The sequence below is a fragment of the Callithrix jacchus genome, chromosome 1 (assembly GCF_049354715.1).
Source record: "Callithrix jacchus isolate 240 chromosome 1, calJac240_pri, whole genome shotgun sequence".
In the NCBI taxonomy this organism is placed as follows: domain Eukaryota; kingdom Metazoa; phylum Chordata; class Mammalia; order Primates; family Cebidae; genus Callithrix; species Callithrix jacchus.
Genome location: NC_133502.1, coordinates 147,071,982 through 147,206,509, shown reverse-complemented (window position 1 = coordinate 147,206,509; position 134,528 = coordinate 147,071,982). Strand labels below are relative to the sequence as shown.

Below are 134,528 nucleotides of genomic sequence, written 5' to 3'. Positions count from 1 at the left end.
ACTGGGAAGGCACCAGAGATGACAAAAATACGGTCAAGTTTCCTCGGTAAGACAAACTTCAGACCATGGAATTCAGAGACCAAAAAGGCCACTGGAAGGCAAAGGCACAGTCAGCAAAGCCATGACCTGGATGTCTGAATTCAGTTGCCTATGGTGTTTAAACCAAGACAAAGTCATATTTTCGTAGAGATATTCTTGACATGCAAAAATCAAATTCATTTAGCAATTTCACTTGCAGCACCAGGTTGAATTTTCCCATCAACTGCTCTCAAGGACATTTAGAAGCAAATCTGTAGCAGGCACTCCATTATTTACTTTATTAAGCATTGTTGAATGACTTAATGGAAAGATCCTTGTGCAGGGATTTAAAAGACTTCAGTACTAGGTTTTGTGCTTCCTCTCACTCACTGGGGCCTTTAAGTCACTCCATTTTCCACTTTGGGTCTGTTTCCTTCCCTATGGTGTGAGAGGGTTAGCTGTGATCTCTTCTGATCCCTTCTGATTCTGGCATGGTAAGATTCTAATGGACACTATGCTCAGAACAAGTCATGATATTTCAGCAAAGCAGATTTGGCAGTCACTATGCGGTCCCATTTTTTTGTAAACTACAGTGCTGTTTCTTTGAAATTCCTCGTTAAAATTGCTCCATTTCTCTGATGCAGCAAAGAAGCAAGAGAAAATAATTGGCTTTCCCGTAGACTCATGCCCGTGTAAACAAAACCAAGTGTACTGCTACTAAAAACAATCCGTCTGCCACACTTCCAATTTATTTGGCTTTGGAGAATTGGACAGAGCAGAATTGAGGAAGGCCTGATCCACCGCACTGAGTCATCACCTGAAATGGCTTCCCTCTGCAAGAGTCCCCAAGAGCCCAGCGAGCAAAGGTAGGGCATGCTCTTACAAACTCCTGCCTTAATATACTTCTCTACAAAGGAAGAAATGCTCACTTCCTCATTACAATTCCTGTCCACCAACTTCATTTCTTGTTTAAGTTAGGAAAGGAAACAAAAACAAGTCTTTGAATGCTCGCTCTTTTTTGGGTCCTGGCATTAAATCTGACTCACTGTAAGAGGGATCTGTTGTCTCTGCCTGACCAGCTTCTCTCTCCTTTCTTAATGCAGACAACCGTCCTCCCCTTCTTCCCTTTGATATCTATTTCTCCCCTACTCCAACCAGGTGGTTGATTCTGGCGGGACTGCCATTCACAGATTCTTAGCACATGGCCACAAAGACGAAGACTTGACTTACGCGTGACCATCCCCCAGCCAAGATTGAATGGGGAAACTGATCAAAGCTGGGCCAATCGGCTGGAACTTACATTCAATGAAGCATGAGGAGAGAGAAGCCCTCTTCTTGCTTTGGCAGAGTTGAGCTACGTAAGATGAACCAGGAGATTAAGCTCTGCCCTTGCCAAGATGAAGCCATCTGCAGTCAGATAAAATGAAGCCCAAGCACAGAGAAAAGTTGAGACCAGTTATGGAAGGAAAAGGATGGGAGAAGGGAGGAGAAAGACTTGACAATATTATTTGTTTATCTAGACACGGTGATGGTGATCCAGATGCCAGACCCAACTGGTTCTTTTTACTAGAGCCATTAGCTGTGCGGTATTAGTAAGCTAATTTTGCTTGGATTTCTGTTCCATAACTAAAGAGGCCTGAATAATACAGAAACTGATATCTGCAAATGAGGACTTGTAGGTATGGTCCCTGAAATGTGGAACTGGTTGAGGCAAGGTAGTGAGGAGCTGCTTCAAGAGGTCTAAGGTCAAAAGATGTCGGAATGGGTTGACTATTTCTTATGCCCTTTAAGGAGTCACTGCCAAAATGGATGTTTCCATCCAAGCTGGGTTGTTTGAAAGCAGAAGAGGAACAGCAGGCAGATAAAAGAGAGGCTCCTGCTACTTGTGGCAAGATTCCAAGACTATAGAGAGTTTGATGGTCTTCTTCCTTAAAGAATTGCAAATGAAAACTCAGTGACTGGGAAGGGGGATCCCTGTGGGAGCTGGAGTAAATCAGGAGCACCTTATCTTGAAGCAACATTGATGGGAACACTGCTCAGGGCTGTGTTCATGACACAGAGCTTCAAGGCAGCTGAGCCCAGGCAGCTGAGGCCAGGAAGCAGAGTCCCTGAAGAATGAACACTTCCCTAGGCCTGTGCTGAGGAGCAGAAATCCTTCTAGGATGGTGGCTATTTTACTGCTGCTCAGTGAAATTCTCCCAAGTTCTCTAAGGGGCAGGACCAATAGGAGGGCAGAAAGAACTTGCTCCTCTGACAGCAAAGTGAGTTTGTGCTGTCCCTATCCAGAAGGCAACTGGAACTGCTTCCCTGTTCCTCCTTATCTTATTGTATTTATTGAGACAGAATTTTGCTCTTGATGCCCAGGCTGGAGTGCAATGGCGCAATCTCAGCTCACTGCAATCTTTGCTTCCCAGGTTGAAGGGATTTTCCTGCCTCAGCCTCCCAAGTGGCTGGGATTACAGGCATGCACCACCATGCTCAGCTAATTTTTTTGTATTAGTAGAGACAGGGTTTCATCATGTTGGTCAGGCTGGTCTTGAACTTCTAACTTCAGGTGATCCAACTACCTCGGCCTCCCAAAGTGCTAGGATTACAGGCATGAGCCACTGTACCCAGCCCATTCCTCTTTTTTAAGTGGAAATTTTGCAAACATATATAGGTGTTCCTCAACATACACTGGAGTTATGTCCTGATAAACCCATTGCAAGTTGAATATATCATGTCAAAAGTGCAATTAATACCTAACCTAAGAATAACAACGTGGTTTAGTCTAGCCTACTTTAAATGTGCTCAGAACGTTTCTGTTAGCCTACAGTTGGGCAAAATCATCTAACACAAAGCTTATTTTAGAATAAAGTATTAAATATCTCATGGTGGTTTGCCATTGTGATTGTGTGGCTGACTGGGAGCTGTGGCAACTACAGCTGCCCAGCATTACAAGAGAGTATCATACTGCTTATCACTAGCTGGAATCAAGGTCAAAATTCCAATTATGAAGTACATTTTCTACTTAATGTGTGTCATGTTTGCACCATCATAAAGTCAAAAATCATAACTCAAACCATCCTAAGTTGGGACCGTCTGTATAGAGTGGTTACACGCATTATTTAGTTTTGGTGGCAAGAGTGTGAGTGTAGGCTTCTCAGTGATAACCTGATCAAATGTTTGCTTTTGCATTTATTCAACACATATTTGTGGGGTACCTACAAGGTGGCACACGCTCTTATAGACCCTGGGGCTATAATTGTTAAGAAACAAAGCACAACAACTACAAATGAATCTCGCCTTTACAGAGTCATTCTCATCCCAGGAGGTAGCCTCACCCTCCAGGGAGTCGGCTAGTCAGGTCCAAATCCCAGGAATCATTCTTTCATAACTGAGACCTTTCAGCAAGGCTCCTCCTCCTAAATTCATCCCAAATCTGCCCACTTCTCACCACCTCCACTGCTTCAACCAGCACCCGGGACATGATCCTCTGTCAGCGAAATCACTGCATCAGTTTATTAACTGGTCTACCTGCCTGTAGCATTGTCCCCGCATTCTACTCCACACACAACAGTCACAGTGGTCTCTCCAAAATAGTGATCGGTTCATACACTATTAATCTGACAGTTCTGTGGAGAGCAAAACTCTGATCGCGGTATCCATCTCAACAATAAAATGAATGTTAGCCAGAAGAAGTGAATATGCACAGAAAGGGGAGTACTAAACACCGGGGTCTATTGGGGGGAAAAGGGGAGGGCCAGTGGGAGGGGGAGGTGGGGAGGGATAGCCTGGGGAGAAATGCCAAATGTGGGTGAAGGGGAGAAGAAAAGAAAGCACACTGCCATGTGTGTACCTACGCAACTGTCTTGCATGCTCTGCTCATGTACCCCAAAACCTATAATCCAATTAAAAAAAATAAATAAATAAAAATAAAAATAAAAAAAAAAGAAGTGAATATGCATTCGTCAGACTCTCTTTGTGTAAGTAGTCAATGTCGGTTTTATTTTTTCTGACAGTGGAAAATGTCATAACGATCCATCCACTTACAGAATTTGCTGCCTTGAAAAAATAAAATCTGTCCAGTTATATAAGCTACACCCAGTAGCTTCTCAGAGTAACCAGACAAAACTCTAAGCCCTTACCTTAGTCTATGAGATCGTAGGTATCCACAGTTGCCTACCCATCCTCCCTTATTTTTCTGTCTCCTCCCACGCATACTCGTGCTCCAGCTTCACCAGCGCCCTTCTGCCCCTCAGCCACACACAGCAAACTACTTTGCAGTCAAGGCTTTGACATTTGCTGTTCCTCCTTCAGGGACACTCTTCCCCAAGATCTTTGCAAGCCCACCTCCTTTCCATTGTTCAAATGCAACAGGATGTTTGATGAGGATTTTCCTGTTTGGGAATTCCAACTAAAGCCCAGATGTGACAACAAACAGGCTCTAAGCATGCCACCTTCTCAAGACAGCTGTCCACCATGGTGCCAGATTCCTCTCCCAGGGCTCATCCTGGGAGGTGGCTGTCCCTATCAGATCTATCCCTACCAGGCTTCCCGCAGCCCTCCTTCCCAATAAGATGACTGCGAAGGGAGAAAGAGGGGAGTTAGGGTCAGAAGTATCTGTTTTGTGGAAAGTGCCATGTTTATAATAAGAAGTGTCCCCTCCCCGCTAAGCCAACTATTGGGGAGACTCCAGAGAACAGGCATAAAGCAGGAGGTCCCTAGAAGAAGGAACAATGGGCATGCTGTCCCCTTCAAGTTGGATATTATTTGTTGATCTGCCCTTGGACTTACCTGGTTAAGTAGGAGATAACTGGAATGATTTCAAGGTGAATATGGGGGCAGACAGGGAGCTGCTTATACGTAGCCCTACAGTTGCCCTGGCAAGAGTGGAAGAATTTCTGATTGGGCTCAGGGAACATAGTAGAAGGTGGTTTGGCTTGGCCCCATGAGTCCTCCAGAGGACTGACCAGCATTTGAATGTCTGCCACAATGAGGACATCAGTGGCCAGTGTTAGTCAGAGAAGCAGTACCAGCCAACCCAGAAAGGACTGCAGCTGTGGCCAGAAGAGTAAGACATTTTTCCAGTTTCTTCTCCTTCTGCCCACCTCAAATACACAGGAAGGGCTGGACCTTGAAGAAGGAGGGGGAGCGGATATCTCAGACACAGATCATACCCTTTTTCCACTTTCATTTCTAGAAGACAATATCCCAGCTCAAGAGTACTCCATGTGAGGGCAAGAGAAGGGAAAAGAGATTTAAATGGAGTTTGAGATTGAAATCTTAAAGAAGACTGGACTTTTATTAATCAGAAAGTTATGGAATCCTCCTGTGTCTGTCCTGGACCTGTTTGCCCTCAGTCTTTCCCACCTGCGCTATGTATTGGCGCTGGGACCTGATCCCTGCAGGCTGTGCTTCCTTGGGTCACTTCCTTCTGGCTATATGGTCAAAGGCAGGCACAGGTGAGGGACTGGAAAACAGGAGAAAAGAAAATAATCAAGGTATTCATTGTCCACGCTCCTGTCTCCAGTGGAGTTTCTGACTGTGGGTTCTGAGGGTCCAGATTTCACTCTTCACTCCTAGTTTCTTGGCTCTGGTCACACATCCTCCCATTTGCTCCTCTTCTGATAATATCTGGGTGGTCTTACTGTCCTCTGTTCAGTTTCTCACCTTTTCCATCAACCACGTAACTAATTGTCTGCATCAAATTCTCTCTGTTTCAAATACTGTTTTTTCCTTATATACAGGGATTGGTTCTGTCACCCAGGCTGGAGTGCAGTGGCACCAGCATAGCTTATTGCAGCCTCAAGCTCCTGTGCTCAAGCAATCCTCCTGCCTGAGCCTCCTGAACAGCTGGGACTACAGGCCCGTGCCTCCACACCCGGTTAATTTTTAAAATTTTTGTAGAGATGTGGGTCTCACAATGTTGCCCAGACTGGTCTTGAACTCCTGACTTCAAGCGATCCCTTCCTCAGCCCCCAAAAATGCTGGGATTACAGGTGTGGGCTACTGCACCTAGCCCTGTTTCAAATCCTGAAAGTGCTGTTTGTCTTTTGGATGGACCTTAGCTCATGTACTTCACCAGAGGTCTATAAAGGTCTATGCTCTGAGAGACTATGCTATAGGAATAGTATAGTTGAGATAGAAATGGCAAGAAATCAAATGGTTTCATATATATACCTCAATCAAGACATCTTAATAAACCAATGACAAACGTCTCAACTCAAATGTCATCTCTTTAGAAGGACCTCTTCACATGGGCGAAGGCAGCATATCCCTCTCCCAATCACATTCAGCCCCATTACCTTGGTTTTCTTCTGGCAGTTTTCAGTAGCTGAATTTGTCTTTTTTTTTTTTTTGAGTCGGAGTCTCTCTTTGTCACCCAGGCTGGAGTGCAGTGGCATGATCTCAGCTCACTGCAACCTCTGCCTCCCAAGTTCAAGCGATTCTCCTGCCTCAGCCTCCCGAGTAGCTGGGATTATAGGCGCACACCACCACGCCCAGCTAATTTTTGTATTTTTACTAGAGAAATACAAACTGGGTTTCACCATGTTGGTCAGGCTGGTCTTGAACTCCAGACCTCATAATCCGCCCACGTTGGCCTCCAAAAATGCTGGGATTACATGCGTGAGCCAACCAACGTACCTGGCTCCTGAATTCATTTTATCTGTTTGTCTGCATGTTTACTATCTATTTCTTCCCACTGGAATATAAGGTCTTTGGGGACAGTTACATGTCTTTTTCTGTACTCCTATGTCCTCAATACATAATTACTAACTGATTGACCAGCGTCAGGGCCTGACTGAATGGAATGTAATTCACGCAGCCACCCTTGGCTTGCAGCTGGATGTGATAGTTGGATGTTGCTTTGGTTGTCAACCCTTAAGGACGAGGTGAATGCATTGTATTATGTTTGCCTTCTTGGAATTGTATACGTGGAAGAGTGTACCTGGCGTTGTCTGTTTTACTCGAAGGGTAGAATGCAATGAACATCACTTACTTTCCTGTTACTATTTCTTTCTTCTATAGTATTCTCTTTTCTTTGAGGAACTGTTCCTGTCCCACCTATGAAACTATCTAATGATGCAAAATTTGGGGAGGCAAGCAGATTTTCCATACTCTGAAATTTCGTTTGTAGTTAGTAAGCAATCCAGGTATTTTATTTATTTTTTGCATCAGTTTTTGTCATTACATTTTCATAGCACATTATCCATTATATCTATGTTTTAAAATTCATATTAGTAAATTATATAAGAATCTTTTAATTTTTAAAATATCTTCTGTGTCAATAGTTTCTAGCCTTTTCATTACAGTTTTGTATATGTGTGCTTTTCTTTCTTTTGCCAGAAGTCTGCTTCTCAGACTTGCCAGAGGTCTTCTTCTTTTTTGTTCGTTTTCAAATAACCAAATGTCCCTTTTTAAAATTTATCAGGTTTACTGTGTTTTATACACTTTGGCTAATTCATTTTTGCTTTTTCTCTTGCTGACAGAGGATCAAAGATGTTAAAACATGTCATATCTACTGTGGTTGCTCTAACTGGAGCCAAAAAGCAACATGGAACTATGTGGAGGATGGGGCCATGACTGAAACTGATGATGAGGAGTGGAAGGCTGGACTGCTAAGTCGGACTGTAGTTGATGCCTCTTGCATCTGTTTCACACCCAATTAGCCCATCTCTGATTTCATTCATAGCTGTGATAGACCGTCTGACTCACCTCCTGATGCTGGTGCTCTACCTCAAGACTCACACCTCTTGTCTTTCTCCATTCTGTGCCAGGGCCTTCTCCTAATGCCAGGAAGCTTTCCAGGCTGGCTCAGCTCAGAAGTACAGAGGAATTCATACCCTATGGGCAACCCTCAACCAATGCACAATGGTGGCCAATGAACAAATGCTCCATCCTCCTCTCTCTATTGGGTAGGCGCTTGTGGGGAATTTCTGCATGCTTCTCAGAGATCTTGGTGGGATGGAGCTCTTGTTGCTGATGATAGTGACCTCACAGTGTGTCCGCTGATGGATTTTTCCTCTATCTCTGTTTTACTCTCCCTATCTTCATGCCTCTTCATCCTGGGATCACCTGCACCAAGTCCTTGTCTCAGGCTCTGCTTTGTGGGACACTAAAACACTTCACCACTGTCTGGGAAATGTTTGAAGTGAACACAGCATAGGATTAATTGTAGAACTTCTAAGTCGGCTGCTTGGAGAGATGTCTTGCAGAAAACTACAGAGCGTAGATGAACAGAAAAGGCTGTGCTATTTAACAGCTGTAACACTTGAGACCAGGCAGTTTTGCTGTGGGCGTCTTAAATAAGCACAGCACTGTAAGAAGAGGCAAACATTCTTGAACTACAAGAAAGCACTGCGGCATCAATTGGCAGAGAACTCTCTCAGTGGTAGCTGACGTGGTTTGGGTGACAGGACCACCAGAACATCTCTTCAAGGTCACCATGACTTCAGCAGGGTGACCCAAAACACCAGCTGGGCACTTACTGTCAATGGAGTGTTGACACCAGGGAGGTGAATCTGGTCACAGGGGACATCCCGGAATTCCCTTCTCCCAGAAGTTACCCACAGATAAACAATGAGTTGAACTAATTCCTGGGCAAACAGAAGTAACCCTAGAATATTTGAAGGGAGAATTTTTGAAGAACATTTGAGAAAGAAGATGACGACTCTGTGCTAATTTAGTACCTAGCGCATCAGCCCTGTCATTTAAGTTTTAGAAGAAACACAAACCTGTTTTACCATCACAGTTGGGTAAAGTCTAAAATGTATTTTACAACCATATTATTGACAATTATTCAGCTCATCATTTCCCCAACATTCAGTCAGTTGTCTATCATCTTGACGCTGTATCATTTCACTATTAGTTACCTCATACGTTCCTTTCAACCAACCCACTTTTTAAAACTTAAATGCAAATAAATGTGAAATTATAGATTTAGTATCTATATTTTTCTAATAGCTATTGAAATATATAACTGTTAAAGTAAAACTATTTCAACCCATATGTGGTATATATATTACACATCGGGAAAAAATAGGTTTGGGCATAATCACAAGTTACCTGACTTTGTTTCTCATCAGATTTCTAGGACGACGTCCTCTGCTTTGTGAGATACTAATTCTCGGTTAATTTCCATTTGGTTATAATCCTTCCACAAAGTGTGTTTTTCAGAAAAGGTACCTGAATGCTATAATTTTGACTTCTGACATTTCTGAAAGTGTCTCTCTGTATTCCCATACATGGAATTTTAATTCTTAATCCACAGGATTAGTTACACATTACCCCATTGTCCTCTAATTTTTCTTATTGCAAATGAGAACTCCAAAGCCAATTTGAATTGCTCTCTATATAGAAGTGTATAGGATTTTTACATTATTATTAAAATGCATACATTTTACCAGAAATGTACATAGGTGGATATTTTGCAACAATTCTGTCCAGGACTCAGTGAATCATTTCAATCCATAGATTATGCTCCTTCTTTAGCTCGGGAAATTTTCTATTTATTTATTTAGATTTAGATTGTGGTGGGCATAGTGTCTCATTATGTTGCCCTGCTGGTCTTGAACTTAAGGGCTTAAGTGATTCCTCCTGCCGCAGCCTCCCACGTGGCTGGGACTACAGGCTCGAGCTACCATGCCCAACTTACTTTGTTCACTGATTCTCCTCTTCCATCCAATATTCTCTTTTATTTTATGACTCCTGTTATATAAATATTGAAACATTATGCCGATCTCCTTCCCTCATCTTTATCTCATGAATTTATCGTTTTGTCTATGTCCTTTGAGCAGATTATATTCTTTTGATTTGATCTAACAATTCACTAAAACAGGTTGCAACAGCATATATGCTGTAGTTCTATTTTATTTTGGTGAGCATATAGTCATTCCTTTATTTTCAAGGACTGTTTCTTATTCTCCCAGTATTTTCATTTCATGCTTCTTTTACTCTCCGAAATTTTACTGAGTATACCAATTTGCTTTGTTTTCTTTTTTGTTTCCAGTGGGGTTGGATGAAAATACAAATTTGAATCCTTATCTCCTGTTTTGCATAATCATTCTTTTGAAATAGAAGCCAATGGCTCTGACTGTTGGTTCCCTTTTGGGAGCTGCTAGATCTCCTCCGATGACTAATTGGTGCTTGCTGTTCTGTACTGATGTTCATAAATATGAAAGCCCACATTGAAAAGGTCCAATAGGTCTGGGTACTCTCAGCAACTGCACAGGTCTCTATGAGCTTCTCCCCAGCCTTTTCCCAGCTTATTTCTGTTTCCAGCCCCTGCTGGCACTTTCCTGTGGCTATCGTCTCAGGAGGGATTCGAACACAGGCCCTGCCTTTGCTGCTGTGGTTATAGGATAGCCAATCATAGCGGGTTCATATCTTTCAGAAAGTCTGCAAGGTTTCTGCCAGATTAATACAGTTCTTCCTTTTTTAACAGTAGGCTTACAGGTTGTTTTTTTCTTTCTCTGTTGTTTTTATCATTTCAATAAGGTTTGAGGAAGGTATTGTAAGCTCAAACTGTTATCTTGAAGTAAACCCTGAGTGACTTCCTGCTGGATTGGGCCTGATACTGCAGCCTCTGGGGTGCTCCGCCCACAGACCTCCAAGTTCCCACTGCCAGTGTCCATGTGTCTGCCTGAGAGCTGTTTTATTCAAAAAATATTTCTGAATGAGTGAACAAATAAACAAAAAACTGGCTTGATCTATCTCAAACATGGATCTGATACCATCTCTTATCTTATTTAAATATTCCCAAGGTGCCCTGCCAGTTGTGAAGTGGCATCATTGTCTGGGGGGGGTTTGTGTCTCACACCAAGAAGATTAAAGACAGAGGCACATGTGGGTAGGTCAAGGAGAAGAAAGTCTAATAGGCAGAAGGAGAGAGGAGAGCAGCTTTCTCTCTCTTGAGGGACAGTTGACTGAGAGGGAAAAGCAGGCCTGAAGCTGACTGTAGCAGATTTTATAGGCAGGCTTGAGGAGGTGGTGTCTGACTTAAATAGGCTCACAGATTGGTTTGACCAGGTGTGACGTTTACATAACATGTGGGAAGGCTGGCAACCCCATCCTAATATTATTAGGTTTTCCACTGGGCGGGTGCCATCTTGTCTGCTCCTTACTGTACATGTGGCTGTAAAAGAAAAGGTAAGATGGAGCTGTCATTTTTATCACACCTAGTCCCAGGTAGCCTTTTCCTATTGGCTCAACTGGCAGCATTCACCCATGTAAGCTTCTAGCTAAGCCTATAGCTTGATTTTACAGGCTGCTCTTTGTAGAAAAGAACATGATTGATCGGGTATGGTGGCCCACGCCTGTAATTCCAGTCCTTTGGGAGGCTGAGGCGGGCGGATCACGAGGTCAGGAGATCAAGACCATCCTGGCCAACATGGTGAAACCCCATCTCTACTAAAAATACAATCATTAGCTGGGCGTGGTGGCACATGTCTGTAGCCCCAGTTACTCAGGAGGCTGAGGCAGGAGAATTGCCTGAACCCGGGAAGTGGAGGTTGCAGTGAGCGGAAAAGGAGATCACGCCACTGCACTCCAGCCTGGCAATAGAGAGAAATTCTGTTTTAAAGAAAAAAAAGAGGACATGATTTTGGGGCTGCTTTTCATTAAAAGGAAAACCTTACTGAGGACTCCTGTACCCTCACTATCTGCCTAAATGCTTTATTCTTAGTCCTACGCCAGTTGCAGGATAAAGTCTAAATGTCTCATCCTGGATTTCAAGGCCAGCACGATCTCACCTCTGTCTATTATTCCACTGCAGTATCTCCCACACTTGATCTTCCCTGCTGCTGTGTGTGGTAGAATCTATTTTGCTGGCTCTCTCAACCTTCTATGCCTCATTTTCAGTCATTGCAAACTCCCATGCATTTTGGGTGGAGGAATTATGCCTCCTGCACAACTCATCTCTGGGGTGGGGGCTGCCACACACAGTCACGGGGCTGCCACACACAGTCATGGGCCTGCAACACAAGTGGAACCAATCAGAGTCCTTTCCAGGAATTCATATCATCCCAGAGGGAGAGGAAGTCTTCTCTTTCCTCTGGAGTCATTCTCTGGGGTGGTGGAATCATACAAGCCTAGAGCTGTCTGCAGACATCTCTGTCACATGAATCTTGTCCTCAGTTGGAGGGAAGGAACCATATTCACAGAAAAAGAGAAGCAAGACAGACAGACACACACACACACACACACACACACGGAGAGAGCGAACAGAGTGAGTGATCACATTGTCACACCACGTTGCCTGAGTCTCTGCATCCCGTCCTTCCTGGTTTCATGAGCCAATACATTTCTAAACACACACACACACACACACACACACACACACACACACACACACTTGTGAATTTGAGTTGTGTTTCCTTTATGGACTAATACAAAGAGTCTTAACTCCTTTTCAGCAGTACTGGATTGCTGATGATTTCCAGAATTCCACACTGTCTCCGACTGACACCCTTTATGGGTTCAAGAGACACCTTGCTAGGCACATCAAGTCCAGGAGGATTCAGCAAATGCACGGGTGGCTCCTGTGGCCCATTCTCCTTGTTCCTGGGTTTTTCTTCAGGCTACTTGATGTGGCCATGTTCAGGTTGGCAGGGGGATTCTCCTTCATGCTCTCTGTCCCTCCCTGACACCTGTTTAGTCCCTCTCCTCCTTTGCACCCTCCAGAGTTGCCTCCTTATGGAGCCTGGTTCCTGACATGGGCTGGCAGCCTTCTCTGTTCCTCTAGTTGTGTTGCTGGGTAGGGGCTTTAGCTGCTGCAGCCTTTAGACCCTGAGGGTCGACAGTATGGACGCACAGCAAGTCTCTGACAGATCTCTAGCACGATAAAGATGAATTACTTGTGACAAATCTTCTCTCCCTTATCAGGCTTGAGGCTGTGAATCGCCTTCCCAGACTTCAGTCACATTTGAGATACCCAGGAACGGGGCAGAGTGAAGGCTTAGAGACCCTTCTGCTATTGTGTTTCAACTGTGTCACAAGACTCGGATGCCACACGTCAGGTGCTCAGAGGAGGAAGCGTGAGAAACGCCAGGCAGGTTGGGGAGCTGGGGGATGTCACAGATATGCCGGCCATGGGCAGAAGGGCCTGGCTAGGCTGCAGTGGTTCAGGCTTTCCTGAGACAGGGCGGGGCTCAGATGACACAGTCTTTAAATATTCCCAAGGTGCCCTGCCAGTTGTGCCCTGCCCCTCAGGAGGAGCCTCCATGGCCTGCCTGAGTGACCTTGAGGATGTTAGGTTGACAGCTTCTGACATGGGATGGGAAGGCTTGGGCAGAGGCTGAAGTTTTGTGAATTCAGGCCCAGGATTTTGACAGTCATTCTCTGAGTCTGAATGGGGCTGGGGCTTATACCTCCTCTGGTGCATGGAGAGGCCTGAGCTGCAAAGGCATAAGCCTCAACACCCACTCCAGGTTTAGCATATGAGGTCTCCCTGCCTTTGGGCTCCTCCCCCAACCCAAACCCACCTTGTCTCTATTTTAACCCTGGGCCAGGTGGGCTATGAGACAGAAATGGACAGTATCTGTGCTTCACGGCCTTGGGAGACCCCTGCCTGCCTTCCCCATGCCAAGCACCCCCAGCCCTCATCACTCAACGGGTGGGCTGGTCCTCAACAAGCCAGCGCTGGGGCTTTCCAGCCTCAAACTATCCACATTCTGTGACTCATGAGGAAGATCCTCACTGCTCGTGTATTTATGAAGCCCCTACACGGAGATTCTGGGCTGCTTGCTTTTTCTTTGTTTTTCCTCCTTGATTTCCTTCCTACTTCAAGGACTCTGAGGGTAGATTCGCTTTGCTGAGCTTCTAGGCCAGTCCAGCTGAATGGGAGGAAATATCCCAGCATACTTCTTGCATGGTGATTATGTTTCTCCTAGAGGGTCAAATCGAGCCAGAGAATCACATGCTTGCAGCAGGGAGGGAGCAGAGAGGCAGCGCTGCACAGGGGTTCCTTGGGAAGATCACGGCCCCGACACAAGACAGACCCTGAGTCTGAAACCAGCCCTGCCACTCACCAGTGTATGACCTGGAACAAGTAACTCCCTGAGATAGGACCTGTTTTTTTTTCATTGCAAAGTAGAGATTTAAAAACTACTTTGCAGGGTCATTATGAAAATGAAACGGGATGTATCAAAAGTCTGATGTTTAATGACTGGAAGCCCTAGGCCTGTCATATCCCAACCACCTTGAGAGACAGAGGCGAACTTGCCCAAAGTCATGACCCGAGACGCCGGCAGAATCACAGCTCATCCTGTTTCCCACTCTGGGGCCCTACACACCCTACACTGCCCCCACTACAAGGGAGACAAGAGCCAGGGCAGATGAGCATGACAGGAAAACCTTTCAGTTCTCTGATCATCACCTGAGGGGCAGCACACGTGGCAGGATTAGCAAACCAAGCCCGTCTGCTTCCACGTCAGCGATGGGAGAATAAAGGAACGAGCAGGAGAAAGTCAAACAGAAGAAAGCGTCCAGAAAAGATGTTTTTATGTTCACTTACATGGAAAAAAAATCCAAGTATATAACATGTAGATATATGTTCCTCAGAAAATTCATCTCCATGAACCTGTTTCTTTCAGTCGAAGTTATAATTCAAAAGTTGCCAAACGGAAGTCATAAAATTGTGGGGTGGGGGTTGGGGAGGAGAGCCACCAAGGGGAAGGTAGTAATGATGTGCTATTTCTTTTCTAGTTGCAGATAGTTTGGAGTTTTAACTTTTCCAGCAAGTCAGAATTACAAAAACAGATGCCATACTAAAATATGATTGTGTACAAATATAAAATTCCTAAAGCATGATGGCAATAATATTTTAGGAAAAAATGAAAGTCTGATAGTATCAGAAAATACAAATAGGATCATTTGAGCAGTTCTGTTTCTGTGTATGAATAGCATGTGAAAGAGAACAGCATTTGGTCTGCACATAAGTTAGAAAGGGTAACATTTCTAAGCACTGACTTTGTAAGAAAACATGAAGGACATCTTACACTCAACAACAATGGCTGAATGGAGGATATAACTGTCTCAAGGATACAGCGGCAGAATACCATGGCCTTTGTGTTCAACTTGCTCTTAACCTATGTTGGGACGCGTTTTCCCACAGAATCTAGCACCAATGTATGGATCAGATTTTGTCTTTGATCTGAGTCCTCTATGTCTTCAGTTTGAGTGTACTGAGGTATGTTTTCTTTGGTTGCTGTTGTAACGAATGTGTAGTTAAAAAAAAACTGTAATATTTACAACAATTAAACATTTTAGATTTCAGTGTCAACACTTCACATAAGAAAAAATGGAAAACTCTTTAAGAATCATCGGAAGGCTATTACTTCCTAGCGTCTGTCATGAAACTGTTTTCAATACACAGGACAATTAGCCGATTAGCACAGCTGTATGCTTTCTGGTCCAGAATCTTCCCCGTGTTCAACGGGGAGGCCAGTCCTGTGACCGCCGTGTCTGCGGTTCGCCACGCTTCACAGTAGTTATCCACAAGTCGAACGCCATGGGGGCTGGAGCCGTGCCATATGACCTTCTGAGGCCTAAAAAGTAATTTTGTCATGTTATTTTTTGAAATGACACTTCTTTGTGGTATTTTTTGGTAAGCAAATTGGCATAAGTCTAGTGAATCAAGTTAAACTCCTTAACCCTGATGCCAAATCACCTCTCTATCCTCACTGCTCTTCCTAGCTTTCTTAACACACTAGGTTCCAGCCACACCCAGCTTGCAGTTATTTTCAAATCACACCCTCTGCTTTTGCGAATCTACACCTTTGCTCATGGGTCCCCTAATCTGAAGAGCCTCTCTTTTATTTTCAGACCAGTGACTCCTTCTCATCTTTCAAAGGCCAATAAATACTTCCTGTTGCAGGAAGCCATCTCTGATTCTCACCCCTAAGTACAAATGAAAATAAACATTTCCTGTGTATCCTATAGTACCTGTTTCTCCATTTACAATATTCTGTCTAGAGTCATAGTTAGTGTAGGTCTATTTCCTCTGTAGACTGTGAGCCCTGTAAGGGTAGGAGGCATGTAGGTTTATTACTGTGCCTTCCAGGCCTGGCCTCAGGCCTGATATAGAGTAAGCCCTGAGGGTTTGCCGAGTTGTTCTATTCTGAAAAACACACAAAATTTTCAAGATTTAGAGTACAAATCACAGTGTAGTTACAGGATCACTGGGAGTTGCACTGCTTACCACTTATTATGTGCCCCCTGCATGCTATATGTTTTCATATATATTCATTTTATTCTCACAAAAATTCCATGACATAGATATGGTTATCTTGCCCATTTGACAGGTAAGGCAGCTGAGGCTCAGAGAGTGAAAATGTCTTGCCCAGGGTTCCATACTGAGTTACTGAACCTGGGTCTTCTGACTCCAACAACAAGACTTTCTCCGTGGCCTGCAGTTGCCTCACTGTGACTTTATGTTGGCAACATCCTAGAGGAGCAGCTGATAAAGGTATCCCATTGTTAGGATGCCCCCTAAAACTGTCTATCACACTATATCTGAGGACTTCCACCCTCACTTACCAAGAAGGATCTGTCATTATGTCTCGGCCGTCAAAGGAGTATATTGGAATATGCGTATTGAACTGACCTCCGTGGCCAGAAAAAATCGAGTCCCAATTATTAAAAAGTACTTGGCCCTATAGAGACAAAAAAAGCACATTAGAATCATGATACCATTGGCCTACAAATGAATTAGATCTTTACTCATTCTTCAAGGCCCAGATGCCAGCTCACCCTGGAGTCTCCAGCCCCAGTCCTGGAGCCTGGACAGAGAGTGGAAACTCAAGAAATGTTTGTGGTTTGATTTTATAATCCATCCACGAACTCTTTTGCTTTATGTCTTGAGGCAATTTCTCTTATTGTATGTGTGTACAAGCCTCTTTCCAATCACATGTGTTTTATGTCTTTATTTTATTATTGTTATTTTGAAAATATTATGCATATGGACTAAGTTTCAAATATGTGGCAGGCCTTGTGTCAGTCTACACTGTGGATGATATGGAGATGAACTTCTTAGTCCTTTTCCTGAAAGAGCCTGGTCCCTTGTAGGGAGATCCAAGAATAAAAATAATTTCAGTGGGTGAAGGTGCTGAAATAGACTTCTGGGACAGGAGATGGGAAGTGCTGGGTGTGGGGTTAGGATGGAACTTCCTAGCCTCAAGGTTTCAAACTGGAGTGCTGGGGTTGCAGAGACTAACGGGTCTTGAAGTACCTTTAAGAAACAAACAGTCATCAGGACCCAGAGCTTCTCCAGGGTGTGTGTAAGTGGCAACGAGCTTTCTCTGCAGAGCCTTGAAGGAGTCTGCTATTTCTGTGGAATAACTGAGGGATCCTACAAGGGCCTGTCTTACCAACAAATGGGGCAGAGAAATACCCATTTGTTTAAATGCTCAGAGAACACCAAACTGGGGGTCAGGACAAAGTACTCTAATTCACAGTGATTTTAAGCAAACTGCTTTCTTCCTCTGAGCCTCAGTTTTCTCATCTGAGAAACTAAAAATGATTAACTCTCATATTTATTAAAAGTACCTCTTAAGATAATGGGGTACTTTGTAAACAAACAAGAAAACTCTGTATCAATGAAAGAAGTTATCATTATCTCTCCTATGTGCTCCAAGAGTCACACCAGCAAAAAGGAAACTGAGGTTCAGGGAGGGCAAAGAACCCGCCCAAAGTGACATAGCCAGTCAGGGAGAGAGCTGGCTTAAGTCCACAGTCTTCTGTTGATGTCAGGCCCTGTGGAGACCAATGCCTGCAGAAGACAGTGGGAACCGTATTTGTTTTTACCTTGAGGTTCACTATGGGAAGGCTGTATCTCTCTGCTTTCCTCACAATGGTGGAGAGATCTTGCAAATGAGAAGATAAGAATGCTCGGTAGGTGGACAACAGTCCTGCAGCTCTGGCCTGCTTGAAGCACTGAAAATCAGCTCGAATGTCCCCAGAAAATGGCATGTTCAGAGCAGCCAAATGTAGCTGAAAAATGTGAGACAAAAGGGAGCTGTCAGAATCAAAGGCAAACTCCAGCCCCCAGAACCATCTCACATTCCTACAAAGATTCCAGACTTCTTAGGCTGGAAGGCACGTTCAAGGTCATCTTAGTCAATCCCTCCCTGACATAGGAATTACAGTCTCTGCCTGACTGTCTCTGGGGAAGGAGAACTAGGGTCTCCCAAGCAGCCTGTTTCAGCTCTCTGAACAGCTCTAAGTGGTAGAAATGTTTTCCTTAGGTGAAAACAATACAAATAAGGTGGATTTGTATTGTTTTCAAATCCACCTTATTTGTATTGTTTTCACCTAAGGAAATAGGTGGAATATTTCCTTGGACCAAATAAATCACTTCAGGGATCTGAATCCACCTTCAGGCCATAAGTTTGACTCCTCTGGGTCTCTGCAGGGGTTTTAAGCTGGCTTTGGCCCTGAATCCCAGAGCTTCTTCCAGCTGTCTGTCTGTTGTCCTTTCTTCCGTCTCCTGGATAGGCCTGGGGCTGATCACACGAGGGGTCTGGGGGAAAGCCATGGAAAGAAGGATATGGCACCTATGACTAAGACTGCTGAGACAGACCATTCTGGAAAATAGGGGTCTTATGGTAATTCTAGCCTCACATCCCTGCTATCTTGGTCAGCAGCCAAAATAAAAACCAGTCCACAGTCTATTTCTATTTCTCCCACACGTTTGCTCCCCAAACACAGCCTTCCAGAGCTGCTCTCTCTCAGCCTTTCTGCCACTCCCTCTGGAGTGCATTCCATAATCAAGGAACACTCATCTCCCTGTCTCCCATCAATCTCATCATGGGGGTAACTTTTACCTCATCGACTTAGAGCTGGGAAGCTGGTACAGGACCTGGATCCAAGTTATCAAAAAGGAAAATATTCTTAAATGTCTTAAGCTAAAGAACATGAAATGAGGCATGGTGGGGCAGGAGGCGGCCGGTATGTCTCTCTGTTTTCTACCTTGCCTTTCACACCTGAACAAAGCCTCTATGTATTGAGGTGACAAGGACTGTCATGGTGGTTTTCTGCTTTTCCAGCTTCCAGCCAGTTGGCCACAACTAGCCATGAGCTAGAGTGAGTATCCAGACTGCCCCAAGCAGCACTTGCACTTCTGTGGATATTTTTCTCCATTCACCACCCCTTTCCTTGATGCAGAGGATGGACCCCAAGGCTGCCACCTGCTCTGGTCTCTCTTTTTATTCATGCTGGTTCTGTCTTGACCATCATGCTAGACTGAGGTCCAGGTTAAGCAGCAACATGCCCCATCCCCATTTCCTTCCTGCCCTGCACTGAGCCAAGGCTTCCCCAGCAGGCCTCCCAGTGGCTAGCATTTTATGTTCTACATTCCCAGCCATCAGGATAAGAGAGAGCTTTAGCATGCTGCCCACTCACCACAATCACAGGCAGGCCACCAGACTTCCACCTCCACATACACACCCTGACCCTTTGATGTCCTTGCCCGCCATCTGACTATACTGCCCCCACCCCCGTCTTCCTCCTCATGCATCTGGAGACTCTGGTGCCTGAGGGAAGAAGCCCTATGGTCTCATCACCCCCCAACCAGTGCACTTTGGGGCTACATCAGAGTGCAACACGAGAGGCCTTGAAGGAATGAGGCTTCCCCAATGCCAGGGGCCACCCAAGAAAGGCACAGGCAGGAGGCAACTGCAGGGGTTCCCGGCCACACCTCTAATCCCACCAAGGCTACTCTCCTTTAGAAAGACACAGAGAAATGTCTGAAATTATGGTCGTTTCTGAATGATGAGATTGAGGGGTTTTGTGTCCTCATGTTTGTATTTCTTTAACTACTGGAATATTTTTATAATAAGATGACACTTTTATATTGTCCTTTTATGAAGACGATAATGTTGTAACACTCAACCCCAAAATTGCTATTTTGGGGATGGTTGTAGTTTTGGTAAAATTGTAGGTGTGTTACTATTTTTTTCTCCATTCTTTTCATGCACTGTTAACGTTTTCTGCAATGAATACGTATTCGTTCTGAATTTATAAAATACTATTTTTAAAAATCCTTTAGCTACGGTCCTAACTTCGGGGCTTTTTGAAGGGTTACTGATACTCACATCTCTCTTCCTCACTTCCCACTGACTCCTCAACCAACTAGAATCTTTTTGGCTACTAAATGCTCTGCTCTAGATTCTAAATTTGAAGGACACCTTTTGGTTCTTCTTAAGGATTTCCTGGCAGCCTTTGACACTGTTGGATACCACCTGGCTTGGCTTGCTTCTTCCTCTCTGGCTATGGCTTCTCAGTTTCCTTCTCATATTTCTCCCATCAGTTCCTTTTCAGTTTTGTTCCTCATCGTTTAATGCCTTCTGACTGTACAGATTCTCTTTCAAGAATCCAACCAGCCCCGTAATAATTGCACGGCTCATCTCCAGCCCAGATCCCACTGTGGGGTTTCAGCCCTTCAGATCCTTTCCAGGCACCTCAGACTCACCATGCTCCAAATGAGCTCCTCCTTGGTCAACAGCAGCAGAGCAGGAAATGCTCACATCTGGTTTTAGAAAATGCCCCCACAATCCTTGCTACAAGGAGTGTCCTTAGGCCTTCAACCTCATTCACCTGGCTACTCTCGATTGGTCTGGGAGTGGGCATTGACCCAAGACTGACCGTACAGACGATCTCTCCCAAGACTCTGAACTGAGTCCGTAGTGCTGGACTTGGCAGCTGTAAGATCACACAGAATTGGGTCAAGAATCAGTGCCAGGGTGACCCAAAGCTGTGTGCAAGCTCATGTCACCTATGTATGTGTGTTGGGTGAGGTGGGGAGGAAGAAAGACTCTTTCAGAAGGTTATCTGTGGAGACTGCAAAGCAGACTAATAGAGACAAGAGTCCCAGGCCTGGCTGTTCTTCCTGTGATGGAGTTCCATGAGGTTTCTATGACGATTTAAACAAGATCTTTACTTAACCTAGCAAAAGAATAGAGAGAGAGTTTCGAATCCTAGCGATGAAACAATCCCTGGAAAGGAAACTGTCACCACTCAATCATCCAAGCACGTGGGCATCATTCTTGACCTCTTTCATCCTTACTGCACCATTTTCAACCAATGCCCCAATTAGTCACTCCTACTTCTTTCATGTCTCTCCAGTTGCCCGCTAGTCTATGTACTCACTGCTGTGATTCTAGTTCAGATAATGCAGGAGCCACCTAACTGGCCTTTGGACCCCTGCTCCTGTCCCTTATGATTAATCTGCACACTGTAACCAAGGTAATTTCTGAAACACCAGTCTTATCATACCTGTTCCCTGCCTTAAACCCTTCTGTAGCTCCCCATTGCCCACAGAAAGTGGTCAAACTCTTTGGCTTGGTTTGCAAGCCCTTGAGGCTTAGCCCTTGCTTTTGCCGACTTCTGCGTCTAAACGTCTCCTATCTCTGCCTCGTTGTCTAGACTGAAATACTCGCAATTACAGGAATGCAAAGCCCTTGCCCTTGCCTCCCTCTTGTCCATCTTCCCTCTTCCTCTTTCTTCCACCCGGCTCACCCTTGAACTCAGCTGTCCTTTGGGTCTCAGTTTGGAGGTCACCTTCTCCAGGCAGACTTCTCTGACCTTCCTCATACCCCCAGGGCCCTGTGCTTGGCTCACCCAAACAACTTACCACCCTGTATTGTAGTTCTCTATTTTCTGTTTGCCTCCCCCACTAGTCTATAAGCATCATGATGGTAGGAACTGTGTACTAAGCATGAGGCCTACCTAGCACATAGTAGATACACACTCAGTATTTGCAGATTAAATGTATAAATTGTACTTACAGCAGGCCTCTCATAATTGGCACTTGAAATAGGGTTCAGTGGAGGCAGAGGCTGATGTGGCTGTTATGTAAAGGAGGAAAATAAACAGTTCTGAATATGCATTCGATCTGTTCTTCAGAGTGCACTGAGGTGCGAGTGGAATATTTCTAGAGAAGATGCTTTAGTTTGATGCAATTGTCTGCCACTGTCTCTAACTGTGACTCTTAACTGTAAAGAGTTTCATGACCTGCTGAAGAAGTCATCTTCAGAAAGGGAGAAGATGTTCTCAAGACTTTTAACAGAGTGCTGAATCAAGGAAGGGCATTCTTTTTGATAAACCCATGTTTAATCACCAATGCTTTTACTTCACAGAGAAATCTACCTCTTCAGAGCCTCGGTTTCACCATCGGCAAAACGGGGCTGATAGTACCCACCTCAAAGCATTGCTCTAGGGCTAGAAGATGGACAACACCAGTTGCCCATGTTCTTATAAGGCAGACGGTACCAAAAACTAAAGGAATCTTCTAGATTGCTTATACCAACCAATGATTCCACAGATGAACAAACTGAGGCCAAGAGAGGGAAAGCCCTGCCCAAGAGGACGTGGCTACTATATAGGCACAGCAGGTCTGCAGCCTCTGGGTCTAGTTATTCCTCCACTCTATTACAGGAACCTCTGTTAGCACCCATCGATTTCTAGGATTTCACCAGATACTAAACCGTGCACAGCTGGCTGTCCAGAGTTTGGAGAGGCTTGCTAGATAGCATGGGGGACTCAGGAAATGCTGACAAATGAATGCATGAGGTAACTACTCACGTTGCTGGAAAGTGCAGGGGGTGGAGGGCTGTCGGCAGGAATGGGAATCAGTTCTCCCAGCTTTAAGAAAAACAGTACATTGAAATGAAACATTGACTACAAACTTTTCCCTATTCAAAACAGAAAAAAATGGCATTTGCGGGAGTATATTTTTATTTTTAGAGGGTATTGAAGGCAGTGTGTTAAAGGAAGTTTAGAAATTACCTGTAATTTTTTCCAGCCATCTCTAACGCGAATGAAAAACTCAGTGCTGTCCCTCAGGTAGATGAATGTTCCTTCTATAACCAAATGTGCTGTCTGCAGCATGTCATCCATATTGCTGAATGCTGTGACCTGTCAAATCATTTAAATTTCAAACACTGCCATTAGCATTAGAGCAATGGCACCATCTGATAGCCTGGCCTCTCTGTAAAGTCAACTAGGAGCTGACCCCCAATATTCAATAAAAAGGTTTGTTAATGTACCAGATGGAGATATATACCTTCATTAATAACTAAAGGGCATTCTTCTTGATAAAACAAAAACATGTATACTTTGAAACACAAATCTAAACTATAATAAATGAATTTAAACAAAAAAGACAATATTCTGTGAGTATAAAGGCATTTAAAAATTGTCAGTGGAGTTATCTTGGTGTTGGTTTGGGTATTAGCAAAAGCACTGGTAAGTTTTGCCACTTCTATTTTTCTAAGCTGCTTGGTGGCACTCACATGGTTAAATGGTGTTACTTCATGCTGGTCCTTGAAGAGTTTCTAATTTTTCATTTGGAATAAGAAAGGCAAGCAAGTGAGCAACTACACTTAAGGTCTTAAATCTTTTTTTGTCTAGCTTGGTAGTTACATTAAACGCATGATAGAAAATGGAGGCCTGCAATTCCTCGCCTAGAAAAGTGCCAAAGATTAGACAGCCACTTGGCATATCTAGAAGCACATATAGAAACTACAAATATCTATTGAATACATCAAATCTCAAAAGCCAAGAAAGTTTTTTGTTTTTCATTGTTACTGAGAAAGATTATAAAAAATTCATTTTCACCTAGCCTTGAAGATATAATAAGCTTTGTGCGCCAAAATGACAAGGGAACCAAATATCAAAATTCCATCATATGGATGACAGTCCTTTCTTTTGGCAGCCAAATTTTTCAACTAAAATCCTGCAAAGATCAAAGAGCATTCTTAGGACGCCTGACATTCTTGTGAAGTATTTGTCCATTTTTCTGTGCATTACAATAATCTTGGAGTGCTGTATCTTATTCCAATGAACTGCAGGGCAGGCAATGAATATGCCAGAGATGTCCTTTGCAGAATGGAGAAGGCTGAATTGCCTATGTAAATCTGAGCAGCACAAGGTCAGGTTGTAATATTGTTTATGCTCCTGGGCTTTTATTGTTGTTTTGTTTTGTTTTTTCTTTTTTTTTTTTCTAGAGATGGGGTCTTGCTTTTTCACCCAGGCTGGAGCGCAGTGGCACAGTCTTGGTTTACTGCAGCCTCGACTTCCCAGACTCAGGTGATCCGCCCACCTTAGCCTCTCAGGTAGCCTGGGCTACAGGTACGTGCCATCACACCTAGGTAATTTTAAATTTTTTCTGCAGAGACAGGATCTTGCTCTGTTGCCCAGGCTGGTCTTCAACTCCTAGACTCAAGCGATCCTCCTGTCTCAACTGGGATTACAAAGTGCTGGGATTACAGGCATGAGCCACCACACCTGGCCAGGTTTGTATTTTTTGAACTACTATGATTGGTGGCCAGGCACTGTGGCTCATGTTTGTAATCTCAGCACTTTGGGAGGCTGAGGTGGGAGAATCACTTGAGCCCAGGAGTTGGAGACCAGCCTGAGCAAAGTGACAAAAACCCTGTCTCTACAAAAAATATATACATATATAAATTAGCCTGGTGTGGTAGTGCGCACCTATAGTAACAGCCACTTGGAAGCTGAGGTGAGAGGATTACCTGAGCCCAGCGAGGTTGAGGCGGCAGTGAGCTATGATCTCACCACTGCACTCCAGTTTAGGTGACAGAGAGAGATCCTGTCCACCCCTCACCCCACACAAAAAAAAGTGGTATGATTGGTTCTTGTCATAACTTAGTCAATTAAGGATTCAAATGGTGGAACTTAAATATAAATGATTTTGCTTTTCATGTCTTTTTACTTAATAAGGCATCCAAATAGAAAATTAATCCCTTCTACTGTTTATGGAATTGCACCAAATCTACTGTCATGGAGGCCTAATTCCCAAGGGATGTCACACCCAGGACACTGTAGCCAGAGTAAATTCATCCTAAATGGAATAATGAGTACCCTTTGATAAGAATACTGACCAAGTTTCTGGATCCAGGAAGGCCTGGCTGTCCTGGAGGGCCAGGGGGACCTGGAAGGGCCACAGCTAAGACAAAACAGAAAGGAGAAGTTACACAAAAACCAGACTCTGAAAAACATCTCAGGTATCAGCTGATCCTTGGGGAGAAGTTTTTTCAACCCCATTCATAGTGTCACAAAGCATCCCAACTTCCACCTGCGTCTTGGGTGCTCTGCCTTCAGCATGTGGCTTAGGCCACATTGACTGGTTCAGGAAAGAGATGGGATTCTTGATTGTTACCCTGGATGAAGCTGTGGCTAGGGCTTTTGCATTTCATAAGTGAATCAATTCCTTTTGTGGTTGTTTTATAAAAGGCAGTTTAATTTGAATATTTTGTCACTTGCATTCAAAAATATCCTGACGCATATAACTTATTTCACCCAAGAGACAAGCATGTGACACTGAACAGAGGAAGCAGGCTCAGAAAGAGGAAGAGAAGGCTCTAGGGAGTGGGAGGAGGCCAGGGTGGTGCAGTGACAGCAGCCCTAGCTTGGGGCCTGAGTCATGGACTCAAGTCCTTAGTTTGTCCATTCCTAACTGTGTGATCTTAAGGAAACAGCAAGCTCTCTGAAGCTATTTCCTCATCTGCAAAATGTAAAATGGGCATTTCTTCTTCCCTAGGCTGCGGTGAGAAGTGAGTGCTTTGCAAATTGTACATGTACAGCATTCATTCGACCAGGGCTCTTAGCTTTTGAAGAGCCACAGTGCTCTTAAAAATCAGATCAAGGCTACTGCCCTCTTTCCCAGAAAAATGCACACATACACAATTCTACAAAAAATATTATGGGGATGACAAATCCTAGAGATATATCCTTGAACTCTCTAGGAGTCTATGATTCTTCAGCTGAAAAGCCCTTACTTTAGGCAAACATAAAGTAGTATTATTATAACTATTCCGTTTGGTCTTTGTCTATCTCTCTCATCTTCTGCTCACCCTGCCCCTGACGACATCTCCAAATCTGCCAAGCTCTTGGCAGTATTAAGGATGTTTTTATAAGTCCCAGTAAAATGATACAGTTCTTCAGGTCATTGCAAGCAAGTGTTCAGTTCCAACACAGGACTTGAACATCCACATATAGGCGGTAAACGTCTAGTAGATAGAGGGCCAGTGGACTTGGATTTGGATCCCAGCCATGCCTCCTAATAGTATTTGTGACCTTGAGTAAGTCTCTTCACCTCTGTGAGCTTCAGTGTCTTCATCTATGAGATGAATTCTATAATAATATCTGTTTCATCTTCCTCCCAGGGTTGCTGTGAGGATTTCATGGGCCAATAACCATGAAAGTGTTTTGTAAACTGAATTGTTACACATTCTGGGAGAAGCAATCCTTGCTCAATGCAGCAAGGCATCCCAGGACCCCTAGTGCAGTGTTGCTGTGGATAACAGATTTTCTACACCTTGCACTCACCCTGTAAGATGCCACCCCCTCCTGCAGTCCTACTCATCCCTCAAGGCTGTTGTGAGCACGTATGGTTTCATCCACTCAGCACCTTCTTCCTTTGCAGGACCAGTGTCCTCATCTCCTTCTTTTGGGATCTTTCCTTCACCCCTACAACCATTTGATTCCAGAAAGAGCTACCATGTTCTCAGGTGATCCAACCTCCTGGTCATAGGGGATTGGTCCAAGATTGGGTACCTTGCCCAAGACAGGCCCATCAGGACCCTTCTCTAGGACTTCCCCATCCCAGAACTTTTCTAACTAAAGGAATGAAAGAAGTTCAAGATTTCTGGCCGACAGCGGAAGCTGTAAGTTGTCAGTAGCCATATTTCCCTCTGTGCAGAGGATGTGGTTTGTGGTGAGAAAGCAGGAAGCTGCACGCAGAGAGAAGCGGAGGCTAGAAATGGCCAGAGAATCCTCGCAGGTGTTGAATCCCTGGCTCTGGCGGTTCCTGAGGTTCAGCCGCTTATCTACCTCACCCACAAGTTGATTGTTCCCTCCCTCCTTCACATCCAGCACATTTCCCCTTTGCTCGAGCTACCTTGAGTTAGGTTTCTATCAGTTGCAGCCAAAAGATCCAAGGCTACGTCAAAGCCCCAGCCCCAAAGTCCCCTCCCATGTAAAGCTCTCCTTATGCCAAGGACTCCATAGACCTCTTTCCAGGTATGCTTCCACCATACCTGGCTCCTGCCAAGCCAAACAACAAAAAGGTATGCCTCCATGCTATTACTGTTACTACTATTGCCTCCCACAATGGACACAGTAGAAATAACACAGGCTTTGGAGCTGGACTGCTCTGGGTCTTCATCCTGTTGGTCACCTTGGAAAGGTTCCTAAATATCTCTGAGCCTCACTTTCCTTAACTGTAAAATGGGGATGTTAATGCTTTTTTTAAAGGGTTGTTGTGAGGATTCATAAAATACCATAATATTAGCAAAACGGCTGGTATCTGATACATGCTCAATGCATAGAGTTTTTCTTTAATCTCACCCATTTTGCATTTGAGGAGGTGAGGCTCCAAAGGATGAACAGATTTTTATATACAGAGTTACAGTCACTGCTGGTCCTTAAGGCAGGTTCTCAAGCCCCTAAGTCATTGACAGGGCAGCCAGGAAGTTTCCACTCACATGGGAAAAGATGTTCAATATCATTAGTCATTAGGGAAATGCAAACCAAAACCACAGTGAGATATCACTTCACACCCAGGAGGATGGCATCATCAAAAAGATACAATGAGGACACCATAATAAGGGAGGAGAAATTGGAACCCTCATACACTGCTACTGCCAGTGGGAATGCGAAATGTTGTGACTCCTTTGGAAAACAGTCTGGCGGTTCCTCAACAAGTTAAACATAGAGTTACCATAGGACCCAGCAATTTCTCCTAGGTATATACTGAAGAGAACGAAAAACATGTTCACATAAAAACATGTACATGAAAGTTCATAGCAGCATTATTCATAATAGCCAAAAGGCAGAAACAACCCAAGTGTGCATGAACAGATGAATGCATAAATAAAATGTGTATCTATACAATGCAATAGTATTTGGCCACAGAAAGGAATGAATTGCTGATCCATGCTGCAACATGGGTGAACCTTGAAAACACTGTGTTAAGTGAAAGAAACCAGACTCAAAGGGCCGTATATTATATGATTCCATTTATATGAAATATCCAGAATAGGCAAATCCAGAGACAGAGTAGATTCATAGTTGCCCAGATCTGATGGAAGACAGGGAAACAGAGAAAAGAGAACAACTGCTAATTGGTACAAAATTTCTTTTTAGTGTGATGAAAATGGTCTAGAATTAGACAGTGGTAATGACTGCATGTCTTCATGAATATATTAAAAACTACTGGATTGGACACTTTAAGTGGATGAATTTTATGATGTATAAATTAGATCTCAACTTAATAAAAAAAGAAAGAAAGAAGGCTGTATCCAGGAAGGCCCTCTGTTAGTGCAGCTGTGACAAGCCACCCAGATGCAGTGACCTTGAGCACAATGGTAGGGACAGCATGAATGAGGGTACTGTTTACAGCACTAACCTGCTCCCAGGATAGCTGGAGGTCCTGGTGGCCCTGGGGGTCCCGGTGGCCCAGGATCACCAGGTCTTCCAAAGCCAGGTGGTCCAGGCAGACCAGGAGCACCTGGGGGTCCTTGGGGCCCAATGACTGTCTCCCCTTTCTGGCCCTGTGAAGGAAAGCACACTGTAACAGAGAGAAAGCATCATTCATCACTAGAAGTCCTATCTAGTTCTTTTATGAAACTATTTTTTTTTTTGAGACGGAGTTTCACTCTTGTTACCCAGGCTGGAGTGCAATGGCGCAATCTCGGCTCACCGCAACCTCCACCTCCTGGGTTCAGGCAATTCTCCTGCCTCAGCCTCCTGAGTAGCTGGGATTACAGGCACGCACCACCATGCCCAGCTAATTTTTTGTATTTTTAGTAGAGACGGGGTTTCACCATGTTGACCAGGATGGTCTCGATCTCTTGACCTCGTGATCCACCCGCCTCGGCCTCCCAAAGTGCTGGGATTATAGGCTTAAGCCACCGCGCCTGGCCCATGAAACTATTTAAAAGAAATCAATAAATATCAGCTATTGTTATTAGTATCCTCAATCTTGGGCACAATTCAAGGTGTGATAAGGCCTCCAAGATGGCAGCTGAGTTGTTATGTTGAATGACTCTACTGAGAACCCCAGAGAGCCCTGGAGGTAGAAGGGACCTTGGAGATCATCTAATCTGGCCTTTGCACTTCACAGATGGAGAAACTGAAGCCCCAGAGAAGTGAAAGGACTTGCCCAAGATCACAAAGCAAATTAGAGGCCCAGTTAGCAGCAGAACTCTGATCTCTGGCTTTGCTGGTTCTACCCTCATGGTGAGCTCTGGGCCCAAAGGTCAATGATTTGGTCATATTGTTGTTGGAGGCACAGCTTGACTTTCTCTCCTTTCACCTGGAAAAGCCTCTCATCCTAGGAAAATCACACCTATCTAGGAGCTCCTTCTTTGATAAAATTTCAGAAGAATCAAATGGCTCCTCTAAAAATATCTCCCTTACCTTCCATTCTGCTGCTGTTATCTGATGCATTCATCATTAATCATTCTTTCTGTGGAGTGAATTTTCCAACAATTTCATGAATAAAGTAGTGTGGCTAATGGTCTGGAAGTTACCCACCTTCATGTAGCCTTGGCCAGCTACCTTCCCTCCAGGGACCTCAGCCAACTTCCCCATTAATCAGCAAGGATGGTGGGAAAGCTGGCTGATCCCCGGGCCTTGCCTCCAGCTTCCATTATGATGACTAGCCCTAACTGCCTAGTTCCATTGGGGGCTTCTGGGAAAGCTGTAAGTCCTTGGGGAAGATAACTTGGAGGGGGTCACTACTCACAGCCATGCCTGGATTTCCGGGCAGGCCTGGAGGTCCAGACATAAGAAAGCTGCCATTAAACTCTCCTTTTTCTCCTTTTTCACCTTTGAACCCCTTGTCTCCACTCTCTCCCTGGAAGCAGAGCACATAGGAATATTTCAGTAAGAGTGGGATGAGCTCCGCCTCTGACATAAACCAAAACATGAAAAACACAGGCCAAATGTTGGTAGACAAACACTTACCTTCAAGTTGTTCAGAAAGTGTCTCAGATAAGTTAGATCAAGTGGAGGACCTGAAAAGAAATGCTTCATAAAATTCACCATCGTAATTTCAGCAATTTAAAAAAAGTCTCTAAGTTGGCAACCACAGTTACGTCTTAGTGGAAGTGACTCTGCACCAGGTTGGCTAACAGAGTCTGCTTGGAAGCAGAAACATGTGCTCGTGTAAGCCCATCAACCCAGAGCACTGTCGGATCCCATGTAGGTCCCTGGCCCTCTTGGGGCTTGTTTTGCATATAAAACATGGATAATTGGATTTTCCGGTCTCTCTTGACAATGTTCCATATTGGACATGCCAGGCCCATACCTGGGTCTTACTAGAACCCAGCAGAACTTATGTTCAGGGTGGAATATCATTAGTCTTACCCTCTGGCTAGGTCACATTTCTCAGCTGCATTTGCTCTCAGGAGCAAAAAATCAAAGGCAAGATTGAGAACAAGAACTGGAATACCTGGTGGTCCCTGGGCCCCCTGGTCGCCTTTTTCTCCCTTTGAGCCAGGAAGACCCCAGGATCCTTTCTCTCCTTTAACACCTGCCACCAAACACATACATGTTTAAATAAAAAGTGGAAAATCACCTTCATTCTATATGAAACCTTTCTGAGACAGATTTGCAAGCCGAGCTCATTGAGCAAAGTCCACTCAAACAAAGCCCTCCTGAGAAATCAGCAAGTGTAAAATCATACAGAGGGCAGAAGTACATGCTTCAGACACATTCCCAACCTTAAAAAGCTCAGTCTATTGGGAGACAGACACAGCTCACAGTAACGCAAGACAAGATGAAATCTGTGCTCTCGCTCGGGTTCCAGCCGTGTATCCTGGGAGCCCAGCAGAGGCTGCAGCTAACCCTGGTTTGGACAGTTTCACAAATGAAGACAGAGGCTCAATGCCATGTCAATCTTCCAGAGTCATCTTATCCAGGCCTGTGCAGTGTGGGGGTATGAGGGAAGGAGAGGGCCCTCCCAGGAGTTCCCATACAGGGTATCCAAGGGTGCTAAGTTTTCTACTTACGAAGTTGTGAGAATGCCCACCATGCAGTGCTGCACATCCCCACAGGACTTGTGAGAAACACCATTTCTGCAGAACTGGTGTCCCATACCCACCTTTCCCCTCAATTCTTTATGCGGGAAGGGGCATGGAAGAAAGCCTTTTGGGAGATCACTGCTTGGGAAGGGAAGTGGTTCCCTTTTCCCACCTTGATGGGTAGGGTGGATACTAGGTCTTTGAATTCCTCGTTCCCAAGAGGAATGAGGCAGACCAACCCACCAAGGCTCTTGAGCCTAGAGATGGGGCTACAAAAAGTAGATGAGGGTGAGGGTGAGGGCTTTCCCAATGAGGGGGAGGGAATGTGAGCATTGTAGGCATGATGGTGTCAGCAGGGGCTCATCGGGGAGCCACAGCTACATCTACTGAGGTCTTGCCAACCCTGGGGATGCTGTGTGAGACCAATGACCTGGGCAGTGGGGTCCATGGGGCCTCCTTCACCCACACTGAGCCCACAGATAGCAGTGATCAGACGAGAAGACCACCAGCAGTGAGCGGAGCAGTAGCAGCTGCACACAGTAAGCAGGACATTGTGGCATCCAGAAAGATCTGTTCCCTCCCCCTATTTCCAGGGGAGGCTCACAGGGAAGAGGAATAATTGGGGAACTGAGAAACAAATCCAGCTCCATCCCCTGCTCCCCAAGGTTCACCTTGCACCAGGGGGAAGGGGAGCCTTGAATTGAATCTAAGCACAGTGTTTGGAAACAGGCTGGGCTTGATAAGCAGAAGTGACAGAAAATCCATGGGGCCAGATATCATCAGGGAGACCACGACCTGGTGGGCCAGGGTGACATGGCCAAGCCGAAGGTGAGTATTGAAGGAAAAAGGCCTTCCCCAATTTAAACCCCAAGTGGTGTGACAGCATTTGTGGGGACAGGGGACCAGAGTGACTGCTCACCTGCAGGCCCTGTCCCCTGGCCTGTCCCTCTCTGATGTGCCATAGCAAAGCTCCTGTATGTGGCTATGAACATGCTGACATCTCCTAATCAAACCCTCTGAGCCAGCACTTCTCACTTTGCCGTGCACACACCTCACCTGGGAGGTGGTTAAAATGCAGGTTCTGACTCAGCAGGTCTAGGGTGGGGCCTGAAGTTCTGTGTTTCTAAGGAGCTCCCACGAGATGCTTACAAAGTTGCATGGACACTGAGACAAGGGTCTCCTGAGCTCCTATGGCCCTTCCCTGATCAGCGCTTGGTTTTTAAAACAGTTTCACTTCATAGATTCCAAGAGCCTGAGAGGCAGGAACGACATTTCCCAGGCTCCTGGAATCTGCCTTAGCCCAATGCAGATCATACCAAGTAAGGACTAGGCATCAGTGAATGTTTCATAAACAAGTGAACAATTGGAAGAACAGAGTGCTTGTTGCCAACCAGAAGGCTAAGCTAAGACGGGCAGAGCAGACACACATGTGACCAAACCAAAGAGAGATGGCGTGGCCCCACAGCCTTGGCTCAGCTGCCCCCCAAATCCCACAATATGCAGTTAGACCTTCCCAACTGGCTAGTCTGCGCCCAACACTGGGCAAAGAAAACTGCCTTCCTTAAGGAGATGTCCCAGAGAAACAAATGATGAAGAATGTAGTGTATACCGTGAAAGGTGATGAGCTCTGGACTCCCAGGATGAGCGGTACCGACCTGGAAAGAGAGGAAGGCCAGGTCAGGCACTGCAAGCTCTGCCCTGGTGTTGGCGGCCACAGGCAGCCACTGGCCCCGGGGACATGTGACAAAAGAGGCAATGCTGCAGAGTCAGGCCTTCCTTTGGCTTTGGAGTCCCCCAGAGCCCTGAGTCCCAGGAGTTCTCAATGCAAAGACATCCCATTTCAGTTGGGAGATCCCAGTTGCAGCTGAGCTAGGGAGAGACAGCTGAGACCTACCGGCCAAAAAAACTCAGCCATAGGGAAGCCCAAAGTTTAAGACCACAAATCGTGGCAAGTGTTGGTTTGGCCAACTGTGAGCATTCTTGTCTTCGTTTCTTATCACTTGGGATTGATTCATGTGTGAGGTCAAGCATCTGAACAAGTGACGTGCTCAGCTGTGAAGCTGGGTCAGCCAGTAACTTAGCTATTGCATCTAATCAGAGATGAGCATCATGAGCAGGTAAATTAGCAAAGGGGGATATCATTAGATGGGGGGGGCGGGTGGCTATTCTGGACTCCTCATTGGGTTCCAGGGGTCTGGGGTCCAAGCTGTTCTAGATAATATTCCTTCCCAGTTTCCCCCAGATGCCTGCATTTTTATTAAGACAAAACCACTTGCAACCTGGCTTCTTCCCAGTAAATGTGTGGAATCAAAGTCATCCATCTGATGCCAAAATCCTTCTGTGCTTACGGGTGGAGGGTCACAAGCTGCTCAGGGGTCACCAAGAGAAGATGGGAGTGGGGAGAGAATCTTCCAGGAAAAACATTTCTAACTTAAGGATAAAGGTTGCAGCTCCAAGCTGTTATCTTGCAGGCTCTGCTGATAAAGTTCCTCTGCTAGAGACATGAGATGTAAATGATTTGGGTGTTGGAAGGAGCTAAAACTAGAAGGGGCTCGTGAAATGCTGTTAGTGAGAGGAAGCATTTCTGTTTCAAAATGTCCATTTTGAGAGTTGGTCAAGAAATCTCCATGACCCAGCTCCTGTTGTGTCTAGCCAGGCATATAAAGTAAAAAATCTTACTAAAAATGCTTTGAGCCTATCCTTTCCTTCTTTTAGGTATCCCCATGAGCCCCGAAGACCATGGTTACTGCAAGAGGTCCTGGTGCAGGTATGATAATTGCAGTAGCATTTTTACAGCACTCTGAAATTTGTCAAGTGCTGTGCTGTGGTTTGTTCGCTGGGATCATGTTAGTTGGGAGTGGCTTCTGTACTAACTCACTGTGTGACCTGGAGCCAGCCCTTTGCTTCTCTGGGCTCTGGTCTCTCCTGTGTGATAAGGAGGTGGGATGCAGTGACTTCCCAGGAAGGTCACTCTAGCTTTGATATTTTATGTTTCTCTTCAGGCCATGGATATAAACACATACTGGGTTGCTGTTGTCTCCATGTAGAGCCAGGAGCCCCTTAGTCACCTGACATAGGTGGTTCCTGCCCTCCAGGCCAGAGATACCAGGCCCTGGGCTGCCGACTTGGATGCCTCAACATTTAGACTTAGCCAGATGTCTGGGCAAACACGCAGCCAAACTGAGTCATTTTGAAGCCTCTCACCCAAGCCCTAGCACCACCTCCAACAGGCATCAATTATGAACCCACTTCAAAGAATATTTCTAAATTGTAATTTGCAAGCTCCTGAGAGCAGAGGCCACACCCGTCTAGTTCAGCCTTGTGTCTCCAGGGCCTAGCAGAGTACTTGGCACTCCATAAGTGCTCAATAAATATTTGTTGAATGAATGAGAGAATGAGTATGCACAGTTCTGTGACTAATGCCTGTGCACCGGGCTGACCCTCCCCTCGGAGTTTTCTCACAGATACCTGACTCTCTTCCTAGGGATAAAACATCAGAAACAGAGCTGCTCAATGGCTGCGGGGCTAGGCAAGTGCCTGACCCCTCAGAATCCCAGTGTCTGCACCTGCTGCCTGGTGGTCAGGAGACCTGAGTTATGGTCCCAGCTCAGTCAAGTCTCATGACCTTGGACAAGCCAGTGAGCTTCTCTGAGTCACAGTTTGTTTCCTTACTACAAAGCGGGAGAGACAAGTCCTGCCCGTCAGTGTTGTGTGCTGTGCAGTCACGTGATCACTGGGAAAGGGCACAGCATAGTTACAGATTTTAGCCCTATGTTCCCATTGCAAAGATCATGAGCTGGCATTGCTTGTTTTCTCATCTACATTTTCTAAGGCGTCTGTTTTTCCATACATTATACTGCTCCAAGCATGAAGCTAATGTGGTCACAATAACATACGCCACTGCTTTTTAGATTGTATAAAAAAGAAACACCTCACCACGTGTACACCCTTACAAGATCCAGTGTATTTCATCGCCACGATCTGTTACCTGAAAGCTTCTAGTCACTTAAGGGTCTACACTTAGGGGATAGAAGGCATTAGAGAGGACATTTGAGGACAGAAAGGGCCCAAGACAAAGACTGATCTTTTTCTCTGAGTTGCTATCTATGCCAAAGCCTGCTCTTTAAGGCAGTGATTGCTACTTACGGGCATTTTGCAGTGTGGTCGGACAGGTATTGGGAAAACAGCCTGTGGGTAATGAGAACGAGACAGGTGAGCTCACCAGGACACCCGACTCCAGCGCAGGCCAGTTGGGAAGGTCTTCCCACCCTATGCCAACTTACCCCTTTGATGTTAATCATGGCTCCAGGTGGCCCAGGGGGGCCTGGAGGACCAGGTAAGCCAGGTGGGCCCTGAAGGAAGAACAAAAGGCCATTCCATTAGTCCAGGCTGTTGCAAGTGCAGGGACAGCTGCAGGGCACTTCCTCCAGAGTTTGGGAACCCAGGAAAGAAAGGAGGGTTTGCTGAAGCCAACCAGCTTCTCCCTCAGGCTGGATTGGGAGGCACAGAGCACTTCTATGTCCCTGTCCTCACTGTATCTTCACAACAAACCATAGGGAAGATGGCAGGGCAATAAGTATTGTCTCTGGTTAACACATGCAGATAATGAGGCCCAGAGAGGGGAGCTGACCCGCTCAAGACCACACAGCAACTTACAGCAGAACTGAGATTGCAACCGAGATTCTGACTCCCAGTTGATACTGACCCTAAGGCCTCCCTCTCAGTGCATTCCCAGTAAAGAGGTGGGAGTAGACTGCCGGGGTCCCTCAGGTGATATAGTGAGTGCCTGAGGGAATGTATCTCAGAAATGCAAGCATAAATGCAAAATTCTTGTTAGATAGCACAGTCATTTTCAAAGTGAGGCCAGGTTGGCCTTAATACCATGCAACAGTTTCTTCTCTAAGCCTAGAGCCAGGAGCTTGCAGCAGCAGAGGTGAGGCAGGCATGGGGAGTTCAGCCCATGCAGAGGGCACATTGATCGCTCTAAATGAAGGCATCAGCATCTGGTTTATTTGCTGGTTCCAGTGGGCTTGGTGAGTGAGAGTCAACCCCTAATGCTTCAGGAAAATTATATTTCTGGATCTCTGGGCATACGAAGCAGAAGTAGTGTGGCACAAACAGAAGGAGCAATAGACATGGAGCTGTTTCTCCATCTTGGTTGGTGCTTATTAGCTGGGTCACCTTGGTTGGGTGCCTTGACTGCTATAGGCCCCAGTATCCTCTTTTTTTTTTTTTAAACCAATACATCTGAGATCCAATATCCTCTTACATAAAACAAGACACCTGCATTGAGTCTCATGCAATAGTTATCATCAAGACTAAATGAGAAACTGTCCTTAAAAGCACTTTGCACAGTGACTGGTACATAGCAGTTGCTCAATAAACACTAGCTTCCTTCTCCTAGCCCTGGGCCCCTGCTGCTGCCCCGAGTTTGCCAACCTGGAGGCCCCACCTGAGTAGCTGACCTGCCTTTGATACTGACTCCAGCTCTCACTGAGCCCCTAGTGATGGGAGTAATCGCTGGGACTGTGTAAAGGAGGGAAGAGGTGATATTACCGTAGTTAGAGGCCCTGGGATTTGGAACCACATTTTCTAGGGTTGGGATCCCACATTTTCTGGGATTTGGAACCACATTTTCTGAGCATGACCAGAGCCCTTTCTCCCCTACTCCCTCCGGGGCCTACACGAGAAAGTCTATTCTCCACCAAGGTGCTTTAGGTGGCAGGACCCTCCTGAGAGGGAGCCGAAGGACAGGGCTGGGTGGGGACCTTTGGCAGTGGCAGTGAAGAAAGAACAATATTCCTGAACATTCAGTCTACAGGCCCTGATCTGTGGACCCCACACTCTCTCACCCTCTCTGGATGCCAACCTCCGGCTCCATCCCTTGGGTGACTCACCTTCATAATGACCCCTGGATCTCCTTTGGCACCCTTGAGGCCATTTAGTCCTGGGCGACCCTGGAACCCACAGCAGATACCTCAGTAAAACCTCTGCCCACAGGCCAACCTGGCCCACATGTCCTCCCCCTCCAGCCTGTCCAATGAACACTGATACCTACAGGTCGTCCAGGGAGGCCGAATTCTCCTTTGTGTCCTGGTGGTCCTTTGGGCCCCTAGAGGCAAGACAAACACAAGATAAGAAAAGAACAGAAACTCTGGGTTCAGGGAAATAAGGGGTACAAGCCCTAATATAATTTAGTACAAATTCAGTCCCTTCAATGTGCAGATAGGAAAACAGGAGCCCAGAGAGAGAAGAGTCCTTGCATGAGGTCTCATAGCAAATGAGTAGCATATTCACACCAGAATCAAAAATCCCAGAGGGGTTTTGTGGGATCCATTTGAGGGTTTCCTGGGCAATTGTACCTCTTTAGCTGGCAAGCTCTGTGGTATAACTGCAAATACACCTCTCCTTCCTGAACACACAGCTAAACTACATTCTGAGGCCCCGAGCATCTGAGTTTTGGCCAATAGAATGTGCCAGAAGTGATGTTTATTATCTTCCACAATCTCTTCCCCCTCCCCAGCCTCAGCCTGCCAGCTCCTATGCAACCCTGAAACCACAAGATGGCAGAGTCAGAGAATGGAAGCATCCTGGGTCCCTGAGTCACTTCTTGGAGGAGAGATGCCAAGCTGGGAACAACCACAGTGGACTTTGCAAGAGGGAGAAATAAGCTGCTATTGTGTTAAATCACTGAAAAGTTTATTTAATTGTAGTTAGCCTTATCCTAATATATGCATATTTTGCCACATCTTTGAATTTTTATAACTGGGACAACGAAATCTAATCAAATCAAAGTATGAAAAATGCTTCACACCCCAGTCCAGATCCAGCTAAGAGACACTCTGGCTTACCATTGGTCCTGGGGCTCCGTGCATTCCAGGTTCACCCTAAAAGAGGAAGATATGTACTTGTCACTGTTTGGGACAGAAACAAAGATTCCCGGGAAGCTGGGGCAGATATGTGCCTGCAGGGTCTGGTGACATAATTACCTTTTTCCCCATTAGCCTTTCCAAGGGAACGTCTCCTGTCAGGATGGCACCCGGCTCTCCCTTCTCACCCTGCAATTCAGAAAACATCTCAGTGAAGTCAGGACTCCTTGCCACCCTGTCCAGAGAGTCTTATACAGTCTCCTCCTTGTCATCTTGTACAGAGAGTTCTCAGTCCTACTGTCATGATTTATTTCTCTTGCCTTCATCCTACTTAAAGCCCCACTGCTGCAACATTACCTCTTGCTAGAGTATTGCAACAGCCAGCTAAATGAGTGAATATTCTCTCAGCCATTCCCTCTGTGCACCATCAGAATTACTGTCCTACAGCATAGGAAAGTCCTGTCTTCCATGCCCCTCCAGGGCTCCCACTGATGACAGATCTGCATTCTCATTCTCAACCCTCCAGGATCCAGCCCCAGAGTGGTCCTGTCTATCTCCTGCCACATGGTGCCCTCAAGAAACCTCTGGCTCCCAATGTATTTGATAGCTTGCTTTCCTAGCAACTCAACCTGAGAACTGTTCCCGTCAAGAATACTTATTCTTGTTAAAACACCTGAAATTAGGAAAGAGACAAAGGTATAAAAACTAGAGGCCTCTCTCAACATGGAGGCTTTGTGTCTCCATATGCAATGTTGCCTCCAAACTCTAAGCTCGTGTGCAAACACACACTTGGTTAGGCAAAGCTATCCCAGCTGTTGGAAAATAGGTGATGAACACAGTATCCTGCCCCCAATCCTGTCCTCAGCAGAGCCATCTACTATGCTAGGAGGCTGCTGAGAAGATGCTTGTCCAGAGAACAAGGCCAGGTGCAGAAACCTATGTGACTCTGGGGCTTTGGCCCTGAACTTCAATGTTGGCCCCTGGGGAGCAGGGCTGAGCCACATAGAAGTCTCCTTTCAATGGGGCTTGGAATAGCTAAGAGAGTGGCATCAAAGCAAGCAGAGCAGCCTCTTTTTTCCATCCCCCTAAGCCCACACCTGGTATTTAGATCTTACCACTCCGCTGGTGAGGAAAGGTAGTCCTGAGCACGCCAGCAGGGAGAAGAAGCAAGCACAAAAGCATTAGAGGCAGAGTGAGAAAGTGCGTTTGCTGCAATGGCCGGAGCACAGCCGCATGGATGCCTGTACTAGTCATTCAAGGTGGAAGGAGGTTGGGGGTGGGAGTGTCATGTCCACCCCTCTAGATTCATCTGACTTCACCACATAAGAAACAGAGTGTTTAAAGCAAGAGCTGCTCTTGCTTGATGGGGCTTCCTCCCAAGCCTTGAGCTGGCCAGCCCTGGTCCATCTCCGCAGGCATGTGGGAGCAAAAGCATCCCAACACCACCCCCCCACGTGATGCCAAACCTCCACCCAGCACATTTGAGCCCTCCATGCCCTGGAGCAGTGGTCCACTAGATATTGGAGGTCCTCTCCTCCTTGGAGGCCAGTGTATTATAGAATGGTCGGGGGAGAGAAGAATGAGAGGAGCCTAAGCTCCCTGTCCCGGAGAGCATACCCATCCTTCTTGACACCCCATGGCAGGTTCAGGGGGTTGCCCAGTATGCTCCCACTGGCTTTGCACAGAGCTCCATCCCAGCTGTAACCATGTGCTCTGTTAGCTCTGCATATCTCCTCCTCATCTTATTTCTACATCCCTAGTGCCAAGGACAGGAAACTGCCTGGCACACTGCAGGGGTCAGTGGACGAAAGATGGATGAGTATATGCACGGATGGGTGAACACATGAATCTGTTCATGGATGTCACTCTCCCCCTTATCTATAAAAACCAACTGGAAAGTTAATTTTAAGAAGCAAACACAAAAGGATACAAGCACTACAATGGATCTGGTACCCTGGGAGCTGTTCTGTGTGCTAAATATTTATTTCAGAGATTTCAGAACAAGACTGTCATTCAGTTGCAGAGTGCAAACTTGTAATTTATAAATATTAACATTTGTTCTATTTATCAATTATACATGCTTTCATCCAACAAGTGTTTTGAGTACCATTTGTATACCAGGCCCCATTATTAGTACTGGAGTGATGGAAAAGAAGCTGACAGGATGCCTGTCCTCAGGCAGTGCATGTTCTATAGGGATGCTCAACAGGTGGCTAGACAAAGCACAGTGTGTGTGAGAACAAAGGAGTGTTGAGCTCTCTTTCAAAATTATGGTAAAAATCAGTTTCACTACCTACTTTGTACCTTCTCGTCTCATGGAGAACCTTGAGATTAAAAAAGTTAACAGCTGGAGAGTGACTGCTAAAAAGTATGGGGTTTCTTTCTGGAACAATGAAAATGTTCTAGAATTACTGAGTGGTTCATGAGGTTGTACAACCTTATGAGCCCACCAAAAATCACTGAATTGGACAATTTAAAGGGTTGAATTTTATGGTATGTGAATTGTATCTCAAAGAAGGAAAAAGTTAATAGCTACTTTCAGCCAATCTGAAATGTTTAGCAAATTCCAGAGCCCAATCCTACCCAGATATCTGGACCTCTCTTACCTGTTCTCCTTTTAGTCCTGGAAAGCCAGGCAAACCAGTGTCACCTTTTGGTCCTCTAGGGCCCTGGAAGGAATTGTTGTATAATATTTGGTTGTTTGTTAAGATTAAAATGCATTAACCAATTAGAAATTTTTTTTTTCTAAACAGGAGAATAGACACTACCATCCCCCAGGCAGGTGGAAGTCATGATTATCCATGACAATTGTCAATGTATCCATGACATTTTCTTAACCTTAAGTGGTCCAGAAATTGTGGTCTGGTAGAAAGAAGACAGTCACACTTCTCTGAATGCTGGTTTCCTCCAACTGGTCACTACTGACCCAGCCTATTATCTGGGCCTGCTGCCTCTGCTTGCCCCACGGCTTCTCCAGGCCACCTTGCAGCCCACCTCCTCTACCATACCCTTCCACAATTCCCACCCCTTCTCTGGCTCTCCACTACCTATGAGATGGAACCCAGGTACCTTAGCCTGGCACCCCAGCCCATCCCAGCCAGGCATCAACATCTCATCTCCCACAGCATCATGCTGACTCCTTTCCTGCAGCCTCTCTGCACTCCCCCATTGCCTCTGCACCAGCACTCATGCCACCCCCCCTTAGGAATGCCCACCCACCTCTCTATGGAACCAAATCCCCACACACACACACACACACACACACACACACACACACACACACGGCCAGAGACAACCTTTTCTCAACTCCAACAGACACTGAATGCCTGTGACGATGACTCACACAGCCACATCTGCCTCAAAAAGGCATTTCAACACTTTCTTGCTATTTTAACTTTTCAGTTTCCTGTCTTGTCTTCTGGATGAAAGAGTGAAATACTGACTATGGCAGTGGCTTTCAATTATTTGTCATTATTGTTTAGCAGTGAAACTTTTTTCTTTCCTCCCCCCCCCAATAAAGTCTCAAATGAAAGCCCAATATATAAAAATATGTCCAATGGAGCTTCCCTTATTGAAGGTCAGTGGCCTGGAACGTGCCTATTTGGCCCCCTCCTTACTCCCTGCAGTGGAAGACCTGGAGGCTCTTCTGCAGAGTCTGGGACTCCCTTGGGATCACAGGACCATTCTTTTAGAGGAGAATGTGCTCTGAAATGTGCCCCAGGTCTTGGAGCAGCCAAGCCAGGGATGGAGCTCAGGGGTCTGACCTTTTCTTCTGCTAATCAAGAGTCATGGTCATGGTCATGAGGTCATGGTTGACATTCTCTCTTCTGTTTTTTAATGTCTAGTTAGCATGTATGTTTAGTGTTATGTGATATGCACCTTTAGAAAACGTAAAAAGTTTAGAAAATCAGCCAGGTGCAGTGGCTCATGCTTGTAATCCCAGCACTTTGGGAGGCTGAGGCAGATGGATTGCTTGAGCTCGGGAGTTCCAGACCAGCCTGGGCAACATGGTAAAACCCCATATCTATCAAAAATACAAAAAATTAGCCAGGTATGGCAGCACATGCCTGTAGTCCCAGTTACTCGGGAGGCTGATGTGGAAGGATCACTTGAGCTTGGGAAGTAGAGGTTGCAGTGAGTCACTGCACTCCAGCCTGGGCAACCAGAGTGAGACCCCACTTCAAAATAAATAAATAAATAGTTCAGAAAATTATAAAGAAATAGAAAAGAAAGCCACTGATCATTCTACCAGCAAGAGCAAATTTCTATTATATTTTTGATAAATTTCCTTCATTTATCCAGGAGCAGGGCATGTCACCCGTTGGCACTGGGCCTTTCAGAGATGCAGTTCTTTGGAGAAATCATTCAGGTCAGTTCAGGGCGCAGTAGCTCATGCCTGCAATACCAGCACTTTAGGAGGCTGAGGCAGGCGGATCATGAGGTCAGGAGTTCAAGACCAGCCGGGCCAACATGGTGAAACCCTGCCTCTACTAAAAATACAAAAATTAGCCAAGCATGGTGGCATGTGCCTGTAATTTCAGCTACTCAGGAGGCTGAGGCAGGAGAATTGCTTGAATCTAGGAGGTGGAGGTTGCAGTGAGCCAAGATCGCGCCACTGCACTCCAGCCTGGGTGGCAGAGCAAGACTCCATATCAAAAAAAAAAAAAAAGAAAAAAAGAAAAGGAGGGGAAAGGGAAGGGTAAGGGAGACAGGAAAGAAAGCAAGCAAGAAAGAAATAAAAAAGGAAAGAAGACATTCAGGTACCACATTGAAGCCAGGCCTTACTTTTAGACAAGCTCAAAGTTTTAGGCAAAACTAATCTCTTTCTAAACAGAAGCATGTTTCCATTTTTCATGGTGAAAGCCCCATGGGGTGCACACAGATGATTAATTATTAGATGTCTATTCCATGGTTCCCCTCCCTCACGCCTCCTCCATTGTCATCATCCTATCTACTTGAAATTTAGGGATTTATCTACTTGAAATGTTTGACTCATCCACTTTCATTCATAGCAAGCCAATCCGCTGGCTCAGGCTTTTATTGGTCCTGGATAGAGAGAGATGAATAGGACCCAGCCCTCCACAAGTTGTTCATAAGACGGTCAAGAAAAAAAAAAAAAGGCAAGGGCACAAATAATTGTTACTTAAGGTAGAAAAGAACCACAGGAGTGGTTCAATAAAGCCTTGTGGGTCTTAAAGAAGGGGACACTTCCAGGTGGGCGCACCCAGAAAAAGTTGATAAACAAGATGCCACTGGAGCTCAGTCATGCAGAGATGGAGGAAATGCCATTCCAGGTGGAAGGAACAGAATGAGTACAGCCTCAGGGCACAAATAGAAGAGGGCTAGGGTGGTACTTACTGGAAATCCTGGCAGCCCAGGCAACCCGTCTGGCCCCTGTGACACACCAAAGAGAAAGTACGTGGATTAGGAGCAGCATTCCCAGAGTCAGCAGGACCACCTCCCTCCCACTCCCTTCCAGAGGCCTCAGCATGTTCCCACAGTGGGGAAGAAGGAATGAGACAGCATTAGGGATGAAGGGGCCCTGAGAAGGTCTGGATTTGTCAAAGGGAGGACAGCAACAGGGAAGGAAGTGAGGAAGAGAGAGAAGGGGTAATGCAGGTAGACAAGGCCCAGGGACTGAGGACAGGGATGCCCAATCTCTGGTTTTTGCCTGTGTTTTGCTTCAGTATCCATCTACCTAAAACCCAAAACCTCCAATAGCTTGGGGAAAACAAAGACCACTTGGGATGAAACTTTTGTTTGTTAGCTGGTTTATTCTAGGTTTTGATTACTGGAGTATTTTGGATTATGTTTTCATAGAAATCAAATGGATGCAGTACAGAGGAGACAGGGAGATAGCTCACAAGAGGTCACTCAGCAGGGAGAAAGCTGGTACCAGAGGAGCCTGCAGATACTTGCAGGAATCTTGGGCCGGCACTGGATTTTCCCCTGGACATGGAAAAATGGGGTTCAGGGCAATCTCATGGGGATCTGCAGGAGGGGCGGCCCTGGCAGACATCTGCATCGCACAGTTGTCAAGGTATAAACCTGTCTCCAGCAGTGACTTGCACAGAGCGCCACAGTATGCTAAGCAGTTTCACATCATTTCTTACAAGCTGCCTCAAAGGCTGGTGAGGGGTCATCAGAGAAGAGAATCAGGGGTTTGGAGAGGTGTGTGAGAAGATGGGACTAGAACCCCAAGTCTCCTAAGACCAGAGCTCCTTCCTTTCCCCGCTGAAGACCAGCAGACGCTGGGAGATGCAATGCGGATTTATTCTACAGGCTGTAGGAGGAAGCTTCCTTCCTCTTAGGGCCATTGTGCCATGGGTCAACTCTGCCAACTTGAAAAAATAACGTATATTTGGGTTTTTTGTTTGTTTTGAGACAGCGTCTCGCTCTGTCAACAAGGCTGGAATATAGTGTTATGATTCTGGCTCACTGCAACCTCCACCTCCCAGGTTCAGATGATTATCGTGCCTCAGCCTTCTCAGCAGCTGGGATCACAGACATGTGCTACCACACCTGGCTAATTTTTATATTTTTAATAGAGATGGGGTTTCACCATACTTGCCAGGCTGGTCTGGAACTCCTGACCTCATGATCCACCTGCCTAGGCCTCCCAAAGTGCTGGGATTGCAGGCGTGAGCCACCATGCCTGGCCAAAAATAATGTATATTTCTGATATATATTATAACCCCATTTTAGAGATCTGGAAATTAAGACACAAATAATTTCCAGATCTCTAAAATGGAGCTATAAAGACTGGATTGAGTCCATTTCCTCCTGTGCTCCAATTTCCCTTGACCACAGGGAAAGGTGTCTTCAGGTTCTTCCTATTCTGTGAAATAAGATAGTGTAAATAAAAGCAGGCCAAAAGTGTGCAACAGATGTCAATCTGCTGTTACTTAGCATTCTCTGCTTTCCATGACACATACTTCTGGTGCATAGGACTGGAAGCTTCCACTGCTTTGGACACAACGTTCCACATGGTCAAATTAATGTGAAAGCAATTTTCCAAAAAATGCAAAGCTTTCTTTCTATTCTACTTTGATATATTCTAGCTCTATGCTTCAGGAGCTAAAAGGAATCCAAAGCAACCCGGCTTTGTTTTAACAGGGGCATCGGGGTAAAAGCCACACTCTGGGGCAGCTGTAGATACCAACCGGAGGCCCCACCAGCTCAGGAATGTCTGAGAAATTCATGAATCCATGGGTGATATTGATCAAGGACTGAAAAGAGAAAAAGCAGACAATGAGGACAAAGAATGGCATGTGTCCTGCCTTGTTCCTGGCAGTGAAGCTTTAATTAAAGTCACCCAGCAAAGCGGAACACTGCAGCACCGAGAACACCCTCAGCTGACTGCCAAACGCAGCTCTCCCGCCCCCGTCTTATAAAACAGCTCTGAGCCGACTTCACACTTTCCTCCTTTACTTCATTTTTAAATCACACAATATACAAATGTCTTCTCTCTTTTTAGAGTTTAAACATATACATATTATATGCACCCACAGAAAGCACAGTGTTGGTGTGTGTATGTTTGTCCATGTGGTTATTTTACATAAATGGCATCGGGCTGTATTACTCAACTTGCTTCATTCAATCGACCATATTGTGTGGAGATCTTTCCATGTGGAATTTTGGAATACAGATATTTTTAGCTTTGAAGACTGCCAAAGAGCCATCCAAAGGGGCCAATTTACACTTCTACCAGAAGCAAACGAGATTACCTTTTTTCCCCACCCTCTTTCACATATTTGATTTTTTAAAATCATGTGGTTTTTTTTTTCTTTCTAACTTTAGTCATCCTTTTCCTAGTTATTTGGGGCTTGTCTTTCTGTGGTCTACCAGCATAGTGTTATTTCTCTCTGAAGGGTTAGGATTTTTCACGATGTGATATCTTAATATTAAATGGACCTGATCTGGTCCCAGCCCACATTCCAGCCCTCTCTCCAATTCCCATCACTCTCCACACACACCCACACCCACCACCCCCTGCCAGTCAGCTCCCTGAGCCTGGGGCACACCACATTGTCCTACTCTCTGCTTTGGCTCAGGGCATCTCTACCACTTGAACCTTGGAAGTTCTGTCCTCTGTGCTTACCTGGTGAAATCCTTCTCAACTTTCCAGTCCCTGCTCAAAGATATTCCTACAGGAAGTCTTCCTTGATTCCTCAAATCCCAGTATTTTCTCCCTTGTTCCCTTATTTATGTTCCTTTGCCTCTCAGTTACAGCCCTTCCTCTGATTTCACTGGGGGCTCCTTGAAGGTAGGAATCCTGTCTTACTTATATTTATTTTTTATTTTTTTAATTAGAAACTTAAAACAATATTAAAGACAGGGTTTCACTATGCTGCCCAGGCTGGTCTCAAACTCCTGGGCTCAAGCAATCCTCCTGCCTTGGCCTCCCAAAGTGCTGAGATTACAGGTGTGAGCCACCGTACCTGGCCTTACTTATCTTTACACCCACAGGACCTGATGCAGAGTGCATGCTCCTGAGTGCTTATGCCAGAGTGTTTATTATAGAAATAGAGGATTCACTGGCACCCAACATTTCATCCAGCAAACACTGATTAAGCCTGCATTATGGCCAGCAGGGGGGACATAGAGAAGAAAAAAGCTCCAGAGGGCAGGTGGAGGAATCAGACATGTAACCAGGCCATTGCTATACATGATGGGGGTTTGAAGGATGAAGTTACTACCTTCCTTGTTGATGAGAGCTGGGAAAAGGATGCTTTCCTCCATTTGTGTGGACATCTTCCCATGTGGGATTGTGGAGAACGGGTATTTTTAGTTTTAGTTTTAACAGACTATCAAAGAGCCATCCAAAGGGAGTACATAAAGATGTTTCCTCTGACAGGAAGGGTGTAATCCTTGGCTTCTCTTGGCCCCTGCACCCCCTCCGTGGAGAGGTGAAGGGACCTTCCTGATGGGCAGTTTGGGAGGCACCATGGGGCATGCCCAGCTCAGCCATGCTTCTTTCCTTCAGCCTGCCTCCAGGAAGCACATCCGGCAACCTGTGGGCAAGTCCATCTGATTGGCAGGAACATGTGGCTCTCCCATTGGGTGGAGGCCTTTTGCCTAACCTCCATCAGTAATCAAGGTGGCTTCCAGGCCTACCTCCTCATCGTTGGCTTTATTTCTCAGTGTGCTCTGCACCTGGCTGGGGAAGGTGTGCACCGCTTATCTGGGCCTTCCTCAAGACCCTAACATCTCTAATGCTCCTAGGCTACATTTTCAGTTGACCCCAAATGCTGCTAATCAGAAGAGACAATTCTGGAAGCACCACGTGAGAGAACAGTGGTACTAGGGGAGGAACAGAGAGGTGATGCGTGCTGGCAGGTGGAAGTTCTAACACCAGGTGCTGGCTACATGCCCCCTACATGGCTAGCAGTTTTGAAGTTATGGACGACCTTCTCTTCCCTTTGGCAAAGGTGGAAAACACGTAGACAAGCTCTGACCTGGATGATACTCACACTAGACAAGATCTCGATGCGCCCAGGTGGCCCTCTTGGCCCAGGGGGTCCCACAATGCTGGCTCCATCCATCCCCCTTTCTCCCTGGTCACAGCAGCGAGAAGTGAGAAAAAGTTTACTGTACAGGGATAATGCCCCTAGAACCAGGCTGGAAAGCCCTCCCACCCCCAACTTGGCTCTGTAACCTCACCTTGGGTCCCCGGTCTCCTTTCTCTCCCTTGAGACCCTGGAAAAATAAACATAAATATTCTTCTAGTCACTTTGCTCACCCCTACCTACCATCTCCCCCTGAGTTTTTATGCTGATTTTGTCCCAGGCAATGGGAATCAAGGATAAGTAACACATTTCCCTTCCGGAGTCAGAAGGAAGCAACACCCCACAGAGCGAGAGAATCAGAGGGCCCCTCCCAGCAACCGGTGAGGGTCCTCTTGACCCTATATCTCAGAACCCTCTGCCTCTGGGGGTCGAGAGAGGGCCGCTTGTTCAGTCATGGGAGGGGCTGCGCTGCTCCCTCCTAGACTGAAGGGCTCAGCTCTGGATCCCATTTGACAAAGAGAATGAGATCCAGGGGGCTGGTCCTCCTGAGAGCAGGCATTGTGACAGGAGTTGAACAACACCTGCCAGGGGCTGGAGGCAGCAGGGAGAAGCACCTGCCAGGAGCACAGGGCTTTCACATGGAGTAAAGTGTGTGCATTGAATGGGGCAACAGGAGGAAGGAAATAAAGTAGAGATGCTTAGTTGTAAGAGAGTGAAGAGGGAGAGGGAGAGAGAGAAATAGATGAAGAGAGGTAAAAATGATTTTCAAGTTCTCTTTCCACATCATGTTTTCTGCAAAACTTCTATGCTGCTCCTGAAAGACACAAGCTGTAAAGGGCATCTCATTTCCCTATGGCACAGCTGGGGGCTGGAGGCACAGAGAAGGCGAGTTTTTGAAAGTGGCAGAGCCAGGACATAGCCCACAGCTTCCTCGCTGTATCATGACAGTGTGACAACCCTCATAAATGAAGGTTTCAGAGGTGACCTACGATTGCAGCCGTTGGTCTGGAGAGTTTGGGTTCATTCAGTAGCTGGGTGCTTCCAGAGCCTTCAGTCTCCTGGGGAAGGAGCAAGAATGAGAATTTCCGATCTGGTTCCTGAGCACCTGCTTGTGCCAGGTATGGTGCTGGAAGCTGGCAGCTCACAGGGGAGTCCGCATAGCCTCCGCCCTGGGACCAGGGTTTAGCTTATTGGTCTTTCCAGTAGCCCTTAGTACACATCATTTTTTTAACCACAGAAAAGGGGGAAAATACCTCAAATCCAAGTCCCATTGTGCATCCAGGGCCTGGGGGCCCAGGGGGTCCAGGAGGCCCTGGGGGTCCCATGACCCCAGGAGGGCCAGCTTGTCCCTGTTTCCCCGGGGGTCCAGGTAAGCCTCTGTTGCCAGGGTCACCCTGTAGGAAAGAGGACAGGCTAATTATCCAGCCGGGGGTTCACTTGTGGAAGGAACATCATGCATGCCTGAATCAGAAAATCACTCTTTGAAGTTAATTAGGTTGATGAATTCTCCAATCGGTACTGCTTAATGGTACAGAAACAGCTGTCTTGCTAATTGACATTTTACTTGGAGATAAGCTGATGCATTCATTTGAATGCATTTGGAGGAATGGGTGAGGAGGGAGAAAACATTGAAGGGTGTTTACTCTCCACCATCCCCAGCTGTTCTGCCTTCTCTGAGCAATTCCTTTGAGACGTCTTTCTCTCTGTTCCATGACATTTATATGTTCAATATTCCAACCCAGCAGTCCAATTATAGTAAACTCTAAGAAAGGGGAGGAAGGAGGAGAAAGCTGTTTTTTTTTTTTTTTTACCTTTTCACCAACTGAGCCATTAGGCCCTCTTGCTCCCTGAAAAAAACAAAAACAAAAACAAGGACCAATTAATGCATGTCTCATTAGATATGTTCTGAAGACAATGCCCAATTATGGAGTCTTAAGTAATAGGATATTAAAATACAAAATATTTCTGTCTCAGATTGGTGTCTCCAAGCCAAACACATTAAAATAGATGCCAGTCTGTTGGACAGGTCATGCTGAAAGCTTGTGAAACCCACTTTTCAACCATTAGCTCATCACCTACCTCAAGAGTAAACCAGAGAATTTAAAGATTAACAAGAGGGAGATTATAGAAGACTTCGCTTGGAGAGCTGCCAGTGGACTGGAGTGGTCCCCTTCCCCACCCTTCCCATGACAGAGGTAGAGGGTACTTCATCCACTCTAAAGTGAGGAAGGGGCTTCAAGATCTCCAAAATGTATCCCTTAGACTTTTGGGGATGTGGGGGATGATGAATGGCTCTCTTCTGGAAAGTTCTAAAGACCCAAAGCTGGCTGGAATAGTCCCCAGAAGGCAGAATTGGGGAGGTGGTTGCGTTAGAGTAGTTTGTATGTTCACACCCAGTGGGGACCACACTACAGTTTCCTCGGGGGTTAGATGCAAAGGAGTCCACTGTGGGCTCCAAGCAGAGGGGAGGACCAAAGGGGGTGTGTGGTCAGGAGAGGTCAGCTATGGGACACTGGCCTACATCAGAGGATTGGAGCAGGGAGCTCCCAAATGGAGAATCTGTGAGGAAACCACACATGCACCTGCAAGAGATGAAGTCAGCAATTGCATGGCCACACAGAAGGGCCTGAGAGAGATGCTGATGTGCCAGCCATCAAAGATTATGTCCTTCCCCGCCCCCCCACCCCATCATTTTTGTTCCTGGTCTACAGTCTCCTTATATCAAATCCATAGAAATGACAGAATGGATAGTTCTAAAATAGCCATGCTCAAAAATAAGATGGGGAGGGGCATTGGACTCAAACAGAAATGCCAAAGGGAAAAGAGATGGGAAGCTGTAGACAGGGGCCTCAGCCATCAAGAGAAACCACAGGGAGAAAAGTCTGCTGCAAAGCCGTGATGGAAGTCAGGTGCATGATGTGGCCCCTGGGCCCCAGCAGCGAGACAGGGTGAAATTCTGCAGCAGGAAGCCCTCCAGCCCTGCCCATCTCCCCTCCCCTCCCTCCCTCCCCCCTGCTGAGGAGAAACTATGGGTGCCTTAATTTTAGAAAAATAAGAGTTGTTTATTGGGCCAAAGAGATAGGGCAGAGCCCCAGACAACTAGGAAACTCTGTGAGGTCCAGGGGAACCCTACACTCGGAAGATCAGCTGTCCTGCCTGATGGCACATCTTATTTCTTCCACCCCCTTCCTGAACACTGCGAGTTTCAGAAGGGGCTACGGCCAACCTCCCGACAGTCTAGCAGTCTACACCAACAGAGGCAGAAAACAGACTCAGGCAGGATCCCACTTTCAAACGTAAACACACAAGAAAGAAACACAAACATCTGAGGAAAGGCAACACTGTGAGAAGCAACTAAGTCAACTAGAGTTTACATCCAAGGAAAATGGAGTTAAGAAAACAATTCAGTCAGGACCTTACGTGTGAGACATACGTTCTCACAGAGAAAAGGGAGGATAACACAGCCATGAAACAAAGACAAGCTATCATGAAATAAGAACCGTGGTTATGAAAAAGAACCAGTTGGAGATCTTGGAAATCATAAATAGAAAACTGCTGAAATGCACAACTCTACAGAAGGACTGCATAATAGAATAGACACACGTGAAGAGAGAATTAATACAGAGATCAGGCTACAGAATTCTCCCGGAAGGCTACACAAGAGGGTAAAAAGACCTAGACAGAACGGCAAAGTAGCAAGAGAGACAGAGGCAGAATCAGAAGTTCCAGCATCGGTTTAATTGGAGTGGCAGAGGAGAGAATAAAGAGATAGAAAAATGCAGTGTTTAAATTTTCTGAAAAAAAAAAACAAAAAAAACAAAAAAACAGCTGTCTCCAGATTAAAAGGCACCCCTCCAAAAAAGGTCCATAGATTACCAAGAAGGATAAATAAAAGCACACATTTAAAAAATAACCCACATTTAGTAACAATGCAGGGGAAGTGTTAAGCACCAAGAATAAAGAAAAATAAATCCCCAAGTTTACCAAAGAGAAAAATCAGACAGCCTCCAAGAGAGTGAGAATCAGAGTGAATCTGACTTTGTGTTGGCAACACTAGATGTTGGAAGATGATCATCTTCAAATCATCAAGGGCAAATGACTGTGAACCCAGAATTCTATACTCAACCAAATGAGAAGAAAATAAAGACATTAAAAAAATAATCCAAGGTCTCAGAAAGTTTGCCGTCTACAGTCAGTCTGTGAAAATATGACTAGAGGACCTACTCTAACAAAAATAACCAAAGAGGAAATAGGACACAGGAGACAATGAAAATTATATTCATATATTACTTTCATAATTAAAATTTAATAAATGCTTGAAGAAGAGTTGCTCTGTCTCTCACCTACCAGCCCCGAGGGACTTCCACAAAGTCCCACGGCTCTGCCAGGACACAGAAACCAGGAACTAAAGCAATTTGCAGGTTCCTTCCAGTTCTAAATCTCTGGGACTCTAGTTGAGTATGAGCCTAAGCAAAGCTCTCAGGGTAGATGAGAAAGATGAGGCTGCGGCATGGCCAGCAAAACTACCTGCACATAATAGGCAACTGCCAGGCAGCAATCTCCCCTCTCCCTCACAGACTTGGGCCCATGCTGTCTGCTTGGAAGCTGTGATAACCCTCCTCAAGGAACTGGCCATTCCCATGGGTGAGGTTCATGGATTTGCTAGGTGAAGGCTTCCGCAGGATTCTGGAGGAAGACAAATGCCTCACGTCTGGGGGCATGCATAGGGCATGGGAAAGGTCCCGTCTCTTGCAGTGTTTTCCTGTTGGGACACACTACCCAATTCTTGGCCTAGGAATGGGTATGACAGGGGTCGAGGGTGGGCTGGGATCCCAGGTGAGGCACCAGGCTCTGGAGGCAGGCTCTGAGGCTGGAGTGGCATGGAATTTCTGCAATCAAAGCCCTCCATAAAGTCTCCTGGGGCAGCCTTATGAAACCTTGGTGCTTCTCTGGCAAGGGAACCAGCAGGGACATTCTTGCCATTCTGAGGATGTGGGAGGAGGTGTGCTTAGTGAAGGAAGCGACAGTGACTGGGCCCTGTCACCTCCCTGCTGGCCAGCCTCACCAGGGAGAAACTAAGCATGACCTTCTACCTGCAGTGGAAATGTGACTCCAGTAACAGGATGCTTATTTTACTGCCTATGACCGGCTTGTTGCTGGCTGCCCGTTGCAATCTGTCTTCAATGGAAGTGTCAGCCTTGTGTATCTTTTCAGGAACAAGGCAAACTATCATCAGGATTGTTGTGAAACAGAAAGTAGCCTCCTACTCTGAAAACCTTACAGCTTCATTACCAGCTGATCTTGTTACAGAAAATTATGTCCATAAAATAAAAAACTGAATTTTTTCAGTTGCCTTCCTCATTCCTTTCCAATCAAGAGTGCATCTTATAGAGTTTCAAAGGAAGTTCTAGAAGATACCGTGGACCTTGGTTTATGGTCTTAGATGACTTTAGCCAGCTCAGACATAGTAAAAAGAGAGTATTTGGATCTATTCCATTGACTCACAGATAAGATAGCCATCAGCTTGGAACATGAGTAGATTGGCTTGTGGGTGGAAGAGCCCACCTCATTGGAATTTATGTGAACAGGCAGGATGAAAAGTGGGAGCTCTAATGAACAGGCTGAGCGAAGGCTCCTATTCCCCAAATGGTGATGCTGGAGTTGTACATTATTTCTTAGTGAAAGAATTTTTGTGCAGTGAGGGCATGCATGCGATCTTGGAATTCCAACTAGCAGAGCTGCAAGTATGGTTTTAAAAGTGATGAAATACGAAGATATCAGTTCGCTAATGGAAACACTGCAAAGGAATGAGGTACAACAGTGCTGTGTGTTGCAAAATCGTGGTTTAGAATTGCTTCAAAATGTTGGTTTACTGTGGTGAATTGGATTTTCTAAGGATATTACTCAATTTCAGCACACAGGAACCTCAAAGAACCTAACAGAGACGAGAAATTTTTTTTTTTCCTGTTATGGCTTCTGAGACAGCACATATCACCTTGTGGAAGTCTGTTGGTTTTCCTTCTGCTGTTTGTAATACTGATAACCAGTTTCTTATCTGTTACAATTGATTTCTTTCTCTTTTTCTTTTTTTGAGATGGAATTTCGCTCTTGTTGCCCAGGGTGGAGTGCAATGGCACAATCTCAGCTCACTGCAACCCCCACCTCCCAGGTTTGAGCGATTCTCCTGCCTTAGCCTCCCGAGTAGCTGGGATGACAGATGCCTGCCACCAAGCCCAGCTAATTTTTTGTATGTTTAGTAGAGATGGGACTTCTCCGTGTTGGCCAGGCTGGTCTTGAACTCCTGACCTCAGGTGATCCACCCACCTTGGCCTCCCAAAGTGCTGGGATTACAGGCGTGAGCCACTGTGCCTGGCCATCTATTTGATTTTATGGAGGCCTATAATCCAGATGTTTAACCAAACACTTCTTATGATAAAAGAAGATACAAAATAGGAAATTAGGCAACTATTTCAGTCTTTCATTTAAACATGTTGTTAGAAGGTCTAAACCCATTACTGGGTCCTAGGCAAAAGCAGTTTACTTCTGTATTTTTTACTATTCAAGGTTTTTAGAGAATTGTTCAAAGACAAATTGGGATTGCTTGGAGAAAGGGAAAGTGATGATGATTTCATTGTATTTCTCTTACATCAACAGAAAAGATAGAAGCTGATTTTACAATGACAGTTCAGCAGCGCAGTGAAATTACTCAAAGGCAATTACTGGGAATTCAACATTCTTCAGTAATTCTGGGCACTGAAGAAAATTTCCAAGCACAAACTCTTTCCTGCCTGAGTGTCCCTTTTGAGACTGAAGAATAACATGAATGACTTAGATTCTCAAAGTAGAAAACCAACAACTGTTAATTCTAGGTGTGCTCCGAAGAACCGAAAGGCAGAATCCACAGTGCAAAAGCAGAAAGGAATGATTTTTTTCAGAGATCTGTCTTCTCCAGCAAGTTCTTCTGCATTTTTTCCAGAAACATTCTACTACTGAGAAGACTGGCCACTCCTCACCTTTTCCTTCTTGGGCTAAAGTTCTTGGTTAGTTGCTGATCTTGATTTGGAAAAAATAAAGTAAGGAATATTTGTTATTGAACTCAGCATGGAATAATCTATTTGATAAATTCTTTGAGGTATCATTTTAAAAAATCTTTTAATTTAACAGGTGGTGTTTGGTTACATGAGGTCTTTAGTGGTGATTTCTGAGATTCGGGTGCACCCACCACCTGAGCAGTGTACACTGCAGCCAGCCTGTACTCTTTTATCCCTCACCCCCTCCCACCCTTTTCCTCAAGCCCCAAAGTCTGTTGCATAATTCTTACATCCATATGTCCTCATAGCTTAGCTCCTACTTATAATACTTGATGAATTGTTAATGAGCATCATATTTTGATCTCAGTCTCATATTTTATAATAATTATTATTATATATAAAAACTTTTTTTCCGATAAATAACCTGAACTTTATTCCCTGTAGGGAAAACTCCATTCTAGATCAATGCCTAGCTTGGTCTATGTGCCATGCTAAAGAGAAGGAAGGCTGATTTCACCACAGCAGACAGAAAGGCTTCCCTACAAGTGGGTCCATATAACTGTGCAAGGCACTGCCTGGGCAGGAGATGAGTTCCTTGGCACTGGAGGTATGCAAGCTGAAGGACAGATATTGTTGAAGGGGAGTCAAGGATCAAATGAATCATTGGATCTTATGATCTATTACAGCCCTGAAGCTGTTCATTTCCTTTAGCACATGTTTTATTATTTTACATACCTTGGTTTATTTTTTTTTTTTTATTTTGTTTTGTTTTTAAGGTAAATATCATGTGTAAAGTTTCCTGCCCGCTCTCCAGATGCAAATTCCCAAGTTCTTCCAAGTCTGCCTTAACTTGATCAGAAAACCTCATATGTACACAGTGCAACGAACTGAGATGCTTAGCAAATTTCAGAAACAAACGTGATTGATCTCCAACATTCACCCTAGGCACGCCTGCTGCTGCTCTATGCACTGCTGATTCTTCAAGCAGCTGCAGAGTGTTTGTGCAAGGGTGTTTTGTATGCAGTTGTGGGCGTGGGTATCTTTAAGTTCGAGACAGAGTATGGGAGGGGTGAGTGTGGGTGGGTGGCGGGAAGCTGGGAAGAAGAACAGGTAGGAAGATAGGTCTGTGGTGTTTCCTGCAAACTTTAATTTCTTATGAAACCGTTACTACATGTAAAATGAGTTCCATAAAGCTTGACAACTGTTCCTTTTTCTGAGAAATAAGCTTTCCAAGAAAATTGAGTTATGGCTCCAATTAAAATAAACATACTTGAGCTGATGGAAACTAGAAATTCAGTTCATGGCGGTGTCTAAAGAGTCAGCATTTTCCACGTCTTTATCTGTGAGAAGGCCACAGAAGGTCCCACTTTCCATCCCAGCTGAGAGGGACTCTTCGTCCTCTATACCCCAGTAAAACCCTCTGATCACATCCCTAGCACAGGGCTCACCTTGTCTTTACTGCCTTCCTTTGACAGACATGCTTGTCTTATTAAACTGGGAACCCTGCAGAAGCAGGAACTACTCCTACACACACACACACACACACACACACACACACATGCGTGCCCCGGGTAGCACCAGCACAGGTTTGCAGATAGGAGGCAGGACCAGCTTACAGACAGAGAATGAAGAGGATGAAGGCAGGCCAGACTGGGAAAAGCAGACTAACGGTGTCTGAAGGAAGTTTCATTCATGTATCAAACATAATAGAGGTCTGTGCTAGGTTCTAAGGAGACAGAGGCAGTACTGCATGCTTTATGTCAGGGTCGGGTGAGGAGCAGACAGGTAAGCTAACATCTTTAGAGTCACTGGCTAGAGATGTTCTCATAGCACAGGAGCTTCCTATGATGCTAATAGAAAGCAGAGGAAGGAGGGATGCTTTCTGTTCATGATGACTCAGGGAGAGCTCCCCAGAGGATGTATCTAAACTAGGTCTTAGAGGATGAGAAAAGGAAAAGGACATCCCAAACAAGGAGAAAACCACCTGCAAAGACCAGGAGGCCAGAAGGGAAGAGTGTGCCCAGAGCATGTGGGCAGAGCTGGCCCACTGGCCAAGAGCCCATGTGAGGAGTTGGGGGATGCACTGGAGAGAGGCAGCCCATGTGAATCAGGAAGCGCTAGAGGTCTGCACAGAGCTAGGCTCTGTCCTACAGGCAGTGAAGCCCTGGATCTTTTCTCAGGGACCAGGGAGGGGCTGACGAGAGCCTGCTACAGGAAGATGAACTGGGCAGGAGGCTGGAGGGTGGGTGGAGAGAATGGGCAGCGATGGGGAGCACAAGGCCACCATGCAAGTGAGAAGCAATGAGTCCAACTCCATGGGGAGAGAAAGGTGAGAGAGGAGGAGGTCAGACTGGGCCATCTTGGCACTGACCAATCACAGCAGGAAAGGGAGGGAAGGAGTAGTTAGAGAAGATTCCATTTCTGGCTCCAGGTGACTGGGTAGATGGCAACGCCATTCACTGAAGCTAGGGACACACGAGAGTGGGCAGGGAAGGTGCTGAGTTCAGGTTTGGGCATCATGAGTCCCATGATAGGGACATCCAGCAGAAGTGGCTAGCAGGGGATTTCAGGGGCCAGGAGGTCAGTCACATAAGAGGCAAGGTCAGGTTTAGAGGTCAGAAAGAGTAGTGTGGGCCTGGTGGCTCCCATGTGTTGGGACCCTTCCGTGTTTCCCTTACCTTCTCCCCTTTCATCCCGGGAAGGCCGGTGGCTCCATCAACTCCAGGCTGTCCCTCAGGGCCCTAGGGAACATCAGTGACAATCAACCCACAACATTTCTGCTAAGAATCACATACATACGCTTGTTAGAAAAAGAGGGCAGGGTTGGGAGGCAGGTGAGGCTGGTGGGCCCAGGGTCTCATGTCAAGTGGAAGGCAGGAAACTAGTCCTCAGCCCAGGCTGGGTCACTGCTGACTGTGCACCTGTGGATAACTGTCCTTCACTCTCTGAATCCCATTTCCTCCTCTGTGGGGAAGTTAGAGGCAGCGTTGGACCAAATGGTCTCCAAGGGTCTCCCACCCCAGGTCCAGCCCTGATGGCCTATGATTCCAAGATTCTTTATGAATCTGTGTCTTCTATACAGATGCTTCTTGAGTTACAGTGGGGCTACATCTGATAAACCAATTGTAAGTTGAAAATATCTTAAGTCCAAAATGCATTTAATACATCTAACCTACCGAACACAGCTTAGCCTAGCCTACCTTAAACGTGCTCAGAACACTTCCATTAGCCTATAGCTGGGCAAAGTCATCAAACACAAAGCCTATTTTGTAATAAAGTGTTAAAAGTGAAAACAGAATGGTTGCATGGGTACTCAAGGTACTGAATGTGTATTGCTTTTGCACCATTATAAAGTCACAAACATCATAAGCTCAACTATTTGTAAGTTGGGGGCCATCTGCACTGACTGTGATAAAGCAGTGAAATGATAAGTAGGATGATGTTTTTCTTGGCTGCTGCTTCTCTGGAATCTCAACAATGATTCAGATGAGGAGGATTTCTGTTTACAAACTGTGAACTGCTCTCTCCCCACCATGAACCTTGAACAGTGCTGGGTTTTGCAATCTGTACACCGCTCCCCAGCTAAAGGAAGCCCCAGAGCCGCAGAGATGGGGAGAAGACTTCAGTTGCTCACCGGGGGCCCAGTTTCACCAGCAGCTCCGTCCTCTCCAGGAGATCCAGGCGGTCCCATGAAAACATCAGTTCCTGGTTTTCCTGGAATCCCAGGTAAGCCAGGTGGGCCTGGGGGCCCTGGAGGACCCTAAAAACACAGATACTCTGTTAGAAACAGTGGGGGAATACTGAATGAGATACTGAATATGTGCTTCATACAGTCTCTCAAATTCTTACAACAATCCTACAAGTAGGGATTGGTGCTCCCACTTCACAGATGGGGAAACTGAGTCTCAGTGAGATCATGCAACTCAAGGGCTCTCAGACACACAGCTAATTAGTAGGAGAGCTGGGATTTGAATCTTGGTCTTTCTGAGCCCATCGTATCGTGTTTTCTCCCAAACGGCTGAATACAAAACCCAATTAGCTGGAATTCCTGAGAAGTGTTCTGGTGAACTGAGTTTTCCGGTGAACTGTGAGGTCAGTCAAAAGCTGCCTGTTGGATAGCCTTGTTGTTAAAACTCTTTCTGAAGTGTACTAGTGTTTTTAGCTCATTGCTCGGCTGGCTGACCCACCAGGCTGGGAGATTCATTTGGCTCCCATTCCATTTAACAACAGAGTCTAGAACCCATCTAGCCCTGGCCATGAGGGGCAGCCAAGTGAAGCTTTCAACTGGGGATTCAGTACAGGTGCCCAGGGACAGAGGCAACAGCTGCTGCCAGAGAAGGAAGAAGCTCCCCTGGGGGCAATTTCGGAAAGGACTGGTGGAGCCACAGCCTTGGCAGGGGGCCAGGGGAGCAAGAGGCACCAAGAGAGAAAGAGTGGTCTGGAGATGGAGGCCTGGAGATGGAGGCAGGGAGGGGGTGCATAAGGGAAGGAGATTTCAGGAAGGTTCTGGAAGCTGAAATAGAATGTGCCACCCAGAGACGAGGCCAGCAGTTCTCTTTAATGAACAGGGTGAGAGGAGGGGGAGGGAGAGTCAAAAGCCAACTGGCAGAGGTGAAGGGCAGTGGGCACACCTGCTGCGGGGAAGCCTGCTTGAGAAGCCCACTGAGGAAAGGAAGCAGGTGGGCAAGAAGGTCCTGAAGATAAATGTAGGCTCGTACTCACTTACAATGCCACTGATCAAAGCAGACAATTTCAAACATATATAGGGAAAAGGAGGATGAACCCCCATGAGCTCACCACCAGCAACCCCAGTGGTAGCCGGTCTGGTTTCATCTGTCCCTGACCCCAGGTCCCTCCCTCTGGGGTTATTTTGAAGGCAGTCCCAGACACCATGTCACGTCCTCCTTCACACTCACTCTCAGCAGCTCCTCACTGCCCACCAGGTCACCAGAGCCGGAGCTGACGCCCGAGCCCCAGCCCAGGCCAGAGCCCTCCACCTCTGCTCCCACCTGGAGAGAGAAGAAATTTCCACAACTTGTATTCAACTGTCAGATTTCAAGGACAGCCACGTCACTGAAAGTTTTCCCCCAAATGGGGAAATATTTCCCATATTCTGTAGCCCGGTAACTTCAGCTCCCCATTTTCCCTCTGTCTTTTCTCCCACTCCCCTCTCCAGCTACCTTCCTCCCTTGCTGCCTCCCAGCTTTGCAGCCCACTCATGTCTTCAGCCTCCTTTCCTGCTTTTCAATTCCCTACCCATCCTTCAAGGCCCAGTTCCGCAGTCTCCTCCTCCATGAAGCCCTCCCTACCCCATTTCCAGGCAGAATTCTTCTCTCCCTTCTTGGTGCTCCCACTAGCCTCTATCAAGTTCTCAGTCAGCTGCTTGAAGCTTAGTTGTGCGTGTGTCTGTCAGCTCCTCTAAACTAGAACTTCTCAAGGGCTGGCCCAAACCTTAGACACACTGAGTACCCAGAGTCCAAGGGGGCCAAGCACCCAGCGGGCTCTCAGTGCGTACTTGAATGCCATCAAACATATCTGAAGAAACAGGAGAATCTCCAAAACACCTTTCTAGTACTTAACTCTTGAAGATGGAAACCAGGCAGGGCCTAATTCATTCATCGAATGTGTGTATACTGAGTACCCTGGAGAGGCACCAAGGAAGAGCTGGGTTTTTGGGGTACAGCTGGATTTAGGAAGGTCACAGTGGTGAGCACATGTGTGTGGGAGAAGGGAAGTGGTGATAGAGAGGCAGGGAGACCAGTTAGGAGGCTGGTGCCATTGCCCAAGAGAGGAGGAGGAGGCATTGCACAGCTAGACTCAGGGGAACTTGGAGACACACTGGACAGGGCTGGGAAAGGAAGAGGACCACTCAAGGATGTCCCTCTCTTGGTGACCAGGTAGATGGGGTGCCATTCCCAGAGATGGGGAAACCCAGGAGGAGGAGCAGGTCTGGGGCATGGGTAATGAGTCCAGTTTGAGGAAGTGTTGAGTTCGAAGAACTTCTGGGACAATCAAGGTACAGGATATAAACTGGATAGAAATCAATTCTGCCGCTGCACACTGTGGAGTCCTAGTAGAGGCAGAAGGCCCTGGGGTCTAACTGTAAGATACTTTGGGGGCCAATAAGGAGAGTCCTCAGCCTGCAGCTGTTTTGGCTGCATCCCTGGTCTTGCACCTGTGTGTGTGACAAACCTAGATGGGAATCTCACCGTGGGTCCAACAGGCCTGGAAGGTTCAGGAGGGCTAGGAAGCTCCTCCCCAGCATCACCCTAAAGAAAGCAAAATGGTCAGTGAAGTGCTGGAACCCTGTTCCTCCTGTGTCCCCACCTTTTTGTAGAAATCAGGCACATCTTTAAAATCAGGGTCACATAGGAGTGGAAAATGGCGAGACAGCTCAAGGGGAGGCCTTGCTCCACCCCAGGCTCAGAAGCCCTTTGTTTCTGTGCCACACTTGGAGGGCACGGGCTGTGGTGGAAAGAGCTGACCAGCATCAGCACACATAGCACACACACTCCCTTCTTCCGGGATTTATTCCCCGCTTTCTGGTCTGAGCCCCGTTACAGCACCAGTGCTCAGGCCCAATATGGCCTCCCTGAAGCCTGCCCTGCCCACCTGCTCTTCCCACCAGGGCCTGTGTCCTTTACAGGAACGTCATTGCTCACAGTCTGCCCCTCTGGGACCGTGTGCCCCTCAAGAGCAGGCACAGTGCCTGAATCACCTCCAGGTCTCAGCACCTGGCACAAGGCCAGTGCTCAGAAAATGCTTTTAGAATGGCAGAAGCACCCATTTGGAAAGGAGACAGATGAAAGAAAATGCAGAGTAGCATCCCAGGAGGTTCTGGCTGTCAAAAAGTGCCCAGAGAAATGGCTTTCCTGACAAATAAGGTGACGGGATGGCCTGATGAGCCAAAAAGAGTGGAAACGTCAAGCCCCAAAATCTGTGTGTTGTGAGGCCTCCTCTCAGAGCCTCCTGCTGTACCCAAGCCCTGCTGGCATCTGATGTCCACTGGGGTGGCCAGTGGCAGAGAGAGGTGAGGACATTGACCTCCCCAGCCCCAGCCCTCCCTTCCCCACACCCTGGGGGGCAGACTTAGAAGGCCGCAGGGCAGGAGCATCAACTACCACAAGGAACAGCCTCCGTGCAGCCCAGAGGCAGGCAAGGTGGGCAGAGGACCAGGGTCATGGTGGAGATAAGGAGGTTTCCATAGGTAGCCAAGTTGCTGCCTATGGCTAGAGCAGGCTCCCTGGGCAGGATCTCTTGACTGGGGTCACTGTGGACATATCCCCACTTGGGAACAGCTTAATGCCAGCAGCTGTTTTGGTTAGAGGAATTTGTTATTTCTGCGGTGACTGACACCAGCTAAAGCACTTCCATAAACATCCCCTCATTTCATCCCACACCACAGGGTTATCATCACCACCCCCACTTTACAGATGCAGAAACTGGAGCAAAGAAATAGTAAAGGACTTTCGGGAGATTCTACAGCTACAAAGAGGCAAATCCAGGCCTGTGGTCCTCAGAAGCTTTTGTCTACCCAACATTTTCACAGGAAGAGCCAGGTGTGGATTCATAGGACCCTTTGATAATTGACAGAGAAGCCAAGGCCCACAGAGGTCAAGGTACTCGGCCATAGTCACTGGGTGGTGAGAAGAGACTCAGCCAGAACTGCCTGGTGCCCTCTTCATGATGTCCCAGACCTACAAGTCCACTTCTTTTGGGCTCAGCCCTCTTTGTGCTTCTACAATCCCCTTGATCAGAACAGACTAAATCAAACCCAAATAACATGCTTGGGACACTTGATCAGGAGCCAAAGTGCTCCCCGGGATGGTCATAGCACAAACCTTTTCTCCTTCGGGCCCAGCCTGTTCTTTCATTCCCACGTGTTCTCTTTGAGCCTAAAACAAGAAGATTTGGTTAAAACATGGCCACAAGGTATTGGGACATGGGGCTGCTGAGTTCTGATGACATTCCCTGATCCTGGTCAGTGAGCTGGGCATGAGCTGGGGCTTGCCCTGGGCTGAAGTCAGGGAGCCCCGTGAAGAGAGAGGCTGCCTGATCACTGCAGCATCTCCTGCACCGGCAGACAATAGGCTCCCAGTGCCCATCTGCCAAAGGACTAGTGGGAAGATCCTGGCATTTGGAGTCCCCCACCCCTGACAATCAGTCTTCTCTCTCACTTGTGTTGCATAACACATATTTTTAAATATATTACTTCATTTTCAGGGCAACATTCTCTATATATTCACTAAGATCTATTAGTCAGTCCTTAGAAATGTAATGACATCATTGTGACCAGTGTGGGCTTTGCTAATCAACTTCTGGCTCCCGTCTAAAGACAGTGGTTGTAAACAGTGCAGAAAACCAAAGCACCAAAAAGTCCAGAGACAAAGGCTCTCACTCCTACTGGACCCCTGAGAGCTATGTGAACTTGAGCAAAGCTCTAATCCTTTCTGGGCCTCATCTGCAAAATAATTCTAGACAGCTAATTTATTGAGCATGTACTATGTGTTGGGTCATGTTTTCCACATATAAACTCATTTAATCCTCACAAATCAAGAGGTGGTTTCTCTCATTATGATTCCCATTTTATGCATGAGTCAACTGAGACAGAGAGATGTGAAGAAACTTGGCCACAGATATGTGGCAGAGCCAGGCAAGCTGCAGTGCCATGGTAACTGTGAGATTGAAACTTACCTGCAGTCACCACAGCAGAACAGCTTGCCTGACTGCCACATATCTGTGACCAGTACTGATCCTAGAGGCCGGGCACAGTGGCTCGTGCCTGTAATCCCAGCACTTTGGGAGGCTGAGGCAGGTGAATCATTTGAGGTCAGGAGTTCAAGACCAGCCTGGCCAACATGGTGAAATCCCATCTCTACTTTAAAAAAAAAAAAAAAAATACAAAAATTAGCTGGGCAGTAGTGGGCCATGCCTGTAATCCCAGCTACTCTGGAGGCTGAGGTAGGAGAATCACTTGAGCCTGAGAGGTTGAGGCTGCGGTGAGCCAAGGTCACGCCACTGCACTCCAGTCTGAGCAACAGAGTGAGACCCTATCTCAAAAAAAAAAACCAAAACAAAACAGAAAAACAAACAAAAACCTGATTCAATTGATATTCCACGGTGGCGTTCTTGACAATCCTGTGTTTTTAGACTCTCTGCTCGGGAATTGGGCATTCATCTGAGTTCGCTGCAGATCCTAAAGGGGGTACTTAGCGGCAATCTGTCTTCATCAGTTACACACCAGGAAGAAACGCTGTGTGTCCATGTCTCCAGCTCTCTCTCTCTGTCATTCTGTCGCTAACACTCTCTGTGTCTGTCTCTCTTTCTGTCTCTTTGCCTTCTCAGAGCTTTTAAAAAATGTCATAAACACTGTAACCCCGATAGTGGAAAACACCACAATGTATTAAGACCCTAACAACCTTCCACAGTTACACCACTTTGTGGCAACTGCCAACATTTACAGAGGGTATTTCCTTCTAGTGTTTTTAAATAGCTAACCACACACTATACTCAGGTTTATAGCTAGCTTCTTTCACTTACATTGTATGCTAAGCATTTCCCCCATCATTAAATATTCCTAACAAGTATAGTTTTAATACCTACATAACGCTCCATTGTTTGACTACATTTTAATTCAATGAAACTTCTATTGTTGGCTGATTAAATTATACCCAAATTTTTTCTATTATGGACAATACTGAGATTAGCATCCCATAAACAAAGCCTTTTTTTAAACAACAGCAACAAAGGCTATCAGACTACCTCCATTAGAATCAATTGCTAGAAGAGAAGTTTCTGGGTCAGCAATATGCACTCTTAACAGTGGTTAACATATGTAGACAAAGACCTTCCCAGTAGCAGTAACCCTCACACTCCATGAGCACAGCCAGCCTTACCAGACTGACTTCTCAAAGCTGAAAACACAAAGGGTCTAAGGAAGAAACTGACCCAGTTTCTTTAACAAATTAATGGCAAAAGGGAAAAAGAAGGCCGGCGAAAATGAGAGATTAAGACAAACTTAAGAGGCATGTCAACCAAATGCAATGTGTAGACCTTGTTTGGATTCAGATTCAAACAAACTAACTGGAAAGAGGTATTTTGAAACAAAATAACCAGGGCATTAGAGAACATGAAGGAACCACGGCTAATTTTGTTAGATGGATTAAGACACTGTGGCTGTGACAAAAAAAAAAAAAAAGGTACCAGATCACGCTATCAGCCATACACAGTGAATGATTTACCAGTTAAGTGATAGGATGTTTGGGGTTGATTTTTAAATACTCCGGTGTTCCCCTTCCCTACAAAAACTTTGGTGGTAGGAGGTGGAACAGGTGAAGAAAGATTGGCAAAGCGTTGATAATTATTCAAACTGAGTGACAGGTTTATGGGGGTTAATTGTACTATTCTAAGCTCCTTTGTGACGTTTTTAAGTTTTCAATAATAAAAAGTTAAAAAGAGAAAGAAAAAGAAAAAGGAGGACTGGCTCTGTCTGTGCCTGATGTGCCATCACTGGGGAGATTTGAACTTGGTGCTTTGTGTATACCTTGGGGTGAGGTGCAGAAGAGCAGAGGATGTTGTTTAGGAAGTCACAGCGCGTGGGCAGGTGGGTCCAGAGCTGGCTGCCCACAAGGATGCCCTGCAAGCCCAAAGTCCCAGTCCCAGTGTCTCAGTTACTGGTCTAGCACTGGACTCAGACATCCACATTGTTTTAAGCTTTCCAGGCATCTCTAATGTGCGAGTTGAAAGCCAGAGTTGTTCATCTTTTTCCTTTTATAGATGATGACAAGGAGGTCCAGGGCACACCACAAGCCAGCGGCATCCCTGGAAACGGAACCTCGACCTCCTGGGCCCCAGTCCAGGGTCTTTCCACCAGACCACACTCTCACAGATGAAGACTTCAGCTGTGTGAAGCTCAAGAGCTCAAGCTCTGCAGGCCAGCATGCACAGGTTCAAATCCCAGGTGCACCTCTTAGAGGCAGGCAACAGTGCCAGATGACTTTACCTCTCCGCACCCTACCTCCCATTCACCTTATACCGAAGAGACGTGGTGCGAAGGGAACCAGATAAACTTGGAGCACAAAGTACTTAACCAATGTCAGTTCAGATGGTATATTTCCTGCTCCTTGATTGTAAATTCATTGGGAACAGGAGTGAGGTCACAATCATCTATATCTACAAGTGTCCCAACTGCGGGCCCAGAGCCGCTATGTGTCCAGTCAACGAGTGAATCAACGAATGAATGGAAGACCACTCTAAAGAGACAGACAGCAGCGTGACAACTGCTGGAAGAAGCCCCAGAACAAGGGACATTCAGGACCTCAGGAGGTTCTCCTGATCTCCCGTCCCACAGCCTGTCCCCTCACAGGTCAGTCCTGCCACACTGTGGCCAATGGGCCACATGACTGTAGCTTGAGTCGTGGCTTTCAAAGTGTGCATGACCAAGCGGTACTTGGGAAACTAATGAGACCATGCTGGTCACCACAGAGATGGCTTCCTTTAAAAATGTGTTCACATTGCAAGAGCAAATTCAGTCCCTGCTTCACACAAGCTGAAGCTGAGGACCAGCTCTAGGTTTCCCATTTCTAAAAGACACAGTTATAGCCCTTAAGTAGTGACAACCCCAGGTGTGTGTACAGAGCTTTGTAAACATTCTCCAACCTGCATTCTCGGACTTCGCCTTGCAGTCATTCATTTTCACAGATGAGGAAACAGAGGACCAAAAAAATTAAAGGATTTGCTTAAGGGCCCACAGTTGCAGCCAAGAGTCATAAGAATTCATGCTGGCAGGGACTTGGAGGTCACCCCCAACACACACACAGAGCTGATGCTCTTATCCCCTCTACAGACCCACCACGTCTTATTGTCAGCTTTGCCCCTGTAACAGCACTGACTGTTAGAACTCAGTTCAGTCCAAAGATCAGTTTGGGACACACAGCTAGGTCCCCTTGATTTTCATCTCTTGCTTTTTCTCTATGGTTGCCATCTCCTCAAGTGTTCCCCAGGTTAAAGGCCCTCGAATGCCCAAATTTGCAAACCAACGTGAAAACCTGCCTCTGACAAAGCTGGGGCCAACCCTCCCACAATTCTGGCTTTTCTTTCCCTCCCCGTAAGGTCTGGCAAGTCAAATCTTTACAGCTCTATGCCACTTACTGGAGTGACTCCTCTTTCAGGAGCCGCTGTGGGCAGAGGCAGCGGTGGCCCATCAGGGGGAAGGCTGCCAGACTCTTCACTACCAGCTGTGGTGGGGGGCTTCGCTGTGGTGGCTGCTGCCAAGTCTTCTTCATGACCAGGACCCTGAAAACAAAACCAGCATTATGTGTCACCTCTCCTGGCTCACAAGGCAGCCGGGGAGTTGGGGTAACTCATTTCTGCAGTGCTAGTCCAGTTTCAAAGCACATTCTTATCTACAATCATCGTTACCCCAGCATACCCCTTCTGAAATACGCATCTCCTCTAAGCCTCAGCGCCAACTGTGGACCACTCATCTCTATGAGAAAATTCTTGAGCAAGGCTAGGAGGGAGCAGGGCTGGAGCCACTGCCACGCTCCCGCATTGCATCCTGCCTCCCTCCGGCCATTGCCCACTAGACATGTGCTCATAACCGAGGTGCAGGTGCCCCTGCCAAGGCCAAGGAGAACTATTGTCTCACAATGCAGACTTGACTCTCCCCTGTGAGCCAAAGAGGATGCCAGATGACACTTACAGAAGTGACTGCCTGCTCAGGGGCCATGGTGGCTGTGATGGGAGCCAGGACGTCTGTGGGGATCCCACTGGCTTCCTCATCCTCGAAAGTACTGAGGGGTACTTCGATTGCAGCTGTGGCTGTTGTTAAACTCTCTTCACTGTTTGGACCCTGAAATGAAATTGGCATGAGGAGCTGCGCCCCTTCACCCATGCCCCTGGTTCAGGGGGTGTGAGGCTGCAGGGTGGAAAGTGCTGGGGCCTCAGATAACTGGAGGCTCCATGCATCTCTTTCCTTTGCTCCTCCAGGACCACACCTTCACCTCCAGCATTAGAACACACCTCTCAGGGCATCCCCCACCCACCTCAGAGTTCCCTCTAGCTCATCTCTGCCAAGCACTTCTCTGGCCTTAGCTTTGTGAAAGGAAAATAAATCTCAGGATCCCCACCATTAAACCAAAGGGGAAAAAATCAATCTGGGAGCTGCTTAGGGCAAATCTGTCTCCTATTCTATCCCTAACAAGATAGCTACTAAAATAAAAAAGCTACGTACCCTCCTGATAATTTATTCACAAGGAAATTCCTTGCAGACAAAGGACAGACAGAACTCAAAGTTATCCCTCTGCTTACTGAGATAAATACTTCGGCTTGCTTCCTTTGGAAAGGCTAATCAGAAACTCAAAAGAATGCAACTGTTTGTCTCTTATCCACCTATGACCTGGAAGCCCCCTCCCCACTTCGTTTGTCCCTCCTTTCTGGACAGAACCAAGGTACACCTTACATAAACTGATGGATGTCTCATGTCTCCCTAAAATGCATGAAACCAAGCTCTGCTCCAACCACCTTGGGCACAGGTCATCAGGACCTCCTGAGGTTGTGTCATTGTGTCATGGGCATGTCCTTACCCTTCGCAAAATAAACTTCTTAACTTTCCTGAGATCTGTCTCAGATATTTGGGGTTCACATTTTGGCAACCACAAAGAGTTGATTCTGAGTGGAGATGCCCCTGACCTTTGACAAATCTATTATTGGTGTTTGGTACCAGCTTGAGCTTTCTTTATGGTTCAAACCAATAGGGTAATCTGCTGAGGCCTGGAAGCCTCCCCTCCAGAGAATTCCTGATCTCCCAAAATTTGGTCGAGATATAAAGTTTATTTTACTGTATAATTTCTTTTTTTGAGTTTTACTTGCTTCCAACAAGGCAGGCAAGTTTTCCTGTTTCTAGGATGATGGAAGGCACTTAACTTCTTTCTGGAGTTTGAGCTCACTTCCAACAGGGAAGGCAACTTTAAGGTTTTTTCTGCTTCCAGAATGGTAGAAGGCAGTCTTCAGCCTAAGGCCCATCCCTAGTGAGAAGCTGAACTGAGGTTTTCTTGGCTAAAGTTAAGATTAACAGCCAGCTGTTCTTAATTTCTCCTTACTATTAGAGCGCTCAGTAATCATATTGTTAGGGGTTTTTTTTGGTTGTTGTTCTGGTCTTTCTCCCATCAGATTTGACCAACTCTACCTGACTTGGTCAAATCTGAATGAGGATTCTAAATTATGGGTAACAAGGCGTCTCTGAATTGGCTAAAATTTCTCACAGCTGCAAGAGAGGGGAAAAAAAGCAAAACATGCACACGGTTGCTGTGTTTGCTTCCTGTCTTAATAATTTTTTTCTTGTGCTCACTTCGGCACACATATACTAAAAATTGGAACGATACAGAGAAGATTTGCATGGCCAATCAAAAGAAATAATAATAATAATAATAATTTTTTTCTTTCATTTACTTTTCTTCTATCCTGTATTTCCTTCCTCCTTTGCCATCTTCAGTACCAAAAAAATCTAGGGCCCAGTGTGGTGGCTCACACCTGTAACCCCAGCACTTTGAGAGGCCAAGGCAGGCATACCACAAGGTCAGGAGTTTGGGACCAGCCTGGCCAATATGGTGAAACCCCATCTCTACTAAAATTACAAAAATTAGTTGGGTGTGGTGGCATGTGACTGTATTCCCAGCTACTCAGAAGACTGAGGCAGAAGAATCACTTGAACATGGAGGTGGAGGCTGCAGTGAGCCAAGATCATGCCACTGCACTCCAGCCTGGGCGACAGAGCGAGACTGTCTCAAAAAAAAAAAAAAAAAAAAAAAAAAAAATATATATATATATATATATATATATATAGAGAGAGAGAGAGAGAGAGAGAGAGAGAGAGAGAGAAAGCTTCTCATGACTCAAACCCCTTCAAGAACTCAGAACAAAGGCACCACCTGCCCCTTTTAAAAGTGTTCCATTTTTTTTGTGGAGTTTCAAGAGTCATGGGCAGATTCTTCTTAGGTCTAAAGCTCTGCTCTCCTCTATTGTAAGACCTGACCTCTTTGGCTTTTGGGGGTACCAGCGATTACCTTGTACTGTGAGAGGATTTGACCTTGGTGTGTATAATGGTGGATGAGAGCTACAAAGTCAGAGGTGGCTGGGGACAATTTAAAGGAAGTGGTCTCAGCTGTTTATTTTTTTCTCCTAGGATGCTATTGTTTAGGACCCTAATTCTAGTTCAGAGGTGCATTCTAAAGGATCTCTTCTCATTGCTTTTCCTCCTGAAATTAATCTCAATTGGCTCATGTGAGCATTTTGCATGAGGAATTGAACTATCGTTTTCACAGATAAATAGGAGAATGAGTTTCCTCAGTTCTAAAGAGAAAGGGCATTTTGCTCTTCCCAGCTGAAATGTGCCCCTGGGTGACTGGAGGCCAAGTGTGTGTGTCTGGGGGGTTGACCGCCCCAAGACATGCAGCAACCCTACAGGAAACCCCCAACAAAATTAGTTTAAAAAGCCTTGTCCAGGAAGGACACACAGGAGCTGGTCACTTTGCATTTTGATTTTGAGCCCTCTTGGAGGTGCTAGAACTACAGAGAGATAAACTGAGACACGTAAGAGGGTAGAAATGACAGTGGTGACACAATGTGGAGTCTCACCTGCAACCAGGACACTTTGACCTACTCCACTAAAATGCTAGGCCACAGCTCAGTTCCTCCCTTAAAAAAAAGGGGGGGGGGCCAGTGCAGTGGCTCATGCCTATAAACCCAGCACTTTGGGAGGCTGAGGTGGGTGGATCACCTGAGGTCAGGAATTTGAGACCAGCATGGTGAAACCCCATCTCTACTAAAAATACAAAAATCAGCCAGGTGTGGTGGTGCATGCCTGTGATCCCAGCTACTTGGGAGGCTGAGGCATGAGAATCTCTTGAACCTGGGAGGCAGAGGTTGCAGTGAGCTGAGATCATGCCACTGCATTCCAGCCTGGGTGACAAGAGTGAAACTCAGTCTCAACAACAACAACAAAATGGAATAAAATATACTCATATAAACAAAATTTGGAGCATATTTCTACCTGATTTCTCCAAACTTGGACATTAATTGTGAGTATTCTTAACCTATGACAATACAGTTATTTGCGTAGTGTTCTTAACCTATGACAATACAGTTATTTGCGTAGTGTGGTAACAATCTGTTTTCCTTTGAAATAAAACACAATTGAAGACACTGGCTATTTTACCAAGGTTTTGACTTGAATGGCATGCTATCAGATACAGACTCCTTTAAGGAACCAAAGTTGATGTATAGAGCCAATAAAAGCCCCTTGCCTCATACTTTGTCTACACAATCTCTGTACAGATTCCTGACCTGTGGTAGATAAAGAATGTCACTTTCTGACAGGCTCAGGAGCCCCAAGTTTTCTTAAGACCTCAAGGTGAGGACTTGACCCAATTAATACAGGTATTTGCAGGCCTGGGCTGTGCTTAAGGCACTGAAGTCAAATATGAGCTTCTTTATGGAATAAAGTTCCAAAAACGTCAATTTAAAAAAAAGAGGAACCTATATGGCAAAGAACTATGCTTGTTGACTTTATGCAAATACTCAGGCCAAGTACAATAAGACTAAAACTTAATTTGCAAAAGAATTTGTCCTATAATTTTTATTTAGTAAAAATGGAACTGGAAAGAGAACATTATGTTTTAAAAAAAACTACAGAACACCTGTTGTTAGATTTTGGTCTTGCCTAATGTTTCTCAATTTTTACTATTTTCTACAGTTTGGACTGAATTCTAAAATTCTTCCTGGCCACAAGTCTCCAAAATCATGCTTTCAATTTTTTTTTCTTCTTACTTTTCTTTTTTCCCCCACTTTTCCTGATTTGAAATCACTAAAAATTAATCCATGCTTTTTTTAAGGCCTGTGAACTGAAGCTAGACAAATTAAACTTCAGAGGAAAATAACAGCAACCTATTTACATACATAAGCCACTTTCATAGCTGCCTACTGATGTGTGGGCTTCAGAGTAATATGACCTATATCAATTTTCCAGGATTGTTCTTCTTTTTTTAGTTGTTGTTTTTCTCCCTTTTTTCCCCTATTTTTTTTTGCAGAATATGAGACTTTACAACCTGCTAAAAATGAACTTTGCTAATAACATGGGACCTACCTGTCTAGGAATAAATCGTCCTAGCCATGAGAGACCAATGAAACCTGAGACTAGATATTCATTTTCTTTAAAATGCTTTTAAAAAGGGGGAAATGTGAAAGGAAAATAAATCTCAGGACCTCAAAATCACTAAGCCAAAGGGAAAAATCAAGCTGGGAATTGCTTAGGGCAAACCTGCCTCCCATTCTATTCCCTTAAAAAAATACCTACTCAGATAAGAAAGGCACATACCTCCCTCACAATTTGTCCATAAGGAAATTCCTTACAGACAAAGGAAATGCAGAACTAAAAGTCATCCCTCTTCCCACTGAAATAAATGCATATCTGATGGCTTCCTTTGGAAAGGTTAATCAGAAACTCGAAAGAATGCAATAGTTTATCTTTTATCTACCTAAACCGTGGAAGGTGTTTACAGTAGATGAAACACCTCCCCACTTTGAGTTGTCCTGCATTTCTGGACAGAACCAAGGTACATCTTACAAATATTGATTGATATCTCATGCCTCCCTAAAATGCATAAAACCAAGCTATGCCCCAATCACCTTGGACACATGTCATCAGGAGCTCCTGAGGCTGTGTCATGGGCACATCCTTAACCCTGGCAAAATAAACTTCCCAAATTGAATGAGACTTGTTTCAGATACTCTTCCTTTACAGCTTATACACCTCCAGTAACTAGGATCTCACCACCTCTACAGGCAGCCCTTCTATTTTCAGACAACTCTACTGGTCAAGTTCTACTTTCTATGAAGCTAAGACTTGGTAGAACTGGGACCTGATCCCTGGCTTTCCCACTCTGTGATGTGACTTCAAAGAAAAGGGAAAGGGAAGGGAGGCAAGGAAGAGGAAGAGAAAGGACAACTGGAAAAGGAAGAAGAAGGAGAAACCATTTTGTTCAATAAAATAATCCATACAACTGCCCAGTGGCAGAAGGCGCCCTCAGTGCATGTTCCCCCCACTGTAAGGCTTCCCAGCATGCATGCTAAAAGGCTGAAGACTGCCTGACGAGCACAGACCAGGGGCACAAGTGCGTGCAATGACATCAAAGGCCAGGGTTGTTGATCTGTGACATCCTGATTACCCAGCCATTCACTCACTCAGCAGATCCAGCGCCTACCATTAGTCAGGAATAAAGTACGTCAATCAACAACATACTGTATCTGTAATCTCTGTTTTAGCAGAGCTTACATTCCGGTAGGGAGCCAGACATGAACTATTTGCCAAGTTTATTATCAACTAGAATGAAGATGAGGCCTTCTGAGGACAAGAGAGGGGAGATTTCACAGTGCCGAATGACATGGTCTTGAGGAAGTGATATTTGAGCTGAACTCTAAAGGATAAGCAAGAATTAAAAGGAGGAGAGAAGGGAGAAAGGTTCTCAGCAGAGAGAAGAGGATATGAGGCGAGAAGAAGAGAGGCATGATGGAGAAACTGGAAGGTCAATGTAGCTGAAGTGCTGAGAGCCAGAGAGGAGGGGCCCAAGAGTTGGTCAGCAAGGTTGGGCAGGCCAGACCCTGCAAGGACTCTCAGGCCAGAAAGGGAGCTGGTCTGCAGAGAAGAGTGATAGGAAGCTTCCAGGCAGGGGGCTGGCAGACTGGAGACAAGCTGTGAGAGGATGGAGGAGGCCAGATAGGGCCCTTAGCAATGGCCTGGGCTGGGGATGCAGCAACTCAGTGCAGGGGCCAGCACTGGAGAAGGACAGAGTCAGCGATTCATGATGTGTTGGGGCAGAAAAAATCAATAAGACTTGATGGTTGATAGGATGTAGAACTCAAGGGAGAGAAAAGAAAATGCTGGATTAGGTGACTGGAAGATGATGGTCCCATTCATCTGAGGTGGGAAGACAGGAGTGGAAAGGAGGAGTTCAGGTTTGAATCAGCTGAGCTGGAAGAACTTGAGGGCACCCATTGTAGAGACAGCATAGGGACAGACTGGCCAAGTGCCTTGGGATGCTGTGTCCTGCTGTCAGGAGCTGGACAGTGTCTGCGCGCTGCATGAGGAGAGGGCTGGGAAGGCTGGCCATGCCTTCTGACCCCTACTGGGGATTGCTTCATGAAGCCTGACTCCCGCTGCCCTCTGAAAGCTTGCCACTCCTCCATTCTGGCTCTCGCCCCCCGCAGGTGAAGGCAGCAGGGTTCTGCATGCAGCTCTATGACACATGCTTCCTCTCCAACTCACCCATCCCCATGGCCCTGCTGCCCACTGGCCTCCAGGGGCTTCACCACACTCACCCAATGCCTTGGCAAACTCCACTCCCAACTGAGTATTTGGTCAGAGACTTCCCTGCCTCAGGCTCCCCTGGGTTTGCTGAGCAGGAGCCCCACACTCTGAGAAGGCCAGGGGCTGCTCCTGCCATGACCTTGACCTCTGGGCTCTGCACGATCCTTACCACAGTGGCCTCTTCCCTGAGGCTCTGGGTGGATATGGAGAGGTCCGGCTCCCCGGAAGGCATACCACTGGCCTCTGCTTCCCCAGGCGTGCTGGCGGGCACCTTGGCCTCTCCCACTGCTGTTGCTGCTAAAACCTCTTCATTATCTGGACCCTGAATAGAAAGTCAGCATGAACCAGGTCAGTGTCCCATGATGCTGATCCACCACAGTGTGGTGCGGAAGAGCCAGCCAGGGCCCCTCCAGCACTGCGTTCTCCACGTGCTCCCTGTCAAAGCACCTCTACACCAAGACCTCACCTCACACATAAACAGTGAGACATCAGACAGAAATACAGAAGCCTGGGTTCCTCACGAGACCACCCCAGCATCCCACCTATGTGCTGTGCCATCAGCGCCTCCCTGCCAACCCCGAGGGGCATGGGCTCACCAGCAGCCTTTCCAACCTGTCCCCTAATCAGAGAGTGCAGCTTCTACTGGTGCTTAAGTCACTGCGTTGGGACAGAAGTTCAGGTCCTGAGACTCCACCTCTTTCTTGTTGAAGGTAGTCTACTCTCATGGACCACTCCCTGTCCCGCTCTCTCCCTAGCCCAGTGCCGTCTGGCTTCCACTGCTCTGACAACTCTGAGGCTGCTCTCCCCAAGGCCATCACCGTGAGTGGACAAATTCAATGTATGCTTCTCAGTTCCTTGCTCACTGGGACTTCCGGGAGGACATGTCATTGTTAGCCACACTCCAGAGCAAGCTGACACCACCACTCACCTGACCTTCAACACAGCCTCCATCCCCTTTCTCCAAGTTCGCTTCCCCATCCTTTCTCCACTCGGTAGTCAGGCGATCTTCTGGAATTCTAATCTGGCTACATCCGTTCCTGGTTTCTTACCCTTCAGTGACTCCCTACTTCTGCTGAATCTTCTCTGTGCCCTCAGAGCTCTCCAGCCACCTCTCCCCGACCCCTGACTCACACTTGACCTGCAGGCGTGCTGCCCTTCTTCAGGCTCCAGGCCTCTGCACCTGCCAGCCCACCTTGCTGAAACGCCTGTCTCACCCGCTCTGCTAGATGACGACTTCTTACCCTCTCAGGCCGCCTTCAGCATCCTTTCCCCAGGAAGCTTCTGTGCCCCCGAGTCTGGGCTCCAGGACTCCTTTTCAGTGCTCCCAGCGCATCCTGTGCTTCACCTACCACCTACCACAGCCCCTCTTACCACCCTGTCTTCAGGAATCAGGTCTATCCTATTTACTATTGATCCCTAAAACTGGGCCTGGTGCCCAGCACAGTGTGGTACTCTGCACCCCGCCACTGAATGGTCAATGTTACTTAGTGCTTACTCCAACAGACCAGCCCCATGAGACCGTCACTGTGTTTCGGAGACAGATGGGGAAAGCCAGTGACTCCTCCCACCCAACACAACCCCCAACCCCAGGCACAGGGAAGGAGAGCTTGCACTCGGAGCTACTTACTGGAGTGACCCCGTCCTCTGGGTTCTGGGTGGACATAGAGAGGGTTGGTCCCCCGGTGGGCACACTGCCAGCCTCTGTTTCCCCAGCAGTGCTGATGGCTGCCTCGGCCAGTCCGGCTGCTGTTGCTGCTAAATTCTGAAAACAAAGGCCTCACAAGAGGCCACATCACTGAGGCCCCATCAACATGCCTGTGGCTGAGAGAACAGACTGCCCAGCCTCCTCCAATCACTGCATTTCTGTGGCTTCTTTCCCTCAAGGACTTCCACATCTATTGTTTCATAATTCCAGGGATGGGTGAGACTGCCCAGGCACCTATGTCTTGTGTTTGATTCCCAGTGTCTGTTTGTACCTGCAGTAACAGGGAAATCACTGCTCCTGAGTCAGCCCGGTCTAGCTCTAGATATTTCTACTGAGACACATCGCCTCCCTGTGACTTCCCCATGGACCCATCCAGAAGCCATTAGACAATGTCTTTGCCCATGGGTGGTGCTTCAGAAATGTGCAGGCAGCACCTCTGGCCTCCTCAGCCTTCTCTAGACTGGGAGACAGAGACATTCCTGCTTCTTCTCTTTCCCTGTGACTCAGTTTCCTTTGGGAATGCACAGGCAGATTCTCTGAAGGTTTCACAGCAATGCGGGAAATGGAAAGAGAGAGCAGCTTTGGTGCTGTGACACCAAACTATGTCCTTCCTCATTTCCCAAAGTTTGTTTATTTAATGCAAAAAGGTGGTTCTTTTGGTTACATAAAACACCGGGCTAATCAAAGTTGAAAAGATTTCCTTGCTGCAGGGCTTCTTAGAATCTGTAAAAAGGGGAATGTAGAGTGCAGCATTTCCCAAAGTAAGGTGACCACAGAGCCCCTTTTTCATAAAACATATTGAGTCCTTGCAGAATTACTGTCCCAAAAAACAGGAAGAGAAAAGTTGAGGTCCCAGGATGTTAAAATGAGACTCTTTCTGACTCAGCATCAGCAAAAGCCCAAAAGGGCAAGTGGAATTTCACAGGTATCGGGTAATCTCCCCATGCTAAGACAAGGAAATGGCGCCCGTTCTACCAGCTTCTGCCCATCTCCCACCTCCAGGCTGTGTAAGAAACCGCACAGGACTCATTTTGGGTTGGGTGCCTGGAGAGCAAGAATTCCTTTGGAAAGAGTTTTCAGTGTGCTTTGACTCTTCTCCCCTCTTTTCACTCCAAACCATTTGGTGAGCTGGGTATGTGTTTCTTGGAATTTGGGAGGCACAGGGACTGGTGTCTGATTCTCTCCAGGGAGACAAAGGTGAAAGGAGGGAGCCATTTAGATCCAGAGTTGGGAGAGAGGGACAAGAAAGAGAGAGAAAGGGGAGAGGAGAGGAGGGGAGGTGAGGGAGAAAGAAGAGGAGGGAAGTGGGAAAAGCAGGAGAGATGAGGAAAGGGGAAAGGAAGAGAGAGGAGGGGAGGGGAGGGGAAAGGAGGAGAAGAGAAAGAAAGGGGAGAGGAGGGAAAGAGGAGAGGAGAGAGAGGGAAGAGGGATGGCGAAGCAAAACATATTGGTCCTGCAGTTGTTTTGCTGGAGATAGACAAGATATAATCTCTCCAAGGGAGCTGGCTAAAGCCATGCTGAGGTGGGCTGTGCTGAACGGGCCATAAGGAAGATCAGGGCACCCCGTATGCAGTGGAAGCCCAGGCAGAAGTTACAAAGCCAGCGATGGAACTTTGATCCTAGATCCCCTGCAGGAAGCTCTCCCAGGAACCACAAAAGCCCCCATGAGAGTTTCAACAACAGGCATCTTCCACACGAAAAGCCCAGACTCAATTTGACCAGCCAGGCACATCTGTGCCCTTTTCTCCAGGTGGGCCGGCCCCTGCAGATGTTAACAATAGCTCTAGAGATGGGGAGGTCATGAGGATAAGGAGGAGAAGTCAGAAAATAGAGGAAACTCTAACCATGCTTCCTTTTCCTGGCGGATTCCTAGTGTGCAGCAGGCCTGAGTATGGAGGGGAAACTGTGTTTGTAATTTTGTGGAATTTTGGATATTATGTTGGGCTTGACTTTTAAAATCTGTGAAAATTGACTATTACCAGATAGTGATTGAGAGAACTGTGAGAACTGTCTTAAGTTTTCATCCCAGGAGAAGGGAAAGAATGAACTGGCATTGTGGGTTTTCAGCAGGGACCATCGTGAGAAAACTATTTATGCTTCAATTTTGTACCCTAGGGAGCCCAGCATTTTAAAAACTGGCTTCGCAGGTGTAAAAGCCAATTACCAAACAATAGCATGAATTCCTGCAGTTAATCTGATTGTCTTGAAGAGGACTAGAGGGCTGATAAAGCTACGTGTCTTCACAACTGAGCAGGAGGGCGGGGTTGTGTTGGTGAGGCCTGGACACTCATCACAGGCAAGTGTGAGGACAAGCTTGTACTCTGTGTCCCCCACCAGTCCTGTGCATCCCTGGAGAGCCTCTGTGGCCCTGGGACTCTGACCTCCTCTGTACCACGAGGACAGAGGCAATCTTGATGCTGTTCAACCAAAACCCTCGTGGTTCTCTCTGGTGCTCAATAAAATCATCATCAAGTTTGAAATAAGCAAATAAGTCTCCTACTGACTAATCAAATGAAATTCACCATCTACTCACCTTTTCTTCAGCGATGTTAAGGAAGGCCCCAGCCCCTGAGCCGCTGTCAGTAATGGTGTCACCACCCACAGAATGAACTCCTTCCAGCGTGTCATTCAGGATCTCACCAGACCCTACAGGAAGCAGGCACCCTGCTATCAATATCATCTTGTGGTCTTAGAAAAGAATGAGGTATCTCTTCACCCACTCACTTGGAAAGATGTTCAGATACCATGACACAGGGTCAAGGGGGAAAAAAAAACAAGTTGCAGAACAACATAACAGGGCAAGGCGGCTGTGGTTTCCATTCCAGGCGCTGTCCTTATCTAGAAATGGGGGATTACAATAATTCCTACCTCAAAGGGTGCTTTTGAGTACTGTGTCATAAGGACTAAGTAAGTTAATGCGAATAAAGCATTGAGGACAGCCCCTGGCATAGAGTAAGCAACCGATAAATGTTCATTGTTATGGTTTTACATGTGTAAAATAGAAAACTATGAGTATACATGACGTATCATTATTATATATAATGACTACACAACATATTCATGTTATATAATAATGATTACTGTATGACATATACACAAATGTGTGTGTGTGTATATATGTATGTATGTGCCTATATATTCATATATTTAGCTAAACCACAGTGTTTAGTATTGATACTTTCCAGAGGATAGGAGAAGAGACTATTTTTTTCTAGTTTAAACAGCCAAACATTAATTGAATTGTTCCCTCATGTGTATCTTTCTTTTACAATTTAAAAACCAGTCTGTAATCCCAGCACTTTGGGAGGCTGAGGTGGGCAGATCACTTGAGGTCAGGAGTTCGGAGACCAGCCTGGCCAACATGGTGAAACCCCATCTCTACTAAAATATAAAACATAGCCGGATGTGGTGGCACATGCTTGTAATCCCAGCTACTTGGGAGGCTGAGGCAGGAGAATCACTTGAACCTGGGAAACAGAGATTTCAGTGAGCCAAGACTGCACCACTGTACTCCAGCCTGGGCAATAGAGTGAGATTCCATCTCAAAAAAAAAAAAGCAAATGTAATTTTGAAACAAAGAAAAGTTATTCATTGGCTGGGCATGGTGTGTGATCCCTGTAATCCCAGTATTTTGGGAAGCTGAGGTGAGGTGATTATTTGAGCTCAGGAGTTCAAGATCAGCCCAGGCAACATAATGAGACCCCATCTCTACAAAAAATCAAAACAATTAGCCAGGCATTGCGGCATGCACCTGTAGATCCAGCTGCTCAGGAGCCTGAGGTGGGAGCTCATGCTTAGGAGGCTCTGCAATCCAGCCTGGGGGAGAGAGCAGAAAAAAAAAAAAATAGAAGAAGCTGTACTACCATGACTGCACACCTGTTATGGCTAGGCCCATGGCAAGTGTGTCCCATGCTCTCCCTCCAGTAACCCTCCTGCTGGTCCACCTGTCCTGCACACCGGGACCCCTCCCACCGCCGTCCTGCAGGTGGGCATATCCTGAATGGAAATCCCACAGTTTCAGCCTCTGTACTATCACCCCATGGCAGGTGTGTCCTGCCGGATCCACACTTAACACCCCTGTATTAACCCTGGGAATGAGACTGAGGCTGGGAAGGGCCCTGAAGCCAGGTCAGCCTCTCCCCGGGCCAGCTCTTCCCACACACGCTGTGCTTACGCAGGTCCCATGTCACAATCACGCTGGGAGTGGTGCCAAATCCTCCACAGGACTCTGTCCCCACTCCCCACTCCTGTCCCACCCAGTGATGGAACAACAGCTGGCACGGGTCGTGCACGCTCGTCCTCCCTGCTCTGACCACCAGGGGGTGCCATGCAAGCAGCCTTTTGCCTGGCCTCCAAGACGGGACCTCTGGGACGAAGGAGTGGGTGGCCCCTTCTACCGGCCAAGATGGTGTCAGGGAAGCGCCGAATGCAAATATTAGGGGCTGTCTACACATCAAGAAGAAAAGGAATACTTTGGTCAGCTCCGTTGCTTCCGATTGACCTTTTGTCTGCTAGATAAGGAATGTGGCTGATTCCCGGAACAGCGAGCTTCCTTAGGATGGAAGCTGGTCTCCACGTGGACCTCATCTCCTCACTCTAGGAAAGCCCTGGCCCCAGCCCCTTCGCCTTGCCCCTTGCTCAGAGATCCTAATTCCACCCCTGAGAAAAGCATTCGCAATTCAGAAACCACTTCCACAACCGCGGCTAGATTCAGTCTTCTCATCCACCCAGCACTGGGGATTATTCAGGCTCCCAGAGGACAGCTAAGGAATCTGAAGCTTGGAAACTGATCAGAAACTTGCCCCAGGCCGACAGCAAATAGGGGGCTGAGCAGGGCCGCCTTCCAAACTGTCTGACTCTCCCCAGCGGGCAGTATTTCCACAGTAACTCCCTGCCTCCTTGGCTGTGTCATGATGTTATTAAATCATCCTACTTTTTTTTGTCCAATACTCTATACCTTCTCTGACCCACAGACTCCCCAGATTTAGGTGTTAAAATAACACTTATTAAGTGATGGCAGAAGCAAAAAGGATAGTGATAAATATTATTGTAGAAGACTTATATTAATAAAATACAGAAGTACAATAAAGTAAAAACCATCCACAATCCTACCACCCAGAGATAACTGCTCGTAATATTTTGATGAATATTACATCTAATATGTGGTATATCTAATACACACACACACATTGCTCTACATAGCTATATGTAAATAGATATAAATAACATTTTCAAAATTAGGGTCATAGACACATAGTTTTAGAATCTGCTTTTTTGGGGGATCATATCACAAACATGTCCCTGGGTCATTAAATCTTCTGTATCACCAATGTTTATATGTATGAATGAAATAGAATTCGTCCAACCAATCCCTACTGCGGGCAGTTTGGGTTGTTTTCGTTCCTAAGAACAGTGCTGCCAGGAATGATCTGATACCCACATCTTCAGTCTGAAGTGATAGCCCTTCTGTGAAATGGCAGAAACCACAAGCAATCTCAGGGTTTGGGCATATGCCAAGCGAGTGCCTGGGGGCCAGTGTTTCATGTCTGGGCTTTTACCAGTGCTCCTGTGCACAGGTCGGGGGACAAGAGGCAAGGGCCAGAGTTCTGGATGGGCAGCCAGGGGACCAGCTATCCTCCTAGGCGCTGCTGTTGCCTTGCTGGGTAACCAGCCTCTCTCTGGCCATCAGCTTCTCACTTGTGCCACACCAGAGTTTAGCTGATCCTCTGAGAGTTGGGGTGTTTGTGGTAAAAGTCAGAAAGGGTGGGGACTCTGGACTTAGCTCTTCCAAGTGTTTAGTTTTTCCACCTATAAAATAGTGGCTAGTCCTACCGAGTAGGAGGTATGCTGTCAGTGTTGGAGACAAAATATCCAAACACTTGGCATACCGAAGGTATTCAACAAACAGCAGGATTATTATAAACTTTTCTGTTAAACCCCAGAAGGGGTGGAGTCTGGGAGTTAGAAGCTCCAGATCTGGGGGTCAGAAGCTCTGCTATCTGAGATCAAATGTCAGCTCTGCCATTCACAAGCCGTTTGCTCCTGGCTGGGTTAATTTCTCCATGGCTCAATTTCCTCATCTTGTCTGTAAAATGAGGGTGGTTCTCACCCTTTCTTAAAGGATTGGGGGGATGGTTAAATGAGATGCTGTATGTTACATGCGTGGCCCTGGCTGGCACATAGTAATCACCCAATAAAAGGCAGCTATGTAGGCATGTGCATCCGGACTTGCCTTGTTCTGGGCTGCTGTGCTGGAGGATGCTCATGTTGGTGGTTTCCGGGGTCCTCTCAGGTACAGGTTCACCGGAAAGTTCCATGTCCTCAGAGGGGGAGGATGGAGTTGGAGGTGTGTTTATGGGTTCAACTTTTGCTTCTTCAGGCTGAAGGGGGGAAAATTAGATGCAAAATGATTTACTTGGCAGTAAAGCAGAAGAAATGACATTGAATTTCATTGGAGAAGATAATAATCCACAGGATGCTGAATAAACCAAGGGGAAAGACTGGCTCTGCCTGGTGTGTACCTGGGCGATGGCTATACCTCTCAGGGCCTAAAAGAGGTGCCTGCTAGAGAGCATCAGATTCTGTTCAGTTGACAGTGAGACTATTCATCTCAGCCAAAGCTCTCTGAGCACAGGGACCACATTTCTGTGATTCCCAAATCCCAGGCCAGCCAGAGGCTAACAGATCCAGTAAAGATCTGTTAGATGAGGGAATGATTGAATGAATTAATGAACAAATGAATGAACCAGGCTGCACTCAATAAACTGCATATAAATTCAATGCCAGATGGGCACTAGTCATAAACACCCATGAAAATGAAAGGTGGGATGGTTCCTTCCAAGGAAACTTCAGCATCTGTATAGCTTTCCCAAAGCCAGTCAGTATCTTAACCCACTTTACCAACTAGAGAAAAACAAACAAATGAAAACCCAACAGAAACACACAGCACTTCAGAGATCTGGGCAGAAATCCTGGCACGAGCTCCAAAAGTCATGACATCACACCTAGACCCAAGCAGCAGCTCATGAGACACAGGGCCTGTCAGCATTCACATAGCCTCATCACTTTCTAAGCTTGAGGGGCTGCAGGGGGCGATGTGTGGAAGAATCCTGCTGATCACTGTTGAACTCGTGGTATGAACAAGAAACCAATCTTTGTTTTGTTAAGGCACTAAGGTTTTAAGGTTAATTTGTTACTGCAGCATCACTTACCTATCCTGACTAATAACAAAAGGTTACTTCCTTAATGCCAGAATCTAGCAACTCAATAAATTTCTGATTTGCTGTCCATCAAACAAGGAAGTTTCTTAGAAGCCCCATAATTTAGAATTTAATAGCTCAGCTCTTATAGTCAGACCTGGATCAAATCCCAGCACTCCACTTATAAGCTCAATTATGTTGGGCAAGTCACGGAGCTTCACTGAACCTCAGCTTCCTCCTCTATAAAAATGAGGACAATAAGAACTACTCGAAGGCAGGAAATAGAAAAGGCAATGAAGGGCTAAGCAAACCTTTATTCATTACTGAAAACACTGTAAGTGCAGATGAGCAAAAAGAGAAATCACGTTGAGTCCTAACACCCAGAGACAATCACTGTGGATTCTATGGTACTGCAGAATCTTCTGGCTGGAGGTGGGAGGAAAGGCTTTAAGGAGTTGGGCCTTGGAGGATGAGCAGGTTTCAGAACATAGGGGTGGAGGGTTGATGGAGGTCAGGGCCTGGCAACTTGAGCTTGGAAAGAGCCCAGGGCTTGAGGAGGAAAGCAGCAGAACAGAGCCCAGGGAGGCAGGGAGAGGGAGGGGCTGGTTCTATGGGAAGAAGAATGGGCTTGAACCCAAGGGCCACAGGCAGCCACTGGGGAGCATTGGGCTAAGGTGTGGTGGGGTCAGCTGTGTGTCTGAGGGAGTCCACATTGGTGGCAGTGTGATCATGGACCAGGGGAGCTGAGGCTTATGCCAGGTGACTGGGGGGTGGCACTAAGGAAGTCCACAACGCAGGAATGAGGGCAATGGTGGAAACAGAAAGCAGGTACCACCCCAGGGGAGACTGCGAACAAGACCAGGTGGGATGTCCCCATTTCACCCAGATGGATGTTGATCTAGCGGGGTAGATAAAGACCCCTGCCCAAGAAGTTCCTCTCCTCTCCCTGTGAGGGATCAGGGCCGAAGCCACTCCATCATTGGTTCAGGAACCAATGCTCAAGCCCCTGAATGCTCCTCTCTAGTCTGGAGTAAGCCTGCAGGTAGCTAGTAGCAAAGGTGCTCTATAAGGCATTTGGGCTTTGGGATGAAGCAGGCCAGGCAGTTGAGGGTTCAGGAAACACAGGAAGACAACAGGATGGTGGGCTGAGCTCTGTAACTCAGGGCGGCTGAAGGTGGCATGGATCCCACCTTCAGCCAAAAACTTCTTTTGTTGAACTCCCAACAAGGCATCCTAACCCCTGCAAGGGCAGGGCGAGGTTCTGGTGAGCTGACCCTCAGAAGCGAGCGTCAGGGGACCTGCCTCAAGTAGGTGGCTTTGGTTTTTAGAGGTCAACATGGATGGGGATCCAGTGTGGCCCGTGGCAAAATAGGAATCTCAAGTCCAAAGACTTGTTATTAAAAATGTTGCAATTTGCTGAGCCCAGGATCACCTCCACACAATCAGATTTACTCATTCTACACATATTTCCAGAGGCCCTACTGTGTGCCAGGTTCCTGGCTGGGCCCTGGGGACACAGAAATGAATAACTAAGACAGCGTGTCTGTCCTCAAGCTGTCAAATGATGGAGGAGGACCAGACACAGCAAACCACGATTCGGTGTGACGCATGGGATTGCAGGAGTAAGAGCCAAGTGTGAGGAGGGGACTTCGCTAAATAACGGCCTCCCAGGAGAGGATGTGGACTGGATCCTCAAGGCTAAGTAGGAACTTGCCAGGCAGAAAGCGGGGCTGGGAGGGCCCCTCCAGGCAAACCAAACCACAGGAACTAAGACGCGATGGAGGGGAGAAAGTGCTCAGTCTGTCCAGGGGACTGTGAGCATCTGGGTGTGGTTGGGAAAGAGGCCCTGGCTGAGGACCAGAATCACCTGCGGAGCTTTTTGTCAATACAGATTCTTAGGATCTTTCATTCCAGACCTACTGAAGCTGAACATTCAGGTCTGCTTCCCCGGCAAGAATCTGCTTTTAAAGACCAACCTCTACACACAGTGCCGCCCCACCCCCTGACGCCACCCCCACCCCTGACACACACTTACACACAAATGACTCTGATGCACAGCCAGGGCTGAGAACCATAGGGATGTTAATTTCAACAGAACAGAACTTTCTGAAAATACAAAGAATTGGATCGAAGGGACCCCTACCCTAAATGGGGAAGAGGGCGAGGAGGGGCAGCCTTTTTAGTCCCTGACCACTCAGAAAGTCAGCAATTCAGTTCACTGGCGACAGCTGGTGTCTCAAAGGGTGGCAGGCTGGAAAGGGTGAGGATGAGGAAGTGAGATTCATTCCAAGAAAGAAGCCAGACAGACAAGCAGGGACTGTCTGAGCTGAAGAGGGAAATTCCCCATCCTGGAGGGTGGCTGCCGAAAAAAGCCATAAAGCCCTTCCAGGAGATGTTAAAAGGTGGAAGTCCCCAGCTCAGGGGTGGCATGACGGAGTGCACCCTGGACCCTGAGCTGAAGACCTGGCTCTGCCATCTTCAGGCTGGGTGGTGTCCAGTAACCGTCCCCACTGCTCCACTGCTCTCCTATGCAGAAGAGACCCCTAACACCTCTCTGCAAATGAGACTAAAGGAAATGGAAGCACATGGAGAGCATGAACAGTGGCGTAGACAGTCAGGCGGACAGGGAAAGCATTCTGATGATTGGCAACAGACAGGTTAAGGTCAGGACCGCCAGGCCTGGAGGCACAGACCAGGGGAATCCCCTTCTAACTGAAGGCAGCCACAGGGGTTTGGCATGCCTGTCAGCCCCAGCCACCAGCCAACCAGGAAGCCCCAGGAGGAACGAGGCCTCTGCACTATGCCTGGTGCTGAGTCTATCCCTGAGCTGGGCTCTGACACATGGCATCGCCTCCGTTAATCCTCGCAACAAACCCATCTGTCAACAATAGCAACAACTAGCACCAGCCAAGCATTTTGCACAGGGCAATTCATCTAATTCTCACACTAATCCTGAGGCAGATCCGTTCTACTGTAACCAAGGAGGAAACTGAGCCTTGGAGAGCTTCAGTCACTTGCTCGAGGTCAAGAGCTAGTAAGTGGCATAGCTGGGATTCACGCTTGGTGGGACACTGATTTGCACCAATTCCCGTAAAACCACTGAGGAAAGTGGGGCTGGGGAATCCAGGAAAGAAAGTGTTTGAGGTTCCCCAGAGGCCACCAAGTCCATCAAATCACAAACAACTCTTTCTTTTTCACTTCTCCAGATAGTCTGGGGATTGATTTCACAGCCCTCCTTGGCTGACACGTGCCCCACATCTGCGCCGGTGCCTGCAGTGCCACAGTCCTGGGGAGAGTCCCCAGCCGGGGAGTCCGTGGGGCCTGGCTTGAGTCCTGACTTCACAACCCTGTGACCCTGGCAGAGCTGCCCAACCTCCTGGGCATTCATTTCTGAATCTGCACAATGGGGCTGATGCCATTTACTTTGCAGGGTGGCAAGAAATAAAAGTGAAGTCATGTATACAACAATAGCCCCCAGGCACACAGAGGTGTCAAGAAATGCCAGTTCTCTTCCTTTCCCTCCCACTTCTCTACCTCTGTCCAAAGCTGCCTGGCTCCAGTGCCCCCTCCCAAGCTTCTCTGCCCTACTCCCGTCCCTGCAATCATCTCAGGCTCAAACACCACTCCCCTTTCCTGTCCCTCTCTTGGAGCCACCTTGGGCTATTGGCACCTCTGCCTGAGCTGGCCTCGCTATGAATTGTGAACCCGTGCACAGGGCAGCATCAGATATGAAATCCACTCTGTGCCTTGCTGTCCCATGTCGGGACATGCCAGTGGGATGGCCGAGGGCTGATGGGCACACAGCATGGTCACACCACCCAGAGCAGCTGCCCTCCCCAATCACCAGGTAGGCAGGCTCCTTGGACCCTTGACTTCCTCCATGCCAGCTGGCCAAGAGTTGGCCACCATCCTGGGAATGGACTTGTCCAACACCGCCCAGGCCGTAACCCCATGGATGGGCATCAGGAGACTCATGCTGTTACCCCAGTCCTGCCCATACACCCTTTAGTCAGTGTCTTTCTCTGTACAGAAGGAGAGGTACAGAAGGACTTTTAAGTCCCTCCAGTGCTAACAGACTATAGTTCCATTCTGCTGCATCCACAGCCCTGCTGCCTGAGGTCTGGAATCTCCAGCCACTGCCTTATTTCCATCTCCCTGATTTCTTCCATTAGAGATGACCTTAGAGAGTAGCCTGACCAGGCAAGGAGATGGCTGAAGCTCTGCTGTGTTTAGAGACTCCACTGCTGCTTGCTGTTTTCATTAAAAATGGGCTCTGGGTGTCCCCACAATCTGACTCAGTGCTTTCAAAACCACTTCTACGTCTCAGCCACAGGGTGCATTCCCAGGAGGGAGGAAGTCCAGGCCACTGGAAATTAGGATTGCCTTTCTCATTCACCAGAATTGAGCTCCCTGGGGGACTCTGTGACTCACAAGATTGAGGGTCTGACTTGTTTTCACAGCTGGAGCCCTGAGCAAATGCAACAACAGCCATCGTTCAGGGCCATTTCCCTCGTGCCAGGTGCTGGGCTAAGGCTTGTCCCTGCACTTCATCATCTAACCCTGGAAACAACCCTATGAGATAGGACTGTTAGAATCACACTCTTGGAAGAAGAGTCGAGGTTCAGAGTGGTTTAGTAAGTTACCCAAGGTCACAGGGTTTTTACCCAAGGTTACAAAGCAAAAGAGCACAACATTTGCCCTTGACAGCCCTCTCATGGTCACAAGCACAGGGTGGCACTGAGGTAGCTGGTGTTCCAGTTCACTTGAGGATACTGCAAAATGCCCATTGGCTGGGACTTTCCTGACCTCCCCAGATGAGTCAACGATTAAGCTCACAGGTCTGAAAACAGAGAGGTCAGACCCAGGGCTCTGGGCCCCCTCCAGTAATTCTCAGCCGGCTAAAAGCTGACCAAGATCACATGGCACAGCATCCCAGCACTCACCGGGGCTTGAGTGTAGGTGATGGCTTCCAAGATCTCAGCTACTCCGTCTGTCTCCTGCAGCCCACTGGTTTCTCCAGATGCCTGTGTGGAGACAAGCCGTGCCACATACCAGGTAGAGCAGGCAGGGCCCATAAGAGTTAAACAACTGGGAAAGTCACAAAAACTGACAAACCAGCTCTCCTATAGAGGAACGACGTGTGCATGTGTGTGCGTCTATCAGAGACAGAGACAGAATGGGGTTAAGGAGACAGTGTGTGTGCAGTGTGCATGCTTGGTCGTTTGACTTATTCATTTATTTATTTATTTGAGACAGGGTCTCTCTTACTCTATCACCCAGGCTGGAGTGCAGTGGTATGATTTCTGCTCACTGCAAACTCTGCCTCCTGAGTTCAAACTATTCTCCTGCCCCAGCCTCAGGCATGCGCCACCATGCCTGGCTAATTTTTGTATTTTTAGTAGAGGCTGGGTTTCACCATGTTGGCCAGGCTGGTCTTGAACTCCTGACCTCAAGTGATCCACTCACCTTGGCCTCCCAAAGTGCTGGGATTACAGGCATGAGTTATTGCTCCTGGCCTGGTTATTCATTTTATTTCCTTCCACATTTTATTGCTCAAACAAAATACACAATCATTTCACACTCTCTTTAACATACTAACTTTCATTCTATCCAGGTCCCCACCACTCTCCCAACCTTTGTGAGGCTGTCATTGGAATGTTGCTCTGGGAACCATTACAGCCAAGGCATGACTTCCTGTCGCTACCTAGTCTTTCTAATTAGCCTCCTAAAGGCCGACAAGGAGCCCGAGTGCCGTGATTTTGTAACCAATCCCTTGTTCTTGGACTGTTGGGTTGTTTCTACTTTTTCAGTATTAATGGCAATGCAGAGGCGAACATGAGACTACGCTACTCAGCGTCACATGACTGACGGCTGCGACCACTGGCTCACGGAACACAGGCCTTCTCACGGGCCCAAATTCCACCTCTCGGGCTTTCCAGTGGAATTGACAGCATTTTGTTTTTTACGAAGTTAACAAAATCAATTTGGGTTCTGTTGTGGGGTTGATGCCACCCGAAGAACAATAGGAATTGCAGAATGTGCTACCTTCTGCACACCTCTGACTGCCTCCTGGGACCCCTTCTCCCTGGGAGGCCTCGCCCTTGCTTGTCATTGGTCAGGCATTACCTGCTCCCTAACTCACTTCGAGTTCCTCCTCTTTCCTCTTCCTGCTCCCACCTGACATGTCGAGTTTGGGTTTGTGGACCTCCCGTGTTCCCATCACGCTCAGCTCTGTCATCATATTTGGGTATGGGAGTGTGTATGAGCAGCTTGAGCAGCGGGACAGTTCCCAGTTTATTCCTTTATCTCCAGCACCTGCCCAGGAATGGCACCCAGCAGGTGCTCAGTCCACCCTTAGAGGAAGGGAAGGAGAGAGCGTGGAAGGAGTCATCTTTTTTTCCTCCTCCCCACAACTCCATCCCCAGCTTAGGAGTGAATTCATTTGCCAAGTATAAAAGCTAAGTTGAGGATTGTTTTTATAGAAATTTACTCCTAGAATATCTCATTTTAACTTTGATTTTAGAATCCTGACACCATTTCTTGGCAAGAAGGCTGGAAAGCAGGCCACTGAAGGCCACAGCCATGGAAGATCCTGACACCTCATAAGAAACACAGCTCCCCGCACCAGAGACGGCTGAAGCTCTTGCAAAAGCGAAACCACGCCAAAAGCCCAAAATAGGACTTGAGGCAGCGCTTGCCAAAATGAGAGGTTTCAAAAACTCCACGCCACTTGTCTGGGCATCCAGCCCTCCCCAGGCCGCCCGGATGCTGGGTTGCAAGGCCCACTGTGGGGTATGGGGGAGCTCACCGATGACTCTTCGGCATCACACAGTTCCTCAGGAGTCCTGGGGTCAGGGTGCACGGTGAGCTGCTGGATGGAGCCCTGGGGGAAAAGAGAGGGATCAGAATCCACGGTGTGCATGTTCACAGCATGACTGCCAGTGGAAGACATGATTGTTTTTGTAACGGAGAAGAACAAGTAGAAGCATGAGAATGAGGATATACTGCCTGTGGCCTCAGTGACAAAGCCGGACCACTTCCTGGCCCACTCTCAGTTATGAGGGGACTCTCCTTGGGCCAGTATCATAATGACCCCTGGGCCAGAGAGGTCCTTGGGGAGCACTGTGCTTGTGTGGACACCACAGCAGCCTCCTGTGTCCAGGTTAGCTTATTTGACCTAGAAGTCTGTGGGGTAGGTTTTCTTATTTCTACTTACAGATAAGAAAACTGAGAGGATCAGAGAATTCAGATAACTATCTCAAATCTACAAGCTGAGTTGAAAACTGAGGATGGATATCTAGGTTTTGGGGTTCCAGGCCTAGCGTTCTTTCTCACCATAACATGCACACTTCTTTGAGGACATAAAAATAAAATCGTAACAATAATAGTTGCTCCATTTACTGCATGGTGAGTCTCTATCCATCCACCTCCCTGATCTGCCTGGAGTGGGACTTTGACTCACAGTAAATCTCTCGAGCCCTGTAGCTCCTGCATTGCCCACGAAGATTCCAGCGCTGGACTCGAAAGCCAAAGGCTGGGAGGACCGCTGGAAGGAAATGCGGCTGTGCTCCTCACAGTCTACGAGGAGGGTCACTTCCTCACCCTGGACAATCACGGCGAAGCGGTTCCACCTGTGGGTCATCATGGGCACCGAGAAGGCAGCAACCTCTTGGGACACATGGGAGCCCAGCTCTGTGTAGTAGAGGATGATCCGCTGCTGGCCGTCCTCCACACCTGAGAGCCGCAGGCCCAGGTAAATGACCTTCTGGAAGGCATCAGTGATGGCAAAGAGCATGCCACCACGGGTGCTGTTGGGTTTCACTGTGACACTAATGGCGAAGTCCCTGAAGAAGGTGGCTGGGATGAGGGTCCTGGCTGGGCGGCCGACATTGGCACCAGGCCCGAAGCTGTAGGCTGGGAAGCCACCATAGCCTGTGACAAAGGATACAGAGGAGGGCAGCGGAACACCGATGAGCTGCGTGAGGTCCAGGTGACCCTGGGAAGCTGACTCTGCAGGGATGGAGAGAGAGGTCATGCTTTACAGGTGTATTCCACTATGCTTGAAAATGAGGAAGAACTGATGAAACGAGATCACTCAGGAACCCCACTGAAACTGTAGTTCCAAAATGGTGTTTTTCAAATGTTTTTGACAATGACCCACAATAAGAAATGTATTTACATTGCAACCCAATATACACGTGTAGACAAATAAAAGTTTCATAAAACATTATTGACTTTTAATACTCACCAGGCCCTCAAATATGTTTTTTCCATTTAATTATTCTTTTTCTGTTTTGTTTTTAAACATGCTGGAAATGAACTACTAAATTGATTTTCTAACCCACTAATGGTTCATGACCCGCAGTTTGGAAAACATTTATGAATAATCCCTGGAATACATGATGTTCCCCCATCAACTTGGAGATTTTTTCCCCCACTATAAAACTGAATAGGGGCCAGGCATGGTGGCTTAACGTCTGTAATCTCAGCATTTTGGGAGGCCTAGGTGAGTGGATCACTTGAGGTCAGGAGTTCATGGCCAGCCTGGCCAACATGGTGAAACCCCATCTCTACTAAAAATAGAAAAATTAGCCGAGCGTGCTAGGGCATGCCTATAATCCTAGCTACCTGGGAGGCTGAGGCAGGAGAATCACTTGAACCCAGGAGGCAGAGGCTGCAGTGAGCTGAGATCGCACCACTTCACTCCAGGCTGGGTGACAGAGTGAGAGCCCTTAAAATAAAAATGGATAGGTTTGTTTTGTTTTGAATGAGGTCTATCGTTTAAGTACCTCAAGCAAGTGTAAGGGGAAAATCAGGGACAACTGATTTTCAGTTGTCAAATTTCAGTTGTCCAAAGCCTCAGGACAACTGAAATTTGTGTCATTGTCATCATCTTTAACATCACTGCCACCACCACCATCATCATCATCATCATCACCACCACCATCATCCACATTCCCTAAGTTCTCTCTGTACCAGGCCCTGCTCTAAGCTCTGTACATACATTAGACATACATTAGCTTGTGTAATCCTCACAACAAGCCAGTGAGGTTAGGTACTCTTATTCCCCTCTTACTTCCAAGAAAACTGAGGCTTAGATAAATTAACAAATTTGCTTAAGGTAAGTCGTACACAGATTTCAAAACCCAGAGCATCTGACCCCAGAGTCTATGCCACCACACCTTGCTGGGAGAAATGACTGAGCTCCATTATGGTGTCCTGAAAAGGACCCCAGGCTCAAGAATGTTGGTGCATCCAACTATTTTCCTCAGGAAAAGACTGCAGAATGGCTTGCAGCAACATGCACCCACTCCTGAGTTTGTGTCCAAGGTCCCAGCAGTGAACTAGGAAGGCAGCAGGTCCCAGGGAGAGGGGTATGAGACCTCTGCAGCCAGGACAACAGACAAGTCACTCCCCTTGGCCTCGGAAGAGAAGCCGGATCCTGAGGATTCAACCAGATAAGGAGAACTGAAATGAGTGAGGATCAGAATCGAGCAGTGTCCTCTTCTGGAGGCCAGAGGGTAGGGCAGACTCACTTGGTGGCTGTGTTGGTTACAGCCAAAGGCCAGAGGCCACTGAGAACCTCAGTGGTCTCTGGGGACTTGGCGGGTTGATTTCCAGAGAAAACCCCAAACACTCGAGGGCCCCTTTAAGAAAAGCCCTACCTGAGGACTCAGCCTGTTTTCCAGTTTACCCAACTTGCCACTGTCTTACAGGACACAGCTAAGTAGCTATGTGACCTCGAGTGAGTCACTGAACCACTCCAAGTCTGAGTGTCTTCCTCTATCATACAAGACACTAGAATGAGCTCCAAGAGAATGGCTAAATCCATGGAAACCCAAATAACGGTAGCAATGCAACAAACGTTCGCTATTCTTTATTTTTATTATATCCACTGAACAACCTCCAGAGGTCAATGGGCAGTGATGATCACTCCTGCAGCACTGACCAGGAAAGTGAGGCTGACATGGGAACCTGCCTCTGTGCCTTTGAGCTCCCTTATAAAGTGGAGTAACAACGTGGTTTCCGTATATAATTTTACTTAGTCCTCACAGCAGCCCTGGAAATTAACTGCTATTATCCCATTTTGCAGATGAATAACTGAGGCTTGGGAAGATGAGCTGACTGGCCCAAGGTTACCCAGCTAGTAAGAGGCAAGAAATTTTCGAGCCATGGCTGGTGTGATTTCTGGCTGATTCAATGTCGCAGCCTCGCTGAGATCGGGGAGTCTCTATGGGGGTTGTGGGTGGGGCTCCACCTAGTCTGCCTACCACATCAATGACCCTTCAGCAGCAAGAAGGGTGCAGTCAAGACTCCAGGTGGTCCAGGAACTCAAATTTCCCACATGTACTTGGTGGCTGCGAGAGGGAGACGCCCCGACTGCCAAGCCCCCACCTCGACTCCACAACACTCACAGAGAAGGCTGCTCACCGCCAGCACTAACCTCAATTACTATGAAATATTTAGGTTAAACAAAAATACAGTATAAAGAATAATATAAGGCACTTGGTGGTTAAATGGTTAAAATGGCAAATTTTATGCTATCTTTGTTTAAAATTAAATTTAAAAGAAGGTGAGCAATTAGCCCAGAGGATCATTGTGAGGATTAAAGGACATAATACAAAGAGCTGGCACATGGAAAATGCTTAAAAAGTGGTGGATATCGGCCAGGCGTGGTGGCTCAAGCCTGTAATCCCAGCACTTTGGGAGGCCGAGGCGGGTGGATCACGAGGTCAAGAGATCGAGACCATCCTGGTCAACATGGTGAAACCCTGTCTCTACTAAAAATACAAACATTAGCTGGGCATGGTGGCGTGTGCCTGTAATCCCAGCTACTCAGGAGGCTGAGGCAGGAGAATTGCCTGAACCCAGGAGGCAGAGGTTGCGGTGAGCCGAGATTGCACCACTGTACTCCAGCCTGAGTAACGAGCGAAACTCCGTCTCAAAAAAAAAAAAAGTGGTGGATATCATAGCTGGACACACTGTGGCTCACAACTGTAATCCCAACACTTTGGGAGGCCAAGGAGTGCAGATTGCTTGAGCTCAGGAGTTCAAGACCAGCCTAGGCAACATAGTGAGACCTCATCTCTACAAAACAACAAAAAAAAGCCAGGTGGTGTGCACCTGTGGTGGTGGTGTGCTCCGGTAGTCCCCGCTACCCAGGAGGTTGAGGTGAGAGGACTGCTTGAGCCTGGGTGGTCAAGGGTACAGTGAGTCAAGATTGCACCACTGCACTCCAGCCTGGGTGACAGAGTAGGACCTGTCTCAAAAAAAAAAAAAAAGGTAGATATCATCATCATCATCATTGTCATCCTAGACTTGCTGGTTTAGAAAAGAACCCCAGAGGTCACCTGATACAACTCTATCTGTTTCAACATGGTTTCGCCATGTTGGCCAGGTTGGTCTTAAACTCCTGAGCTCAGGTGATCCACCAGCCTTGGCCTCCCAAAGGGCTAGGATTTCAGCACGAGCCACTGCATCCGGCCTTGACCTTATATTTTCACAACAGTACTCTGCAATATAAAGAAGCCACAATGGGTTGATTCACATTTCTGTTGGTGGAAAGTGAGGTTTCCATCAATATTACAAAGGATACTGCCATGGACTCCCTTATACACATCTCCTCGTGCTTACCTGTGCAGGTAATTCCCCCAGCTGGAAGTAGAATTATTGGACAATATGGGTATGTGCACCTGCAACTTCCCTGAATGTTGCAGAATTGTTTTCTGAAGCAACTGTGACATGTTGCACACCCAGCAGCAGCGTATTCTTGCCAACATTTAGGGGAGGCAGAGAGATGCAATTTGGGAGAGGTCCATGGGGCTTTTCGCCTGGAGTGACGGTGTTAATTGTTTAGGTGCTATTCAAATGAGCATTCCTTGTATTTTTCTTTATGGTAACTTTCATGGAAAATATTTCACACAATTTTTACGAAAATAATTAACCCTCCGTTGACAAAAGAGCACATCTGATCCTGTTGCTGTCCTACTTAGAAGCCTTCTATGAAATATGATTATTCATGGCCCTCAGGGCTGGGGCTGACCAGGCTGCCACCTGGCCCAAGAGGCCCTTTGTGGCAGGACCCAGCTGCCCTCCCTACTCCCTGACATGCCTGACACAGTCCCCAGAGTGGCTGGTGCTGTCCCAGGGCCTCCCACCCCTGCCAGGAATGCTTTCCTCTCTGCCATCTGCCCCACCCCAGCCCAGTTATTTTGCCTTAATGACTCCGGCGATGAGCCCAGGCCTCCTCGTTTCCCCTAAAATCTCGCTTCACCTCCTATGCCCACACCATCCTCTCTGGGGGCTGCATTAGAAGCCCTCTCTGTGCACACTGGGGTCCTCTATCATAGCCCCTGCATGTTACCATTGGGTCACTTGTCTCTCTTCCCATTGGGCCATCTGTGTTCTCAGTAACAGCCCAGGGCTCATGAGCTCATGAATGAATGTGTACATATTGTCAAATCCCCTTTTTTTATTTTTATTTTTTAATGAGACAGAGTGTTGCTCTGTTGCCCAGGTGGGAATGCAGAGGCATGATCACAGCTCACTGCAGCCTCGACCTACAGGCACAAATGATCCTTCCACCTCTCAGCCTCCCAAATGGCTGGGACTATAGGCATGCAGCATCATACTCAGCTAATTTTTCCATTTTTTGTAGAGATAAGGTCTCATTATATTGCCTACATTGGTCTCGAACTCCTGGACTCAAGTGATTATCCTGCCTCGGCCTCCCAAAGTGCTGGGATTACTGATGTGAGCTCCTGCACTCAGCATCCAACCCCCTCGTTTTAGAAAAGACTAAACTAAGCTTAATAGAGAGAAAGAAAGTGTTTGCTGGCCATGAATTCAGATTTGATTCTCAGTTGAATGCTTATCCTCTCTAGTTTACAACTTGCTTTAAAACAGAAATTAATTTTAGTTAAAAGGTTGGTAAATCTGGTTAAATTTGACCACATAGAAGTAAAAAAGTTCTGCATGGCAAAAAATAACAGTAATGATAATCCCCACAATGTCGATGAAACCCCCAAATCCATGAAATGGTATCTGCTACACAGATCACAGACAACAAACTAATTTCTCTAATATGCAAAGCAAATGAATACCCAAAAGAAAAATGGGCAAAGAACAGGAAATTCTAGACCCAGTAAAAGAAATTAAAATGGCTCTTAAAAGTATAAAAATATTTAACCTCATTCATAAAGAGAGAAAGACAAGTTAAGATTACAAAGAGATATCATTTCCCTTTCAGATTGGCAAAGATCGGAATATGCTGTGTTGGCAAGAGTTTGACGCAGCGGGCCCTCTCCTGTGCGGCTGGCAGGAACATAAATTGGTATAACGTGGTGGGAGGCAATTCGATAACATTTATCAAAACGACAAATGCGTATGTACTCATGGACCCAGCAGTCAGACTTCTATGATTTTTTTAACAGATAAAGTTACATATGTGAAACACAAAATATGTACAACAATATTCACTGCATTGTGGTTTCAATTTACCTAAAATTTCCATCTTTGGGAATGATTAAGAAAATAATAAATTATGACAGGTTCACACAGTGAAATCCAAGCCAGGCTTTCAAAAGATGTGATTCTTTATGTACCAATATGAAACAATCAACAAGACGTATTATGTAAAAACAGACAAAGTAACAAGGTACAGAATTGAATTGCTATCAGTTGGAAATATATGTGCTAATATAAATTAAATACAGAAGATATATTTAAATACATACATTACAATATCTCTAGAAGAATGCACAAGAAACTGGGGTCAGGGTTGTCTCCAGGGAAGGAAGCTGGTGGCTGGGGGCTGGGAGACCTGCTTTTCACTGGACACTCTTTTATACTTTTTTCTATATTACAGCATATACATGGTATGAAAAGCAAAGACATTTACATATTTTTAAAGAGATTAACTCCTCGGATCCACTTTTAGAAATCATAAAACCTATTCTTGCTTTTCCTTACTCAGATACAGCTTATCTTTGTACAGAAAGAAATAAGACAGAAGGAAGAGAAACAAAGAAAAGCAAACATCCCACTGAGATTTCTTTTCTCCCCTCCACACTTTAAAGATAAAAACAAAACAAAGCCACAAACGCCCTACTGATCGCTCTGCTTTCTTCTTCACTTATCCAATCCAGTAAAAAGCTTTTCCTCTACTTCCTCTCTCTCTCCTGCTGCGAGCAGGAGGGGGAAGCCTCTTTCAGCTGGGAAAATTGCTGGTGCCACAGAGAGTAAAAGCGCCAGAGCTTCACATCCTGTGGCTTGTTTCCAAGTGGTGGTCTCTGGGGGCTCCAGGGCCAGGTAGGGTTCAGGGAACACTGGGGGAAGGGCCTGAGAGGCTCCCACTCAGAAGGCTCATTGCTTAAAGCAGCCCAGTGCGTCCCATGGCCAGTAGATCCAGGCTTGTGCGTGGCAATTCTGGGAATTCTTATGCCCAGGAGTCTGCTTAAAAACAAAAATTCATGAATCTATCCAACATTCTTGTTTTATAGATGGGAAAGTGATGTTCAGGGAGACTTCCATGACCAGGAGGCACAGCCAGGAAGTGACAGATGGGGCAGCAAAGCAAGGGTGGACAGAGACTTGGAACCATGAGTCCCACTGGAGAGGTCCCCGACCTCTCCAGACCCTGGCCGGTGGAGGTCAGCTGGAGAGGAGGCAAAGGAGGCAGCCTGCAGCAGAGAACATCCTCCACTTCGGACACAGCTGTGAAGAGATCCTGCCTTTGCCCTTTACCAAACACAAAGCCTTCGGGCGATGACATCCTGGTGATCAGGGGAGGCCCCTGCCCACTTCCCATGTGGGGATTCAATGAGATGACAGATGGGAAATGCAAGGTATAAGCTTAGCAAAAATCCAAGTCTGCAAAAAAGATCCCTTCCTAACACACCCGCCCTCCAGACCCCTCGGCCTCAGCCATTCAAGACAGGACACATGGATAGGCGCTGGCCCACAGGCCTTGTTTCCACAAGGTCCGCCAAGAGGGAGCCCAGCCATGAATCTAGAGCAAGCCCAAGTCAGCCCGGTAGCCCAGCCCTGCTCTCAGCAACCCCCACCACATCCGTCCACATGCACTGTCCCATGGCATGGCATGGTGGGGGACGACCCCTGGCCTGGAGTGACCCATGCTCCCTCATGGTTGCCTGGGCCTGCTGGCTCATTTCCCTTGGCCTCCAGCAGGAGGGCCACCTGCTCAGGCAGCCACCAGGGAGGGGAGGAGAAGCCATGGAGCCAAGACAAACAGGCCCAGCAACTGGGTCCATGGGCTTGACCTGGGATGGCTCTGTGCTGGGCAGGAAGGGAGGAGGGTGGAGATCACAGCTGGTGGGAAGGCATCCCACCATTTTGGAGGGGATTGGGGATTGGCGTGGAGCATGCTGGTGGGGGCTGATCATGGAACCCTCCAGCCTGAGGATTCTTGGAAGCAGCCCACATTTATCCCCAGATAATAATACCTCTCTCAGAGGACAGTTGTGTGACTTAAATAAAATAATATACCTAAAGTGTTTAGCACACTGCTTAGCACACATAGCACTTAATAAATGGTAGCTTCCTTTTCTTTCACTATCATTGTTACCCTGCTATTTCCCCATGCAGTTGCCGTACTGGAAAACTCAAACTCAAGGTATTCTGAATAGGTCCTACTTTTTTTTTTTTTTTTAAGGCAGAGTGTCACCAGGCTGGAGTGCAGTGGTGCGATCTCAGCTCACTGCAACCTCCACCTTCTGGGTTCAAGCAATTCTCCTGCCTCAGCCTCCTGAGTAGCTGGGATTACACGCACATGCCACCATGCCCAGCTAATTTTTGTATTTTTAGTAGAGATGGGGTTTCACCATGTTGGCCAGGTGGGTCCTACCTTTTACACCTCTGAGCCTTTGTGTATGCTGTTCTCTCCACCTGAGGAACTGCTCCACATTTCTCAGGGCATGTCACCACCTCCTCCAAGGATTCCTTGGATTCCCCCACCAGGTAGTCTGGGCATTCCTGCTCCTGCACTTGGCCCTGACTCTATGTAGCATGTATGGCATTACATCACAGAGGTGTCAGACCTACCATCTTGGAACCTCCTTAAGTGTAGGAACTGGGATCCACTTCTCCCTGTCTCCCCCACACTCAGGCTCTGTCCCTGAGCAGGTCCTCAGAAAGTGTTTGCTGGCTAAACTAAATCCTAGGCATTCCAGAATCAAAGGTGCCAGGCTCACAGTCTGCAGCCCTGGTGAGAGTCACTGAGGTTCGGCTCCAGTCCGACATCCCACAATGACCTCACTGCATGCTCATCCAACACCTGAAAGTCCAGGCTCCCTCCCATCTCAATGATGCTGGGTCCACTGGCCCAGGGAGTCCATCTGGGAGGCATGAATCCATGGGGCAACAAGAGGCCTAGGGAGGGGAGGCAGGACTCAGGTTCAAGGTTTCGCCTGTGACCTTGGGCCAGCTGTTCCCCCTCCCTGACCTCAGTTTCCCGATCAGAGAGTTAGACCAGATGGCCTCTCAGAGCCACATCCACTGTGATTTATTCTATGTATTTCCACTGCTTTCAAACACCTCCTGGGCTACATCTGACCAGTCTTATTCTCTCCCTTCATTAATGCTTAGAGATAGCTTCGTTTCTGATGGGAGGCTTTCAACTCACTTTTCCAAATCATGAATTTGATCGTATTTCTAAAGCCCCCACATTGTGCCTTGTGGAGTACTAGAGACATGGAGCTAAGTCTGGAATATGTGCACTCAAGCAGCTCACTATTTAGGTAACTATTAGCAGTCATCTGCTCATACTACAAGCTCCAAAGCCTTCAATGGCTCCCCACTGCCATCAGCATAAAAGCAAAATTCCACTCCAGAATCCCTCTGCTTCATCTCCTCATTCTCCCCCTCGCCCTGTCTTTGCCTTCACTCATGCTGTTCCTTCTAGTGATAACACCCTTCCCCATCTTCTCACATATGAATCTTTCCAGTCTGGCTCAGCTGCACCCCAACACTTGGGAGCCCCACTCTCATGCTGCAAAAAGGGCCAAAGTTATTCCCCCTTCCTCTAAACATTCACAGAGCCAAGGGAACGCTGTGAAGGAACAGAGACAGGGAGAGACAATCAGGACCTCCCTCCCTCAAATCTAGCTCAGACTCCAAAGTGCAGTTTTGGGGTGGCCCCTCCTCAGGACACAGAGAGGAGAAATCAGACGGTTTCAGAGGCAGAGGAGGCAGAGGAAAATCTGAGCAGTCAGGGCAGAGTGAGACTTTCCTCCCAAGGGTCCAAAGCCAGTTTCCATGGAAACCAGGCGGAATCCCAGCCATGAGGAAACAAACAGCAGGATTAAGGTTTTCCTTCCACACAGATGACAGCGATCTGGCCAGAGATGAAGAACAGGAATGAACCCTCACCTCTCCTCCTCCTCCCTGCCACAGGCTCAGGGACATCATCTGGCACTTCCTCTACCCCGCTGGGCCTCGGTTTCCCCTTCCGCGCTGTGGGCTGGATCAGTGTTTCCATCTGTGGGGTCCTAAAGCAGTGCCCGGAACTAGCCTGAGCTTTGGAGCCTTGCCTCCCTAGGGAACTGTAGCTGGCTTTGCAAAGCTGCCTCTCACAGATGATCGTCCGGAACCTGAGCCCAGAGCTCGTGCTAGTTAGCATTTAAGGCCCGAGGAGGCTAAGGAGCGTTCCTCTGGATCCCGGTGAAGGAGCCCTACGGAGGTGTCCCGATGGAGGAGTGAGGGAAGCAGAGGACGCCCCGCGACCGTGCGCGGCAGTGGCCCCTGGCGGCCTCTACGGGAACTGCGCTTCCACCAAACGCAAGAAAAGCTTTCTCCCTGGGCTGCAAACCGGGATCCAACAGACTTAAAGTGAGAGGTCTGTAAGGGACCCAAGAGAGCAGGTCTGAGGCCATGCAGTGAGTGTGGCCAAGCCAGGCCTAGAACCCCCCACAAAGCCTCCTTTCCGTCCTCTGCTGTTTCCCTGCTCCGAGTGCTGGCAAAGGTCGAAAGTGCCCCTCAGGCACCCCTCCCATTCCCACACACGTCTCTAAAGACAAAAGGCACACTTCAGTCAGCCTAAACAGGGACACAGTGACTCCTGCAAGCGGGTGGTGTATTCCCACTGTGGGTCCAGGGCTCAGGGGGTCCAGATGACTATACTGCCTGTGGCCTGGGGCTGGACCAGTAGGATAAGGGTATGTACGGTAAGGTGGGGGGACTGCCCTTGGGACCCTGGCGCCTGAATTTCCTGGCACTTAGCCCCTGGGGAGAGACGAGGTCCAATTCTCCTCCTCTGCACCTGTGGCATGGGGGGCAGACCTCAGAGAAGCCACATGTCCTTCTTCCTCACCCTTTGCCAGCTTGTTCTGCCAGTAGTTGGGAGGGTTGGGTTCTTGCATCTTCTAGGATTGTTCTTTCCCTTCCCTTTGGACACCCCTACAGAGAGGTGGCCCTGGAGGACTCTGGATATGTCTAAATCACACCTCCTGGCATGTGACTTCCCTTTCTCCAACCTCCCTGGAGGGACAGGAGCTCAGCAGCAGCAGACTCTGTGGGACAGTGCAGCTCACCATTTGGTGGGGAGCCTCCTACGATGTGTACCCATCCAGAGCTTCCACTTGCTCTCTCCACTCACGGCCACCTGACCATTGCTGCACAATTTGAAGTCAGAAGTCCTTTCTCATGCTGAACTGAGGCAGCTCTCCCTGAAACTCCCACCCGCCTGGCTGGGCCCAACTCTGCCCTCAGACCACACACAAGTCAGCCTCACCCACACCCTGACCTCTCAGATGTTGCACGGGGTGGTGGAAAGGGCCTCGGCCTGCAAGGTACACTCTGCCACCAACTTGGCGTATGACTTTGAGCAGTCCCTTCCCTTCTCTGAGCCTCAGGTTCAATATCTGTAAAACTAGAGCCTTGGACTAAATGTTTTCCAAAGGCCCTTGCCAGGTCTGATGGCCTCATTACCTGCCTCCTCCTTGTCTCCCGCCTGTGTTTCAGTTTTTCTAACCACCCCTAACTGCCGGTTCCTTCAGCCCACAGCCTTCAGGCCTGGAAGAAATGATCCAACAGGGGCGGGGACAAACCCAGCTCTCCCGACAGTTTTCCTTGTCTTTGGCCAGCAAGGCCCAGCCAGAGGCGACGAGCACTGTGCTCAGGAAAATGTCCCAACTTTGCCTGTGGGGAAACTCAGCCCCACCCAGGCTGGAGTCTCAGGGGCTCCTGGTTCCACCTGACTCCCTTCCCGAGGCAAATGAACACAAAACAACTCAAGGTACCTGGGGATCCATCTGTACCTAGCAAAGACATGAGAGGTTCTTAGAAAAACCTATCCCCTGATGCGTTTCTTAGAAAAAGAACTGTTTCCCTGCCAGGGAACAAATCCTGGATCAACTTAGAAAGGAGACCTGGCTTGGCCACAATCAAAGACCCTATTTTTCTGAATTACAGAAGAGCATTTTTCTACATGCAAACTTAGAACGCCTCCTTCTCTTTTCCGGTTTTCATATATAGCATAGGAATTTTCCTGTTCAATGAGGTTACTGTATGAGCTCTCCTCCCTCTCTCTCTCCCTCTCTCTTTCTCTCTCACTCTCTTTCTCTCTTGCTCTTGTTCTCTCGTTCTTGCTTTCTCTAGCCTCTGACCTAAACTGAGAAGATGATTTGAGGAAGCCTGGAGCTGAGGTCCTGGCTGAAGCTTGGTTTTCCTGGCCAGCTGCTGAAAAGCACTTAGCCCAGCACGAAAAAGTAGTACTCACCTGTCCAGCATCCTCTCCTGTTTCCAAAGCATCCTCTTACCTGTTCTTTCTGCCAGGAGGGGGAAAACCCAGGGATCAGTCTCTCATTTTGCAGAGGAGGGAATCAAGCCCCAGAGAGAGGAAGTCACTTACTCAGAGTCCTCAGTGCAGCAGCCAGCACTGAAGACGTGAGGCTGGGCTCTGCCTGTTACAGCCCTTTGCCTTCCAAGCTTTCCTTGTGGTCTCCCAAGTGCAGTTGCACACCTTCATATTCCCACAGTCCCCTCCATCCTTCCTCCCAGACACCCTTATCCATCTGCCCTCAGTGGCCAGTTCCCCTTGCTCTCTCATGCTTAGACGTGGCCAGGTCCCCTTGCTCTCCCATACTCAGACGTGGCCTGTTCCCCTTGCTCTCCCATGCTTAGACGTGGCCAGTTCCCCTCGCTATCCCATGCTTAGACGTGGCCAGTTCCCCTCGCTATCCCATGCTTAGACGTGGCCAGTTCCCCTCACTCTCCCATGCTTAGACATGGCCAGTTCCCCTCGCTCTCCCATGCTTAGACGTGGCCAGTTCCCCTCGCTATCCCATGCTTAGACGTGGACAGTCCCCCTCGCTATCCCATGCTTAGATGTGGCCAGTTCCCCTCGCTCTCCCGTGCTTAGACGCGGCCAGTTCCCCTTGCTCTCATGTGGTTAGACGTGGCCAGTTCCCCTCGCTCTCACATGCTTAGACATGGATTCCTGGGCATGGACCATGCCAACTCGTCTCTTAGTCCTCAGCACCAGCACAGAGCCTGGCAGAGGGGACTCTGAATGAACAGAATGACAAGAAACAACAGCATCAGCAGCTAAAATTTTCTACAGGCTTGCTTCATGCCAAGTGCAGTTCAAGGGGCTTTCCACCAATCAGTTCATCCTTACACTTGATTCTTCATGAGACAGATGACATTATTATCCCCATTTTACAGGTTAGAAAACTGAGGCTGAAATTACTGTTTCAAGGCCATGAGGTTAATAAGCAGTTGGAGTCAAGATTCAAATGGGTCCAGGTAGGGTAGCATGGTGTGAAGGCTGCAGCCCTAGCCACATATCAAAGTCATCCAGGGAGCTTTTAAAAGTCAGAGGTCTGCCCCTCCTGCTTGGGCCCATGGAATTAGGCTCTTTCAGGGACTGGCCTGCATTGATCTGATACCCACTCTCAGGTGACAGCCACAGGTAAGGGCTAATTGCCTGGGCTCTGGCATCAAACAGACTGGGCTTAGTCCTGGGTCTGCCACTCATAGGCCTTCCGCAGGTCACCTCGCCTCTCTGTAGCCTCCTAATCTGTAGAGTGGGGCAGCACGAGGATCTGGCTCACAGAGTCGTGGTGAGAACGGACAGCACAGTGAGAACCCTGCTTAGCACAGGGCCTGGTGTGCAGTGGGCACCTGGTAAACACTGGGAGTCCTCACTTGTTGGGTCGGGTGCTGACCAGGGCCAGGCACTCTCAAGCTGTCAGTGCACAGCATCTCTGTTCAGCCTCACAACCACCTGCTGGCCATGAGAGAACTAGCAACGTAATTGATGAACAGGCCCAGTGGATAAGGAACTGAGGAGAGCAGCCTGGAGGGAGAGAGCGTGAGTGACTCCCCCAGCCTGTGACCCAGCTCTGCTGATAGCGTGTGGTGACTCCCCCAGCACGTGACCCAGCTCTGCTGAGAGCGTGTGGTGACTCCCCCATCCTGTGACCCAGCTCTGCTGAGAGCGTGTGGTGACTCCCCCATCCTGTGACCCAGCTCTGCTGAGAGCGTGTGGTGACTCCCCCATCCTGTGACCCAGCTCTGCTGAGAGCGTGTGGTGATTCCCCCATCCTGTGACCCGGCTCTGCTGAAAGCACGGGGTGACTCCCCAATTCTGTGACCTGGCTCTGCTAAGATGGGGTAATTCCCCGATTCTGTGACCTGACTCTGCTGAGAGCATGTGTTGACTCCCTCATCCTGTGACTTGCTCTGCTGAGAGCATGGGGTGACTCCCCCATCCTGTGACCCAGCTCTGCTGAGAGCATGGGGTGACTGCCCCATTCTGTGACCTGGCTCTGCTGAGAACATGAGGTGACTCCCTGATTCTGTGACCCAGCTCTGCTGAGAGTATGGGGTGACTCCCCCATCCTGAGACCTGGCTCTGTTAAGAGTGTGCGGTGACTCCCCCATCCTGTGACCAGGCTCTGCTCGCCACCTCTCGCTTCACACACGCACACATGCATGCTAACACACACGAACCCCTCGGTCCTGGCAGCAGTTAGCTGCCGTGGAAGAGCCAGATCCGGAAGCAGCAGTGGTTCCTGCAGTCTTACTGCGTTGGGGGTCTTTATGTCCCTTCCTTTATCCCCTTCCCCAAACCTCAGGTTCCTGGATCCTGGGCACAGGGCCACCCCAGGGACCATGTGAACCAGGTGGTGCAGTGAAGGCCGGCAGATGCGGGCAGGCGTGAGCAGCCATGGGCATCTGGGAAGAGTTTTGTAGTCAACGCCTCTCGGCATATGGATGTTCCTTTTCCATTTGGGGAACAAAGACTCTTTGACTGCATTGAGGGCCTTGAATCCTGAGGATGACATCAACTGAAATGAGTCATCACCCCACCCGCAGGCAGCTCTGGAGGGTGCAGCTCCGCTCTCGGAGGAAAACACATGAAAAATGGCACGGAGGAGAAGGGACCTGTCGGGGGCATATAAGGGACACCGGACAGGAGCATGCAGTGACCTGCTGCGAGTGTACACTCTACAGTACAGCCCACAACTCCTGGAAGCCATCAGGCCCAGCATTCCAAAGGGACATGGGACTGCTGACAGGGCCAGGGTAGACACATAGACCAGGGGGTTTCCAGCAGCATTTTCCAGGGCTGGGGATGAAGGAGGGAGGGGCATAGAGGAAGCCTCAGCAGGCAAAGTCCTGCCCCTTGACCCCCTAACACACAGGCACACATGCACACACCTATACATCCACACATAACACAAGGCGCACATGCACACACCTATACGTCCACACATAACACACAGAAACACAGACGCACACTTATATGTCCACACATAACACACATGCACACATGCACACATGTATACGTCCACACATAACACACAGGCACACATGCACACATGTATACGTCCACACATAACACAGAGAAACACATGCGCACACTTATATGTCCACACATAACACACATGCACACATGTATACGTCCACACGTAACACACAGGCACACATGTGCACACTTATATGCCCACACATACACAGGCACACATGCACACCCCTATACGTCGACACATAACACACAGGCACACATGTACACATGTATACGTCCACACATAAGACATAGGCACACATGCACACACCTATACATACACACATACACAAGTCTGTTATTCTCACCACTCTCTCACACACACTCAGAGGTTCACATACTCATAATACACACTCACACATGTACTTTTGAAGGTTCATACCACACAAACTAACACACAGAGATACAAATACCTATACACTCGTTTATATACTCCAATGTATACCGACTCATGCACCTCCACCCACACTCATCCCAGACTCAAACTCACACACTGACACATACGCACACTCACACACTCACAATCTATTCATGGACCCTCTCTCACACACTAATACACATCCACACACACTCACCTTCACTCATGTACACACTCGAACCCAAGCAATTCAGACTTCATTTAATAATTCGGGTTCCATTACATCTCATTTAAGCGAAGAGCTCTGCAGCTAACAACAAGCAAGCCAATCACTGAGAGCCCGTCCACATCGCAGCTGTGGAAGCTGGGGTGTTGTAGGGACAGATATTTACAGAGGAGCCCACAGAAAGTCTGAGGCCCACGCTGTCTTCTCCTGCTACCTCCTTAAGGGCCTGGAGATCTCAGATTGCCCTTCCCACACTCAGGGTTTGGTTTCTTTGATCTGGGCACATTTTCTACCTTTTTCTCCTTTCCTTGTTGTCAGTGAAATCTTCTCCCCAGAGTTACAGACTCAGGGTCCTGGCTTCACAAAGCACTGAACCCCACAATCCCTCTGTTGGAAGCAATGCTAGTAACAGTACACAAAGAAATTCAGAGGGCTGCTGTGAACAGGTGATGCCTGGCATGTGCATCCAGAACCTGGCCTACGTAAGTGCTCAGTAAATGTTTGTTTTGTGCATGCATGAGTGAACGCGCAATAGCTGCTGTATATAGAGCCCTTACTACATCCTGGGCACTAAGTGCTTTACGTGCATAGCAGTGGTTCTCAACCCTGGCTGCACAGTAGAGTCACCTGGAGAGACTATTTTTTGAGATGAAGTTTCACTCTTTTTGCCCAGGTTGGAGTGCAATGGTGTAATCTCAGCTCACCACAGCCTCTACCTCCCAGTTTCAAGCGATTCTCCTGCCTCAGCATCCCGAGTAGCTGGAATTACAGGCATGTGCCATCACACCTGGCTAATTTTGTATTTTTAGTAGAGACAGGGTTTATTCATATTGGTCAGGCTGGTCTCAAACTCCCGACCTCAGGCATCTGCCCACCTTGGCCTCCCAAAGTGCTGGGACTACAAGCGTGACCCACTGTGCCTGGCCTGAGGACTTTTTTTTTTACACTACTAACACGTACGCCTCACTCCCAAAGATGTTGCTTGAGTTGGTTCAGGTATGACTTTGGCATGGGGAGATTGTACAAACTTCCCAGGTAATGCTAATTACAGCCCCTGAATTCTTCACAAGAATCCCACTCTTACTGTTCCCAGTGTACAGATGAGGGAATGAGGTGCTGAGAAGTTAAATAATTTGCCCAAGGGCACCCAGCTATCAAATCCTAGTGTGGAGATTTTAAGCCCTCATCTGTCTGATGTGAGGCGTTGAGGCTCTCTCTGCTGCTCTCCGGGGATGTCACTTCAACCCAAGGCTGACCCACTCAAGGAAGCACAACCTGATTGTCCCAGCCCTCAGTGACCTGGGCCAGTGTGCCTCTCTATTCCCATTGTCCTGACTCCCTCCCCATGGCTTGGGGCATCAACACTAGGCACCTCCCTACCAGCTACCAGGAATGGGGCTCTGCTGACAGCGAGGGAGTCTCTCACAGGCTTCATCTTCTGAGCAGTTCTGGGAGGGCAGGAGGCTCTAGTCCTGCTAGCACTGGGCAGCCACTGTTCTCATCCTATCTGCCCTGACATTTTTTCAGAGCTGGGAGATGGATCAAGGAGCAACCTGGTATTAGGGAGAAAGACTCAACCAGCTCTAACTTCAAACCTCGATTCTGCATGGGCAACTTTAGATAAGATAAGATACTTCAACTCTCTGAGCTACAGTTTCTATATCTGTAACAGAGGAATAATGCCACCTACTTCAGGAGAGAATGACCTGAGATAACAGACATAAAACACTGAGAATGACCTGAGATAACAGGTCATAAAACACTGAGCAGAGGGCCTAGCAAAGGCACACAATCAATGAAGCATAGCAGTGGTGGTGGTTAGTAAGATCAGCGGTATTAGTCTTCTTTTCTCTCCCATGAATGACTGTCTAGAATTGCCACGAAAGGCAGCTTTGTGCAGTTTTTCCCCCGGACCTCAGTTTTCTCATCTGCAAGATAGGGTGATACACTCTCTCTCACGAGACTGCAGTGAGGATCCAGTAGGGTTCTGAATGTGAAAATGCTTTGCCAAGTACAACTTGCCAGCGTATAAGCAACAATTAACATGGACAAAGGGCTCCAGATGGGAGTCTCGGGGCTGGGAGCGGTGTGTTTTTTTTTAGATCAATGAAATCTGAACATGCTGAAATGCTGTAACATAGCCAGTACAGCTTAACAGGCAGAATTCTCTGTTGTAGCCTGAAAATGAGTTGTCTTGAATAAAGTAGAGCTGACCAGAAGCTGGAACCTGGGAATCAGCTTACTACTCCTCCTCTCCCCAGGGCAGGAAACCATGGGCCAGGCCCAACTGCAGCAACTGCAAGAAACAACTTAATAATGATAATAGCCTGGGTTCCCTAGAGTGGGTTCAGTGGTGACTGCCAAGAAAGATATGTCCATGTCCTCATTCCTAAATATATTAATCACATTTAGAGTCTTTAAGATGTAATTAAGTTAAGGATCTTGAGATAAAGAGATCATCCTGGATTATCTGGGTGGGCCTTAGATCCAATGGACGGGTGTTTTCATTTTCATAAGACACACATGCGGGGGGCTGGACAGACAGAAGAGGAAGAGGCAATGTGGCCACGGAAGCAAAGATTAAAATGATGCAGACACAAGCCAAGGACCACTGGCAGCCACCAGAAGCTGAAAGTGGCAAGGAATGGCCTCCCCGCTAGATCTCTGGGAGGAGTGTTATTCTGCCCACACACACCCACTTCACACTTCCGGCCTCCAGAACTGGACGAGGATAAGTTACTGCTGTTTTAAGCCACCAAGTTTGTGGTCATTTTTTTGCCGCGTCCCTAGGAAACTCACACATCCACTGAACGATTACGTACTGCGTGCTGCATCCAAGCACCATTGCAAGTGAGTTACCTCAACTGGGTCATCCAATACTCACAGCAACAATGAGGAGGCTTTCTTATTACCTCTCCCTTATAGATGAGGAGGTCAATGTGCAGAGGGATTAGGTCACACAGCTAGTAAGTCGCTGGGCCAGGTTTTGGACCCAGACAAACTGGGTTCAAACTCTATAGCCCGTCTGCTTAACCAGGACACCAGTGGTTCTCAAAGTGTGGTTTTTGAACCAGCGGCGGCAGCAGCAGCAGCAGCAGCAGCAGCATCTGAGGACTTATTAGAGATGCAGATTCTTGGGACCTACTCCAGACCTACTAAATCAGAAACTCTGGGCTGAGGCCCAGCACCCTGTGTTTTAACCAGCCCCCAGGTGACTCAGATGCACACTTAAGTTTGAGACCCACCGTGTTGCCGAGGCTAAGGTGGCATCCTACTACCTGACTGGAGGCCAGTCATGGACAGTCATGGAGCTGGAGACAAGAGCAGGCAGCCAGCGGCAGAGACGTCTTGTGCAGGGGCCGGAGACCCAGGCACAGGGCTCAGGGGCAAGACTCTAGCCGCTTTCCCCATGGACGGACCCAGGCAGGGCCCCAGTACCAGATGGTAGAGATGGTGCTTTCCTGTGATCATAGCACAGCATTCAAGCGACCTCCCAGCCAGGCTGATGGGATGCTAAGTCCCCTAAATGACTAGATCCCACTGGTGGAAAACAGGAATGTCCTAGGGCCTGGGGTGAGGCAGCCAAGTGGCCTGGCTGTTGGGGAAGAAGGCTGGCCAGCAGGAAGCCTGTCCAAGTCAGCCCCTACTGGTAAGTAGATGTAGAGAGGCTTGGGCACTCCAGCCCACTGGGACAGGGTCTGTCAGGAGAGGGCTCTGCAGGCAGGGGGAAACATGTGGTCTCCCACAGAGCTACTGCTCCCCAGGGAAAGACTGTACAGAGCAGGGTGGGCACACACCTTCCAGGAGGGGCCTGCAGTAGCCGCTTCCTGGCTTCACCCCCTCTTCCCCTTGCCCCATGCTGGCCTCAGGGGTCTGAAAACATTCAGGGAAAGCTATTCTAGCTACACTGTAAGCTGGGCCTGGTGGTCCCCATTCTCCAGACATCTTTCTAGATGTCTATAAGCAAGTCATGCTGTCTCCCTAGGAATCCCCACCCCACCCCAGGGCCAGTTGCACAGACAGCTCCAATTTCTCACTACTCTGTTATTATCTATTCCCTCGCCTGTGTCCCTCAGCAGCCTGTGAGCCCTTCAGGAGGCAGAGAGCATGTTCTGTTTCATCTCCCTATCTCCCAGTGTCACCCTCCTTAACACAAGACCGTGCCTGGAATAGGCATAAATTGAGCATCTGATGAATAAATGAATGAACAAATAATACACATGTGCATGAACAAATGAGCTTAATGGACTCTGGTCAAGCGTGATTATGTGCCCATCTTAACGGATCACATTTATCATCCATCATAAAGAATTCTAACGAATGCCAATAGTTGTCACAGTAATCCCACCAGCACCATTTAGCTTAATACGTATTTAATAGCTTAGCTCTTACCTGATCCCCACTGTTGAAGTGTAACATAACATTAATAACCACACAGAGTCTTGATCATGGCTTTCCTGGGGGCTGCACTCTCCTACCCCTACGCAGGAGGCTTTGAATGAGCAGCCTTCTGCAAAATGATGGACCTTGGCTCCGCCTACTGAACTGAGAGCGCCTCTCTTTAAACATACCAGCTTCTCAGACTTCAGACTTAATTCTAGCTGCCTCCACCTTCCTCCCCAATGAAACACCGTCTGGGTGGAGAATGTGAACAACAGTGCTTCCCCTTCTCTCTTATATACTGTAAGGGTCCTTGAGGTTTGGGTAGAGGCCCCAGGGAGGCTGCTTATGGCTTATTCCGGTGTCAGAGCATGAACTGGGGCCACGGGGCAAGGTAGGACAGGACAGGCCAGCCCTGCAGATCCCAGAAGAAGAATGGTAAGATCCCTGGTCCTCCCGCATGGAGAAGGCCCCCCACCTCCTCCGCAGGGATGCAGCATTGGGTTGGGAGGATTATTGAATGATGGAGGAGCTTGAAAGAGTATTTTAATTCTGAGCTAAGTCTTTCTCTAAGTGAAACATATCCTGAGGTGTTTCTTGAATTCTTTGACATGATCAATACTAGGTAGTCAATGAAATCTCTTAAGAGTTGTTATCCACAAGCCCCAAGGCAGCCAAAATTTACATTTCCCTAGGGGAGAATGGTCCCCTCTCTTCCCTCCCTGAAGGAGAGTCAGGAGGGGACCTTACTATCATTCACTCTGTCCTCAGCCCAGGCTGGCCTTGTCCACAACCAGCATCCACTTGCCACCCCTATCTGGACTTGGCCCTGGGCTGGGCTCTGGGGGATCCAGAGGACAAGGAATTGGGTTCCCTAGAAACAAAGGACCAGACACCAACACAGGGCTCTGATACAGGTGACCTGAGCTGGAACCATGAGCAAAGGACAGGAAAAGTCCTGCCGGGGCTTAGGGACGGAGTGCTCCCTGCCTACCAGGGGGCGGAGGGGCACTGAAGGGGACCTGAGGAGGGGGCAATGGAGATAGGCCTGGGAGGCTTTGCACAAACAACCCACAACCTGCAGGTTGCTCATGTTCTGCTCGCATAAAACACGGCGGAGCGAGCAGAGCATGAGCAACCCACGGAATTAGGAAAACAAGGGCAAGTGAGTGATTCTAACGACAGGAGAAATGGGTTCCCGAGACAGCCTCCAGCACTGGAGCAAAAAGGAGAGAACTATACATCCAGAGAGACTGAGACTTAGAAATGTTAATCTCACACAAGCCATCTCTGAGCTCAGCACTTAGGTGCCTTAGCTCAGCTAATCTCAGGATGGTCTGACGGGGTGGGGACTGTGGCTATGCCATTTTCAGATAAGAGGATGGAGGCTGAAGGAGCTTATGGCCGCAGGCCTTAACTACAGTGGCTGGGACTTTCCAGCTTGTGGTACTCTCAATTACTTTTTTTCTAGGGACTGGAGTCAGAGAGCCTCGACTGTCAAGCCAAGGAGACTAAAATTTATGCAACAGGCAACGGGGTGCATTGGCAGTTTCTGAGGAAGGTTCCAGCTGACCATTTTAGGAGGAATCCCCATTTCACCCCAAGCTGCTGCCCCAGCAGTTGGATACCCTTTCTTTTTCTTGCCAAGGAGAGGGTGGAATTGGGCGATTTGGAATGTGGCGTGAAGGCGGTAGTTTGGCAACAGCAGGAGACATACTTTCCTGCAGCCTCTCAGCACTTGGCATGCTATGCCCTGGGCAAAATCAAGCTGCCCTGGGAACAGCCCGGGACATCCCAACAGATGAGCTTGTGTGAATTCAGCCGGGGCAGACAAGCAGCGCAGGCAGAATGAGCTCATAGCTTGAGCGGGCATCAGGAAATCTCACCTACATTGACCAAGGTGCCGATGAAGAATCAGGGTAACCTTCAGAGCTGGGAAGGACTTCAGAAAACACCCAGTCCAATGTCTCCAAGAAGAGAAAACGGAGGCCCAGACTGATGGCATGACCTGCCTAAACAGCTATGGCATGTTGTATTCCCCTCACTGTAATACCCAGGCCACTCTCACTCATGACCTGAAGAAGGATGGGAAAGGGCCTCATACAGAGCTTGGTATGCACTAGGTACCCAAAGTAGGAAAGAATGCATTTGAATCCGTGGTGGGGGCCTGTGGTCCACATGCAATGACGTTGCTGCTGTTGAGTAGGGGGAAAGAAACAACCTAAGAAATTTGTCCGATGGTTGTTATTAAATGCACTGCATCTTTCTACAGACTTTCCTGCTCAGTTGTGCAAAGAGAGACCCATTCTCTGTGGGATGCCGGAGCCCCATTTGGCTCCAAAATGGGATTTGAGTTTCAGGGAACAGCCAGAACAGATGGTGACCCTGAAGTCATATTTTGAAACAGGCTGACTCTTGTTTAATTTAGATGAAAGTACAGCTTGACAGTCTCCAAATGTTTGCTGGAGGAACAGGCTGTGGACCGCCAGCATAATGGGAGAGGGAATCAGATCTTCCAAGATGAAAACCCAGTGGACGCCTCCTAACTAGAGACCAGAAATGAGGCGGGGAATAGGAAGGGAGGTGACCTTGAGGGAACCCCCGGAGGACCAGCCTCACCCAGAATGGTGCAGGGCAAAGGATAAGGAATTTGCTGCCAGAGAAACTTGTATGTAAGTCCCTGCTCGATCACATACTAGCCAGTTGATCTTGGGCAGGTACTTTAACCTCTCTGAGCCTTCGTTTCCTTATCTGGAAATAGAGGTGGCAATGCCTAGCTCTCAGGGTAGTGGTACAGGGTAAATGCCAGGTGCTAAGCATATTCTGTCCATTATGTTCATTCATTCATTCATTTGTTCATTCACAAATGACTATCAAGCACACAGTGTCACATGCCTGGCACTGTGAGTGTTGGAGATTTGGGGTGAACGGGATGGGCATGACTTTAACTTCGTGGTCATGCACTAGGCTCCCTATCCTGGCTCTGAGCACTCCTGGGCATTACCTGCTGAGTAGCTCACATAGCCCCAGCAGGTAGGACTCCTTTGTCCACCACCCACTAGCATCATCCCGAAGAGGAAACAAACCCATGCTCTTTCTGAGCAATGTGCCCAAGTCACGTGGTGCAAAAGTGCCGAACTAGGATTTAAAGTTCATGTTTCTGAAGCTCAGCTCTAAGCACACACTACTGTCAGGCACATCCTTGAGGATGCTGTGGATATGATCAAGCACTCGGGAATTTCAAAACAGTGCAAGGCCACCCACCTGGATATCAGAAGACCTAGTTCCAGACCCAGTTCTAGAACAAGGAACCCGTTGGGAGTCACACAGCTAAAATGTGTGTGACTCCCAGAAAGTCCCTTGTCCTCTCTGAACCTCCTTCTTCCCCTCTGCAATTTGGGAGAGCTGGAATAGCTGATCCCTGAAGTCCAGCATTTTCTGAGGCCTCAGGTTCCCAGTGGGCTCTGATGGAAATAAGGTGTTTAGAGGGACTTGCAGGACTCGTGAGAAGTGAGGCCCCGGGGGCCCTAGCTACCCAAGGTGCAGAATAGTGAACTGTGCCTTCTCCCACAAGGAGCCTATGCTATGCAGCACAGACCACACTGGGTGGGAGGCTGCCTGTGAAGACTGATTCTTAGAAATCTTGAACTGGAGGAGGGCTGGCCCGTTTCCCACATGCATATGCATGACAGCATTCTTCACATTCCACCCAAGATCCTCAGGCTAAAGCAGCACCACACACTATTCCTGGAAAGGTAAATGCAGATGGAGAAATGAAAGCTTCTCATGGCCATCAACATACACATTTCTATTCATTCCAGAAGCATTTATTGAGCACCTGCTCTACAGCAGGCACTATTCTAAGTGCCGGAGATACAGCAGTGATAGACAGGTTCCTTCCCTCTTGGAGCTGATGATTTGAATCCAAAGCTTTGGAGTGCAGTGACAATCTCCATCTTGTCAATATCAAAGCATTAACAGCCCCCTCTGCACACAGGTGTTAGGTGTTTGTAGACAGAAAATGTCCAAGTATCCTTTGCCATAATTCTAAACATCCCCCACAAGTTGGGGACCTCAAATCTATACATAACATCATCTCTGCTAAAGCACTCTGTCATCAGATATATCTGAGAGCCTGAGTCTAGCCAAAGAGCCCCCAGGAGCTTGGAAATTTAATTCTCCTGCTTTATCTTTAAAAGCACTTAAGTTTTAAATTCCACTCCAAAAATGTGTGTGTGTTTGTTTTAATAATATAAAAATGTTCCAAATTATTCTCCAGTTGTTACTGGTCTCCTTACCACAAATTACCAACCACTGAGTAAAATGCTCCAGGAAATAAACAGTGTGGCTCTTTGCCTGCCACTGTCACACGGCCCAGGACTGTCAACACACCCTTTTGAGAAGCAGGTCTCCAAAGGAATGCTTGGACAAAAGGAGTGTCACGCATCCCCCACATCTCATGGGTACAACCATGTCTAGAGGAATTGCCCCCTTGAGTGAAAGCATCCAAAAACCTCCCACCTGAGTTATTCCTCCTAAAACCTCATTTCTGTTCCCTGGCAAGAGAATTCTATGTTTATGGATGCAGGTTCTCAATACAGAGATCCAGAGAGAAATGAAAAGTAAAAAGAGATCATGCCAGACCTGGAAGAGCCTTAGCTCTGGTCTAACTTCGTCGTTGTATAGACGGAAGGAAGCTTTGCAAAGCCAGGACTGACTGGAGTCTAACCACAGAGGGCAATTCTGAAAAGCCTTCCTCACTTGCCTCCACCACCTCTTTGCCAGGCAGCTGCCGTGGCCTGGGAGGCCCTGAGAGGCCAAGGTGGCCCAGGGGCTCTTTGTGCTGGCTCCAGGCTCTCTTCTGGCTCTGCTTTCCTGACATTTTACTGTAAGTCTCTTAAATTATCTTCTCTTAGGCTATATAAAGGTAGAGATCCTTTGCCCCACCCTGAAGCAATTCACTGTCTGATAAGCAGAAGCAGGAGCAAGGCAGGTAGTAGAATCCAGAGCTTGACTGCTCTCTACTAAGACAGACCAAAGGCCCTTACCCCAGGTGGCCCTGGGCAGTAGGCTGCAGGACTGAGGGACGGCGGGAAGCCAAGACACTCCCCGAGAGCCAGGCTAGGAAAAGCGGCTCCTGGGGCAAAAGTCCTGCTTTCATCCCAGAAACTTCACCCTGCCTCCCTCCCTCAACGTGTTCCCGCCACACTCTGGCTGTCCCTTCTATCCTCTCCTCATTCTGTTCCCCTTTATCTGGAACACTCCACTCCTCTTCCAGCCCATCAGCCCCACCTCCCTTCCTGGCTAAATCTGTTCACCCCTCAGATCTCATCTAAAATCTCCCTCCTTGGGGAGACTCTCCTGACACGCTGGTACAGATGAGAGTGTCCAGGCCTCTGCTTTCATAGCTTTCTAACATAACAGTGCGCGTTCTAGCATTGTCTACCATTTACAAACATGAAGAGTCTTTTTGTACAATCCTTTATTTAGCATCAATGTCCCCCATTAGACTGTAGGCTCCTAAAGAGCAAGCACCAAGCCTATCTTGCTTTTCATTTTCTGCCCAGGGTATCACACATTACTTGTATCCAGAGGGCAGTCAATACGTATTACATTAAAGTGGGTGAACAAATGGATGAACGAGAAAGCTCCCAGGTTACAACAGGCAGAATGGCCATTTCTACCAAGGGCAGAAGCTCTGGAATGGATTCTACCCCACCCAGGCTGAAAGTCCTTGTTTAGCTATGTTTCACTTTCCCCACGTGGGATTGTGATTGTTTATCTCCCTCCATGGGAAGGTCAATGATTCTCAATTCCAAACATGAATGACATGGTCCTGGCCCTCCCCGTTCTCAGCAAGATGGACTTGGAAATGAATTCTCACCCCTGATGGAATGAACCCGGTTCAAGCAATGCTTAGAGAGGACACAAGACGGCTTAGGACAACATCAGCCAGCACTGAGATGAAACCTTGTTACCGGCCACTCCCCTTCATTAACGGCTTTTCATGTGCCAGGCACTATGCTAAGAGCTTTGAGCATTATTTCATTTACAGTTTCCTCACTCTACAGATGAGGAAACTGAAGTTTCAAAAGGATTAGTACACTGTCCAAGTCACCAGCTAATACATGCAGAGGCCAGAACTGGGCCAGCCCTGTCTGATTGCCCAGCTCCAGCACTTGCCCACCGAGCTACACAGCACTGCAGCTTACACTTGAGCACCACACACATCACCCGGGGCCTGGTTAAAGTACAGATCTGACGCTGTGGGTTTGGGACCCTGTATTTCTTTTCTTTTTTTGTTTTTGAAACAGTCTCCCTTTGTCACCCAGGCTGAGGTTCAGTGGTGTGACCTCGGCTTACTGCAGCTGCAACCCCCTGGGCTCAAGCGATCCTCCCACCTCAGCCTCCCAAGTAGCTGGGACTACAGGCACATGTCACCACATCAGGCTAACTTTTTCATTTTTTATACAGATGGGGGTCTCACTATGGTACCCAGGCTGGTCTCAAACACCTGGCCTCAAGTAATCCTCAGCCTTGGGACTGGGTTTCTAATGAGCTCCTGAGTGATACCCATGCTGTTGGTCTAGAGGCCACAGTTTGAGCAGCAAGTCTATCAAGGAGAAAATGCAAAGGAGGATTTCCATATTGCAGGCTGAGAAGCAGTATAAGCAAAGGTTTGGAGAAGGGAACGTGCATGGTAAACTCAGAGACCAGCAAGCAGATCAGGGTGGTGGAGCCAGGGCATGGGGAGGGAAGTGAGAGGAGAAGAGGCCTTGAACTGCAGCCCAAGGAATGTGGAATTCATTGTGCGTCACAGAAGGCATGGAAGGGTTTTGAGAGGGGATGTGACGTGATGGGACCTGTGTTTTAGACAAGCTACTCTGACTCACAGTGAGAAGCTGTGCTAGAGGACAGAGAGAGGGGAGGTCCTGCTGGCCAGGGATCTGCTGTAGCAATCCATCAGAAAGAAGGGACACAAGCCTGAAGCCAGGTAGGGCAAGAAGATAGAAGGGAGAGGTTGCATGCAACAGACATTGCAGGGCCAGAATTTATTCTCTCTTTTTTTTTTTTTTTTTTTTTTTTTGAGGTCGGGTCTTGCTCTGTTGCAGCCTTGGCCTCCTGGGCTCAAGTGATCGATTCTCCTGCCTCAGCCTCCCAAGTAGCTGGGACTACAGGTGCATGCCACCATACCCGGATTATTTAAAAAAAAAAAAAAATTTTTTTTTTTTTTTTTTTAGAGACAGGGTCTCACTATGCTGCCCAGGCTGGTCTTGAACTCCTAGCTTCAAGAGATCCTCCCACCTCAGCTTCCCAAAGTGCTGGGATTCCAGATGTGAGCCACTGTGCTGGCCAGAATTAGTTTCTTCAAAACAAAGCTACAGTACTCTTTCCAGGTATGAAAAGTTTCTCAGCCATTCCATGAACTAAAGCAACAGTGCAGAGATGACAGGAGCTGAGCGCAGACATAAACTGAGATGCACGCCATTCCAACACAGTCTCAAATGGAACCACTCTTAGAAATGGGGTGCAACAGCCACGGCTTCCAATCCAGCCACCCCATCTCCGTGATGAGCCAGCCTTTTCCTCACTTTGCAGATTGAGTATATGAGGCCAGAAATGGAAGGGATTTGGCCAAGCTCCTGTGACCAGGCCTGGCACCAAGGAATCGAAGCCACTAAACCAGCGCAGGGCATCTTAGAAAACTTCCCCCAGCAGAGACAGTGAGGACATTCAGTTGCAATTTGACATCAGCCCACACTTGCAGATATTAAACAAATAAAGCCATTTCATTCCTTAATGAAAGCTCATATCCTAAAAGGGGAGGAGAAGACCCTGAAATGGAGCCATCTATGTAGACAGTTAGACCTGAAATAAAATTAGAAAATATGTCACACGGAAAAACTCTGCAGCAAGAAACAGTTTCTTCCCCACCCCCTTTTTTCTTTCCGTGGGAGAGTGAGTAATTTGGCATTTTAACTAGACAGGGGGAGCAAGCAGTTTAGTCTCTGTTTTGTACCACATACACACAGTTGCTGGGCAGTTTTGTATCCCACTTTGTGAATGAGATGACAGTGAAGGGTGTGCTCAGCAGTGAGATGAACAGGGCTGAGCAGAGCTGAGTCTAACCACTATCCCCAACTCCCACAAAGTGTGACCAAACAGAACTCAGATATCCTAGAATATTCATGCTAATGATGCTGCTAGAATTTGCCATTCCAACCCCTTCATTTCCCAGATGGGGAAACTGAGGCCCAGAGAGGTACAGTGATTTGCCCACAGCAGAAGAAGAGCAAAGGATTGTTAAGGCTGAGGCCCTGGGAGAGTCTCCACTGTGCCCCACACTGTTGCCATAGTTGCCTCTGGCATGTCCGGGGCTCCTCCGTGGCTGGTGGTGACCTGAATGTTACAGGGTTCCCCTGGGTTATTCCTTCAAAAGGCATTGCCTGAGTACCTGCCAGGGGTGAGGCACAGGGTTAGGTGCTGGTGGTACAGAGAATAACCACAGCCAGGTGTGATGGTGCCTGTAATTCCAGCACTTTGGGAGGTCAAGGTAGGTGGATCACTTGAGCCAGGAGTTTGAGACCAGCCTGGGCAACATAGTGAGACCCCATCTCTTAAAGAAAAAAACTTAGCCAGGCATGGTGACACATACTTGCAGCCCCATCTACTCAACAGGCTGAGCTGGGAGGACCACTTAAGCCCAGGGAGGTCAAGGCTGCAGTGAGCTGTGATTACACTGCTGCATGCCAGCCTGGGCAATAGAGTGAGAAACTGTCTCACACACACATGAAAGAGAGAGAATAACCCTAGTCTGGTCCCTCAGAGTGTCTCTTCTCATACTCTAGCTACTCTGGAGGGTCTGTCCATTTGAGATTAGGGTGTGGGAAGGGATATTCTAGGAGATGAGGCCAGGACAGCACTTGGTGGAACTTCAGAGGGTCTCAAATGCCACACTAAGGAGTAAAAGGCTGTATTCATCTTCCAATGCTGTTGTAACAAACTACCACAAACTTAGTGGCTTACATCAACACAAGTTTTGCTATCTTACAGTTCTAGAGGTTAGAAGTCCAACACAGATCTCACTGAGATAAAAATTAAGATATCAGCAGACCATGCTTATTTCTGGAAGCTTCAAGGGAAAAATCAGTTTCCTTACCTTTTGCAGCTTCCAGAGGCTGCCTGCATTCCTTGGCTTGTGGCCCCTTCCTCTATTTTCAAAACAAGCAAAGAAGGATGCTCAAGTCCTCTCACATCACATCACATCACATCACATCACATCACATCACATCACATCACATCACATCACTCTGATTCCTTCTGCCTCCTCTTCCACGTTTGAGGACCCTTGTGATTGGGCCCAGCCAGATAATCTGGGACAATCTCCCTCATTTCAGTTCAGCTGATTGTCAACCTTAATTCCATCTGCAGCCTTAACTCCCTTTGCTATAGAACCTAATGGAGTTACACGTCCTGGGGATTAGGGTGTGGGCCCTTTAGAGGTCCAGGACCCTGCCTACCACAGGTGGTGATCATGGGAAGAGGACAAAGGGTTCTAAGCAGGGAACAACACAATCAGAGCTAGTCTAGAGTGTTGCTCAAATGTTAACATGCACACGAATCACTGGGGATCTTGTTAAAATGAGATCCTCAGTCCCCTAGATGGTGTGATTCTGATTTATGAGTTCTGGGGGTGAAGCCAGAGAGTTTGCATTTCTGCCAAGTTCCCAGGTCATGCTGATGCTGCTGGTCTATGGACCACAAGTAGCAAGAAGCTAGAAGCAAGACTGAGTAGCAACAAGCTAGATGACTGTGGCTGCAGTGTGGAGAATGGGTTCTAGGTGGGGAGGATGGAGGCTGAAAGACAGACAGAAAGACCTGTGTGCTAATGTCAAGTCATAATTGAATTTCATTTCACAAGGCTGTGGTGCAAATTAATATATTAAATACACACATACCGACACGCATACATATATATAATTTATATTATATAAAACATACATACACACATATGTGTATATATATAACATAAACAGATATCCTATATATTAAAACTTACACAGCACCTGGCACATAAAAATACTATATAATTATCATACAGGGGTTTTTTGCTTGTTTGTTTTTTGTGTTTGCTTGTTTTTGCTTTTGAGACGGAGCCTTGCTCTGTTGCCCAGACTGGAGTGCAGTGGCATTATGTTGGCTCACTGCAACCTCTGCCTCCTAAGCGCAAGAGGTTCTCCTGCCTTAGCCTCCTGAGTAGCTAGGACCACAGATGGACACCACCATGCCTGGCTAGTTTTTGTATTTTTAGTAGAGATGGGGTTTTGTCACATTGGGCAGGCTGGTCTCAAACTCCTGACCTCAGGTAATCCACCAGCCTTGGCCTCCCAAAGTGCTGGGATTACAGGAGTGAGCCACCATGCCCCAGCCACGCTCTTGGTATTTTCTTAGGTTCATGTGAAGCACCAGAGCACTGGCCTGGGAGTCAGGATACCTGGTTCTAGACCTGGCTGTCCTACCAAGTTACACTGCGACCATGAGCTAGTCACTTTCCCTCTCTGAGCTAGATCATCAAGTCAGGACTAGCCAGCCACTAAGATTGTAGCTGCAGGGGAGAAGGAGCTGGCTGGGCCTATTTCAGAAGTTCTGGGTGCAATGCTGTTGAAGTTGCAAGAACTTGGTTTCAGCTTGTCATCAGCTAGGCTCTCTACTCTTATGTTCTATGGGATGAAATGACTGTAATTTTCCTATGCCAAAAAAAGCACAGCTTAACTTTTCTTTCATGAAACATTCTATTCTTGACATATATACTATATGCAGTGGCTGCTCTCACCCTGCTCCAGCCCCATCATCCTGCACAGTGGATGGCTGCAGGGTGGTCTTTCCGTGTGGCTGGAGGCACACATAGACTTTGCTGGTCAAGGGTTCATAATGCTGGGTTTTCACTAAGATCTCCACAGTCTCAGGCTTTGAATGATCCATTCATTAACGTATTCAAATGCTCATTGTGTCCATTTGGTGCCATGTCGGATGCTGGGGAAACATGGATAAATACAAACGGCTTCCTGCCCTCAAGGAACCCACAGTGATGTGGGAGCAGGGAAGTACTGAGGCGTTGAACTGATCACCAGGGACAGGCCCGATGCTCACTAATCCTTACAGTAGGAGCTGTGGTCCCAGTTTACAGATAAGGAAGACAAGAAGTCCCTCTCTGCGACTCAGCATCACCACCTTTGAAAGGAAGCAGTTGAACTGCATTGATTGTTCTCAGTCCTGGCTGCACCTTAGACTGCAACCAGGAGCTTTTCAAACCTGCTGGTGTCTGCACCTTATCTCAGATGTATGAAGAATCCCTGAAGAGCTGGAGGACTGAGCACCAGCCCTCCTTGAAATTCCCAAGATGATTCCAAGGTACTGGAGGGCTGACGACTACCAAGGTCCTGTGACCTGAGCTCTCACATTCTAATTTCCTGAAAAATCCTCTTCTAGCCCTTCCACAGGCACATGCAGAATGGATTAATGAAGGGGAGGGGTGAAGAAGGAGGGTGGGAGGAGCCATTGGAGAAGGATGCTGGCAGCTTCTTTACCTGTTGTCATTTCCTCCTCTCCGGTTAGAGACACAGCAGTAGACAAGGCAGGGTGAGCTTGGTGTTCTCTTTTGCTATTGCAGGGAGTATAAAGTATTATTGCCTTTCTGAACAATGCAACAAAGGCCTTAAAAATAGGCATGCACTAGACCTAATTATTTGTTTTAGGAAATTGTTTTGTGATAGAAAATAATTACAGAAGTTGTCAAATACAGAGCTATGAGACTATGATCATCACAACAGTGTTCATAATAGTGAGCAATGAGAAACAGCCTAAAAGCCTGAAAGTTTGAAATACTATGAAATACTATGGCAATTGCAAAACCATGAAATACTATGGCAATTGCAAAAAATATGAGAGAAGACTATTTAATGTTCCAGAAAAAAATGTCTAGATGATTGTTAAGGGGGAAAAAAGCCATCAACTAAATACGATGTACAGAATGCTCTGTTCATATTATGATCTATGTGTATACTTACGGGTGGAAAATAGACTTGAAACACAGTCCATCAAATGCTAGCAGTGTTTATCTTTGAGTTACAAGGTAATATGTGCTCTTTTTAAACTCCCTTTTTTGGTCCTAGTTCTTTATAATAACTCCGTACTATTTTTATTATCAAATTTTTAAATGTTACTGAAAAAATAAATCTCTTGCAAACACTTTTCACATCTCTCTGCCTCTCCCATCTCCTAGTGGAAATGGACATCCCTACTTTGGTAGTGGAGATGCTTGCTTGCATTGTGTTAGGAAACTCAGGACAAGCTCCTTAGCATGCAAGCCAGCTTCCGCACTCTGTCTCTACTACTGGACTATGAGTCCTTCCAGCATGGGCACTGAGTCTAACGCAGCTCTTCAGCCATCCTGCCACCCACTCCAGAGAGGGCCTGGGACAGCAAGCAGCCAGGAATAATAGGAGAAAGACAGACATCTGTAAGACAGACCATTTTGAAGACTTCAACAAAAATTCCTTTCGGGAGGAAGCCAGTCACAAAAGACTGCCTAGATGGAAGGGAGGTTTTAAGCTGGGCCCCATCTGAGTCCCTCAGTGATGGGAGGAGTAACTCCTAGAGAGGCCTAAGGCCAGGCTGTTTCCTGCAAGCCAGACTCCAGCCAAGCTCTCCAAACCCAGAAAGGGGTTCCCTGACATCTAAGGTCAGGGGTCCTGGTCACTTGGGAGAGATGCCAGGGCCCTCAGAATAGTTTTTTGCCCTGTTCAGTCCTTTAAATCACCATAGCATGCAATAAATATGAACTGGATTGGATTGAATTGGGTTGGGTTGGATTGGATTAGGCTGGGCTAGGTTGAGTTGGATTGAGTTGTATTGGATTAGGTTGGGTTAGATTGGATTAGGCTGAGTTGGGTTGGACTGGGTTGGGCTAGGTTGAGTTTGGTTACAATGGGGATAAAGAGTGGGCTACACTCATTAGGTGACCAGGGTCCTCTATCTCTCTCATTAGATGTTGACTGGGAGGAAGGCTGAACCTTCTCCCAGGATCTGCTCTAACCCTAGACTTTACCGCTCTGTAGTTGAGATGGAGCAGAAGAAGGTAATCAGTTAGCAAACCTGGCTCCTCCCAACACCTCTGATAACCACTACCTCAGCTCCCCTGGGCTCTGTGTTGACAGCAATAGGTCATACTCCACAATCTGATGCTCTGGCTTTGAGGCCTTATTTGCTTATTCATTCTCCACACTAGACATTAATGCTTTAAACTGAATCTTATTGTAAGATTGCTTCCTTTTTACATCTCTCACTACCCACTACCACTGATATACTTACAGTATCTAATCATATCATGCAGAAATTATGGAATAAACCAACCTATAGTAAAGAATTCATGGCTTAATGAAGGAGGCAGGCAGGATAACTTCTCTTACCAGATTGTAAAACACACCACAAAGCAACAATCATCAAAATTGTGTGAATCTGAAACATCATACACATATTAGCAAAAGGAAGTGCAAAAGTAGTACAGAGATACCAGAAATAAATGTACATTATTAAAAGAAAAAACATTATATGATATCACACAACAATAGTGGGTAGTACAATGACGGGGTAATAGCTCACACTTTAATTAGTACTTTGGGGAATCCCGGGGATCACTTTGGAAAATAATTGGTTTTAGATTATACCCTAATCTGGCTGGGTGTGGTGGCTCATGCCTGTAATCCCAGCACTTTGGGAGGCTAAGTTGGGAGGATTGCTTGAACCCAGGAGTTCAAGACCAGCTTGGGCAACATAGCCAGAACCCATCTCAAAAAAAGAGATTATACCCTAATTTGTGGTTCATTTTAAGTAATCGAGCTGTAGATATTAAAAGAAAACTGGAAAATCAACACATATTTAGCTAGAAGAGAAAAGATAAACATACAACTTTTGACAAAACGAGGCAATTGGGAATTAGATGAGTAGAGAGAAGCTGAAAAATAAATTTTTATCCAACTAATGTAATAAGAGATAAAAAGCAAAGTAACATTAGTGTGAATTCCAGCCTAACTAGTTATTTTGCAATTGAAGAAAACAGACAGCCCCATCATTTGCCCTGAGTAGTCAGTCAAGGTCACCCTACAGCTGGCAAAGCTATGGAAGAATAGGGATGACTTATGCCCCACAGAGGACATGATAAGTTGGTGGATTAGACCACAGGCTAGACCAATCCCTTCATTCCTCTTTGATTCATTGAAAAAGTTTACTGAGTACCCACTTTCTGCCAGTCCCTGCGCCTGGGATCCCTGTTCCAGGATTCAGAGTTGGACAGGCCCATCACTGCCTCATAGAACTTCCCATATAGCAGGGGAGGCAGGTGACTAATCAGTGGCCACAGTAGAGTTTCAGAAGCCCTGAGACCAAGAGATTCCCATTATGCCTGGAAGAGGAGAGACAGCTTCCCAGAGCAGAATCTTAAAGGATGAATTGGGGGCCTCCAGATACTGTGTGGGAAAGGCATTTTTAAAATGGTACTGGTAGCCAGGTGGAGTGGCTCATGCCTGTAATCCCAGCGTTTCGGGAGGTCAAGGCAGGTGAATCGCTTGAGGCCAGGGATTTTAGATCAGCCTGGGCAACACAGCAAGACTCTATGTCTATTAAAAGTTTAACATTTAGCTGGGTATGAAGGTACATAATCCAGCTACTTAGAAGGCTAAGGTAAGAGGATCCCATGAGTCCAGGAATTTGAGGTTGTAATGAGCTAAGATTGCACCACTGCACTACAGCCTGGGCAACAGAGAAGACCCTGTCTCTCTAAAAAAACATTAAACTAAAAATGATACTGGCCTATGCAAAAGCACAGATGTTAGACGTTGCATCTCCCATTCAGAAACCTGCCAGTGATTTAATGTGAGCCCAGGTCCACAGGAGCTTAGTGTTAGTGGAGCAAGGCAGAGTCTTCTGGGGGCAGAACTTAGTGAGGGAAACTGAACTAGGAAGCATCACGATTAAACAAGAAAAATTTATCTAAACACATAGTAAGAACTATCCAACCAGTTCTGTTCTTTGATGGGTGAGTTCATTGGAGGAAATATTGCCAAAGGAAAGAAGCCAAAAGAAAAAGGCCATTTGTCTGAAGATGTCCCAGCAGCACTGTTTATAATAATGACAAAATGGCTAAAGTTCAGCTCTGGATAAAGTGGCTGGCTCTAGACAATTGTCCTTTGGGAGATGGAGACCAGAGGGCAATGATGTAGAACCTCAGGTGTGACTCCTACCCACCTCTCTCTCACTCAGAAAAGCACATCAGACTTCCAGGGAGCAGGAGTGGCATGGTTAGAGGGAAGTCCTGCATGGCTCTGATTCATATGCTTCCCATTAAATCAGGATTTCTCCAGAGAAGATAGTGGCCAAGAATTACTTGAAAAGATGCTCAATGTCATTTGTCATTAGAAAATTACTAATAAAACCCACAATGAGATGCCATTTTATATCTCCTAAAATGGCTATAATTTTAAAAACTGAAAACAAGCATTGGTGATGATGTGCAAAATGAAAGCCCTCATACATCGCTGGTGGGGATGTAAAACAGTGCAGCCACTGTGGAAAACAGTTTGGGAGTTCCTTATACTTGAAACACAGAATTATCATACGACCAGAAATTCTGTTCCTCTGTATATAAGAAGCAGAAACAATCCGGATACTTGTACACAAATGTTCAGAGCAGCACTATTCAAAAAAACCAAAAGACAGAAATAACCTAAATGTCCATCAACGAAAGAGTGGAAAAACAAAATGTGGTATATACATATGATGGAATATTAGTCATAAAAAGGCATGAAGTACTGACACATGATACCTGAGTGAGCCACGAAAACTGTATGCTAAATAAAAGTCAGACGCAACAGGTCATACACTGTATGATTCCATTTTCATGAAATATCCAGAATAGGCAAGTTCATAGAGGTAGAAAGTAGTTTAGTGGATGCCTGAAGCAAAAACAAGTGGGGAATGGGGAGTGATTGTTTAATGGGCATATAGTTTTCCCTTGGGGTGATGAAAATGTTTGGAACTCTGTGATAGAAATGTTGATTGTACAATATTGTGAAGGTACTAAATGACACTGAGTTGTACACTTTAAAGTGGCTGATGTGATGCCATGTAAATTTCACCTCAATAAAAAGTAAGTCTGGATATCTAAATGGTCAATAAACATATGAAAAAGTGATTTACCTATTTAATAACCAGGAAAATGGAAATTAAGGCTACAGTAAGATTCAATGTACACCCATCAGAAATGCTGAAGTTAAGCTCAGTGACAAGACCAAATGCTGGTGAGAATATGAAGAAATGGAGACCTTCATTTCTTGGTAGCTGTGTATATGTGTACAGCCATTTAGAAGACATGCTGGCGTTCTCTATTCAGTTGGGGGCTATGCACACTCTATGATGCAGCACTCCACTCCTAGGTACAGAACCAACAGAAATTCATGCTCATGTGCACTGAGAGAAATGTACAAGAATGTTCAGAGCCACACTATCACATTAGCCAAGAATGGAAACAACCCAAATGCTGGAGAAGAATGGATAAATAATATATGGTATGTTAACACAATGGAACATACAGCAATGGCAGTGAACTACAGCCACATACAGCAGCATAAATAAATCTCAAAAACTTATTATTCATTGAAAGAATCAGACACCAAAGAATAGATCCTACGTATAAAAAGTTCAAAATCAAGTAAAACAGAACTTCAGAATTTCGGGATACACACTTAAATAGCAAAGCTATTTTTAAAAAGCAAGAAAGTGATGACTATTAATGTCAAGGTAATGGTTACCTCAGAGAGAAAGAAGGGAAAATAAAACCACAGCAAAGGGGGTCAGAAGAGCTTCTGGGGATTATCGCATATCTTCACCTGGATTACATAAATGTTCCTCTGTGATAAATCATTGTACTGTACCATTAGCATGCACTTTTCTGAATGGATGTTATATTTCACAATAAAACAGTTGAAAGTAAAGCAAATAATTTGCAACCATCAACACTTTATTAGCAAGAACAAATTACTTGTGACACCATCATCCCTACCTGGACAATAGCCCCCTTATCTTCTAAAATATTGGGTATTCAACACTGACACTTTACCAGGAAAAGGAAGGATTGATGCCATCCTCCTTCTCAACCCTCACTACTGGAGGCACAAGAGGCCATATGAGTGACACCAACTGACAACTGTCTCTTTAAACATGATGGTGTGTAGGAGGAGGCTGCACACAGGACATGCTGGATGGTAGATGAGAAGAGCTGGGGGAAATGGCATTACAATTGTCTGTGGCCCTGTGTTTGTGCCTGTGAACTATGAGCCCCTTGGGACAGCTCTGTGCCTAAATCCTTTCTGTATTCAGCCAGCATGAGGGCCAGCACAGAATGGGTTTGTTGAACTAAACTATGTGAAATAATTAAACCTCAAACTAGAAAAAGTTTATTTTGCTTTGTTTCCCAACATTTTAAATTAGGACTACAGAGATGAGTGAATCTTGTCTCTCCACTTCATAGATGGGAAAACTGAGGCTCAAAGTGGGAAAAGCAATTCATCTAAATTCACAGAGGAAGTAAATGATTGGAACCCAGGTTTCCCAATACCTGTAATTGTGCTGTTTTAGGGCATGAGGGATATCAGGAAATTTACAAAGACCCACTTTTAACACATCAATTCTCTGCAAAAAAACCATATGACTGTGTTCTACCCCTATCTGAGGAGCCCTGTCCTGGCCCACAATGGCATTCAGGATGGTAGGGAGAGTCCATCCAGAGGCCTGGACGTGCAGGAGGAACTCAGGACTCGTTTTCGGAGAGAATCAATGCACTATGAGGCCAGCAGCTTTTAAGTCATGAGCTGTGTGCCAGCTTTGGCCAGGAACCCCACCTTGAAGCCCCACCAGATCTGGGGCCTGGACATTCTGGGAAAATGCTTTCTTTTATTTAATAAGCAGCTTTGTTGAGGCATAGCTTACATTCCATAAAATTCACTCATTTTAAATTATAGTTAGATGATTTTAGTAAATTTATAGAGTTGTACAATTACTGCCACAATTCAGTTTTAGGACATTCCCCAAAAAGTTTCCTCATGCCCCTTTGCAGTCAATCTCTGCTCGTTTTCTGTCTCTGTAGTTTTGCCTTTACAGAAATCTTATATATATATGGACTCTTATAATGTATTGGTTTTTAATGGCTGGCTTCTGTCACTTAGCTTCATTGTTTTCAGGTTTATCCATGTTGCTGTAGCATTGATCAGTACTTCATTCCTTTCTACTGCTGATTACTATCCCACTGAATGGATACACCGCATTTTGTTTAACCATTCACCAGCTAATGGACCCGTTTATTTCTAGTTTCGGCCATTATGAATAATGCTGCTATGAACTTCCATATACGAGTTTCTGGATGGACATATGCTTTTCTTTCCCTTAAGTAAATACCTATGAGTGGAAATGCTGGATTGTAGAGTAAGTATATAACACTTTAAGAAACTGCCAAACTGTTGAGAATATGCATTTCTGCTCACAACAGCCCACTTACAAATGTGCTTTCAGAAGCCACCCTGTTTAAGCCTATAGCGTAGTGGTTGAGAGTACAGATTCTCGAGTCAGACCCTCTGTGCTCAAATTGTGCTTATATTACTGAAGGCTACATGCCCTTGGGCAAATGACTGTGCCTCAGTTTCCTCATCTGTAAAAGGGGATAAGACATGGGGTTGTTGTGATGATTGAGTGAGTTCGTTCACACAGAGCACTTAGAACACTGCTGGTTCATAGTGCTATGAAGTCTTGGCAATTGTTTTTTATAGCCAGTTGCGGAGAGGCCCCATGAGAGGAAGAGAACCCACTTTGACGTTCACAGATGTGGGAGGGCTATGATGGATCTACTCAGTTACAGTCATGTGGCCTTGAGGAAGTCAAATCCCTTCTGTAAGATAGAGCCCAACTTACTTCCCAGCACTGCCGGGTGGTGATTCCAGTGACTTGGTGAGGGTAATATTGTGCCTTGAAGATTGTACAATGCCATGCAGATGCAACAGACCCATGTTACAATTGTGACATTCAGATTGTGGAGCTCATTGGAAACCATGAGCCCCTAAAGCCTTTTTCGTCTGTGTAGCTCTTCTAACAGCACACTAGGATGATTAAGAGCAAGGACTCTGGATCAGACTGTCTGGTTCAAATCCCACCCCAGCCACTTAGAAGAAGTCTTGTGACTTTGGACCTCTGTTTCTTCACTTGAAAAACAAAGATAGTAACTGTTTTCAGTCCTCACTTCCTGGAGTGGTTGTAAGGATTGGATGAATGAAATATGAACATGTTCACACCTCCACTTGGACATACAAAGTGTTTTTATAACCATCAGCCATATTGAATCGCATTAAAAATTCCGTTTGCAGGAGGATAGTTTACATTTTTAGGAATCGTTTCATGTCCCCAAAGGAGCACTAACCACTTATCAGTTGCAAATGGCCCTCCCTAGATCCTTCTCAGCTTCTGAAGGTTTGTTGGCTCTCCCTTTTTACATTATGAATGGGAATAGGATTTCCTTTGTGTTAGAAACAGCAGCCCTGACACTGAGGGATCTCAGCGACACACACAGGAGGAGAAAGAAACACCAAGGTGTCTATCCCCAGATCCCTCTTCCTTTTGGTAAACTGGAAGTTGCAGCAAAGTTCACAAAGCACCATGGAACCCAAAGCTGCCCTCTGCCACTGAGTTGGCAGGGTCCTATATCACATGCAAAATTGCAATGTTCTGACGTGATCCATGGGACTGAAAACTAAAACTATACTCCAACTGCCCTTTGATCTGCAATAAATGCCAGGCTGGACACTCTGGCAGGAAAAGCTATCATTGCATTTGGGTCTCCTTGCCAAGGAGAGAATGGGCCGTCTCGGGCTTCTTCAGGCAAACAAAGAGTTAACCAAGGCCCCCTTCTCAATCTCCTTTCCTTTGGGCCTGCCAGAGGTTGTTTCCTAGACTTTCTGCTCCCTTATTCAATTGAAGCTGTGTACTAATTCCCCAAATTTAAAAGGGAAGGGGTCAGAAGCTCCAGAAAGCACGGTTCGTCTGCAAAACTGCGTGGAGAAAGAGCTGAGCAAGGGGCAAGAGCCTACAGACCTGGATTCAAGTCCTGGCCTTTGGACTGGCTCCTTTCTAAGCTTCTCTCAATCTGAGTGTTATAAAAATACCTGTACTGTGATGGGATTAATAGAAGCCCAAACCTCAGAGCCTTGCAATATACCCTTGTAAAAAACATGACCCCCTGAATCTAAAATAAAAATGAAAATACCTGCATTGCTTTCCAACACATAGTTACTGCAAGAATCAAGCAGTGTTTTCTATCACTCATTTTGTGCCTAGCATGTGCTAGAATCATAGAAACCACATTATTTCTAATCTCTCTTTAATCTTCACAGCATTTCTAGGAAGGTAAAATGGTCCAATTATTCGCCTTTTCCAGATGGGGAAACTGAGGCACAAAGTGGTGAAATCCTTTGTCCAAGATCACCCAGCCAGCCACAATTCAAACCCAGACAGTCTAAGCTTAACCGTTTTAACTTAGATCTATTTTAACTTAGATCTCACTATTCAGCCAACCGCCTGAGTTCTGCTGGAGAAACTGGGGCCCAAGGAACGGAAGGAATCAGATCCCTGGCTCCCAGATCACAGCTCTTTCCGTCACCCGTGAGCCACTGCCCATGATAGACGTGACTGCTTAGGTAACTCAGCTGAGTTAAGTATCCGAGCAATTCGGTTCCGTTATTTCTTGTGCAGATGTCCCTGCTGGTGTTAAACTTCGCACCTGTGTGCGGGGAGACACCAGACCTGCCCTTACCAGAAGCCAGCCAGCGCGCACAACCTAAGTGCTGGCTTTGAGTGCGCTGACGCTGTTGGCGTTGGCGCTGTGTTTCCAAAGTCCCTCTCTGCCTAAGATTGGAGGCTCCGCGCCAAGCTCAGACATCTCGGGTGCCCAGACAGCGCTCCACTCGCCGCGGCGGCCCAGGGATCCCATTCACAGCTATAACCCCTGCACTGCCAGGAGGAAGCCGCCCGCGGGACCGCCAGTGCGCGCGGAGTGGCGAGGACTCCCTTTTATGTTCAGGAATGAGGCGCGCACCGCAGCCGCGTCCGCCGCCAAAACCAACTTCCCCCGGGGCGCAGAGGCTGCCGGTGCCACCCTCAGGCAGGGTCGCTTACCTGTCGCAGCTCGGGTCTGGGTGACTGCAGGCAGGGGCGCGGAGACCGAGAGGAGCACCAGCAGACACCAGCACTGCCCGTTCCTCCTGCAAGAAAGAAGTGGGTGAGGGAGAGAAGGTGAGGCGGGAGAAGGATCGGAGGGGGCCGGGCGCGAGGAAGCAGAAAAACTGGTCTTACCTTGGTGGTACCATCTCGCGGGTCTACGGAGCCCCGGAAGGCGCGCGGCAAGCGGCGCAAAGCGTGAAGCTCCGCGGAGGACTAATGGGCGCTGAGCGCTGGCCGCCGCGCTCGCCCGTCCTGCAGGGAACAAAGGCGGCGCTCGGCGGCAGCGGCGGCGGCGGGCAGAATCCCGGCTCTCGGCCCGCGCCCTGAGTCACCCGCGCTCTGAAACCCGACTCCGCCGCGCCCTGCGCTCCCCCGCGCGCTGCGCCCCACCTCGGGCAGCCGCGGCGCACTCACACCCTGGGGATCCCGGCCGCCCCGGCGGTCACCCCACGCCCCTCTCCCCCTCCACGGACGTGCGCTTCCCGCTGCGGCCTCCACCCGTGGCTGCCGTAAGTAATCTTCGAGGAAAGCTCGTGCCCGCGTTCTTTGGAGCAAGCGGGACTGGGCTCCCTCCGGCCCTTGAGGCTGTTCTGTCGGGGCTGATCCGCAGAGAAAGCACTCTCTTTTCACAGCCTCCAAGGGAATCCTCACAGAAGCTGGAATCAGTGATTTCCTTATATGATGGACAAGGAGACTAAGGCTCGGAGAGGTGGAGCGAATGTCCCAAAGTCCCAAGCTGCACTGAGCTCCGAGCTGCTGTGCCCCACCCCGCACTCCTGACACATGGACCAACTTGAAAGCCCAGGAGTGGACCTGCCTGGGGACCATAAGTGATACATACAACTCAGTGCAGCAGAGATAGTCCTAATAAAGGTTTTTTTAATGTACTGGATTCCAGGGCTTTCCTCTCTATCTATACCTTGCCTTCCCACTTCCTCAGAATGTAAGCTCCAGGAGGGCAAGAGCTTATCTTTGGTTTGTCCCCTGCCTAAAACAGCTCAGGTAGTAGGAGATGCCAACAAACGCTGGATGAATGAAGGAGCACGGTATTGGATGAGACACCACATCAAGCCCTGCGATGAGATGTGGGGGTCATGAACCAGGCTCAGTCTCCAAAAGCCCTGAGTGGGAGTGAGGGGGTGCAGGGCAGACTAACCCATTTGTACAGAGCTTATCGCAGGGCACTGGGTAAACCCTCAAATAGTCGCTTTTTATTATTAGGATTACCACCAGGCACATAGCATGAGATCTTTGGATGAGAAGAGGCACGCTGAAGGTAGCTGAGACCTGGACAGCTCTGAAGCCAGGCAAACGCTAGGAGACTCTCTTCCTGATGCACCAAGTAGCCACAGTGGGCTGTGGCTCTGGTCAGTTCCTGAGTTTCATTCAGTTCTACTCTCTAGAGGATGGGTTACCTCTTGCCAAGTGAGTTAGCCTTGCAGTGGAGATGGCATCAGAATGGAGATAGCGACTAATGCTTACTCGGTGTGGATTATGTCCCAAGCCCTGTGCTAAATGCTTTAACGGTGTTATTTAACGCTTACATAATCCCCATTTCACAGATAAGAAAGCTGAGGTTAAAAACATGTCCAAGGCTAATACATGGCAGATACAGCACCCATGCTCCTCACCACTCAGTCATGCTGCCTGCTGGTAAGCAAGAGGATTAGACTTGCTCTCTACCCTCAAGAGCAAAATCGCAATGGAGACACAGAGCACTGGGACATGAAAGGGTTCCTGCTAGCCTGGGCAGTGAGGGCTCAGAGGAGGGGTGGCTCGCCTGGAGATCAGGAATCTGGGTTCCAGTCCAATTCTGGCCCTGGCTGCAGGGTGAAGTTGGGCAAATCTTGCCCTTGGTCTGATTTTTTATTTTGCCACCTGTATAATAAACACAACTTCCTTGATTTGAATGGTGGCTGTGAGCCCTTGATGGGACCACTTACTGGTATACCACAGTGTTCTCTGTCCATTGGATTTTGGCTTCTATCATTAGAGGTTGTGGATATTCTTCTCATTGGGCTGCAGCCTGGGGAGGGGGACAACTGGCAAGAGAGAGGGAGAACCGTAGACGAAGCTCTTAAGGGATTGAGAATCCAGTAGCCAAAGCAGATCAAGAGCCAGGTTGGCCCCATGTGGAGCTAACACAAAAGGCAAAGTGCATTCCAACAAAACTGTCCACTTGAAGTCTCTTTCCTAATCTGTTCACATTCCCTGTGAATGTAAATTCTCTCTCACTTGCAGCCACTCTGCGATGGGCCTAACCTTATTTTATTATGGTTCACTAACCACAGGGAACTTGCTTTCTTAATTCTATATTTCTCTATTGTTTGTAAAGTACCACATTAACTAGGAATATAATTGACTTTCTTAGAACTGTATTTCTATACTGCTTAGAAAAACCACATCAATTATGGCTACATAGTAGATCTAGGGTTCTGTTTGACAGTTTTAAAACCAGAGATTGTGAACCAGCAGACATGGGCTCAATTTCGTTTTGTCTCTGTTTTTGTTTTTGTTTTGTTTGAAATGGAGTTTTGCTCTTGTCGCCCAGGCTGGAATACAATGGTGTGATGTTGGCTCACTGCAACCTCTGCTTCCTGGGTTCAAATGATTCTCCTGCCTCGGCCTCCCGAGTGGCTGGCACTACCAGCGCCCACCACCAAGCCTGGCTAATTTTTGAATTTTTAGTAGAGATGGGGTTTCACCATGTTGGCCAAGAT

At 47.2% G+C, this 134,528-nt stretch overlaps 1 protein-coding gene and 1 pseudogene across 1 annotated transcript; one reads left to right on the top strand and one right to left on the bottom strand.

Annotated features, from left to right (window-relative positions):
• Positions 1 to 14,482: 14,482 nt before the first annotated feature.
• Positions 14,483 to 132,459, bottom strand: COL15A1 (collagen type XV alpha 1 chain). Its single transcript, XM_002743145.7, has 42 exons — positions 131,941 to 132,459; positions 131,764 to 131,849; positions 90,182 to 90,729; positions 89,528 to 89,602; positions 87,663 to 87,743; positions 81,753 to 81,900; positions 78,054 to 78,166; positions 75,443 to 75,577; positions 73,985 to 74,137; positions 67,156 to 67,305; positions 66,603 to 66,746; positions 62,294 to 62,347; positions 60,662 to 60,721; positions 59,369 to 59,461; positions 58,087 to 58,212; positions 57,131 to 57,193; positions 49,233 to 49,268; positions 48,675 to 48,815; positions 48,411 to 48,479; positions 47,576 to 47,611; positions 47,386 to 47,469; positions 45,076 to 45,141; positions 43,271 to 43,306; positions 40,519 to 40,581; positions 38,033 to 38,101; positions 37,895 to 37,930; positions 37,102 to 37,155; positions 36,941 to 37,000; positions 35,327 to 35,395; positions 35,190 to 35,231; positions 32,653 to 32,698; positions 30,473 to 30,553; positions 29,986 to 30,035; positions 29,765 to 29,875; positions 28,424 to 28,568; positions 24,897 to 24,961; positions 22,783 to 22,911; positions 22,579 to 22,638; positions 21,783 to 21,842; positions 17,803 to 17,988; positions 16,537 to 16,652; positions 14,483 to 15,545 (listed from the first exon to the last, which is right to left on the bottom strand). Exons 1-42 carry the CDS (start codon positions 131,952 to 131,954, stop codon positions 15,332 to 15,334), a joined length of 4,167 nt encoding a protein of 1,388 aa, XP_002743191.1. The 5' UTR covers positions 131,955 to 132,459; the 3' UTR covers positions 14,483 to 15,331.
• LOC118148323 (U6 spliceosomal RNA) lies at positions 68,793 to 68,891 on the top strand (annotated as a pseudogene).
• Positions 132,460 to 134,528: the final 2,069 nt, after the last annotated feature.

Coding starts and splice junctions, on each gene's coding strand:
- COL15A1 (XM_002743145.7), bottom strand. Junction 81,901..87,662: donor TCACCTACACTCAAGCCCCG/GTGAGTGCTGGG, acceptor TCCCCCCTTCAG/CCTGAAGAAGCAAAAGTTGA. Junction 35,396..36,940: donor ATCCAGGGGTCATTATGAAG/GTGAGTCACCCA, acceptor TTCTTCCTTCAG/GGCCCACCTGGCTTACCTGG.